Source organism: Dermochelys coriacea, chromosome 1, assembly GCF_009764565.3.
Source record: "Dermochelys coriacea isolate rDerCor1 chromosome 1, rDerCor1.pri.v4, whole genome shotgun sequence".
NCBI classification, from domain to species: domain Eukaryota; kingdom Metazoa; phylum Chordata; order Testudines; family Dermochelyidae; genus Dermochelys; species Dermochelys coriacea.
In genome coordinates this window covers 314,774,496-314,887,699 of record NC_050068.2, presented here as the reverse complement: position 1 = coordinate 314,887,699, position 113,204 = coordinate 314,774,496, and the positions used below count along the sequence as shown (strand labels likewise).

Sequence of the window (113,204 nt, the reverse complement as noted above, 5' to 3'; positions counted from 1 at the left end):
TGTTGATTTCAGTAAGAGTCACAGAACTGAGCGCTTACGGAATTTACTGTATTGTCTCATTCATTAGGATATCCAGAGGCAGGGTTATATATTTAGCTATGGAATTCTCATCTTTCATTGACTAGATTAGCAAGTTGAACTATATTCAAGTTCAGAGGTGGGAGAAGTTTTTCCTAAATGGATATAGGACCATATTCTGGCAGTCATCTATGTCAACATACACTTGCACCAAGCCAGAATATTGCTTGTAGTTTGCACAGGACTTTGGGAGTCTTTGAGATGAAAGATGATACACATTTAAGGCATTCAGATGATTATGTATTTTAATTACTAATAAATGAATATAATTTCATTAACATTTTATAAATACATGAAAATGTATAACTGCAAATACTACTCCCATCACCCTTTTTTTTTTAGCACAAGTTCAGTTGTCAGTTTTGTTAATTAAAAATAAATAGAATTGCTGACAGTGCAAGTTATTTTCTTACATAGTATTAAAACAAAGGGTGCCAGATATACCAGAGAATGGAGCAGACTAGTTGAGGCCGTATAGATCTGAGTTACAGCTAGCATACATATTGCTATTAGAAAAGTTATATCAAAAGAAGGTTGAAAATGTTTGAGTTTCAAACTCTAGAAAAAAAATTAATGGAAATTTTAAATTTTGATGAAAACAGATTTTTCCATCAGCTCTATTTATATCAATTTTTTAAAATCAATTTCTTATCACTTGATCCATTTCTCCTCAAATACTTCATTTTTTTACTCTGAAACAGACAGTAATTGGGCTGCTTTACAATATGTAAACTTATTTCAAGAACTTTTTAGATATTAATAAAATGTCAGGCCCTAATCACAATAAAGCTACTACAAAGTATTCTTTCTGATAAATAGATGTGTATATAATTAAAACAAATAGGCTCATAATAGCTTTTTGAAGGGCTCAGACATGGCAGTTATAGTGCTTGATTAGACTCTTCCAGAATGTTTTCAGACCTCTAGCCTCAACAAATTTGAGAAAGACAATACACTATGTATCAGGTATCTAGTTGTATGTAAATGTCTAGGGGTGAAATCCTAGATCCATTGAAATCAATGACAGAACTCCCGCGGGACTCAGGATTTCACCGTACATATTTATTTTATTGTTTGTATGCTAGCAGGAAAATTACAGGATCTGTTTAAATACCCTGAAAAAAGACAACATAAAAGTTCCCAGGGATTAATGGTGGTTGTTTGAAAAACAAATATTCCATTGATTTTTTTTTCTTTATTGTTTTGTTTCTTGCTCCTTGTTTCTGAGGACAAATATGATTTATTTATACTTGTCTCCATTTCCTCAAACTAGAGAAGATCAGTACAAAATAAGACTAATTAGGCTATGGGGAAACACCTCAAGCTTTTATTCATCAGCGTCAAGTTCATCAAGTGCTCCGTCTTCAACTCAAATTTAGGAGCCATGTTTAAACTCAGTAAAAATGTAGTTCCAAAGAAACTGGTTTAGTATCATTGATTTCAGTTAGGCCAGGCTTTTACCTGTTGGCTTTAGAGTTACTTTGCAATAACAGTGTGGCACAAAGCAGCCTTAACACAGGAGAATCTGGGCCTGAGTTTCAAACGGATGCATCCGATGAAGTGAGCTGTAGCTCACGAAAGCTTATGCTCAAATAAATTTGTTAGTCTCTAAGGTGCCACAAGTACTTCTTTTCTTTTTGCAAATACAGACTAACATGGCTGCTACTCTGAAACCAATTCAAAGAAACTTTTAAAACTGTCCTCTGACATGGTTTGGCTGCGCAGTGTGCACAGAGCTAAGTCATAGACCTGATCCTGCAAAACCTCTATGTACATAACTTCCAGTTAAGTCAATGGGGGAAGCCTTAATGGAGTCACCCAACATATATATAACCCATGGGAAGATAACACCATGTAGGTAAAATCCTCCTCCAAAAAGGCCCTTAAGGCACCACTCCCTCTCGTTGCCAAAGAAGGAGGCACACATGAATAAGAAGCAGAGTTGAGATCAAGGCTTCTCTGTGTCCTTGCAATTCCTGGCAGCTGTAACAATTGCTTCCGGTTCTTGACAGGTGATGTAACATATGCTGATGGGCTGGCCAATGCCCAACTGAAGCAGGACTAGGAGAGCATAAAGGTGGTTTACAGCCCCTTTTGTATCCCTCAGCCTTAGAGGCACTGCATATTTCGGAGCTGCAGAAGAATGTGTACAACGCCAATGAACCCCATGTGTCCAAAATACTCAAACAAACTCCAAGGAGTTCTGTATTCATCCATGCTGTGCACAAGCCTTTGCTGAGTAACCTCATAATCCTATTATTGTAACCCCTTTCCTTCAGCCCCTCAGAATTATATTGTTGTATTTTTCATTGCTCTATGTCTGAAATCAGGTTGGAAGCTGTCCAAGCATCGGACCCTGCCTTCTTATTTCATGTGAGCTTCCTACCACCTTTTGAGGGTTGTAAACATGTATTATTAAAAGGCTGGGGGCTATTAACTATTTGAACATAATTCCCACACTCTTTATATAATAATACTATTTGATTTCTTCCAAACTATTATATAATGGCAAAACATAGACCTACAACAAATTCTCAGCTTGTTGCAGGCAACATTAATTCTTTCACTCAAATGGCGAGATTGTGCCCATGCATTTCTCAGCCAAGCAAGGGAATAATGGGGTTTAAACACTCCAATTCTTGCTCAGCCTACGTGGGTTCCAGTCTGTAGAATGGAGAACAATTGCTGGTCTCTGGGTTGTGAGCAAGTGGATGGGGAGAGGGAGGAAGTAGGAGGGGCCCTGGCTCTGAGAAGCTGGCTGGGTGTGAGTGGGGAAGCAAGTGGAACCTTTTCCAGGGCTGTATTATATAGCAACGATCCTCTTCTCTCCCCTTCAAAGTAAGGAATTGGGAATCTCTGAGTCACAATTTCTTCCTGGGGCTGTTCCTGGGTTGGAGCAGTTATGAGCTGCCACTTACTCAGCATTGTATCTAAAGACTCACTCTAGTCCCAAATTTGCACTGCAGGAAGTTAAATCGGTTTTCATGTTTGCTTACTGTGCTCTGTCTTTAAAAGGATCTGCATTTTCTAATTGTAAAGAAAACTATTGTGTGTGAGTGAATGTGGTGCTTATTGAGGCAGATGGACTGAGCATCCTGGAGACACAAGGCCTCAGTTTATAGAACAGGTACAGCACAATAGAACGAGCACATCAAGCGTCTCCATGCTGGCCTCTCAATATGCCTCCACCAGGGATTGGAGGGACAGCTCCTCTTGTCTCAGAGAGATCAGTGCAGCCTGTCAGAAGAGACACATACTGTGTGCTCTCTCATGGAGGCTTCACTTCTGCCCTTTCTTGTTTTGCTGTGTACTCTTATCATTCTGACTAAAAATATCTGCTCCTTGAGTATGGAAAAAATGAATACATGTACTGTTAGCTATAAAATGTGATGGTTTCAAATACACTTTACTTTCAGCTTTTTAGTTCATGTGAATCAGTGATCACACAGCCCTAGTGTGACCACTAGCTTTCATAAACACATACCCCTTCTGCTTGATATTTGTCACTGTTTCTGGTTTGAGGCAGCAAGTGAAACCATTACCTAGTAGGCCATAGTTCTAGTTATTTTTGCTGGCTGCCTTCTGCCAGAAAACAAAGTCCTTAGGACTGGGCTCTTGATTCTGTTGCACCTTGGTAATCATCAAGTTCAGGGGTATATTAGCTGTGTCAAATTGCTCATCCTGTGTTATTCTCAGCAGCATCATTTCCCAGGTAAGCCTTCTCCATTCTGAGACTTCAGTTCCACACATTCACAGTTCAGTCTTAAGTACAAGGAAGTTCCTGGCTATATTTATTTGTAGGCCTCAGTAGTTTGACATCCTCCATGGAGGGAACTCCGATTGACATGCGGTCTGACAGCAGTTGGCTATACTTCATCATTTTTAACAAGACTCTGGCAAGCCAGTCACTAAACAGAGACATGGCTTGCAGAGCACTTCACATCAATTAGTATGTTGACTCCTTCACAGAAGTAGGAGTTGGAGTTGCCTTTTCTTTTTGTGGCTACTTAACTCATCAGCATGGTGTGGAAAAGTTGCCATGTGAATTTGCACATGGCTTCATAAGGGGATCCTTTTACCATGTGTTTCACCACCCCCATCCCACTTTGACACGTACTTTCACTTCATTCATCTGGTTGTGCTGCATCTCTTGCTGCTCTTCCAAATCCTTGTGGGACTTCAATGGAAGGGCTGCCTGGGTAAGGACTACAAAAAACAAAGAAGTAAGAATTGCTGAGGAAACTGAGTGAGGAAATTGCAGGGCCTACATGCCTTTTTTTTAATCATTATTATTAAACTAAGTTTTGTTAGCTTTGAAATATGTAATGCTGTCCAGTCAAAAAGTAACTGCCATGTTTTACAGGTATGTTGTTCCTGAACATGTGATTCAAGCTTGATTCTTTTCAGGACTTTTGAAGAAAGTCTTAGCCACAGGCCATATTTACTGTTCTTGACTATGAGAGACAGTCACCTGTTGATGGACCCTGATAACTTGAATAGTCACTGGAGACTACCCTCCTCCTGTACCCTGTTCCCTTCATTTCCTTTGACTGTTCCCAGGGATTAATGAGGAGCCGCTGATCAGACTCTATAAGAAATGGGACTGGAATTCTCTTCAAAGAAGGCAGGAGTTTGTTTGCGCAATCTGAACAGATTAGAAAACTAAGTATTAAAAAAAAAAAAAGTTAATCTAAAGATTTGGTGTAGTATTTAGCCAGAATCATTTTAGATATCAAACAAATAAAATAATTGTAGAAATGCAAGATGGTTTGAAAAGGATCCAACCCTTGAATTTTGTGCCTTCACTCTCCACTCACAGTCCTAATGAGAGATTTCCAAGAAGCCCTGCTCTGTCAGTAGTACAATAAATGTTTTGTACTTTAACATTCCAGTTGCCATTGTACTTTGCCACACTAACATGCTTTCTTCCATGAGAGCAATTATTTCAGAATTTCTTCTTTTGTTTTTGATTTTGGTGGATTACAAAAAATGATGGTAAATAGATACTGGAACCAATATAACTGTGAGGAATAGTTGTGTTTGGTACTGAAAGGGTTTTCTTTAATTTGTTAATAAGAATGGTTTTAAGATATGCTTTAATTTTTTTAAAATCAGAAATATTATTTTTATTTAAAAAGAGCTGTAGGTGTACACACAGTGCAATAAATAGTTAAAGAGAACAGGGCTACTGCCCTGGGATGGTACAAATGAGGATCTTTATCTTTATTACTATTAATTATTTATTGGAGAATAAGGATTGTCCAATGGCTAGGGTGCTTGTCTTGGACTTTTGAGACCCAGGTTCAATTCCCTGCTCTGTCATAGATTTCCTGTGTGACACTAGGCAATGTACTTAATATCCCTGTGCCCCAGTTCTCCATCTGAAAAATGGGGATAATAGCACTTTTCTATTCTCACATGGGTGTGGTGATGCTAAACACATTAATCATTGTGAACATGGGCAGCTGGTGAACCAGCCATTGGGGAAGGCTAGCCCCTGGATCCTCCCCTTCTGCTCAAGGGCCTGCCTCTCCTCCTCCCCTTCTGTCTGCCCTTCCCTGCAGGAGCCCAGAGCACCCCTACCGCAGTCCCCAGTCCTGGGCCACCTGAGGGCCCCAAGTGCCAGGTGGCGCAGTTCCAGTGCCACAAGCGCCGGGCAGGTGGCGCAGCCCCAGTACCGGCCGCCCTGAGTCCTGGTGGCAGGCCAGCCAGCCTGGGCCTGGGCCAGGGAAGAGTGGGAACTGCAGAAGGGGACCTGGAGACAGAGCATGGGCAGGGTTATGCCAGGCTGTTTGGGGAGATACAGCCTCCCCCAGCCAATGATACCCACTGCCCATGACTGTGAGGCAGTCATATTCCATGGCACTTATTACCATTGTAATACTGGCAGGAGCTAGTACAGTAGTGCCAGGGGCCAAGGGTACTTAGCACTGTACAAAGAGTGAGAAAGTAACAGCTTCTAAATAGACCTGCTAGACAAAGGTTGGGCTAGGAAACAGGGTACACAGTGAGTTGAATTGTTAGTGGCAAAGGCAGGACTAGAAGAACTCATATCTCCTTTTATCCCCATCCAATGCACTACTCCTGGGGCCACTCTGCTTTCAGTCCAGCCTCACCTAAGTAATCATTAGTCATGGAAGTCAGTTGGACTATTTGCATGAGAAGCTATTAGGCTCAGAACCTCAATTCAGTACAGCCCTACAAAGAGGTAAAACATCCTTAGAAGTATATGTAGGCTGCGTTCAGTGGATGGCAATACAAAGGTGATAGTAAAGTTAGAGGCAGCTGTGGGGTAAATGCTGTGTGTAACACAGGGGTTGTTTCTGAGAGGACAGTGGAAGGAGAAAAGGAGGACAAGAGCTGAAGATTCTTATAATGAATGTTAAATTCCTGCTCTTCAAACATACATAAGCTCTGTGTGGCAGGGACCATCGTTTCATTAGGTGTCTGTGCAATGCTTAGAGCTTGGGGAGTCCAGCTCCTGACTGGGACCTGTAGGTGCTAGAAATATACTATCTATATTGGGATTCTATTCTGTGGCCCATCACTGTTCTATGTGAGCACCTTGCACATAAGATCACTAGCAATAGCCACGTCTCTAGTGGATTCATGGAGTCCCCTTGTTAGGGATTAAAAACTGACCTATGCATAAGGGGATAGTGGTTGTGTTGATGGTTTGATATGCTTGTTTGTATTTATTGTTAGTTTTTAATTTTTAGTTTCGTGTTTTTTAATTTACTTGGTTTTAATTTAATTTAATTTTTTTGCACAAAAGTGGAGTCCTGTTTAGGTAGGTGGAATGTCAATGTTGGGACTGTCATTCTTGTTACAGAGGAAAGATTCTTTTGAAGAGGCAGATTTTTCAGCATTTTGTAAAGATGGTCGGACTCTGGATTTGCCGAATCTCCCGCAAAGTTCATTTTATAGCTATATCGCTCCACTGAGAATGCTTTGTTTCCGGTAAGTAAATAATAATAGGAATGAATATACAGGTTTTAAGAATAATTTACAGGATGATTTAAAGAAAACAGCACTGTACAGAAGAGTGTATTGAATGATTTGCCAGCTCCTTTTGAAGTAAAAGTTAAGTAATAATAGTTCCAAAGATGCTGTATATGTATGCTTTAACATAAGCCAAAGATAAATTCATTTGGATGAAAGTAAACAGCAAATACATACCAATTGTTTGTAGTCCATTGAGAAAGTAAACAGGGTCATCTTGTCTGTTCCCAGCACTTTCTTTGTCTGTGGCCTGTAGTCAGCTCCTGATTAGCATGATAAGACAAAAACACATCAAGACCTGAAAATTATGTCTGGCCTTTTGCTGTTACTGGAGATAGCTCAAATCAGTTAAGAAAGTAAAACTTTCAGGTGAGTACTCATTTGACTCCATTAAACTGGGCGCTGCCCCTTTCAGCTGGACTTGCCAGCTTCCTGAATCCAACTTCATATTATTAACACAGACTGCTACTCTGAAACCTGTTATATTATTCTAGGTTCCTGGAGGAAAAAAACCTGTGGCTTGTCATTTATAATAATAAACATTGGGTCAAATTCGCTGCTTATGTAACCCAATTGAAGTCAATGAGACTAAATCATGTGATTAAAAGTGAAACGTATAGTTAAATGGTCTACAGAATAGGGATAGTCTTAAATATGTGTTTAAGGTTTTGCATAGGTTTAAGTACATAGGCTGAATTGGGCCTTATTGTCAAATCTTGAGATCTTTTTCATCAGTGAGAGCTTTGCTTGAATAATGACGGCAAGATCTGGCCCACTTATTTAGTTTGGAAAATATATTGTAACATAAATGAGTGAAATAAAAATTCTATTTTCAAATGGCTTTGCTGAACAGGGATTTAAAAATAATAATTTGTCAGCAATAATCAAAGCAACAGCCTGCAGATGAATCATAGAATCATAGAATATCAGGGTTGGAAGGGACCCCAGAAGGTCATCTAGTCCAACCCCCTGCTCAAAGCAGGACCAAGTCCCAGTTAAATCATCCTAGCCAGGGCTTTGTCAAGCCTGACCTTAAAAACCTCTAAGGAAGGAGATTCTACCACCTCCCTAGGTAACGCATTCCAGTGTTTCCACCCTCTTAGTGAAAAGTTTTTCCTAATATCCAATCTAAGCCTCCCCCATTGCAACTTGAGACCATTACTCCTCGTTCTGTCATCTGCTACCATTGAGAACAGTCTAGAGCCATCCTCTTTGAAACCCCCTTTCAGGTAGTTGAAAGCAGCTATCAAATCCCCCCTCATTCTTCTCTTCTGCAGACTAAACAATCCCAGCTCCCTCAGCCTCTCCTCGTAAGTCATGTGCTCTAGACCCCTAATCATTTTTGTTGCCCTTCGCTGTACTCTTTCCAATTTATCCACATCCTTCTTGTAGTGTGGGGCCCAAAACTGGACACAGTACTCCAGATGAGGCCTCACCAGTGTCGAATAGAGGGGAACGATCACGTCCCTCGATCTGCTCGCTATGCCCCTACTTATACATCCCAAAATGCCATTGGCCTTCTTGGCAACAAGGGCACACTGCTGACTCATATCCAGCTTCTCGTCCACTGTCACCCCTAGGTCCTTTTCCGCAGAACTGCTGCCGAGCCATTCGGTCCCTAGTCTGTAGCGGTGCATTGGATTCTTCCATCCTAAGTGCAGGACCCTGCACTTATCCTTATTGAACCTCATTAGATTTCTTTTGGCCCAATCTTCCAATTTGTCTAGGTCCTTCTGTATCCTATCCCTCCCCTCCAGCGTATCTACCACTCCTCCCAGTTTAGTATCATCCGCAAATTTGCTGAGAGTGCAATCCACACCATCCTCCAGATCATTTATGAAGATATTGAACAAAACGGGCCCCAGGACCGACCCCTGGGGCACTCCACTTGACACCGGCTGCCAACTAGACATGGAGCCATTGATCACTACCCGTTGAGCCCGACAATCTAGCCAGCTTTCTACCCACCTTATAGTGCATTCATCTAGGGTGTAATTCAAAGTACTCTTGTTCTTTTTTCTTGGTAGGTTCTTTTTGATGGATCCTGCTATAAATCTACCAAGATAATAACATTCTTTTTAAGTAAGTGGATTTACTTTTAAAAATTCTACAAATTAAAAACTGTTAGATGAAATACTAGTCTTTACTTTTGAACTTTCTACTTGAATAGTATTCTTGGATTCCGATTTTTTTTTCTAGATTTTCCAAACTTTTGCATTCAGATAAACACAAACAGGTAAATGTACATGACCCTTTTGGCTAGCTCCCTTATAAGAAATGGCTGTGTCTTAAACCATCAACTGATAGAACATTATAACCAAGCTTATTTTTAGGAAACTTCATTCTGAGCTCATGAAAAAGAAAATATGTTTGCATTAGGTGTAAAACTGTTAGGACAGGGACTGTCTTGTATACAGCATCATGTACATCCTAGTGGTATATAAATGTCTGACAATTATTTGTTCCTGATCACTATAAAAACAATTCCCATTGGAATAGTTCTATTCTATTCCCACTGCCCCCTACCAGAGGGGCAATGGGACTCCTCCAAATACCTGTAAAAGGCCTGAATATTCCCTAGTTTTCATTTTCCTCCTCCCCATTTGAGACCCTCTACTACAGACACTCCCTTTCTGGATAAGGATGACTGCATGGGACTCCCACTAGTGCCATCTGTTACTCTGCCAAAAGCTGTATTTTATACTACTACTTCCCTTTGATCACAAAGAGGTTCAGTGAGAGGTTAGAAGTCACATCATTTAGTGGCAGGCTGGGAATAGAACCTGGGAGTCCTGGTACCAAGTCTTTTGCTTTAACTGCTACATCACCTCCCACTATATATCTCTTTCTAGATATAGATCTATATCTCGAATCAGGGATTCTGAGTGTTTATAACATGACTTCACAGTCAGACACCCTCATCTAATCCTCCAAAGCTGAACTACCCCCCAAATACATTGTTCTAGAATTCCTACTAATTTACAGAGATTATGTTAGATATATTACCTGCTCTTACGAACAGTAGTACAGTTCCTGATTTAAATGTCAAGAGTGGCAATAGGTTTGCAGAATAAGTTGCCATGTTTTAAAAGTATGAACAATTTTGATTTTTATCTCTGCATTGTGTAGGAACTGGGCAGTATCCCTTTAAAAAGTCTTAGAGTCCTCTAGTGGCACTCTCTGCGGTCTGTGTTTAGAAACCTACCCAACCAGTAGTGTGTACATGTAGGTAGGCCTTGTATGTTGTATATACTTAGCCCTGGTCTGCACTACTAACTTATGTCAGTATAACTGTGTCGCTCAGGGGTGTGGAAAATGTGGAAAAAGTAGTACAGTTCCTGATTTAAATGTCAAGAGTGGCAATAGGTTTGCAGAATAAGTTGCCATGTTTTAAAAGTATGAACAATTTTGATTTTTATCTCTGCATTGTGTAGGAACTGGGCAGTATCCCTTTAAAAAGTCTTAGAGTCCTCTAGTGGCACTCTCTGCGGTCTGTGTTTAGAAACCTACCCAACCAGTAGTGTGTACATGTAGGTAGGCCTTGTATGTTGTATATACTTAGCCCTGGTCTGCACTACTAACTTATGTCAGTATAACTGTGTCGCTCAGGGGTGTGGAAAATCCACACCCCAAGTGACATAGTTATTCTGACCTAACCCTCGGCGTTGCTACTGCCTCTCAGGCAGGTAGAGTACCTGTGCTGATGGGAGACTGTCTCCTGTTGATGTAGGTAGCATCTTCACTAAGCCCTACAGTGGCGCAGCTGCACTGGTGCAGCTGCAGTGCTGTATGTGTAGAAAAGCTCTTGTAAACATGGTCTCTTGGACCACAATGTGCTGCTGCGGTGCCTTCATATTACTATTTACATTTGTTGTGTAAAGAACCAAAGAGGCAACAATTGCTCCCTGACCTTGTGAGAAGGTGTCTCGATTAATATAGTAATTTCTGGGGCACATTCTAGGATACAATCAGCCTCAGTCAACAGTGGTGGTTGTATTGATTCATTTTGCATACCACCCGCTAACCACTTCTTTAATGCAGCATATAAATGCTCTCCAAACTGACAACACTCTGTGAACTTCCTTAATTTAGCCCCACATTTTGAAATTGTTTCATTTTCTTTTTGTTGTGTAAAGAGCAAAAGACACAACAATCACCAGAGAAAGATGTGCAGGGAAATAACATTTTTTTCTTCAGCCTCCATGATACCAGCGACACTATCTCAATTCAATAGGAGATTTATACAACTGCAAAGGCAGGTTCCTTTTACATGGTGGTTTGTGAAACACACATTGCCTATATTGAGATCAAAGACGATTGCTTTCTATTATCATATCTTGCTGAGAGGTGCACTGATAAAGATGTCTCCACCCTAATGCTTAAACCCTATTCAGACTAAAATAAATGTATGGAACCAGCTCAGCCTCCAGGCTAGGATTAGAAGGACATGACTCCAGTACCCATTTGCTAGTCTGGATACAGAACATATTTTGCCTTTGTGTGAAATGTAACATAGCTTGGCTTGCACAGTCATTTATTGTGTCTGGGTCACTTTTCTTCCAACTGTGCTAACAGGGATCTAAATTAAGATGAATCCAGCCTAAATAGCTGAATGACAACAGGGGTTGAACAAATAAATGGGGAAAAAATTACCAGGCAATAATTTATAAACAGTTTAAATTTAAATGGTGCCTAAAATTGTTTTTAAGAATGCGGTTTGCTTTGACTGGTCTTCTAAGGAGCAGGGAAGAAAAGCTGAGCCTGGAATGCATGTAATTGACTGAATATTTTATCTGGAGAGGGTGATTTTAGCGAACAGCAGGGGTTTCATTCTCTAAATAACATTACCGGTTTCACACTGCGTTTGGTGGCCTAAGATAGATGACTGTAATGTTTGAGTCACTTGATGCTCTGAAGAGGCAATTTTCATTATTAAAATAATAGAGGAGTAAATAGATTAGAGGTGGGATTGTTTTAGCTGACAACATTTGAAGGCTAGATTCAGGAACATTAGGGGACAAAAGTAAGGACATCATTTTAAACACCGCAAAAAGAAAAGGTGTACTTGTGGCACCCTTAGAGACTAACAAATTTATTTGAGCATAAGCTTTTGTGAGCTACAGCTCACTTCATCGGATGCTCACGAAAGCTTATAATCAAATAAATTTGTTAGTCTCTAAGATGCCACAAGTACTCTTTTTCTTTTTGTGGATATAGACTAACACGGCTGCTACTCTGAAACCTTTTAAACACCATTAATATATCGGTGCAGGAGAGTTTTCCTGAGGCACAGAAAGAAAAAGTGATACTTTCCTAAAATAAAGAAAACTAAGGGAGCGTGCTTCCTAAATGGGGATGTTTGGCAGGTCTGGGTCATTGAAAAGCATTGAAAGCATTCCACCTCTGAACACAGGAGATAGTTACATTTGTATTGCCATTTGGGGCCAGACTCTGCTACCTTTACTCATGTTAAGTAGTACTTGTCTCGGTGAGGAGTCTCACTGAAAGTGGAATGAAGCTACTCTCTGGCAGCCTGATCCTGCCCATTGAAGTCAATGGCAAAACTTCCAGTGACTTAAATGATGCAGAATCAAGCCCTGAAAGCCAGGTTCTGCCACCCTTATTCAGGCTAAGTATCATCATATATCATGAACAGTCCTACTGATTTCAGTGTACCGCTCACGGCGTACGGCACTATTCAACACAGGAACAGGTGACCGCACCTGGCTGTATGTAAATGGATCACCCATATTACTCCTGTTTTTCAGCTGACTTTTAGGTAGTTATGTAAGAATGCTTATTTATAAAACAGGACGTTTAAAAGGATTTAAGATGGGAAAGATGCCTCAATCCAGTATTCTGCACTGGCACATGGGAGAATGGCTAAAATAATCCCCTAAATCCTGGTCTCTCAGAATCCCTGTGCCAGCAAAGACTAGGAATGCTGCAGATGCACATACCTAACTTGAAGGGGAAAGAATGCCTTCTGCCACTTAAAGTCCGCACGCATATCCTTGGACTGAGTAGATTATTTACACAGAGCTTCTGCCCCACCCAGGGATAAAGATACCGGAAGTGCAGAATTGAATTTGGCCCTCCACCTGCGTTTGCATTACGCCACCAGCCTGACCATGATTGCTTCTGCTGGCTGCATAGATAGTAATGTTGGTTTTGATTTGGTAAATGGATTTGGTAGATAACACTAAAGGATGAAGCATGGGAGAGGGAGATACTTTCTCTGCCTTTTTGACTCCTTCCCACCCCCCAATTTTCCTAGTGTTACTTTTTCTCACTTTAACATTATATTGACTCCCCACTTTCTCACACATTTTTTGGCCCCCCCACCCCCAACTTTCTCCAGTAAAACCAGATCTATGTAGGGCCGTTTGTTAGAATCATCCTCTGGCTCTCATTCCATTTTCTGTCAGCTTAGACTGTGACCTCCTCTTAGGAAGTGTGTGCACTTTTGTGCCTTATTTAGCACTGAGCACCCTATCCTGCTGGCAGGATAATCTACTTAAATTATAAATTTAATCTATTTAAATTATAAATAGATCATATTTCATTTTAATCTTGTACGAGAAATTGTACTTGCTGGGGAAAAAGATGTCTTTTCTTTTCACTTTTTAGGTCCCACAGGCAATTGCTTCTAAAAACTTTTCAGATAAGGAGTCTAAACTGACAGGTTTCAGAGTAGCAGCCGTGTTAGTCTGTATCCACAAAAAGAAAAGGAGGACTTGTGGCACCTTAGAGACTAACACGTTTATTTGAGCATAAGCTTTCGTGAGCTACAGCTCACTTCATCGGATGCACAGTGTGTATGGTAACACCCACCGTTTCATGTTCTCTGTGTATATAAAATCCCCCTACTGTATTTTCCACTGCATGCATCCAACGAAGTGAGCTGTAGCTCACTAAAGCTTATGCTCAGATAAATTTGTTAGTCTCTAAGGTGCCACAAGTACTCCTTTACTTTTTTTGGAGTCTAAACTGTGGCTGGCAAGTGTAAATTCAATGTAATACTGCTAGCATCACCAGTCTTTTCCTTTCTAATATGAACATATAAAAGCTAGTAATACACTCACACAACCCCTCTGAAATATGTTTGCACTTTGACATTTTTGTGAACTTTAAAGGAACAAAACAGAAGAGGGATAAGGAACTGTGTCTTCTTACATGATGTTGACTTCAGTGAGTCCTAATGTGCTTAACTACTGTACTTAAGCATATGTTTAACTGCTTTACTGAACTGGGGCCTAAATGCCATATTATCAGTCTTGTGTGGCAGAGAATATATTTCCAGGAAGGATGAAACTTTTGGGGTAAGAGTATTTATAGCCAATCTTGTGGATATCCCCAAATTTTTAAAGCCTAACTTTTTGGGCTCGATGAGCCATAGGAAATTTAACCTGATTTAAAGTTAGGTAGCTGACCATAAGGGATACATTATGCCAAGTTCTGATCTCACACCACTGTACCCCATTAGCCTCAGTAGGGGTGTATAGGCATACTCTAGAATGAATTTAGCACATTGGGTATAGCTGATCTTGGGTAATTTATTCCTCTCCTTGTTCAGCTTTATCCTTTGGACTTCCGTCAAAAAGTGCTGAGGAATGATCATTCATATGCCATTTCTCAGAGTGGTGATACAGTTTTGGGAAAATCTTCCATTTTCATAAATAATATACATCTCAAAACGCTTCCAATAATGAAGACACATACCGTTTATGGAGAGCAATTCAAATGCAGTAAGACATGCAGCAAGCTCATTATACTGATCAAATCAGATCAGTGACATCACAGCATTAATCCAATCGTAATCCATAGAAGGCTGTAGAATCCCCAGTAATTCCATATACCCTAATATTACAGCATAGGAAGATAGAGTTAAAGTTCCATTTTTAAGACTTACGATGGTATTCCTAATCTATCCATTAATTATAATTTTAGAGAATTAATATTAACTGAGAAAGTCACACTGAGACACTGAGAATTTCTAAACTCTTGCCTCTTTAAATTTGATAAGTAGGACATTCTTTCACAGCTGTTCTGTAATTTAGCAACCTTAACAGGGAGTTTTATTTTGGAATCCATAAGAGGAGTTATATTGGAAGCCTGTAGTGTGTAACCTGGGATTTGAAGTTTGTTTATATAGTTGGTGCCTCTGTCCTCTCACCCTGCTGGTTGAAGAACTCTGTCTCTGTTTGCAATTTTTTCACTTCAGTGGTTTGACTTATCTCATGAGTGTGAAGGTTTCATTTCAGATGTAGAGAACTTCTTCACTTGTTTGCATTAGGTTTCCTTTCTGTCTCAAGCCTAATCTTTGGGGTGGGGGTGGGAGCTTGCTGCACATGTAAACAAGCTAGTCACTGCTAGGGCAAATTACATATTCTAGTATTTTAAATGTTGCGCTTACTATGGGTCTGATCTAAAGCCTGTTGAAATCAACTGAAAGATTCACATTCACTTCACTAGGTTTTGGAACACGCCCTATGACAGGAAAACTTCTAATATGTTTCCTTTTATTTTTAAGAATTATGAATAAATGTTTTCAGCCATAATTCGATCATGCTGTTATATAGAATGCCTGGTCTAAGAACCAACTTTGAAATACTAGATGTTTTCAAACCAGCAGGCTCAAATTTCAGGGGAGTTATGTCAAGCCTTCATCCTCCCAAGATGGATCACGAAGTACTGTTACTAAGTTTGTGGGTGTTTCACTTAAAAACAGAGGTTCTCCGATTCCAGATCTGATGGCACTTTTCATAAAATAATAAAGGACAAGAGCTAGCTAGTGTCTTTGGCCAAGAGTTTCCTTTGACACACTGGTATGTGCTGGATGGTTTTTACACTTTACCCAGGTAGCAGCTTTTCAGTGATGCTGTATTGATGTGAAATGCATCCGATGAAGTGAGCTGTAGCTCACGAAAGCTTATGCTCTAATAAATTTGTTAGTCTCTAAGGTGCCACAAGTACTCTTTTTTTTTTGTATTGATGTGTGTAAAGTACTTTGAGATCCAATATGCAGGTTTAATATTAACTGAATATTGAACATAAGCAATAAGACATGGTAGTTATACACACACACATACAAAATTACATTAAAAGAACATTAGTAAGGTTGTATGCAGTGTGTTGTGACTGTGTCAATCCCAGGATGGCACAGCCACGTCATTGAGATGCATGTGTGGCTGCTTTATCGCTCAGTGACGTGCTGCTTATCGCCGTCTTCAGTGACAAAAAGCCGTCCACACAGGCGCTTTCGCCGCTAACATTTTGTCATTCAGGGAGGTGTTTTTTCACACCTCTGAGTGACAACAGTGCCAGTGTAGATATAGCCTAATAGAGACAAGGTGGGTGCGGCAATATCTTTTATTGGACCAACTTCTAGGCATATACAAAGCTCAGCTTCAAGTCTGGGAAACTTACGAAGGCTATGGCTACACTACAGCTTAAGTTGACACAAGTTACGTTGTTCAGGGGTGTGAATTAGCCACCCCCTGAGTGATATAACTTATGCTGATTTAAGCGCCGGTGTGGAGAGCTTCTCCCATCGACATAGCAGCCACCACTCACTGGGGATGGATTAATTAAGTCGACGGGAGAGATCTCTCCTGTCATCTTAGATGAGGCAGCTGCGCTGCTGTAAGCTGTCTAGTGTAGCCATAGCCTAAGGTTTGGTCTACACTAACAACATATATTGGTATAAATACGTTGCTCAGGGGTGTGGGAAATACACACCCCAAACGATGCAGTTATACCGACCTAACTCCCAGTGTAGACAGTGCTATGTTGATGAGAGGGCTTCTCCTGTCAACATCGCTACCGCCTCTCTGAGAGGTGGAGTATCTACGCCAACAGGAGAAGCCAGAAAGATTCAGGAAAGATTTCTTTCAGGGCTGGGTCCTGAACCCCGTCTTCTGACCTTCAGACAACCCCACAACCTCTTCAACCTCATCATCAGAGGCAAGCTCCGCACAGACGAGGACACACCAACTCAAAGAGCACCGAACCCTTGCAGAACAACAGATGCAAAACCTGCAGACATATCTCCACTGCTACAGTGATCAACACTACCCCCACCCCAAACTCACCTTTGAAGATCCTTGGGTCCTACACATGCCTATCTCAACATGTGGTGTGTACCTCCTCCAGTGCACTAACTACCCCAATAGCAACTATGTGCATGAAACCAGCCAGACAATCACTATGCTCTCGAATGAACTCACACAGGAAAAAAAAGACAAAAACCCCACATCACAAAGTGATCACTCTATATCGGACATATCAGTCATCATCCTCAAAGGAAACCTACACAACACTGTCAAAACATGAGCCTGGGAACTTAAATTCATACCTTTGCTAGATACTAAAAATTATGACCTAAATAGAGACACTAGATTTAGGCCTTGTTACTATAATCCTTATGACTGGAGGGGTGTTAACGGGCCACTTCACCTTGAATGGTTCCTTGATATATGTGTTAACTACTTTTGCTAAACAATCTGTTCCACCTTGTATTTAGCTGTAACACTCTGAGTATTTTCCCAGCCCTGAGCAGCTCTGTGTAAGCTTGAAAGCTCTCACCAACAGAAATTGGTCCAATAAAAGATATTACCTCACCCACCTTGGCTCTCTGTTATTAAGGATGCAAAGTCAAGCACTCGAAATGTAGGAAATACCAGTATTCAGGTCGCCTATGCAACCTTAATTTGGTCCCTTTGTGCATATGCATTATGATACAATCTTTAGCTATATGATTACATACTATTTTTTCCACAGGACCCTTGCCTCATTCAGTCCACAGGATAGATGAAGCTATTCAATATTTTGTTTTCTCATTGTTCAATGTATGGCCACAGGCCTTATTTACTGCACACTATTCAAACTGTGCTCTGAATACAGTATTATTAATTTCCTCATGGACTTTGCTGTGCCATTTATCACAATAGTATTTGAGTGCTTCACAAGCACTAATTAATTGATTTTCACAGTACCCCTGTGAAGTGAGGGGATGGTATTATCCCCATTTTATAGTTGGGGAACTGAGGCATAGAAGCTAAGGCTATGTCTACACTACAGACGCTGCAGCTGCACTGCTATAAGGTCTTCCATGTAGATACTCTACGCCAGTGGGAGAGAGCTCTCCCGCCGGCATAATTAAACCACCCCTAATGAGTGGCGGTAGTTATGTCGGTGGGAGATCATCTCTCACCGACATAGCACTGTCCATACTGGCACTTTTGTTGGTGAAACTTTTTTCAGTCGGGGTGTATTTTTATCATGTAATTTGACTAACAATGTTGTAACCCATAACCATGTGTTAAAAGAAAAGGAATACTTGTGGCACCTTAGAGACTAACAAATTTATTTGAGCATAAGCTTTCGTGAGCTACAGCTTACTTCATTGGATGCATTCTGTGTGGCAAGAACACAAAAAGCTGGACCCAACCAAGTAAAAGAGTTGTGCTGGCGGGCAGAGGAAAGCATTTGCAGCCACAGGGCAGTCTCCTTTGGCTGAAGATACACACCCACAGTTGGTCAATTCAGTCTATAGTGTAGGAGTGCTCCTGGATTCCTCACTGATGCTAAGCTCTCACATAATAGCATCCATCTTTAGTTATCTCAGAAACTCCATCTCATCCTGCAAACCATGACCTGGTTTCAGTCATCCACACCTTCCTCATTTTTCGGCTGCACTTAGGAAACTCCATCTAGTACAGAACACTGCAGTGCATCTTCTCAGCAACACAGGCTATCACAAGTACATCACTGCTGTCCTCCACTCTCTACACTGGCTTCCCATAGAACATTACATCAAGTTTAAACTCTTGGTTCGTAGCTTGGGTCCAAGATATCTAAAAGAGTGACTTAAGGTCTGGGCTGAAGACCCTGGGTGCAACTTTTCTCCTTTGGCCCACTCTCTACAGCAAAGATAAAGCTGGTCTGTGCAGGAGACAGACCTTTCTTGGGGGCCAGTTCAAAACTGTGCAATGAATTCACATGGGAAGAAAGGACCACCACAAACCTCATAAGTGCAAGGTACATTTCTTTGACCTTACCTTCTTTGCATCCTCTTCTCCCAGCTCCCAGTACCAGTATCCCTACCCAACCAGTCACAATTTCACTCGCCCACCCATTATGGCTTTCTTTGTGACTTGGTTCATCTCTTGTCCCATCTGCATTCTGATCAAGCAGCTTCCTCCTCTGTTGTGCCTGGGTGCCAGCAGGGAAGTAACTGAGAGCACAAGAGAGACAGTCTCCCTATTCTCAGTTCCGGTGCCTGCCCACACCTTAGCCTGGGGCAGCTGGGAACTGCAGTTAGAGGGAAAATCTGGCTTTTCCCCTGTAGTGTCCTGGGCTAGAGGGAGAATGCGCAGTCTGGTCAGCATTAGGAGCTGTGAAAGGCTTGAGCATGCTCAGTGAGGACAAAATCTTTAGAGATTTTAGCTGCTAAAATCTGTCTCTACTGAGCATGTGCAAACTCAGACTTTTCATAGGCTTATAAATTTGAAGGGATTTTTACAGGGATGGCAAAAAAGACTTCCCTGACTTAAAGGCCACCCATCCTCCTGGCTAAATTTCATACCCCTGTTTCAAAGTATGGGGTGCTAGAGTTTTTGAAAGAAAAAGTTACCAGAATTTTTTAACATCGCCAAAACAATGTATTTTCCCCTAGCCTCATTATTAAAAACAGCTGGACTGTTTTGTCTGCGGGAGAGGGGAAGTGGTAGAAAGAATTGCAGTCTTGATGATTAAAGTTTGTCAAAGGTATAAGCAACTGAAAAGAGGGTATTGTAATAATGGGATGAATCAGACTACGTTAATAATAGGTGATTCTGCCAGCACCAACGCTAATGGTATTGTACTACATTGCACTGAAGGCTGAAGGTCACTACTATCCTAGAAACTATGCATAAAATAAGCTAGAAAGACATAAAACAGATGAAAGGTAGGGAAACAGGATCCAACATACAAACAGAGTGATCAGAGCAAAGAACAGGTTTCAGAGTAGCAGCCGTGTTAGTCTGTATTCGCAAAAAGAAAAGGAGTACTTGTGGCACCTTAGAGACTGGATGAAGTGAGCTGTAGCTCACGAAAGCTTATGCTCTAATAAATTTGTTAGTCTCTAAGGTGCCACAAGTACTCCTTTTCTTTTTTCAGAGCAAAGAAGTCACCTTTCTTTAAAAGAAAAGAAAAGAAAATGTATTACTCAAGGCAAATTCTCCTTTTAGTTATGGAACTCCATACCTAGCCGTTGCTTTACATAACAGTGTTATATAAAGTGTTTATTGCTTTGTCAGGCCGGAAGCCAAAATTAAATATAAAACAAAAGCTGTGTTCCTCTGAACAAATCCAACACCAAAAGGCCCAGATTTTGTCTATAGATGGGGAACATAGTGCAGTGGAGGGGAGAAGTAGGTACAAAGGCAGCCGGTTGCACTGCCCCTGATCCTGGGCTGGTCCTCCCAGCATGATTTGGAGGAGCCTTAGGGAGCTGCCTATCGCCTTGAGGGCCATACAGCAGCCATCAAGATATAATGAGGTGTGGGTATAACACAGGAGTCATTACACCAGTTCGTGCCACAGGAGGATCCTCTATATTGGGGTTAGCCTACCAGGAAGGTACAAAAGCTTTAGGGCTGGAACCCACTAACAATGCAGTGCAAAGAAGCCACATCCACATCTTAGGAGTCGGATCAAAAGCTGTCAATCCAGCAGTTACCTTATAAGAGAGCAAACGAGACACAACATTCATTTGTAGTTAGCCTACAGTAAGAGAAGTGCCCCAAACAATTTGGTCTGAATGATGAATAATTCTTGGCATCTGCCCAGCCACTTGACAGTCTAAACTCCAGTTGACTTCACTGGGGCCTTACGCTGTCTGCTTTAACTGAAGGTTTTGCAGTGGCATGTTAATTGCTGCACTAGAAAGAATGTCTCAGAGTTCATTCACGTTGGGAGTTCAATGTTGTGTGGTTATTTTAGAGACAAGATAGGTGAAGGTGAACCTTTTATTGGACTAACTTCTGTTGGTGACAGGTTTCAGAGTAGCGCCGTGTTGTGCTGTATTCACAAAAAGAAAAGGAGTACTTGTGGCACCTTAGAGACTAACAAATTTAGTTTATTAAATGTACTAATACATTTGTTAGTCTCTAAGGTGCCACAGTACTCCCTTTCTTTCTGTGGTGAGAGAGACAAGCCTTCAAGCTACACAGAGCTCTTCTTCAGGTTATTCTAATTGGATATGCCTAAGTGAGTCCACTGTTGTTCAGGAGTCTTTTTATTTGAATGGTAGTTTCAGTGCCGTTAATACTAACATTGTTTCATGTTGCAATATATTCCAGATCTTAAGAATGCTTTTTAGAAAGGAAACTGCTTGGGTTTGGTTTCAAAGAGTTTCTGGGCATAGTTCTCCAATTCTTTTTTTCCCTTAATGATCCACTGCATTTAAAAATATCAGCTAAATAATTTAAATGAAAAACAAAAAAGTAAGGTGTTTCCTGAAAACTGCAAGTGGTTGGACACTCACTAAATGATGTGCACAAAGACAACAAAACTAACTGCACTGTCGTGCACAGAAAGTGAGCCTTTGGAAAAGGGAACAGAAACTTAGTTGCTGCAGCCCCCTGGTGGCCACAATTGTGGTCTCAAAGTATTACAATTTGTATTGTAATTTTCATTGTCTATTGATATCAATGGACGTTTTTCATTGACTTCACTGGGCACTGAATTAGGGCCCCAGTCACTGCCTTGATTACTTATATTACAGTAGTGCTCAGAAGTGCCAATTAGGATCAGAGCCCTGCCATGCTAGGCATTGTCCAAACACAATAAGACATTCCCTGCCCTGTTTACAGTACTTTCCACAGCAAAAATGAGAAGATTCTAAAACAGGATCTGAACAGTAAACTTGTTCATTTGATTTCATGCATAGCATCAATGTACATTTGCATTATTTCACTTACACTTCACTTGTGATAAAAGCGTTTCAAATACATCAATACAAGCAATGTAGAGTTTATATTGCGAGGGGATTAGTGCACTCATCAAATCAAATTGGGAGAAGCCCCACATCCTTAAGTAAAACACAAGTGATTGATGTAGGAGATCATGGAGTGCTCAAGGAAACTGCCACAAGTACTCCTGTTCTTTCTACTACAGAAGGAAGTTCAGCAAGACTAAAGCGGGGGGTGGGGGGTCGTCTTGTATTGCAGTATTATGTAACACTCCCTTCTGAAACCAATTTCTTTGGTCCTTAGGTTGCCTTCTTCCGGAGGGAGGCTGCCTAACAAGCAACATACTTCCCATGTCTGAGAGATGCAAGCGGTTGCTAGGTGGCATGTAGTTTTAAATACTTATTAACTTATTTAACAATCACACAGAGTGCAAATAGTCTTCTGAGCACTGAGAATCACCTAGCAACTGCAATAGGGCAGTTGTAAAGGTGTGTGTGTGGAGGGGAGAGGGGGACACATAAAAGAGATCCTCCTTTCCTAAACGGCCAGCAATTTAAGGCTTTGGTTCTCAGAACCATTTAGAAGTCTGCCTGGGGCGCTGGTGACCCATGCACCGAACTGGATAGAACCACTGGCCATAGTAAGTCAAGTGCTACTTCATATGTAGGAGTGGATGTGGAATTAGGAGATGGAAGGTGGATTGGCAGGGAGAGCATATTTAGGAAGGTTTTCAGACATGTTACTAACCCCTCCATCGCTACAGATAAAGCACCCACCCAGCTCCCCACTTGACCTTCCCCTAAAAACTAGTCTAACATTACCATCTTCATTCTTAAAAAGAACAGGAGTACTTGTAGCACCTTAGAGATTAACAAATTTATTAGAGCATAAGTTTTCATGGGCTACAGCCCAATTCATCGGATGCATAGAATGGAACTTATAGTAAGAAGATATATATACACACACACACACATACATACACATATACATACAGATAAGTTGGAAGTTACTATACAAACCGTGAGAGGCTAATTCGTTAAGATGAGCTATTATCAGCAGGAGGAAAAAAACTTTTGTAGTAATAATCAAGACGGCCCATTTAGACACTTGACAAGGTGTGAGGATACTTAACTTTAGGGAAATAGATTTCAATATGTGTATGACCCAGCCACTCCCAACCTCTATTCAAACCCAAGTTAATGATATCTAGTTTGCATATTAATTCAAACTCAGCAGTTTCTCCTTGGAGTCTGTTTCTGAAGCATTTCTGTTGCAAAATTCAGAGTAGCAGCCCTGTTAGTCTGTATTCGCAAAAAGAAAAGGAGTACTTATGGCACCTTAGAGACTAACAAATTTATTTGAGCATAAGCTTTCGTGAGCTACAGCTCACTTCATCGGATGCATTAGACTAGTTTTAGGGGAAGGTCAGTGGGGAGCTGGGTAGGTGCTTTATCTGTAGCTATGGAGGGGTTAGTGACATGTCTGAAAACCTTCCTGAATATGCTCTCCCTGCCAATCCACCTTCCATCTCCTAATTCCACATCCACTCCTACACATGAAGTAGCACTTGACTTACTATGGTTCTATCCAGTTCGGTGCATGGGCCACCAGCGCCTCAGGCAGACTTCTAAATGATTTGAGAACAAAGCCTTAAGTTGGCTGGCAGTTTAGGAAAGGGAGGATCTCTTTTATGTGTCCCCTCTTCCTCCACACACAGCACACATTTACAACTGCCCTATGCAGTTGCTAGGTGATGCATCCGATTAAGTGAGGCTGTAGCTCACGAAAGCTGATGCTCAAATAAATTTGTTTAGTCTCTAAGGTGCCACAGTACTCCTTTTCTTTTGGGGAAATAGTTGTACTTTGTGTAATGACTCATCCATTCCCAGTCTCTATTCAAGCCTAAGTTAATTGTATCCAGTGTTGCAAATTAAGTCCAATTCAGCATCTCCTCTCGTTGGAGTCTGTTTTTGAAGTTTTTTTGTTGAAGGATAGCCACCCTCAGGCCTGTAATCGAATGACCGGAGAGATTGAACTGTTCTCTGACTGGTTTTGATTATTATAATTCTTGACGTCTGATTTGTATCCATTTATTCTTTTAACGTAGAGACTGTCCAGTTTTGACCAATGTACATGGCAGAGGGGCAGGTGGGTATTTTTATTCAGCAGGTGGGTATTTAACATTTTATGGCTGACTTAGAACAACACTTCCTCAGCTCTCGTCCCCTAATACCCTACTCTACTTGCGCTACATTGATGACATCTTCATCATCTGGACCCATGGAAAAGAAGCCCTTGAGGATTCCACCAGGATTTCAACAATTTCCATTCCAGCATCAACCTCAGCTGGACCAGTCCACACAAGAGATCCACTTCCTGGACACTATGGTGCTAATAAGCGATGGTCACATAAACACCACCCTATACCAGAAACCTACTGACCGCTATTCCTACCTACATGCCTCTAGCTTTCATCCAGATCATACCACACGATCCGTTGTCTACAGCCAAGCTCTACGATATAACCGCATTTGCTCCAACTCCTCAGACAGAGACAAACACCTACAAGATCTCTATCATGCATTCCTACAACTACAATACCCACCTGCTGAAGTGAAGAAACAGATTGACAGAGCCAGAAGAGTACCCAGAAGTCACCTACTACAGGACAGGTCCAACAAAGAAAATAACAGAACGCCACTAGCCATCACCTTCAGCCCCCAACTAAAACCTCTCCAACGCATCATCAAGGATCTACAACCTATCCTGAAGGACGACCCATCACTCTCACAGATCTTGGGAGACAGGACAGTCCTTGTTTACAGTCAGTCCCCCAACCTGAAGCAAATACTCACCAGCAACCACACAACAGAACCACTAACCCATCCTTGCAATGAAGCCCGTTGCCAACTCTGTCCACATATCTATTCAGGGGACACCATCATAGGCCTAATCACATCAGCCACACTATCAGAGGTTCGTTCACCTGCGCATCTACCAATATGATATATGCCATCATGTGCCAGCAATGCCCCTCTTGCCATGTACATTGGTCAAACTGGACAGTCTCTACGTAAAAGAATGAAAGGGACCCAATCAGACGTCAAGAATTATAACATTCAAAAACCAGTCAGAGAACACTTCAATCTCTCCGGTCACTCGATTACAGACCTGAGGGTGGCTAACCTTCAACAAAAAACTTCAAAAACACGACTCCAACGAGAGACTGCTGATTGGAATTAATTTGCAAACTGGATACAATTAACTTAGGCTTGAATAGAGACTGGGAATGGATGAGTCATTACACAAAGTAAAACTATTTCCCCATGTTATTTCCTCCCCCCCACCTCACCCCCACTGTTTCTTCAGATGTCCTTGTTAACTGCTGGAAATAGCCTACCTTGCTTGTCACCATGAAAGGTTTTCCTCCTTTCCCCCCCACCCCCGCTGCTGGTGATGGCTCATCTTAAGTGATCACTCTCCTTACAGTGTGTATGATAAAACCCATTGTTTCATGTTCTCTGTGTGTGTATATAAATCTCCCCACTGTATTTTCCACCAAATGCATCCAATGAAGTGAGCTGTAGCTCACAAAAGCTTATGCTCAAATAAATTTGTTAGTCTCTAAGGTGCCACAAGTACTCCTTTTCTTTTTGCGAATACAGACTAACACGGCTGCTACTCTGAAACCTCTAAACCTATAGCATATCTAGGTTCTAGACTTTCCTGCTCAGTGTTCAAATGGTTAGCATGGAAACTTAATTTTTAATAGCCTGCTTTCTGGGCTGACCATGTGCATGTGCCAAGTATGAGCCCTAAGGGATTATTTTACTCCAAGTTATAATAAAGAAATAATTTCTGATATAAAATCTGACACAACCTTAGCTGGAGCAGGTGGAAAAGGCACTTGATATTTGAATTTTGCAGACGGTAAGACAGCAGGAAGTTCAAAAGAACAGCTCATGAGCTTTTTTATTCTATGCAATTGCTTTTTAGGGCAGTGGATAGTGAACATTAATTGAATAACTGGTATTGTAAAATGGTCAGTACGCATTTAGGTTGTTAGACTTAGGTCCCAGCTCCACTTCTAGAAAGCTGCTATACTTCTACACATACGAGGTGTTGACATCATAACAGGTTTACTAATTGTCAGTGTGGACAAGAAGACCGTGGTTCTTTAATCAGTTTAGGGAACGGTTTTAAACTAAGAATGCCTATGAAAAACCAGGTGGCAAAAACTACACTCGGTCATGTGTGGCTGATGTGCAGTGCTGGACACTGGACTGGGAGAGGTTACAATCTATGGGTTTATTTCATTCCAAAATAAACAAAGCCACCATCTCTTATTAAAATGGGATACATCTATAATATTGGGTTTCATACAATTTCTTGACAGTAAAAATATTTTACCCAGACATCTTTCATCAACAATACAGCGGTGTGTGTGATGTGGGGAGGGGGGTGGAGGAGAGGGGTGGAGGAGTAGGAAAATGAAACCACTATTATTAAAAAAAACAGTTTATTTTTCACAATACATGTTGAGTACATGCAGATCATATTTACATTTCTCTTTAAGGCAAACAGAAATTGGGTTCTTATTGTCCTGAGTTGCCTAGCACTAGTAGAAATAGCAAATAAAACCTACGAAACTTGCCTCCCCCTTTGAATCAGCAGTTATATCACACAAAGTAAACTTTCCTCTACTTTCACATTTCTTTTAATAAGCTATTCATACTAATTACCCCTATTGCTCTCCCCAGCAATTTTTTTTCTTAAGCTCTTTGAGGATATATGATGCAGAGATATTACTTCCTGCTTTTGTTAACTCTGTGGTCCCCGGTCATTTGACACAAGCTCACATAATATTGCATCATCTACTGTATCTTCTCTGATTTCAGAGTAGCAGCCGTGTTAGTTTGTATCCCCCCAAAAATAAGTAATAATAATAATTTGTTAGTCTCTAAGGTGCCACAAGTACTCTTTTTTTTTTTTTGCATCTTCTCTGGTACATTCAGAATTCTGTATATTTCATTAAGATCTTCTCTTCCCAACATTTTGTTTTCTTCCAAGAAAGGGTTAAAAAAATAAGACAGTCCTATATTCACTGATATTTTAGAAAAAATTAAAATTATTTGCTTATGCCTCATTGTGCTTGTCCATCTCTACATTAGAAATCATGGTAAGTTGAGAGGCAAAAATCCATCTTCAAGCCAATGCAGGAGATATTGCATGACCCTAAGTGCTGAGCACTAGAACTGGTCAACATTTTCCAAATCTCAATTAAATTAAAAAAAAAAACAGACAGGAAAAATAGAATTGAAATTTTTCACAAAACATTCATCCTGAGATTTGACCAACTGGAGTGCAGGAAGGAATTTTTAAAATTTCCAAAAGTTTGGTGAATTTAGAATTTTGAAATGTATTTAAAAAATGAAGCAACACAAACTATGAAAAAAATGCAATGAAGTATTTGTCCCTTTTTCCTGATTAGCTCTATTGAACTCCCTTCACTGCCATTACCTTCCATGAGAGTTGAAGGTATTTTGCTCTCTGCACCTTGCTGGATCAGGCCCAGAGTTTCCATATACAGAAGAAAAGGAGTACTTGTGGCACCTTAGAGACTAACAAATTTATTTGAGCATAAGCTTTCGTGAGCTACAGCTCACTTCATCGGATGCATTCAATCAAATGCATCCGATGAAGTGAGCTGTAGCTCACGAAAGCTTATGCTCAAATAAATTTGTTAGTCTTTAAGGTGCCACAAGTACTCCTTTTCTTTTTTGCGAATACAGACTAACATGGCTGCTACTCTGAAACCATATACAGAAGGTCTCAGATATTAAAGTACCTGATCCTGTGCCCATTGAAGTAAATGGCAAAGCATTTATTTGCTTTAATAACAGAACCAAGCTCAAGGTGAGAGCAAATGGTAGTGGCAAAATGGAACATGACTCCCAACACGTGCATTCCTTGATGTCCTATATGGTAAAAGGTTTTCCTTTGGGTTGCATTTGTTGCCTCTTTTTATGCATGTTTGTTTTTTTAAAGGCTTATTTATGCATGCATAAAATTGCAGGGTTTTAGCTACCATTTCCTCTCTCCATGTACCTTTTCTGCCTGCTCAGTGTTCATCACAAATAGCTTCCTGCTAGGTACTGGTATTTATAGAGCTTAATATTAAACAATCATTAAAAACTCAGTTGATGAAGCCTTCCAGTTTAAAATGTTTATTGAGTAAAAAAAATAAGTCAACTGAGCCATCTCTGGGTTCCTTTCCAGTTACAGGTGCTAAGATCAAATGTCTCTTTCCACAGATTTTCCACTTGGCACCGACGCAAAGCAGCACATTGTAGTGGGAGTAACCCTTATGCAAATATTCAATTTTTAAAGAGTTGAACTTTAACCATAAAAACATGTACAAAGGTTTGTCACTTTTCATTTCCTGCTCCTGTGAGATTATTATAAACTAAGCAGCTAGGAAAGTGCAAGAGACGAACACAGCTGAAGAACCCATCGTAGCTTGTAACCAATATCCCAGAGTAACTCATCAGGTAGATATCTCCTGTGGATATTGTACCTTTTGTCAAGGGATTATTTTTCACAAGAGAATGAGATAAGGAGATTTAAAAATAATTAGTTCTGTACACCTAACACTGCCTATGTATAATACGAACAAAACATCTAGCTGCAGGTCAGAAGAAGAATAAAATTATTATTATCCCCATCCCTATTGTCATGAAGTGACACTTTGCATGTAGCTTTATTTCTAACTCATATCGGCACACTGATCCCCCCTCCTCCCCCGATTACTATGTACATTTTCAATCACCACATCAAAACCATGAAGAAATTACAGAGCTTATAGAATGTTATAAATTCTCACAGTTTTTCCCCTGGAAATCAGGAACCTCTACTCCACTATATAAAGTGAGAGCAAGTTATTCAGAAGAGGAAGAAAATACTGTATTATTTAAAATCAGGACCACTAGCGGCTCCTTTCAGGCCCCTGCTAAACCTCTTGTGGCCAGGGGGTCCCTGACTGCCACTGCTGCTGCTTGTACACACCCCTCACAGTAGGTTTGTTGAGCCTATCCAGCAACATTTTCATTCCCTTACAATCTGCAGATCATCTACAAATTGGCTTCTGCAGGAAGGAAAGAACCTAGAGGGAAGCTAGCACACTCCCTTTGATGCTTCTGGGCTCATACTCCCCTCCATTCATGTACGAAGAGGGAAACACTTGTCCTTTTAGCCTCAGATTGCTTAAGGTGTTCACTATTACTCTATTACCCTGTGACTCGAACTAGCAATACCTGGTCTAAAAGCCTATTCATGAAAACCCTGGTATGTTGAGGAGTAATTTGATTAAATGAAACCACAAATTTTCACAAAAAGATGAGAAAATTTGGGTAGAGGTAAGTTTCCAGACAGTCTTGAAATGCTACTTCCAAAGGTGCTAGCGTCCTGGTTAGAATAAAAAACGCCATTACAGTATTCCTTACCATACAGATATAACAGATTACATTCAGTTTATTTATAAAAAGGTTTGTACAACTGAGTTATCACAAGCATTTACACCCTTCCTGCTTCTTTTGATTTTTGAAGAGACGGTTCATACGGTTACACTGCCGTTTCCTTTGACTCAGGCAGGGGAGATGGCTTGAAGTTTATTACTTCTTTATAGGTAATGCCTGAAAAACAACAGTAAGAGAGCATTGCTAGTATATTCATAAAAGGAGCCTCAGACAGTAGTGAGGAGCCAATCCCAAAATGGCTGGAACGTTGTCTATTTGGGGATGAGACATGGATGAGGGAAAGAAAACATACAAAGAGCTAGGGTTCAAGTTTTCAAAAGTGGATGCCTAAAATTAGGCCCCTAAATAAGTGACCTAAGCGTCAGTGTTGCACCTACAGCTGGCATTATCTTCAACAGCTGCTGCCATGCACAGCAATCTGAAAATCGGGCCCTCTCGCTTAGGCACCTAAATATGGGCACCGAAAGTTAAGTGCCAAAGTTTGACAATTAGGATCAAAACTGAGGCCCCAAATCTCATCAGAAAGAGATGGTCTCTGAGCCTCTGGTAGCAATAGGCAGAGAGACCTTAGGACTACAGCTAGTTGTCAGTCTCACACTCAAAGCGCCAGCTCCCAGGACAACATGCTGTGAAAGGCTCCTAATAAAAGGGTAAACCAAAGAAGAGTTCAGTCATGAACAGGCAGGCAGGAAGCTGTTAGAGAAAAAGGAACTGAATCCCCACTTTTCTGACTACCAGACATCTGGGTGAAGGCAGCCTTAGATTTTCAGAACCGGAGCCTGGTATGTATGGGAGCGACTGATGTCTCTGTCTTGTTTTGTTATGAGACATTCACATACTAAGTATCCAATCCCCCTGTGGAGGGACATCAGTTGCTTCCTTTGCTTGAAGTTTATTTTTAATTCATCATAGTCTATAAATCTAGGTACCACAACTTCTTAGTTCCGGTGAGCACAGAAATACTGCAAGAACATCATTTCAGATGGCATTTTAGTATTTCTCATACTGGCCAACACTAGCAAGTAAGGATGTGAGGAAATGAAAGAAAAGCATGAATCTCAGAAACAGCCTGGTTTGCATGATGGGGTGAGGACTAGAAATTTCCTTTTTAGTTTGTTTTTTAATGGAAAGTTAAATTAACTCAACATTTATATTTATTTAAAAGTCAGCAGACTCAAGTTTTGTAGATTCTAGAGGGAGCCTTGGGCATTTTAGGAACTTTAAGGGAATTTGGTTTTAATTTGAGTGACACCAAACAAAGCAGTTAGAAATGGGGGATTAGAAAGAGGATAGCCAGCGGACCCAGCAGCAGCAGGGAAAGAGTAGGTGGAAAAATCAGCAACATTAAAAAAAATTATTAATGTTAAAAATTTTTTTAAAAAGTATATAAGTAACCAATAATCAGCACAATCTCTTCCGTGTATAGAGGCATATCACTCAAATGCATTAACTATGCAACTGCATAACTTGCTTTATATGAAGATGTAGCCACTTGGACACCCAAGCACAATCAGTAGCTCACTAGGTTTAGGAGAAATATTCTCCAGCTCCATTGGCAGTAATCAATAATACACAGCATAAGAATTCAGAAATGCCTGCTTTCTGTACAGTTCAAGGTATCTTTCAGCAGAAAACCAGGAGATCAGAGTACAACTTGCTACTTCCTCTTCCCCTCCATTTTCAACATTTGTTATGCTAAGGTAATAACTATGACCTGCACTCAGTCATTGGAGCCAACAGCACACTGAATACTATTCTTATGTTCCCTTGCACAGGCTAATAACTGTCATTTGTTGCCAACCTTTGGAAGGCACATGCAGATAGGAGGGTGTAGATAGCTTTGCTGAAGTTTGTTTTAGGAAAGGCAGACTTGTAACAATCCATCATCGCTGCTCCTATCCCTGTGATGAATGAATTAGGGAAATGAAAAAAAGAAAACCCAAAAACAAAAAGTGAACCCAAATCCTTAATAACTGATTCCAACTACTCTTTCCCTCAGAAAAGAGGAAATTATCATTTAAGTTTATTCTATATGTAACTCCTTTGGGGTTTAAAGAGCATGGCCCCTTTAAATCTTTTATCTAAGGGGAGAGGGGGCGCAGTGGAGGGAAACTCCAGAGTGTGTGGCTCTGGAGCTCCAGAGAAAAGAAGGGCTGCAGCAAGCAGGTCCTCGCAAAGTGAAGCAGCAGAGAACCTGCCTGAAGCCTGGGAAGGACTGGGCGGCCGATCGGGGACACCCCAGGACAGGAGCCAGGAGGAGCACTGTGCCAGGGAGGAATTGCCCGAGAAGGACAGGCCGGAGCTGGACCCAGTATCTCTGCTGCCCAGAGCTGCATGGGGCTGTGAGTACTGGGGCTTGTGACTCTGCACTGGGATTAAGGAGGGAGGCTGCTAGCTAGTTAAGTGTGGAGGTTGTTGCTCTGTGTAGCTTTGCAGAGAGCGGCAGAACGGGGCACCAGAGGGTTTTGTTGGGAAAAGTTCACTGGCGTCGAAGACGACCAGAAGCATCCAAGACTCACCAACGGACTGGAACTTTGCTCAGGACTCCTGAACTCTGTATGAAGACACATTGCTGTCAGACTGTGCTATCCCTGGGCCTGTGAGGCCTTGGTTTGGGTGCAAACATGTTTTACGGCTCCCCCTACATTTCCCCTTGTTGTTTTTCCTCCTCTCATCCCTCTGTAAATCAATATTTCCTTTTCTTATATCCATTGTACTTTTCCTGTGGGTGTGGGTGTACACTCTGGGGGTTTGGAACAGGTACCCCTGGGGTGAAAGGGATTTTTCCTGTTGCATTCCTGCACATGCCTTCTCTTGGCCAGAGCTGCCTGCAGAGCAGACTCCATCTTGGCCATGAGGGCGCTAAAGTTACATATACATAGCAGTAAAACCTTGTAATAGTGTTCTACAAACAGTATACATCTAATTATTTTCCACTTTCAAGACACCACTGGACAGTGAGAATGTTTGATAAAAACCCAGAATGTTCCATAAAGATCAGAAGTCACTTCAGATCTACCAGCTAGCTTTGCTTAACCTCACTGCTACGTAATTTTTTATTTCCATTCATTGTATAAATAGCTGCACTGTAAAGAAAATCTCTGGTCATCTAAAGACATTTCCCATATGGGTCAGGGAAGGCTTGTTAGAACCTTAGCTAACCTTGGTGGGACCAAGAAGGGTGAATTGAAAGAGCTCAGGAAGAGAAAATTTGGTGGGGAATGGAGAACGGGAGGGAGGGAGAAAAACAGATAAAGCATGGGGGGTTTGGGAGGAGCAGAGGAGACGGAGCGGAGGGGGCTCCCTCGAGAGATATGGAACTAGCACAGGGCAACCTTAGGTGGAGGTACAAGGTGAGATGGGGCACTGACTCATTTTATGTTTCTAGACCCCACTGATGCCTATGTTCTGCCAAGACCAAGAAAAGTCATTCGTAAGGAGTGTAAGCAGTGTTTTACTTCTCAGCTAGCCCTTCTGCTTAGTCCCTTTTAGCGCCACCATAATGGACTTACGCTTCCACTCATCCAGTGGCAAATCCATATTGTCAAATGTGTCATCATATTTCTCTGCTTCAGTTTCCTCTTCAGGATCATGAATTGGTTCAAAATAAGGATGCGCTAAAGCTTCTCCTGCCGTTATTCTCTTCTCCGCATCTAATACCAGCATCTTCTCCAAAAGGTTTACAGCTGTTCAACACAAGCCAAACAGGACATTCAAATACTGCCACTGAATCCAACTTGGATTTTAAAGCTGTTGTGCCTTTGTTGTTTTTTAGAATTACAGATGGTTACAAAGATGAGTTATTTCATTTCATAGATATCTGCTGTTTTAAGAAGAAAATAAAGATACAAAGTGTTTTGCTGCTGTCAAGTCATATCATTATGATATTCAATACAAAAACCACTTCATTATGAACCAATCCATATGTTCAGTACACTTTCAATCCACTAGTGCAGTCAGACTGCCACGTGTATACCTATAGTACCGATTTTGTCAGCTATGCAAACACAGTGAAATCCATGGTAATCTTTATGTGCATTTCAGTGGGATTTGGATCAGGCCCTGTGTGAGCTAACTGAAAAATTCAAAATGTACTGTGCTTACTCAGTATGTTATCTTCAGAATGACCAAATCAAAACCAATTTACTCTGGAACCCTGAGATACTTCTCTCACTGAGGACTATTTTCATGACAAATTTCAGTTTTCAACCCCTATCAGTTATTCAGAATAGGGCTTTAAGAATCATTTTTTTAAAACAGGAAAATTATATTATCTATATTTGATTTCTTGGTACTCACAAAGACCCTGATCCAGCAAAACATTTAAGCATTGGCTGGATCAGGGCCAACAGCATAAACTACTTTTGCTTAACTTTTTAAGTTCTGCGTATCCAAGGACTAGTCTTGGAAAATTTCAGTCCTTAAGATGAAAGTTATGAGCAATGGAAAACAAGGGGTTAGAATCCAACCTTAATTACCATAATGCAACCTTAATTATAGCAGCAGCTTCTGCGCCTGCTGTAGCACACCACAAATTGTAGAAACCCAAACATATTTTCTTACCCAAAGGATTTGCATACTTCAAGATGGCTGCAAAGTCTTTTTTCTGCACTTTTGGGAGGCTTTTGATATAATTTTTTGCCTTAAAATAAACATGAACATTGGTTAGAACAGTTCTTCCTTTTTATATGATAAGATTTAGCAATATGCTTTCTAGGTGAATTTTCATGAGTTTTGTGAGAGCGTGCTATGCATATGGACATCATTAATGGGGTTCTATTTTAAGATCATTCTGGGGCATTGTTGTCTTTATGTACTATTGAAGGACACCTTGTTTGCAAGTATTAAGAAAAAGAAGAGAAACCATACCTAAGATTGATCTTTAGTACTGTTTATTATAGCCTGTATATTATTTAGTTTGGGAAATATATGCATCATTCAACAGAGTTATAATTATTTTTCCCCACTGTGGGTTGATACAAGTTTCTAGAAAAGTAGATCTTTCTTTTTAAGATATATTCAATGAGTATTTAAAATTTACAGGTATTTTAAGGAACATTATTTAACAGGGTTAAACTCTCTAGAGAAGTGTGCACATGGGACCAGGGAAGGCAAAGTTAAAAACACAAAAACAAATGTCAGTCTTCTCAATACATTATATGTATCGTCAGTGCGCTCTCAATAAAGGTAGTAGCCAATCATCTAGAGCTGTTGATGTGCCACGTATGTAAGAAACTTTAAGCATGTAGTCATATGTATTTCCAAGTGACCATTAATTTTTAACACTTCAATTTTGGGTGATCACCTTCAGATAGAACTCAATTTTCATACATGTTGAGCACCTGCAGCCCTCAGTGACCTCAGCTGAAATTGTAGATGCTCAAGTCTTCTCAAAAAAAAAAAAAAATCAGGCTCTGGGATCTCAGGTTGAGTAGCTGTAATTAATGAACACTTTTGAAAATGTAGGCCATTACCTTATTGCAATGTACTTGATTTAAACCTATTTGATAATTGTGTTTGACTATATAAATTAAACCAATAAGGTTTCAAAAAAATTCTTGAATATTTTTATGATGAGATTCAGAGAACAGCTTTCCATTAAGTTTTCTTGCATTTGAAACTAGAACGAGCAGAATATTAGCAGAATACCAAGCAGTATACTCACATCTTGACTCTGTAGTTTCTGAACAAAATCTTGAGTTGGTGTGCCTGTTATCTTCATTATTTCTGTGAGCTGGTCCAGATCTGAATACCAGACATCAGGAATCAAATCTTTGTACAGTGACAAAATTAAAAGCCCTACAAAAATTATGCAATTTCCTTGCCAATGGAGATCATAGCGGAACACACAACATAAAGGTAAAATGAGAAACTTTACATTTGTGCAGCTCAAGATTCTGTTTTTCTTTTGCAAAAGTTGAAGACACTGCAACATGTAAAGTCAAGTATATTCCAACTTTATGGGCCAGATAACGTCCTCCCCCTTCAGTAGTTTATACTTGTGAAATTTGCAATGGATCGTGTGATGGGAGCTGGGGTTTAGCCACCTATGGGGTGTAGTAGTTTCCTTCTCCAACAGCAGTTGCCCAGTTACTCAGGCTAACAAGCCTAATCATCCTAGGCAGAGCCTCATTAGCCAGGGTGTTTTGGAGTAAAACCCTGTAGGCCTTCATGGCCACCATAGCAGCCTCGAAAGCAAAGCTTGCCACCATACTTCGCCCTACAGGACAATCCCCTACTTGCCCTGTTTCCACCCTCCATCATGCCATGCGAAGGAGAGGATGGTCTTCCGGGAGGTGTGTACTCCAAAAATAAACCTGCAGCTAGCAAGTCCCTCAGTTGTCTGGGTTTACCTTGCTACTGGAAATGGTCTTGTTGGCTAAAAGTGTGTGCAAGTTAGCATGCAACTACTCGTTCACTTTAAACAAATTCTCATGCAGCCTTCAACAGTCTATCAAGTCCAGCGGTTATGGGAGAATAGGGAAAGTGACAGGTGATGGACATTCCTGGGACTCATAGTCGTGAACCTGCATGCTGGCAGGTCAAGACTTTGGTCACTCTGTGTTGACCTGAGGTGATGCTGTAGTCCAGCAGCATTTTGATTGACTTGTCTGCTCTATTCAGTGACAGCACAGGGGACCTCAATACAAGGAGGGGGGCTCAAAAAAGGTACCCTAATAATTGCTCATCTTGAACAGCCCTGACCAGCTTATCACAGCTGGAGGGTGACCCATCATGTGTCGAAATTCAAATAAACCTTGAAAAGTTCATTTTCGTCTCAGTGTTGTGACATGGGATGTCCGTACACTCCTTGACTGTCCAAACCAAACTGATCATCCTGTCAGGCAGACTGCTCTGGTTGCTCAACAGCCTGGAAGATACGTATTGACATTGCAGCACTGAGCAAGATGCAACTTCCTGATGAGGGTTGGTTGATTGAGGAGAGTGCTGGGTATACTTTCTTCTGGAAGGGATGCCAACAAAATAAGCCATACAATGCAGGAATAAGCTTTGCAATCAAAAAGAATCTTGTCTCTCATTTGGAGAGACTACCCACTGGCATAAATGATAGATTGATGAAGCTTTGACTGTCTAAAAAGGCATATGTTATGCTTCACTGATTAGTGCTTATGCACTAACAATGACTAACTCTGATGAGGGTAAGGAGGAATTTTATTTCAAACTGAATTACCTGATCCGATTGGCTTCCTGTGAAGAAAAGCTGATTGTTTTAGGCAACTTTAATGCTTGTGTTGGCCTTGATGACTCTATGTGGCATGGTGTACTTGGCAAACACGGCATCAACAAGATGAACAGCAATGGCCTACTTCTGCTAAGGACAGATGCTGAGCACCATCAAAATATTAAAAACACTATCTTCTGACTCCCCAACAAATATAAAACAACCTGGATGCACCTTTGCTCAAGTCATTGGCATTTGATTGACTAGGTGTTGCTCTGACAATGGGACCTACAAGATGTGCTCATAATTTGGGTATTACACAGAGCTAATTGTTGTACTGACCACTAGCTTGTTCCATCAAAGCTTTCCCTCACTATTTGGCCAAAAATGTGTAAAAAACCCATCAGTCAAGCTTGTAAATATTGCTTAGCTGAATGATCTGTCAATTGCTGAACAATTTTCAACACAGCTAACTACTCTTTTAGAAACTCTTCCAATGATCAGTGATGATGTAACTGCCGAATGGGTATCCTTGTGCGACACAATCAATAACACTGTCATGAATTGTGTTGGGCATACAAAATGCCATCATGCAGACTGCTTTGATGTAAATGATCATAAAATATTGAATCTCCTTGATGTTAGGTGACAAGTCCATGCTGTGCTCTTAGCTGACCCACTCTATGGGTTGAAATAGGCCAGATATAGGGCAACCTGCAGTACACTCCAATCCAAACTCTGCCAAATGCAAAATACCTGGTTTGACCGTAAAGCAGAGGAATCACACACCCTTGCTAATAAACATGACTCCAAAGGTTTCTATGAGGAAGTCAAAGCTGTGTATGGCTGCCTTATCTGTCTTGACACCACTACCAAGTGCTGATGGTGAATCTCTCATCACAGATCGCATTGCCATCCACCAATGGTGGCGTGAACATTTCAGTGGACTACTTATTTGTTCATCTACTGTTTCTGATGATTCACTAAATGTTATTCCAGCTGAGGTTTTCAAAAACAGAGGAAATCTTCTCATTGACAAGCTCTTTGAATTTTTCTTACATGTCTGGCTTCAAGAAATTATACCATAACAACTGAAAGATGCCAACATTGTCACTATTTATAAGTGTAAAGGTTCAAACAGTGACTGTGATAACTACTGAGGTATCTCTTTGCTCTCTGTGGCCAGCAAAATTCTTGCACGGACCCTCTTGAACCACTCCTGACCCAAATCATTGACAACATGCTAGCTGAGTCACAGTGCAGCTTTCGTGCTCAGTGGAGCACTGCTGACATGATCTTCATCATGTGACTATTACAGGAAAAACGCCACAAACAGCACCAATCTTTATACATCTTACTGCTTTGCTGCAACAGCTTGTAACTTTGGCCTCACCATCAGCTGAACGAAAACCGAGATTATATACTAACCAGCTCCTCAACAACTTTACCAAGACCCATCAATAAGGTTGGAAAGTTTTATGCTGCAAGCTGTCAAACAGTTTACATATCTTGGCAGCATATTGAACAACGGAGCTATAGTCAATCATAAAGTGGATGTGCAAATTAAGAAAGCCAGCACTACATATGATCGCCTCTATCACCAAATCTGAAAGCAACATGGAATCTGTCTACAGACAAAAATCAAAGTCTATAATGTTGTTGTCCTCATGACATTGCTCTATGGGTGCGAAACATGGACCTGTTATCGACGACATATTAAAAACCTTGCCAATTGCCATTTGCATCACCTATGACGATTGCTGCATATGAAATGGCAGGACTGGGTTTCCAACATGGAAGTCCTGGTGCAAGCTGGTTCGGTTGGCATCGAGGCTCATGTGATCCACACCCAATTGAGATGGGCATTTGAATTACATGGCCAGCCTGAGATCCATCTATCAAAACAAATCTTATATTCTGAATTATGTTTTGGCAATTGTAAGCATGGAGGGCAGATGAAACTCTTCAAAGACACTGAAACAAAAACTGTGCAAAATGAACATTTCTTACTCGTCTTTTGAGCAACTGGTGATTGATCATATTGTCTGGTGCCACATCGTAAGAGTGGGTGGCCACGACTTTGAGAAGAATCCTGGGAGCCGCTGGAAACACAGTGCCAGGCATAGAAACAATGTGCAGCTCAATCAACACAATTAGGCAAATGGTTCTGTGGCCAGTGTGGTAAATGTTGTTCTTCCTGAATTGGTCTATAGAGTCACACAAAGAACCAAACTATAGTACAAACTATGATTGTTGACATCATCCTCGAAACTAAGGTAACCAGCTGATAATCATCATAGGTAGCTTCCTGACTACAGGTGGTTGAAATTTTTTGAAAATTTGAAATTTTGACAAAAATATTCCATGAAATGTTTTTGTAGCTTTTTGAAAGTCTTTCTCCCCCTTACTCCATTCCAAACCCCTGAGATATCCTGAAACAACCTGGGTGGGATAAGGCGAGTAGTCCCTGATCTTATGTCTCCTAAGGAAGTATAGCTTAGTCAGCACCAGCATTCTTTTTTCCAGGGATTCCAGCAGATTTCCAGGGGCTGATGCCATAGAAAGCAGCTCTTGTGAGGCGTTGCACCTCTTTGCCTATTGATATTGCAGAGCTTCAAATACATGAAGATCACACATTCAAATGCCTGTAGAGTCAGAGGGAGATGATGGATGAAGCTAAAAAGCTTTTACAAATGATGTTAAAAAAATTATTTGGTATCAAATTTGCAACAGAATTTATTTATGGAACTAAAACAAAAGAACTAAAAATTATATTTCTTGCTTTGCGTAACAGCAAAAGGACTGGAACGAGATTGTGTTCTCCTTGCAACAGCTAACATAGGTTCACAAATTTTAAGGTCAGAAGGGACCATTATGATCAACTAGTCTGACTTCCTGCACAACATAGGCTGTAGAACTTCACCCAATACCTTCTCCAATATTCATCTCCAAGATTATTAAAATACTGGTTTTCCCACTCCTGAATTTCTGGTGCAGCTTGAAACTGTGACTCACTTGTTTCCTTGTGCATGCATAAACATTACGTAAGTATCCTCAAGGCCAGCACAGCTTCAGAAATAATACTGGTTAGTTAACTGCTGCCCTTAGGCCAACAGGAAAAGATATTTTTGTATTTTGTTGTTAACAAAGGACACATACTTGAATCTAATTAATTTAAAAAATTGTGGTAAAAATAGTTTCAGGTACTGCAGCAGCCCTAGTCCCGTTGTCTCATTTTTGTGGTTTTGCAATCCCCATTCTTCTATTTTGAAGTGTTTTTCTCACATAATAAGGGAAGAATAAGACACAAACAAGCAAAATAGAAACATACTAAAACCCCAAAATCTTATGCTTAACTTTAAGCATGTGTGGTAACTGCTGGCAGAACCAGGGCCTTAATGAATACATATCCAAGGGAAAGAGTGAAACTGGTTATACACAAGCCCTCTCAAATAAACAAAGCAAACAGAAAAAAATTAGACAATTTCCCCCTCTAATTACTGGTCAGCAATATTAATTTTCAGTGTTACTTGTAACAGTAATACATCAAAAATGTCTGGACTGAAGTGGGATTTTTAATTTTTTTAAGTTGATTTAAGTTTTAAGTTCTCAGCAATGAATGATACAACTCTATTTTAAATATGGAGAACCTTCCTAACCAGATCCTAACAATTCTGGATAAAATCTTGAAAAGTGTGTGCACCCAACCCGAGGTACATATCTAAACGGTGCTCTGCATATACCTGTAAGGTTGCGTGTTCACACAGCACCAGGTTTGTGTGTGTACACACCTGAACTGGGGTGCCTGCTATTGAAGATTTTGCCCTTTTTTTGCGCATAGAACCTTCCACCTGAAGATCTGAGAGTGCTTTGTAACATTAATGATTCAGTGCTCATATTTCTCTAGTGAAGTAGCTCAGTAATATTAGTTCTAATTTACAGATGAGTAAACTAAGGCACAAACATCCAGTAATTTGCCCAAGGTTTAAAGGCAGGTGAAATTTGGTGAGGGAGAGAATTAACTGACCATTGTTTTAAATCTATATCCATTATGAAACCAACTTATTGTGACACAGAAATACCGACACACTTTTCATATCTTACTGCCAGGAATTCATCATGAAAGGATACGATCATTTCCTTTGAACAGTGGCCTCCCTGTTATCATTTCTGCCATAATACAGCCCACTGACCAGATGTCAACTGAAATAAAAAAAAAAATCACTAACATTAAATTGCTGAATTATATTTTTAAATCCCCTCACAAATGTATGGTTAAAATACAGTTTCAGTTTATTATACTTTTTTAAAGAAGCATATTAACATAGTTGATCCTTTATACAGAAAATAAATGTCTACCAAAAGCAAGTTGCAATAAGGTAACTGGTGTTCGTGACCAGGATACAGGGAGAGGGTAACTTGTCAATATTAAGCTGATGCATATAGGAAGTAATTCTTCCAGTCATTTAGGAAGGGACTACAGCTACCTTCATGCTTCTTTAGTACCCCTTCTTTGCTGAATGGTTTGCCCTTCCCGTTGGAGTTAGGGTACAGTCTGCAACATCCTGCAGAAGGATTACAGCATGTAGAAAGGGTAGAGCTCACTACCACCTATGTCCAAACCCAGATTGACTTTTTCTCTGTCTACACTGGAGTTTAATTTCTGAAAACTGACAACAACAAAGGATTACCAAAATTTTTTAACTACAGGGAACTTGCTCTTAATTACATTATTGTTTTACATTTTCACTAGGGCTGTCAAGAGATTAAAAAAAATTAATCGCGATTAATCATGCTGTTAAACAATAATAGAATACCATTTATTTAAATATTTGTGGATGTTTTCTACATTTTCAAATATATTGATTTCAATTACAACACAGAATACAAAGTGTACAGTGCTCACTTTATATTTATTTTTGATTACAAATATTTGCACTGTGAAAAACAAAAGAAATAGTATTTTTCAATTCACCTAATACAAGTACTGTAGTGCAATCTCTTTATCATGAAAGTTGAACTTACAAATGTAGAATTATGTACAAAAAATCCTGCATTCAAAAATAAAACAATGTAAAACTTTAGAGCCTACAAGTCCAATCAGTCCTACTTCTTGTTCAGCCAATCACTCAGACAAACAAGTTTGTTTATATTTGCAGAAGATAATGCTTCCTGCTTCTTGTTTCCAATGTCACCTGAAAGTGAGAACAGGCATTTGCATAGCACTGTTGTACCGATGTCGCAAGATATTTACATGCCAGATGCGCTAAAGATTCATATGTCCCTTGATGCTTCAACCACCATTCCAGAGGACATGCGTCCATGCTGGTGAGGAGTTCTGCTCGATAACGAGCCAAAGCAGTGCGGACCGACGCATGTTCATTTTCATCATCTGAGTCAGATGCCACCAGAAGAAGAATGATTTTCTTTTTGGTGGTTCAGGTGCTATATTTCTGCATCAGAATATTGCTCTTTTAAGACTTCTGAAAGCTTGCTCCATACCTCATCCCGGTCAGATTTTGGAAGGCACTTCAGGTTCTTAAATCTTGGGTCGAATGCTGTAGCTATTTTTATAAATTTCACATTGGTATCTTGATTACATTTTGTCAAAGTTGCAGTGAAAGTGTTCTTAAAATTAACAACATGTGCTGGGTCATCATCCAAGCCTGCTATAACATGAAATATATGGCAGAATGTGGGTAAAACAGAGCAGGAGACCTACAGTTCTCTCCTAAGGAGTTCAGTCACAAATTTAATTAATGCATTACTTTTTTAACAAGCATCATCAGCATGGAAGCTGGAACGATGGCCGAAGGATGAAGAGGCACATGAATCTTTAGCACATCTGGCATATAAGTATCTTGTGATGCTGGCTACAACAGTATCATGCAAACGCTGTTCTCACTTTCAGATGACGTTGTAATTAAGAAGTGGGCAGCATTATCTTCCGTAAATGTAAACAAACTTGTTTCTCTTCACGATTGGCTGAACAGGAAGTAGGACTGAGTGGACTTGTAGGCTCTAAAGTTTTACATTGTTTTGTTTTTGACTGCAGTTATGTAACAAAACCCCCTACATTTGTAAGTGCACTTTCATGATAAAGGGATTGCACTATAGTACTTGTATGAGGTGAACTGAAAAATACTATTTCTTTTGTTTATCATTTTTACAGTGCAAATATTTGTAATAAAAATAATATCAAGTGAGCACTGTACACTTTGTATTCTGTGTTGTAATTGAAATTGATATATTTGAAAATGTAGAAAAACATCCAAAAATATTTAATAAATGTCAATTGATATTCGTTTAACAGTGCGATTAATCGTGATTAATTTTTTTAATTGTGATTAATTTTTGAGTTAATCATGCAAGTTAACTGTGATTAATCGACACCCCTAATTTTCACGTATTCTCACCACCATTTTTCATTCCCCCCCGAGGAACAAAGATATGGTTATATATTACTTAATTTAGTGCATATGTGGGAGCTGCTAAGACTGTTCAGAGAGAGGATGTTGATCCTAGCACCCACACATACACATTACCTGTTTGAGTATAATGCATCCAATTAAGTATGACCTCTGGGGCTCTGTACCATCTAGTAACCACATAGCCTGTCATTTCACTGTCTGTATGCCTTGCCAGCCCAAAATCCAGAATCTATATTAGAAGAATAAAATGAATGCAGAGACATTCCAACTGGAGACAATAGAAAAAGTGAACATTTCACATAGATATTTTATTGCTGTATTTTAAAATTTAGACAGAAATAGTATACAAGTTATGTTTCAGAATGCTTCTCTCCCATTTATGACACTTTTAACAAAAATGGAGATGCTGAACTTTGTAACTATACTGAAGAAAACAGTAAATTCTTTAATTAATTTTATTAAAATATTGGTCAAATATTTCATTCTACTAACAAAACTTCCTGTCCAAGGAATCGTTATCAAACCTTTCCAGGGTTATAAGGAAGCTATCCATCTTAGGTACTTATATGGCCCCCATTCTTGTCGCAGCTGAGTGCCGCAAAATCTTTAATGTATTCATCCTAATAGCACCCCTATGAGGTAGGGAAATACTATTATCTCCATTTTACAGATGGAGAACAGAGGCAGAGAGAAACTTGTCCAAGGTCACAGATGAAGTCTGAGGCAAGCCAGGGCAGGGAATTGAACCTAAGTTTCCCGAGTCTCAGGCTACTGTTTTAACCAACCTTCCTCTCTCTTCCTCTTCTGAAGGGCTTTTTAAGGAGTTCAAGGCCCACAGGTGATCCATTCAGAATTATTAAGTTATATATGATTAAACTTACTTATTCATTAAACTATTATTGCAGTCTCTTGGATATTTATCTACACAGCTAGCCATTTCCAGTGGCAGCCACTTGAAAATACAAGTACAAGCCTGGATCAGCTTCTACAAAATGGTCCAAATTAGAGGATTAGCAGTAGAGACCAGCTAAAGCAGGAGGCCAACGGTGAAAATCAATTCTTGAAATAACAGGCTCATACTCAGCAGTAAGAAATTCCTAACCAGAAAAGTGAGCCTCTTGGAAAAGGTGAATTAACAGATTTATGACAAAAAATATACCCACCTACTGGCTTGTTGAAAAATAGAACTGATTGGACCATCTATGGCAGGGAAGATTAAAAATAATAATAATACATGCTTGAATATGTAGATCTACTAATTAAATAACTGCAAAAATTTCCATACTTGTCAGACTGCATGGATACCTTATGGGCAGAGATTTATAGTACAAACACTCACTGACACTGCCAAAGGACAAGTATTTGTAACATGCTGACTATAATTCAACCATTTAAAATACTTCACTATTCAATTAAAATAGTATCATCACTCTCCTGACACTAATGAAAAAGGAAAGTTATATGATGTTGTTATTCATGGATGCAGGATATAAAATGTAAATATTATGGCTTTATTCTCACTGCATCACTTTAACATAATTTCCATCTCATATCGGGAGGTCATCTAGTGCAACTCCCTGCTCAAAGCAGGACTGATCCCCAATTTTTACCCCAGATCACAAAATGGCCCCCTCAAGGATTGAACTCGCAACCCTGGGTTTAGAAGGCCAATGCTCAAACCACTGAGCTATCCTTCCCCCTTATAAGCTGAGGTGTCAACTGCATTTAAAACAGAAATGGGATGCAAAGTGGAACAAGAGATCTGCTATGTTTACCAATAATTTCCACCTTACTCAATGGCACTTAGTTCCTATTTTGTATTACATCACCGATAAACTTTCTCATTTAAATACTGGACACAAGGCAAATAAATACTTCAGAAACAGGATAGCAAGATAAACTTTTAAATGAAGCATCCAGACATCCTATATGTGTTCTCCACTCGGTCTTCAGAAGACACCAAAGAAAATAAATGCAACACTTTGATGCTTTTCTATGGTCTGTATCATTTACATAAAATTTATTATTACTTTATAGTTTTTTTGATTTGCCAGACTAAGATCTGTGGTTTCACTGAGAGCTAGAAACAGTTGCAATATATTGCAAATCCTGGTTTATTTATTTAGTAAAGATAGCTAACAATTACAATAATAGTTAGTACATATGTTATGCATAGGGTTGGGCAAAATTTTTCACTTTTTTTTTTTTTTGAGGGGTAGGCAAAAAATGCAGATACAGCAATACAGAAATATTTCACAAATTTGTGTCAGTTTTGCCAAATTGTTCTGGTAAGGAAAAAAAGCTTACCCATCCCCAAAAAACATTTTGTTTTGATATTTTTAAGTGGAATGTTTCATTTTTTCATTTTGAAACAACCTTTTGTTTCAGAATTTTTGATAATTTTATTAAAATGTTTAAAAAAAATTAAAATGGTCAAAATCTAAAAAAAAGCATTTTGCTTAACCTGCAATACCCCCCTCCTACTTTTAAATTCACTGAAAAATTTAAAAAATTGGTTTTGGTTCAACCCAAAATGGAATTTAAAAAAAATGTTTTGGAATTGTCAGCAAAACAAAAACCCGTTATTTACCCAGCTGTAGTCATGCAGCCATTTTAGAATTTTCATTTTGTTTTTACAAATTCAATGTTTATTCATTGTTATGAACAGATTTCTAATTATAATGGTTAAGATCATCACAGTTAAGGCTGCACTACAATTTCCATATCAAGTCACTGTTTTCATACATTCTTGACCTAAACATTTAACCTTTTGGGCTGGAATTTACCATGCTGGAAAGTGATTTTTTGAACAAATTTGGGCAAAATCCCTTTAGCCACTTTAAAATTAAGAATAGGGTGGTGGAAAACACATTTCTACCCACTGCAAAAATAAAATAAATAAAAACTCCAGCTTCCCACCTTAATAACAAAACACAACTGAACTTTGACACTTCAAAGATAGCCTATAAACAGGGTTTAATGTCCAGTATGCATTTTGTTAAAAGTGTAGGTGAAAAAATATTAGTTTGATGACTGAAAATGCATGACCGAGCATGTGCTTTAGAAAGTTATGCTAAGGTCTTAGCTGTGGATTTAAAGATCGATGTGGTGCACAGTTGAGAGAACAGCTATACTCTATAGACCCATTAGCTGTGGAAAAAGAGGCTTTCAAAGTGTGCTCATAAAAGCAGTGGAGTTTATTAGTTCTGTATGGTAGTGAACAGTGAATTTGCGCACCTTGCCAGCTCTGCAAAATGTTTCACTCCCAGGGAAGGTGACAGAGATTGTTAGTTTTTCAACCTGCAGGTATTGTGGTGATGAGATTACAGCCTGACTGGAACCACATTTCCCCAATTCTGTACAGAGGCGTTATAACTCCACTGAAGTCAATGGAGTTACACTGGTATAAATGAGACAAGAATCAGGCCCTTCGCCTGCATTTCTTACACAGACTAGTCTACCTTTTATAGATTGCTGCCTGTTGTTTACTGATAATAGGTGTCTTTTCACAACTGATGCCTGTTAATTACCAGCCTTGCATATTTCTTTTCCTGTTTTTATAAAATAAACTTCAGAAATTACTGCAACATTAGGATCTGCAAAGTTAAGTACTTGAAAGTCAGGAAATGTCTTTCTGTGAGCTCAATTTATCTTAATACTTGTGTTTCTAAGGTTACAGTATCCCTTTAACAAGGGGAATCTAAGTGACTGGATCCACCAGGTTAAATCTGCTTTATTAGCAGACTTAAGGCTCCAGAGAACTGGAGTGAGTCTATATTATAATGAGAGCCGGGTAGGAAATGGTTTTCCCATCCTGCACACATTTTCAGTATTTAAAAATCTTTTCCATTTCACATTTGGAGAAAACTGTGACCTTTTGAATGTTTTGTTTTGTAACAAAATGACAACCACCTACCCACAAATAGCCAGTATCCCTGTGGTTAGGGCATTCACCTGGGATGTGGGACACCTAGGTTCAAGCTCCTACTCTAAATCTCTCCTTGAGTTTCTTTGCCCTAATCACTGGGCTATTTGCTATTTTAGGATGGGTCTCTCTGTCTCTCTCTTGCTTTGAGCAGAAATTCTGTCCTGGACCTAAAAAACCTGCCCGATACAAGTTTTGTCTAAACTGACCCTTTCACATGAAAAGTTTTGATTTTGCTGAATTGGCATTTTCCAACAAAAAATATTTTGTCGACAGATCCCCAAACAACTCTAATTACATTGCCTTGGTGCAGGTACTGAGCGTTGAAGTTGTGCACTAAAACTTAACTTTTCAGTGTTGCCAACTCTTGCAATTTTATCATGAATCTCGTGCTGCTGGATGTTTTTCTTAAGTCCCAGTCCTGGAGTCATGCAACTAGGGGAGAATTTTAACTTTTTATTTATTTATTAATTTATTTTAGAAGGACAGGGAGAAAAGATAGAACACATGACCCATGTGCAACCAACAGGCTCAAAAACCGAGAGAGAGAAAGAGAGAAAACAAAACTCCAAACCCCCAAATTCATTATTGTTTAAAATTAAAATTTTAAGCCAATTTCATAGTTTTTTGAAGCCTGACTTATGATTTTTGAATGCTTGGTGTTGACAATACTGCTTTTGTATTTCCTGATATTTGAATGATTGACTCTACACATTTTTTGAGTTTAAATTGTTGAATCACCTACTAGCCTTTTATGAGGGTGATGTTTATAACTTTCAGGGGGTAGCCGTGTTAGTCTGTATCCACAAAAACAATAAGGAGTTTGGTGGCACCTTAAAGAGTAACAGATTTATTTGAGCATAAGCTTGGCAATCCTTCCAGTAAGATAGCTCACACATAAGAAAGTTCCACAAAATAAATAAGATTTTCCAAATCTTGGGGAGAGAATACCTTTTAATTCATTAGAAAGACAAGATAGGTGAGGTAATATCTTTTATTTGACCAACTTTCACTGGTGAGAGAGACAAGCTTTTGAGTTCTACAGAGCTCTTCTTCAGGTCTGGAAAAGGTACTAAGAGTGTCACAGCTAAATACTAAATAAAAACAGATAGTTTAGCATAAGTAGTTAGCACATATTCTAAGGGACCTTTACAGGTGAAGTGGCAGCTGGGAGCAGTCTGAATCTACTGACCTCATATAAGGGATATAACCAGAAGTCTTATAATAAGCTGATGGAGACATGTATAAATCACATTTAATAAAGATTTCTTATCTGCTTTCCATAACAAACTCTTCACTACAATTAAACATATACATATTGTGGGTTCTGGGCTAGTTGGCATAATTATTTCTGGAGAATAAATATTATGCTCTAACACACTGATGGATTGGAAGATTCCCAAGACAGAGAAGAAGCAGAGTGATAAAATCAGATTCAATATTTCAGCTTAATGATCTAGAGGGAAGCTTGCGGATGGCAACGCCTACTTGCACAACAGTTCAGCAGGAATCTGCTTAGGGCAGACTCATATGCAGGGACAATGGAACAGAAGAAACAGCTCATACCTCTTTCCATGTAAAAATGTCTTAGAAGCAGAAGCGCTGACTTCCTAATTTCCCTGGGGGTGCCTGACTCCTGCTCTGCCCCAGCCCCTCCCCACTCCATCCCTTCCCCCAGACCCCACCCCCAACCCTTCTTGCCCCCACTCCACCCCTGCCCTTCTTTTTCTGCCCCCTTCTGCCCCCTCCCCTGATCACGCCTTCCCTTCAGCACCTCCTGCATGCCGCTGAACAGCTGATCCACATGGGTAGGAGGCACTGGGAGGGAGGGGGAAGAGCTGATCAGCAGGGCCCACTGGCAGGCGGGAGGTGCTGGGGGTGGGGGTAGGGAAGGAGCTGATGAGCGGGACCGCCAATGGATGCAGAGCACCCACTATTTTTTCCCCATGGGAGCTCCATCCCTGTAGCACCCACAGAGTTGGCACCTATGATTAGAAGATCTTAAATACCTGTCCCTAATTAACAAAAAAAAATTACCAACTGTCCAATTAAAGGCCACAAGCTATTCTGGACACCAACTAGAGCCAATATTGCTGTTAGGAAACTTTACAGCATGCATTTAACATTAGCACTGGTTCTCCTAGTTTCAGTGTCTTTTCAAAAGAAACAAGAGCCTCATTTCTGACGTGTAAATTTAGGGCCAGATTCTGATATCCTCACTCATGTTGAGTAGCACTCTACTCCACAAATACTCCCATTGAACTGGATGGGACTAGCTGTAGTATAAAATGCTATTTGACATGAGAAAGGGTATCACAGCAATGCACTTGAACACTAGCTGCCTCTTTGGCAACATGGACATTAACTCTTTTGGGAAAAGCTGAGTGACTACATGACAAAATAAGTAGATATTCATCACAGTTTATGTATTACACATACCTAGACCTAAAGGAGAGCTCTGTGTAACCTCGAAAAGCTTGTCTTTCTCACCAACAGAAGTTGGTCCAATAAAAGATATTACCACACTCACCTTGTCTAATATGGCTACAACAACACTGCACACATACTTACTCTGATTAATTATCATTATTATTATTATTACACCTTGATTATCACTACAAAAGGTTTTCTTCCCTCCCCTGCTGGTAATAGCTCATCTTAAGTGATCACTCCCCTTACAGTGTGTATGGTAACACACATAGTTTCAACAGACAGCTGCAGCGGCACAAGAGCCAACAAACCGAGCTGTAAACGGGAGTTTGAGGGGAAATTTGCAAGGGGAGTTTGTATTGTGGTGCTTGTTTGGGGTTTGTTTTTGCTGTGGGGGGTGGTCTTTTAGTGTGGTTTGTGTTTCCCAAATTAACAGGATTTAGGTGGTAGGGCTATGACAGATACGGAGGCAGCAGTGGGAGTGACCCATGTAGTGGAAGACACAATGAGGATGACTGGATGTGGAAGCTGTGGTATGTACCTGATCCTGGAGGGGGGACCTGGTAAGAGTTTTTTCTGCATGAAATGCCATCTGATAGAGTTGATGGAGGAAAAGATCCGAGGTTTGGAGATGCAGGTGGAAAGTCTGGTTGAGGTTAGGAAGGGGTTTGAGCAGATTATGGGGCAAAGACATGAGGTATCTGAAGGGAAAAGCTCAGACTTGCAGATGGAAGCAGGGCTGGGGAATTCTGAGGGGAGACTCGGTGAGGAAAGTGGTCAGTGGAAGCATGTGACTAAAAGAAACAGGCAGAGGAAAAGACGGTCTAGTGAAGGAGAAATAGAGCTCAGGAACAGGTTTGCAGAGTTGGAAAATGAAGAAGGGGCTCAGCAGGTAGCTGCTGAAGGTGGAAGGGCAAGGAAGAAGAGAAGAGCAGCTAGTCCTATAGGAAAAGGGGAAGAGTCAATGGAGACTACATCAAATATGAGCCCCAGGAGGATACAGGATGGGTTGAAGAGGATTATAAGAGAGAATAGGAATGGAAAGAACTTGCAGCCAGAGAGAACAGAGGATAGACTGGAGAATAGCACTGTCACCAGGAAAAGGCAGGTCTATGTGATCAGGGACTCTTCATTGAGAAGAATAGACAGGCCTGTAACCAGAGCTGATCCAGAGAATAGAAAGGTGTGCTGTCTTCCAGGTGCTAAGATACGGGATGTAGACCTGAGGTTGAAAAGGATCCTAAAGGGAGCAGGAAAGAATCCCCTAATTATCCTTCATGTGGGAACAAATCATATGGCTAGATTCTCGCTAGAAAATATTAAGGGAGACTATGCTAGACTGGGGAAGATGCTTAAGGAAATCAAGGCTCAGGTGATCTTGAGTGGGATTCTGCCTGTTCCTAGAGAAGGGCAACAAAGGTGTGACAAGATTATGACTATCAACAGATGGCTTAGGCAGTGGTGCTATAAGGAGGGCTTTGGGATGTATGGCCACTGGGAGGCATTCATGCACAGAGGACAGTTCTCTCGGGATGGATTTCATCTGAGTAGGGAAGGAAATAGACTTCTAGGATGGAGGCTGGCACAACTGATTAAGAGAGCTTTAAACTAGGAATTTGGGGGAGATGTCCAGGTAATCTCCACGCTGGATTTTAGTATTGAGAGGGAAGAAAACGAAGTAAGAAAGGATACAGCCGTGGGTAGGAGAATGTATATAAGGAGGAAGGGCAGTGTGGATACCAGTCTAACAGGTTATACTGGCTGTAGAATGACCGTGCCTAATAGGGTACAAAATGTGAGAGAGGCCAAACAGAAAAAATTAAGATGTTTTCACACCAATGCAAGAAGCCTAGGTAACAAAATGGAGGCTCTAGAACTACTAGTGCAGGAAGTGAAACCAGATATTATAGGGATAACAGAAACATGGTGGAATAGTAGTCATGACTGGACTACAGGTTTTGAAGGGTATGTGCTGCTCAGGAAAGAAAGAAATAAAAGTAAAGGTGGTGGAGTAGCATTATATATCAATGATGAGGTAGAATGTAAAGAAATAAGTGATGCAATGGACAAAGAGAGAGTCCGTCTGGGCAAAAATTATATTGAGGAAGAAAACGAGTAGAGCCTCCCCTAGGATAGTGCTTGGGGTGTGCTATAGGCCACCGGGATCTAATTTGGATATGGATAGAGCCCTTTTTAATGTTTTTAATAAAGTAAATACTAATGGAAACTGTGTGATCATGGGAGACTATAACTTCCCAGATATAGACTGGAGGATGAGTGCTAGTAATAATAATAGAGCTCAGATTTTTCTAGATCATAGAATCATAGAATCATAGAATATCAGGGTTGGAAGGGACCCCAGAAGGTCATCTAGTCCAACCCCCTGCTCAAAGCAGGACCAAGTCCCAGTTAAATCATCCTAGCCAGGGCTTTGTCAAGCCTGACCTTAAAAACCTCTAAGGAAGGAGATTCTACCACCTCCCTAGGTAACGCATTCCAGTGTTTCACCACCCTCTTAGTGAAAAAGTTTTTCCTAATATCCAATCTAAACCTCCCCCATTGCAACTTGAGACCATTACTCCTCGTTCTGTCATCTGCTACCATTGAGAACAGTCTAGAGCCATCCTCTTTGAAACCCCCTTTCAGGTAGTTGAAAGCAGCTATCAAATCCCCCCTCATTCTTCTCTTCTGCAGACTAAACAATCCCAGCTCCCTCAGCCTCTCCTCATAAGTCATGTGCTCTAGACCCCTAATCATTTTTGTTGCCCTTCGCTGTACTCTTTCCAATTTATCCACATCCTTCTTGTAGTGTGGGGCCCAAAACTGGACACAGTACTCCAGATGAGGCCTCACCAGTGTCGAATAGAGGGGAACGATCACGTCCCTCGATCTGCTCGCTATGCCCCTACTTATACATCCCAAAATGCCATTGGCCTTCTTGGCAACAAGGGCACACTGCTGACTGCGATAGCTGATGGATTCCTTCATCAAGTAGTTGTTGAACTGACTAGAGGGAATGCCATTTTAGATTTGGTTTTAGTGAGTAGTGAGGACCTCATAGAAAAAATTGTTGTAGGGGACAATCTTGGCTCAAGTGATCATGAGCTAATTCAGTTCAAACTGAACGGAAGGATTAACAAAAATAAATCTGCAACTAAGGTTTTTGATTTCAAAAGGGCTGACTTTCAAAAATTAAGGAAATTAGTTAGGTAAGTGGATTGGACTGAAGAATTTATGGATCTAAAAGGTAGAGGAGGCCTGGGATTACTTTAAATCAAAGATGCAGAAGCTATCGGAAGCCTGCATCCCAAGAAAGGGGAAAAAATTCATAGGCAGGAGTTGTAGACCAAGCTGGATGAGCAAGCATCTTAGAGAGGTGATTAAGAAGAAGCAGAAAGCATACAGGGAGTGGAAGATGGGAGGAATCAGCAAGGAAAGCTACCTTATTGAGGTCAGAACATGTAGGGATAAAGTGAGACAGGCTAAAAGTCAAGTAGAGTTGGACCTTGCAAAGGGAATTAAAACCAATAGTAAAAGGTTCTATAGCCATAGAAATAAGAAGAAAACAAAGAAGGAAGAAGTGAGACCGCTAAACACTGAGGATGGAGTGGAGGTTAAAGATAATCTAGGCATGGCCCAATATCTAAACAAATACTTTGCCTCAGTCTTTAATAAGGCTAAAGAGGATCTTAGGGATAATGGTAGCAAGACAATGAGGATATGGAGGTAGATATTACCATATCTGAGGTAGAAGCGAAACTCAAACAGCTTAATGGGACTAAATCGGGCGGCCCAGATAATCTTCATCCAAGAATATTAAAGGAATTGGCACCTGAAATTGCAAGCTCATTAGCATGAATTTTTAATCTATAAACTCAGGAGTTGTACCATATAATTGGAGAATTACTAATATAGTTCCCATTTTTAAGAAAGGGGAAAAAAGTGATCCGGATAACTACAGGCCTACAAATAGCTACAAATCTGTAGTATGCAAGGTCTTGGAAAAAATTTTGAAGGAAAAAGTAGTTAAGGACATTGAAGTCAATGGTAAATGGGACAAAATACAACATGGTTTTACAAAAGGTAGATCGTGCCAAACCAACCTGATCTCCTTCTTTGAGAAAGTAACAGATTTTTTTAGACAAAGGAAATGCAGTGGATTTAATTTACCTAGATTTCAGTAAGGAGTTTGATACTGTGCCACATGGGGAATTATTAGTTAAATTGGAAAAGATGGGGATCAATATGAACATCAAAAGGTGGATAAGGAATTGGTTAAAGGGGAGACTACAACGGGTCCTACTGAAAGGCGAACTGTCAGGCTGGAGGGAGGTTACCAGTGAAGTTCCTCAGGGATCAGTTTTGGGACCAATCTTTTTATTACTGACCTCGGCACAAAAAGTGGGAGTGTGCTAATAAAGTTTGCAGATGATACAAAGCTGGGAGGTATTGCCAATTTAGAGAAGGACCGGGATATCATACAGGAGGATCTGGATGACCTTGTAAACTGGAGTAATAGTAATAGGATGAAATTTAATAGTGAGAAGTGTAAGGTTATGCATTTAGGGATTAATAAGAATTTTAGTTATAAGCTGGGGACGCATCAATTAGAAGTAACGGAGGAGGAGAAGGACCTTGGAGTATTGGTTGATCATAGGATGACTATGAGCCGCCAATGTGATATGTCCATGAAAAAAGCTAATGCGGTATTGGGATGCATCAGGAGAGGTATTTCCAGTAGGGATAAGGAGGTTTTAGTACCATTATACAAGGCACTGGTGAGACCTCACCTTGAATACTGTGTGCAGTTCTGGTCTCCCATGTTTAAGAAGGATGAATTCAAACTGGAACAGGTACAGAGAAGGGCTACTAGGATGATCCGAGGAATGGAAAACTTGTCTTATGTAAGGAGACTCAAGGAGCTTGGCATGTTTAGCCTAACTAAAAAAGGTTGAGGGGAGATATGATTGCTCTCTATAACTATATCAGAGGGATAAATACCGGAGAGGGAGAGGAATTATTTAAGCTCAGAACTAATGTGGACACAAGAACAAATGGATATAAACTGGTCACCAGGAAGTTTAGACTTGAAATTAGATGAAGGTTTCTAACCATCAGAGGAGTGAAATTTTGGAATAGCCTTCCAAAGGAAACAGTGGGGGCAAAAGATCTATCTGGCTTTAAGATTAAACTCGATAAGTTTATGGAGGAGATGGTATGATGGGATAACATGATTTTGGTAATTAATTGATCTTTAAATATTCATGGTAAATAGGCCTAATGGCCTGTGATGGGATATTAGATGGGTGGGATCTGAGTTACCCAGGAAAGAATTTTCTGTAGTATCTGGCTGGTGAATCTTGCCCATATGCTCAGGGTTTAGCTGATCGCCATATTTGGGGTCGGGAAGGAATTTTCCTCCAGGACAGATTGGAAGAGGCTCTGGAGGTTTTTTGCCTTCCTCTGTAGCATGGGGCACAGGTCACTTGCTGGAGGATTCTCTGCACCTTCAAGTCTTTAAACCATGATTTGAGGACTTCAATAACTCAGAGTTAGGTGAGATTTTTTGCAGAAGTGGGTGAGTGAGATTCTGTGGCCTGCGTTGTGCAGGAGGTCAGACTAGATGATCAAAATGGTCCCTTCTGACCTTAGTATCTATGTGTCTATGTTCTCTGTGTATATAAATCTCCCCACTGTATTTTCCACTGAATGCATCCGATGAAGTGAACTGTATCTCACAAAAGCTTATGCTTAAATAAATTTGTTAGTCTCTAAGGTGCCACAAGTACTCCTTTTCTTTATACTTACTCTGATTATTATAGTTTATAAAATTATGGGGGAACATATGCCTTTACAGCAATCCACTCTGCAAAACCACAGGCCTGTGTATAAACAGCCTTCTTATATATACCCACTCTAAAGCAGCCAATTTCAATTTTTACAGTAGGCTTTGCCACCAGCTCCTCCTACCCTGTAGGGAATTCCTGGCAGTGTTGATCTTAGCAATAACTTGTAGTTGAACTGTCATTATTATAACCCATGGCTTGCTCATGTAACAGTTATCCTCTGCACATCCAACTGTTATGTGAACTCATTACCAATACTTAATATCATAGTTGTATTTCTTTATGTTCTTAAGCTTCTTGAAGGAAGATGTTAAATAAGACTGCACCTAACATTGATCCCCAGTTTGATACCTTGCTATTTTGTTGTTAATTTTTTTAAAAAACAATCCTTCAGCCAATTTCAGACCACCTGACATTGCTCATATTCAAGCCAATGTGATCTAATTTAAAAAGCAGGATTTCATATGACACTACTGAATGATTCACTAAAATCCATATAGATAACATCCACTGAATTCTATTTTTTTTAAAAAAGCAGCAATTTAGTGTATTTGGCAAAGTTTTTTCTCTAGAAATAGTGCTATTTGCTTGGTTCCATAATCCTCTTGGAGGTCAATCATCCAATTGGCTGCTTGCAATCACTTAGAGTCGTGTAGATACACCCAATGAGATGATTAGGCTTTTGATGTTCAGTTTTCCCCCTCAATAATATAGGTTCCATTACTTTAGTATAGATTGAAGTCAGACATATGGGACAACAGTATTCGGAACCACTCTTCTTTTGGAAGACTGGTACCACATTTGGTTCTTCCTCCTGCTAATGTCCTGGGACCACATTTGGTCCTCCCTCACCTCAATTTCCTGGTATTTCCCCATTTCTCCATGACTCTTCAAAAGTCATAGGGTAAAATCCTACCCCAGCTGAAGTCAGTAGGAGTTCTGTCATTGACTTGGTTTCACTCATGTTCTCCTATGCAGTGTGTTTGTAACAAATTCAACTGCATACTTCAGGAAGTGTTTCCTACCTTCAATTCACAGTCTTCATTTACTGCTAAATTTCCAGGCTTTAGATCCTGTAAATATATCAAGTTTGAAATGGACTTTTACAACAAACAGAAACATACACTTTTTAAATAAAAACACTTGTGTTACATGAAGGAAATTGTGAAAGATAGAGCAATTTCTTGCAATAGCCTCAAAAACATTATTGAATGTTATGACCTTACTTCTACTGGGTTATGACCTTACTTCTGAGCTGCCTTTTCATGCAAATTTTTATATAGTCTAAAACCCAATTTTCCCTCAAAAAAAAAAAAAAAAAAAAAGAAGTTTTGATGGAAAATTTTCTACCAGTTCCAGTTAGTCATTGGCTGTTCTGAAACCCCTCTCTGTGCAGACCATATCAATTAAAAAACATCCAACCAAAATGAATCAAGTCAAGAATGATATGAGAACTATATCTATGGACATACATGCGCACAAACATGATCTACAGAATCTGAATAAAAAAACCAAGTATTTTTAATACTGTTTTCACTTACCCTGTGAATTATGCCTGATGAATGGATATACTGTGAAAACAAAAAGATCTGTGAATTGACACTTGCTGGACTCTCAATAAATTATTATTTCAGTTCTGCTGAAAAAGAGGCCTTATGGGGTGCTAAAGTGATCTTAAATTAATAATACACCTTTTAGAAAACAATGAGTCAAATCAAAGGTGTTGTCATATAAAAAAATTGAAATATCATTAGATACCAAGTAGAAAAGTGAAGAGAGATCACGTTAGAGGCAGGTAATAATCAGGTTTACGTACCTTTACATCAAATATTCTAAAGAAAAAAGTAAAAGTGTTCTCATTTTATGATACAATTGCAACCCATTCATGCTATGGATTTCTTGCCAGAGAGATTAGAGAATGATTTTAGAGCTTTCTAAAGAAAGTCTCAAGTATAAAGCTTCTGCTTTTTTCAGCCTATAATCATTATTCCTGTAGCGCTATTTGAACATTGATATTGAATCAAGTCACCATTTTTCCTCACTTTTAATTTCCTCACAAATCATTTTTGTGTCCAGAAACTTTCTGGCATTGTTAGAAAAATAAAATTATCCTGAAATTGAGTTGTGAAATATATGGATTAAAATAAAACCTACTGTTTACTTACTGTAAATTCCTGAGCTAGCTAGCTACAGCAGAAATCTAAACTGCACAATCACAGATTATGCTTCTGATAAAGCCCAAATGGAGGAAAGCATGTGCTGTATGACTGCAGTCATTGGATTTAAGCACAGATTTAACTTTAGGAAAGCAGATGCTCAGCTTTAAGCATGTGCTTTAGCACCCATCCTGAATAGATATCCTTTCCTGAATAAAGGCCTGAATGCAAACAAACCTGAAAGGAATCTTAAAACACATTTTACTTTGTTGGAATATTTTCATCATCTTTCCAGGGCTCTGTGTGAGGATGCTCAAGTTTTCAAAACACACATAACTCAACCTAATGGATGTCCAAGAACTAGAGTTTTGAAGAAACTGATGTTTATACCATAGTGAGCAGCACTGGCTATGTTCTGATAGGGCCACGCCAATGTGTACATTCCAGTTACTAGGACCTTCTGCAGTTCCGTAGACAGTTTGGTAAATAAGGGAGATAATATTGTTGTTACATTACTATTATGTCTAATAACTTTGGTTCCTCAAAGGGGCAACAAGAAAGGTACAAAAGCCAGACTGAGATGTATGTAATGTTTGCTTTTTTGGTATTAGTAGCAATTTGAATTAGACCAGTTTTGACAGTCCACTTGGAATAGTATGCTATATGCTATTGTGCCGCATCTTTGAAATATGTCATACCATGATGATAGACTCTCTAAGCTCACTATATTACCATTTGAGAGTTAAATGAAAATCTCTGTGTGTTTGGATTTGTAGTCTCAGTTTAAATGCTCAGGAGCATAGCGGTTTTACTCAAAAAGGGACTTTTCTTGATTTGAAAACCACTTCAACTTCTAAACAAAACAACCAGAAGGCAAATAACCACCTTCATCCTCACACTTTATAAGAAGAATGGTTCTGCCTGGTTCCATCTCTGACTCTCCCAGCTGGGTTAATGGTTCCAACAGTCCACAAAATCTCCATAAAGAGCAGAGTAGTTATTGATGAATATTCTGCTGGTATGAATTGTAAACAGAAAATTCCATTTTGTGCAGAAATTCTCCAACAGACTTATAATGGGTGGCTCTGATGGGTTGGATCACAGAAACCCCCTGGGAGCTGCCACCTGATGTGCCAAGACTACTACTGCTCCTGTTTTCCTGCCCTGCCAGCTTAGGACTCTAGCACCCTGTCTGGTTTGAGCCAGACCTGCTAGCCTGTTGCAAACCCAGACTTAGGTGGGTTATAATGGATGGGTTAGTAGCAGTTATGTCCATATGCAAAGTGCTTTTCGAACACTAAACAACCAATCGGGATGGATCAGGATTGGAACCTAAGTGGCAGGAAGGGACAGTAAGGCCCACCAATAGGTTGGTGTACTAGGAGTGCAGAGAAGCTCCGAACTTGGTATAGAGCTCAGGCAAATGAGCTCCTTGCCTTCTGGGCAGCCGTCCACAAATCCTGCCTCTATCCACCCCAAAAAGGAACCATGAAGTTAAGCCATAAACCCTACAGTTGCAAGAAGAAAGGGGAGTCACAGATGGGTGTTAGGGTTGCCAACGCTCCAGGGTTGTCCCGGAGTCCCCAGGAATTAAATATTAATCTTTAATTAACGATTATGTCATGTGATGAAACCTCCAGGAATAGGTTCAATCAAAATTGGCAACCCTAACTTGTGTCCTAGCCATCTTCCTCAGCAAACATATTGTGTATTTTAGTTTTAGATCTCTTTTTACAGGAAACAGACCAGCACAGGAACTAATATTTCAAGGTGTACACTGCTTAAAAACTGGAATAATATGACAAGGATGAAATGCCTGCCATGAATATATTAGTTTTGTGATCTTCTTTCCCTTTGTTGTATCAATGGATACATCAGATCATTTAAGGATTTAGTGATTAAGATTATATAGTTAGCTACTATTATTACATTTAGTGCAAGGGGAAACAAACCTTCACAGACAAAAATTTAGAGTTTTTTTTTCTTTTCCATGTATCAAATCTAAGCGTCAGTACTGGAATCTAGTGACCTGTACCCATACTTGAAAATCAGGCCCAGTGTAGTAAAGCAAGAACACAAGCTTCCCATGCAGCTAGACATACAATTTTAGAGCAATGCTGTTCAGAATCCATTTTATCTCTGTCATTGCAAAGACTAAACTCCTCATCCCACCACATTACACAGAGGTTCCCTCTCTCTCACCTGACATAATTTGTTTTGAAAGCCAGCCTGTTCTTGAACTGCTTAGAGTAGTGAGTTTACAAGCCCCATCTTTGCCTTCCTAGTGTTGCTTTCATATTTGGACATATCAGTCTGCCCTTGGCTTTATGTTCTCCTAGACCACCCCTTAGCTGATGCGATTATAAAGTTGTTTCTTGTTTTTGACATAATATGAGCAGAGGGTGCAAGAGGAGTCATAACAAGAAGTGCCACAATAAATGAGTAGGCTTGGGAGAAGGACCACATATACCACATATACGACATTTTCAGCTGGAGGATCAGTTCCATTTGTGAATTGCCTGAAGACCAGACAGTTCTAGCACCTCACTAGGGAATGAAAAACAACCTCCCATACTCCCTTCCAAAGAATTGACTACTGTAGAGAGAAGTGGGGAAAGATGTTGGTGCCACGTAACATAGCGTGGAGTACTACTTCTGCCACTGACTGGAGGAGACTAGCAACTATGAAGTGCTATTTATTTCGTGGATGGAAGGGTGAAGTATATCAGGATGAGAGAAGACTGCTTAAGCAAGAGGAAGTGCTGTCACTTGGGTACAGAGTCCTAAGAGTTTTCCTATGGAAGGTGTTTGTTAGAAGTCAGACTCCCAGCAAAGACTGGTAACAAACAAACAAGGAAAGGGTAGACATCTCCTGCCTGGGGACTTCTGCACAAGAACGCAGGATCTAGAAACAGGAATTTTAAAAGAATTTCAGCCTCAGGAGTTTTAGTAAAAATGGGCCTCAGCCGCCTTCAGGGAAGAGAATAGTTTCCCTTAAACATCCTACTTTTGCTCATGATCTCTCCCTCACCATACCTGGGAATGAGTGTTAGAAATGCAAAGGAGGAAAAAAACAACTCATGTAAACACACTGGATATAATTTACATGTTTACTAAACACTCTTCTTAATAGAGAGATGGTGAGACCAAATTATTTAGCACTTCATTTCTGATGCCAGGTTTCTTTCATAAACGTTTGTTTCTTTGTAAATCAGGATATTTGAATCTATACTGCAGTGTATCCCAGTACTGAGGAAACTACTCCAGCTTAGTTCAGAATATTTTCACTTTGATGGAGTCTCTCTCTAAAATGGGATTTTGCACTCTCCTATTATGGATTTTTACCCTCATCTAAAATTCTCTCCTAAAATTATCTATTAGCAGAGATATTTAGACCATAGCAGTCACTTCCCTCACAACATTGTCACCATTTCATCTTAACAACTGGTCTTGTTTCTCTGATTAGAGTGAACAAATTGATTTGTAGTACAGGAACCTTGGGAATAGCTATAAGGCAAATTTTGGTACCCTACGCAAATTCAGTTCAGTAAGTTACTGCACCCTGTTGATAAAACTCTTGATCACCAGACACCTGATAATAAGTGTTCTTGGCTGCACATAAAATATGAGGGCAGAATAAGGAGCCTCATCCAAATGTGAATCTTCTCACTGACTGCAACAGTTTTTGGATCAACTCCTTTGAGAATTTTAGAGTATAATCAGTACAGGAAGATATGGCAAGGGAGTTTGCAAAGTGAAATCTAGTGAATATTATTTAAGGGGAAAAAAGGGAATGACTGAATTTAGTGCTCATGAAAACAAGAGTCTAATAGCACTAAGTTGAGTCTAAAGTAACAAGAACTGGTGCTGTGGGAGCGTCTCTCAGCACTGCAATGTTGCTGCTTTTAGATCAGTTCCTTAGAGACTTTCCCAGCTAGACAAGTGTCAGAGTGGTAGCCATGTTAGTCTGTATCCACAAAAACAATGAGTAATCCGGTGACACCTTAAAGACTAACCAATTTATTTGGGCATAAGCTTTCATGGGTAAAACCCCCAATTCTTCAGATGCTTATGCCCAAATAAATTGGTTAGTCTTTAAGGTGCACCGGACTCCTTGTTGTTTTTTTAAGATAGACACAGTGCTTGCTCAGAGTGAATTATCACAAGGAGAAAGATCCAAAGTATAATGACATGGATCACAAGTGAATTATTGTTGAATGTCTGACTCATAATATGAAAGGACTAAAACATCAAAAAATAATGGATGAATAAAGCTGTACGTTACTGCTGATAATGCTGTGGTGATTAGAGATGCACTCTTCTATATGACTAGATGGAAAGCAGTTTTGCAAATAGTCAAGAGAATCATTTCTACTGAAAGATACAGTAAGATTAGGGTATCAAGCTATACTGGCTTACTAGGATTATCTCAGCATCCCTGCAAGATTAGCTGGAACTGGAATGCCCCAGTTTCTCCAAATTCTGGGATGCCAGGTCACCTAAGGAGTTTCCTCCCATTTCCTCTTTACCCAATGTGCTGCTTTGAGTGCTTCATACATCAGCTCTTCACACCTGCTTTCCCAGCTTCCTATGAATGTAGCACATCTGATTAGCAGAGAGAGACATCCTTTGGGGCTCACAAAGCCTACTCCTGTGGGTGCTATATGATTGTAGGGGCCTAAATACGTGAGGACTAATCTATGTATTTTTTTTTCCACAGTAGGTTTCTAGCCCTTTTCCTTAGGAAGATATTCTAAAAAGATAAATTTCAGGTTTCAGAGTAGCAGCCGTGTTAGTCTGTATTCGCAAAAAGAAAAGGAGTACTTGTGGCCGCTTAGAGACTAACAAATTTATTAGAGCATAAGCTTTCGTGAGCTACAGCTAAGTGAGCTGTAGCTCACGAAAGCTTATGCTCTAATAAATTTGTTAGTCTCTAAGGTGCCACAAGTACTCCTTTTCTTTTTTTAAAAAGATAAACCAAGCCCTATAGTTGGAAATTCAGAATTGTTTTTTCCTCCCTGAAGATCCCATCTACCCCACTACTGTCAACTCAGGCTGGTCTTTTAAGGTTCATGAAACCCTTGAGCACAAACTCTTCTACTTGGAGCCAGGGATAAATGAATGAATAGGGGAGCAGAATTTATGAGGGACAAGATAAAAATATATACACTAAATCTGGAGATAGGAGAAAACAATACAGACACAAAGGGGTAAATGTACAAAGTAGTGGAGTGAGGTCAGAGGAGAGGGGAAAACAGCACCCCTAGGCACCCATCACCATAGTATCCAGGCACAGTGTGTCCTGTTCTTTTGGTTTCAAATGTTTGAAAGGTCCAATGTAAATCAAGAAGAAAAGCTGGTTAGAATCTGATCAGGCATGATACGCCTGTCTCATTTAGGGCTTGATTCTGCAGTTTACAAAACACAGGGGGTCCACTCCACCCATCTTAACTTCAGTGAAACTCTGCATCAGTGCAAGGCTCTTCTTGTGTGTCATAAATTGCAGGCCTTAAAGACCAAACATTCACAGAGAAAGGCAAAAATATATATCTAATTCAAAATTCTGCTATTCCATGGCCTTGTCGGAGTTTGTCTCTCAAGGTGAAGGGAATTCAATTCTACAGAAATTGCTAGTGGTACCTTAGAGACTAACAAATTTATTAGAGCATAAGCTTTCGTGAGCTACAGCTCACTTCATCGGATGCATTTCCGATGAAGTGAGCTGTAGCTCACGAAAGCTTATGCTCTAATAAATTTGTTAGTCTCTAAGGTGCCACAAGTACTCCTTTTCTTTTTGCGAATACAGACTAACACGGCTGCTACTCTGAAACAGAAATTGCATGTTGATATGACAGAAAATATCATATTGCCTCTATATAAATCCATGGTATTCCCACATCTTGAATAGTGTATGCAGATGTGGTCGCCCCATCTCAAAAAAGATATACTGGGATTGGAAAAGGTTCAGAGAAGGGCAACAAAAATTATTAGGGGTATGGAACGACTGCCAACATTTCAGCTTGGAAAAGAGTCAACTAAGGGGAGGATATGATAGAGGTCTATAAAATCATGACTGGTGTGAAGAAAGTAAATAAGGAAGTGTTATTTACTCCTTCTCATAACACAAGAACTCGGTAATTAAATTAAATTAATTGGTAGCAGGTTTAAAACAAACAAAAGGAAGTATTTTTTCACACAACACACAGTGAACCTGTGGAACTCTTTGCCAGAGGATGTTGTGAAGGCCAAGACTATAACAGGGTTCAAAAAAGAACTAGATATCTTCATGGAGGATAGGTCCGTCAATGACTATTAGCCAGGATGGGTGAGGATGGTATCCCTAGCCTCTGTTTGCCATAAGCTGGGAATGGGTGACGGGGATGGATCACTTGTTCATTCCCTTTGGGGCACCTGGCATTGGTCACTGTTGGAACACAGGATACTGGGCTAGATGGACCTTTGGTCTTACCCAGTATGGCTGTTCTTATGAAAGCCAAGTGAAACAAAACAGAGAACAATGAAGATGGAAATCTGTTTATTTAACTGAAATGAGGGAAACACAAACATACACATTGTATAGCAGTTTAGTATACGAGATTGGATACTTCAGAGGTGATCCACAATCATTTATAAACAGTATCATTATTAAAAGAGAGTACATATGAGAAGAATATTTCTGATAGCAGAAGGCTCTATAATCTATCAGACAAAGGTATAACAAGATCCAATGACTGGAAGCTGAAGTTAGATAAATTCAGGCTAGAAACAAGATGGAATTTTTTAAACAGTGAGAATAATTAACCATTGGAACAACTTACCTAGTGATGTGGAGATTTCTTCAACACTTGAGGTCTTTAAATCAAAATTAGATGTCTTTTAAAAAAATATGCTTTAGCTCAAAGATAAGATATGGGCTTAATGTAGGAAACAGTGAAATTCTATAGCCTGTATTATGCAGGTCAGACTAGATGATCACAATGGTCCTTTCTTGCCTTAAAATTTATGAATATGTCCATTATCAAATAAAAATATCAAACCCTGAGATAGTATCAAACTATGCTCCCAAAAATCATTGAAAAGTGATGCTGTTTCAATGGATAGTTTTCCAACATCTTTCATCCCCCATCATTTACAATTTTTTTAGTACAGACGGTTGACTTCTTTTGGGCAGTGGAGGGATGAGAGAGGTTTTGAAGAAGTTCTAGCTTCTCTCAGCCATATTACACATTAGTTTGTCACTAAAAATCCAGAGTGTGTGTTAGCATGTTTTTTCTCTACACCAAGCCACCCCACCGTCTCATGCTAGTAGACTTCAGAGATCCTTCAGATCTATTGGGAAAGGCTACATAAAATGTTACGAGATGGAAGTATATTTTAGAATTTCACAGGTAATGTTAGAACCCTGATTAGTCAAGGTAATTAAGCCTGTGAGCAATCCCATTGACTTTAGTAGGATGAGTCATGTGCTTAAAGCAAGGCATGTACTTTAGTGCCTTGCTGAACTGGGGCCCAATTCTGTAAGAGACTGAGGGCTCTCAACTCCCATTAACTCTAGTCGGAGTCAAGGAAGCTCAGCACCTCACAAGGGCAGGTCTTTACTCTGGGGTGCCCATGCCTGAAGGTCTCTGTTCATCTTATCTAAAAGGGATTAAAACAAATTTACAATAAACATAGGTAATATGTGCATGAAAGGAGATCCATAGAGATAATTAATTAAAATAAACAGAACTAATGAGAAAGCAAAAACTGGAAAGATATCACATCTGATGTCACATCTCCAGTAGATATAGCAGGGGAAAGCACTGTTCTCTTAACCACAGCACTTTAAACTGACTTTGAAAAATCTGCAGATTAACAAATAGGAGACTTTTAAAACTAACCATGTAACCTGGTGCTCTGCATCGCCATATGTGAAATCCAAGTTTGATTCTTGGTTTGGAATCAAATCCTGGCCCCATTGAAATCAGAGCTGTTGTCTTCCACAGGGTGAGGATTTCACCTCTGGTTTCTAATTACCTTAGCTAGCAGGGGCGAGGTGTGCCAAAGAAGCAGCCCAATCAATTGCTGGAGGAGGATGGACTAAAATCACAGTAGTGACTTTTCTGGCTTGTTAAAAAAAAGTGTTGATGGCCTACAAGAGAGTCTTCGTGGATCAAACATATTTGCAACTACAAAAATCAGACCATCGGGGCAAAGGACTCACACTCCAACCTCCGCACATGATTTTTGAAAAAATATAAGCAAATATTCATCATCAAGAAACACATCCATTGTGGGGAATTCCAGAGCTCACAATATCTATGGGGAGATTAAATTTTGCTCAGTTTTCAAATATTGCAAAATGTATGCAGCTCTCTAAATCAATTTCCAAAGAAAAATGTAACTTGTGAAAGTAAGAAAGTAATAAAAATGGCAAACCTTTAGGCCCTTTAACATTTGATAGACCAGGAACTGGATTCGATCTTCAGTTAGTTTCTCATGCTTCATTATCTTACTCAAGTCTGTTCCCATAAACGGCATGACTAGATAGCTAAAGAAAATGGAATACAAAATAACTTCATCAAGTTTGTCAAAGTGAAACATACCAGTATATTACATCTCAATGATCATTAGAAATTACAGTTCTTACCATTTAATTAAGCTACTAGTTAATTTGATCTCCCATTGAATTAAATACCTCTAGAACCAAATCATTTCTACTAACAACAATATGACTTCCATGCTTTATTTTTATTAATTATGATTGCCAGAAGCAGGTACTGAATAACTCAATCACTGGTGATAAGAAGTTGTCAATTAATAGGAAATAACAAATTCTGAACAAGATAAAAGAGCCCAAGGAAGATCTGTGTGCACTTAAAAGATAACTCGATAAAAAGCTCTGTAATTTACACATTGTTTACCTTAGAAGAACTATCATGAGTTATGCAAACCAGTGGGTACTATCCATAACAAGGTCAACAACATACCCGAGTCAAAGTCACAGGAACAGATCTGATCAAAGTCAGAAGAGGGTATGATTTCTCAACGTGGAGGTCATGAAAAAAGTATCAGTGGGTCATGACCACCCTGCACTTCCCATATTTCTAAATGGGAAGGGAGTCCAGGTATGGAAAAAGTTGAGAATTAATGCTGCATGTCAAGTTGATATTTCAGGCCTACCCTGAAGAATGGGACAGTTTGGGACCTCATGTTTTTGAGGGCCTTCAGTAAGCTCACAATTCAGAATCTAGCCTGATGTCCAACTCTGGCAGGAGGACCAGCCTATAGCAACTAATATAGACAAATACACTTCCAGCAGTTTAAGGCTCAAACCTTAAGGTTGCACCTGTATAGAATAAAAACTAGACCCAGTTATGAAGTGTAGAAATACATTTTTTCATTGTCTGATCTATAAAGATTTCACCAATTTGTCTTAAAGGGTTTTTCTTGATTTAAAATCTATGAACTTTCAATATTTTATGTTCAGTCTTACAATAACTGAGGTTTACCACACAGCATCAGCATCATTAAGAGAGAAATAGAAAATTTTATTCTCAAACTAAAGAAAGAGCAACAGACATTGAATGTTAAACCACAGAGAAAGGGGACAATAAGGTAGTTTCAAAGAACCACGGCTGGGATTTTCAAAAGAGCCTAAGAGAATGAGGCTCCCAAATCCCTTTCAATTTAGGCACCTAACTCCCTCAGACTTCCTTTGGTGCAAAGTTTAAGCAATTCAAGTAAAATGTGGAGAAACAGAAGTTAAGTGGAGGAGTAGAGAATGAAACCTCTCTGCTCTCTATCAGTGTATTTATGGCACATGAAAAAACATTTCTCACTGATAAAGTAGATTACCTAGACAATAGATTTTAACCTCCAATATGTTGGTGTTCCTGAACAATGAAAGCATAGATGGACATATTATTTTTTCCACAATCTTATCAAAGTCAATTATCGAGAGGCCATGAATATTTGAAGTGAGCTAGAAAGAACTTACTGAACGTTCTAGCAAAAACACAGGTTTTAAGGAAAAAATCTAGAGGATTTACTAACAACATTTTTATGATTAATTATTAATTATTATTAGAGATATTCAAACATGCTGAAGGGATTCAGAAGCACTAATCCAGGGATTCTCAAACTGGGGATCGTGACCCCTCAGGATTCACAATATTATTATGTGAGGGGTCGCAAGCGTCAGCCTCCATCCCCAAGCCCTGCTTCATCTCCAACATTTATAATAGTATTAAATATAAAAAAAAGTTTTTAATTTATAAGGGTGGTCACACTCATAAGTTTTCTATGTGAAAGGGGTAGGGTTGCCAATTTTCTAATAGCACAAAACGGAACACTCCGGCCCCGCCCCATGTCCCGCCCCTCCCAGAGGCCACGCCTATGCCCTATCCCTTCTCCGAGGCCCCGTGCCCTGCTTGCTCCATTCCCCCTCCCTCCATCGCGCGCTCTCCTCCACCCTCACTCATTTTCACCAGGCTGGAGCAGGGGGTTGGGTGCGGAGGAGGTGTGAGGGCTCCAGCTGGAGGTGTGGACTCTGTGGTGGGGCCAGGGTCTTGAGGTACAGGAGGGAGCTTATGGCTGGGGCAGGGAGGGTACAGGGTGCAGGCTCCAGAGGGCGTTTGGATGCGGGAGGGGACTCTGGGCTGGGGTGGGGGTTGGGGTACAGGAGGGGGTGCGGGTCCCGGCGGCGCTTATTGCAACTTCCAGGAAGTAGCCGCCAAGTCCCTGTGACCCCTATACGCATGGGTGGCCAGGGAGGCACCGTGGCACCGAGAGCTGCCCTCGTGCCCACAGGCACTGCCCCTGAAGCTCCCATTGGTCACTTTTCCTGGCCAATGGGAGCTGCAGACCCGGCATTTGGGTGAGGGCAGCGCATGGAGCCTCCCTGTGCCTAGGGGCTGGAAGGATCTAGCAGCCACTTCCAGGAGCCACACGGAGCCAAGGCAGGTAGGAAGCCTGTCTTAGCCCCGGGCCCCCACTGTGCCACCAACTGGACTTTTAAAGGCCCGGTTGGCAGTACCAACCAGAGCTGCCAGGGTCTGTTTTCAACTGGGCGTTCCGGTCAAAAACAGGATGCCAGGCAACCCTGGAAAGGGGTCACCAGTACAAAAGTTTGAGAAGTATTGCATTAATCCAACATTCAATGGAACTTGTGCTCCTAAATTCTTTAAGTGCTTTTGCAAACTCATTATTATATTTTGGTGACACAAAAACACTGGTCGGGACAGGGGCCCATTGTACTAGGTATTGGACAAACATATGTGAAGATACAGTCCCTGCCCCACACCTTGTACAATCTAAGGGCCTGAGCTTGCAATCTGATACATATGGGTGGACACCTCCAGGCATGCAGACCACCACCAATTCCTTTAATTTAGAACAAAATGCAACCAGTGAATGTGATAAACAACAGATTTCAGAGTAGCAGCCGTGTTAGTCTGTATTCGCAAAAAGAAAAGGAGTACTTGTGGCACCTTAGAGACTAACAAATTTATTTGAGCATAAGCTTTCGTGAGCTACAGCTCACTTCAAACAACAGGATGGGAAGGAGGTAATTTGATTACACTAACTAGCTATATGTACATGTAACCCTCAAGGAGATTACATGGATTCCTGGTACTCTGTGTGCTGGCAGCTCAGTGAGAGGCACACTGTCCCTCATAGGGAGTGGGAGCCAAAGGCAGACTCAGAGTCTGCTCAGCAACCAACAGGGGGAGAGAGACCCTTCCCAGGGAGCTCAGGAGAAAGGAGAAGCCATTTTGGAGCCGTCTGGACTCTGGAGTCAGCAGGGCCATCCTTAGGCATATGCAGCATACACAGCTGCGTAGGGCACCCGAAAATTTGGGGCACCCTGGGTCTTAGTGTCCACCCACCCCGCCTCTTCCTATCACTGTTCTGACCCTTCCTGCAGGGTCCCACAGCTGGCTGCTGCAGCCTGGTGAGTCTTCCTCCAGAGGGGATCTAGTAACTTAAAAGTGAAAAAGTCCTCCAGCTTGCCAGACCTATTCGCACAACATTGAAACCGTTAAGGAGCCATTCAAGTGGTAACAAAGCCATTTAACAGGCATTTGCCAACCTCAGGTATATAGGGTCAGTTTCTGAATTTACTGACAAAAACAGTTGTGCGTTACTGTAATATTTACTCAGAACATGTTAGTCTACAGGACCTTAGTTTAAAATTTGCTTTAAAAATATTTCATTAGAAGATTGCTGAAGATTACAAAATCACATCTCTAAAAAATCCTTGCATAGATTTTTAGATGCACAATCTGAGTATTCATCTTTAGCCTTAAATGTTTGGATCTTCAGACATCTAGTTTTTTAAATAAATCCTTCAAAAGACCACCCTTACCTAAAATACACTTTAATTTTAAATTACTATAGTACAAAAAATTTGCTTCCAAAGTCTTCCTGTCCTTTCTGTCCATCCTTTTTTCCCTTCACTCCCCTGTTGAAGAGAGCCCTTAAACGCACAACATCCCTTTCCTTCCAGATAGTTGGACAAACGAGTTTCCCTTTCTTTCCTTCTGACTATTTGATGAACTAGTTTTAAGAGAACCCTCCAGAAAAATCAATACCTTAGTAAGATATAAAAGCCTTTGTTATGCCTAAAATTTTTGGAAACATATTTTTTAAAGTTGGTGAAATTTCATAAACATGTCTATTGTTATGGAGATTACACAAAGTAAATTAGTGTTCCCTTTTTCTAAAAGCAATAAACATTTTTATGAACACACTAACCTTCTGTGACTGCTTAATTTAAAATAATGTCTTTGTTTCAGTGAATTAAATATGTAGTAATCTTGAATGATTACTTTATGAAGGCTTAAGAGTACATTTAAAATATAAAATCAGTTTAGAAATACTGATTAAGAAAATGTGAAACAGAGAAGAGCTGCATCATGTATTCTATAATATTTAATATTGTATTCAGCAGGACAGTTGATTTGCCCTCAAAATTTTTGCAAATAAATCTCTGACAAACTTGAGGGTATATCAAAAAACCTGTGAGTGCCATTTTTTATTCCCAAGTTTAGTGCTTTTAATTAGGTACCTTCTCCATGTCCAGTCTTCACCTTCACCTTCTGGCACGCAGTGGAAAATATGCTCCATTTTTTTTAGAAATAAATTGCAGAAGAGTGTTTTTTCAAATGTCCTTTGCTTCATTTGGGTTCAGGGATTTGGCTGGAAGGGGATGAGCAGGGAGGGGGAGGGAATAGGAGGAGGAAGACCATGGGGAGAGGGCGGGACCTGGGCAGAGTGGGGGTGGGCCTGGGGCAGAGAAGGGCAGGCCACAGGCAGAAGAGGCGGAGCTAGCCTCCCCAAGCGGCAGCTTCCCCCACCACCCATGACAGCAGATATGAACCGGTTGGCTCCTGCACATCCAGGGAGCGCTGCAGTCTCCTTAGCAGAGGCTGTATTCACAGAGCCAAATGCACCAGCGCCGCGCATTCTGCATGAGGGAGAGAGTACAGGGGTCTCTGCAGGGAACTATGACTCTCCATCACCATGAGGCAGGCCAGGTGGCTGGCTATCCTTTGCTGCCTCCCCCTCCAACCCCCAGGCATAGGGGCACCAGTTTAATAATACTGTGTAGGGCCCCATAAATCCTAAGGATGGCCCTGGGAGTCAGCCAGGGAAAGGGCAGGACTGGCCTCTGGGGACCTGAAAGCAAGGTCCCTCAGCTTGGGCCTTTCCCTCTCCAAAGGTGACTTCCAGTTTGTAGAGTTTTGAACTCTATGTGAGATCAGTCACCACGTGGCCAGCTCTGCTCTGGCTGCTAGTCCGGGGCTGCTCCCTGCTGTGTGTCTGAGCACTGGGGTGGGAGACTAAAATCCAGATTTTACTATACTTTTGTAATCTCCACCTTGACCCCTACACACCCCTTCGTGGTGAGGGGAAATCCTGGCACCAGAAGCAGCCTGACTCCTATATGAAGAGGACACCTGCCAGCAGTGGTTGTCAGCCCTCTGCAATGACGGAGGAGTCCAGAGCCATCTCTGAACCTGAGGATCTGTGGTGGAGTTGTGAGTCACCATCTTTTAGTTAGCTAGTCAGGGAAATAGTTTGGGAGACCACTTACCAGGAGCATCATTTCGGGGATGCAAGGGGGGCTCAAGGCTCCCCCCCATTTTCATATTGGAGGTTTGCTAACAGCACATGCTCTAGTCCCAGATGGAGCTCTTAACTGCAACACAACTTGAGTGTGATATGTAATGAGTTCTGTGCTGCTCCAAGCTTCTGCCTTTGTGGCAGGGAATTTGTTTATAAACAAAAAGAAAAGGAGTACTTGTGGCACCTTAGAGACTAACAAATTTATTTGAGCATAAGCTTTCGTGAGCTACAGCTCACTTCATCGGAAATGCATCCGATGAAGTGAGCTGTAGCTCACGAAAGCTTATGCTCAAATAAATTTGTTAGTCTCTAAGGTGCCACAAGTACTCCTTTTCTTTTTGCGAATACAGACTAACATGGCTGCTACTCTGAAACCTGTTTATAAACAGAGGCAGGGTAATTAACATAACAAAAGGCTTGTCATTAAATTAAATTAAGGATCGTTAGATGATCCTGAAAGCGTTGCCAGGCACTCCAGTTAAAAAATAGGAAACAAAGAGTAGGAATAAATGGTGAGAATAAAAAGAGGTAGTGGTGCCCCCCAGGAGTCTGTACTGGGACCTGTGCTGTTCAACATATTCTTAAATGATCTGGAAAAAGGGGTAAACAGTGAGGTGGCAAAATTTGCAGATGATACAAAATTAGTGAAGACAGTTAAGTTCAAAGCTGACTGCAAAGAGTTAAAACGGATCTCATAAAACTAGGTGACTTGGCAACACAATGGCAGATGAAATTCAATGTTGATAAATGCAAAGTAATGCATATGGCAAAATATAATCCCAACTATACAGACAAAATGATGGGGTCTAAATTAGCTGTTACTTGTCAAGAAAGAGACTTTGTGGATAGTTCTCTGAAAACATCTGCTCAATGTGCAATGGCAATCAAATAAGCTAACAGAATACTGGAAATCATTAGGAAAGGGTTAGATACTAAGACAGAAAATATCATATTGCCTCTATATAAATCCATGGTACACTCACATATTGCATATTGCGTGCAGATTTGGTCATCCCATCTCAAAAAAAAATATACTGGATTTAGAAAAGATACAGAGAAGGGAAACAGAAATGCTTATATATAGATCTTATACACCTTCCATATGAAGAGAGATTAAAAAGACTGGGACTTTTCATCTTGGAAAAGAGATGCCTAAGGGGGGATATGATAGAGGCCTATAAAATAACGAATGGTATGGGAAAACTGAATAAGGAAATGTTATTTATTCCTTCACATAACACAAGACTAGGGGTCACCCAATGAAATTAACAGGGAGCAGATTTAAAACAAACAAAATGAAGTATTTCTTCATGGTCAACCCGTGGAACTCATTGCCAGGGCATGTTGTAAGGCCAAAACTATAACAGGGTTCCAATAAGAACTAGATAAGTTCATGGAGGATAGGTCCGTCAATGGCTATTAGCTGGGGTGGGGGGGGGGCGTGATCCAACACCATATTCTGCGTGTCCCTAACCTCTGTTTGCCAGAAGCTGGGAATGGGCTATGGGATGAATCATTTTGATGATTGCCATATTCTGTTCATTCCCTCCAAAGCATCTGATATTGGTCACTGTTGGAAGACAGGATATTGGGCTAGATGGACCAGTGGTCTTCCCCCGTATGGCCATTCTGATGTTCTTATATAGATCCCAGATGTATGTGCCTCCCACTGTAACCCACTAGACTACACTCCCCTCCCAGAGCTGAGACAGAACCCAGGAATCCTGACAAGGGCTCTCTCTCCACAGAGTTAGTAACAAAGTAAGAATATACATTCAAATTTTAAACCTAACCGATGACCCTTAAGTGACTTGCCACAAGATGTCAGAATATGTTAGTATTAGCACTGAGTGGGTCTAATATTTATTTAATTTTCTTTCTTTTATGTAGAAATTAAATACAGTGCTCCTGTCAGCTAATTGTTAAGTTATCTGCCAAAAAACTTCAGTTTTCAAGTGCCTAAGTAAGCCCCTGGAATCACAGTTAAAAGTTGCGCCACCCTACCAAGATCTGAAATGGTGCCCCTGCCATTCCTCAACTGTGTCCTCAAACCAGGGGGTAAGGGATTGGCGATTTTGTTACCTGCTGCCTATTAAATCTGCAGAGGGACTTACCACATTATCCCACTTGTGAGTCTCTTGGGCTGTACTGAACTCAGTCAACCACATTGCTAACTGCTGCACAGATGATATTGTGGTCACAGATCATCAAGAGCCCCTACAAAGTACGCATACCAACAGAACACTAATTTTACGTTTTCCATATCAGATCACATGACTGGGGAAATTCACGGATATTGCAGGGGCCCTGGTGACCCTGAGAATAGTATTTTACCTTGATATATTTATCTTCTGTTTAATATAATTACTGTCTTAAATATATTGTACATGTTTGTGTTATTTCATGGAAGTCTCCAACTATCTGGTAAGTAAGTGGTGGTTACCCAATGATTAGAATTTTCCCCTCAAGCTGCCCTGGTGACCCTGCCGGGAAGGAGCAAGGGAGTGGAGGCACCACCAAATAAATTCATATGGGAAGAAAAAGAAGTTACACCCTGCTGAATGTATGGTGGGATCCAGAAGAACCCAGGCCTGTCCATCAAAACCCATAAGGAGATTGGCGCTAAAGGAGGTAACCAGGTGGATAGGGGGCACTACATACAATTTGATATTTCTGAATTTTTAAGAATCAGGATAAAGAACAATCTTTTGGGAGAAACACACAGGTGTGATACAATAAAACAGAAAATTTGAATATCCAGTATTTCTGGATATTATTGGAGCAGGAAACAAGGTCCAGAGACAAAGGAATTAGCTGCAGTGTAGGATTCCAGAACAAAACCTCAATTTAACATTTTTAAACATGCCTCTAGGATATGAAGATCACTAAAATCTACATAAATAAATAGGCTTCATTCTTCCAAGGCCCTGTATAAGCAGCATGTCTCAGGATTGAGTCAGTCAAGACAAGACTGACTCAGGGTTATCTGGACATAACTAAACTGAGACACTCGGTCCAGCCCATCTTTGGCAGAATTCCAACCCAACTAAGACTGTGTGGTCTATCTTTATGTTATCCTAGAGATTCCTGTATGTTCTCAAAATTGACCACCTGGTTATAAATCCAAGGTCCCAGGAGCTTGTTGGAATAACAACATTAATCAAAAAAGAAAGGGAAATTAATCGAGGAAAATATTTTCCTTCAGATGCATAGTTATCTGCTAAATGTTTTTAATTCCAAAAGTGTAGTTGAATATTATGAGGCAAGTCCTGATCTAGACATACCAGTTCAAATTCACTGACTAGCAAGGAACTTTGTTTTATTGACAGTATTTTATAAACACAGCTATTATTTGAGTACTAATACGTACAAAGAAAAACAGTACTTGTGGCACCTTAGAGACTAACAAATTTATTTGAGCATAAGCTTTCGTGAGCTACAGCTCACTTCATCGGATGCATTCAGTGGAAAATACAGTGGGGAGATGATTTATATACACAGAGAACATGAAACAATTTGGCAGCATGTGACCTCCAGAAGAAGAAAGGGGAGCGTCCATGTAACAGCAACGCAGATACAGACTAACATGGCTACTACTCTGAAACCTGTCATTATGCAAGGCACTGAATTTAGCCGTATGGAGTGGAAATCTATCAGCTTCAAGAAAAAGCTCGTACAGATACAGACAGACATCATCTTCCTTTCCAAATGCAAACAGATGGACATCATACCAAAAAGACTGAAGGTAAAAAATCCATTACAATCTACATACCACACAGACTATGCTGACAGCTTGTGCCACACACTCTCAAAGAAACTACGGAACCACCTAATCAACTTCCTCCACAGCAAACAGGGAAAGATTAAGAATGAGCTCTCAAAACTGGATACTCTCATAAAAAAACAACCTTCCACACAAACTTCCTCGTGGCTGGACTTTACAAAAACTAGACAAGCCATTTACAACACACACTTTGCTTCTCTACAAAAGAAAAAGGACACTAAACTATCGAAACTACTACATGCCACAAGGGACCACAACAGTGGTTCCCTTAACCCACCCAGCAATATTGTTAATCTATCCAACTATACTCTTAGGACAGATTTTTCTGCTGGGCTATCTCGGGGCCTCTCCTTCTGCCCCTCCACCCCCACGAACATGATACAGTTCTGTGGTGACTTAGAATCCTATTTTCGACGTCTCCGATTCAAGGAATATTTCCAACACACCTTTGAACAACATACTAACCCACAGAGACCTTCCTATCAACACTAAAAAAAGAAGGATTCTGGGTGGACTCCTCCTGAAGGTCGAAACAACAGACTGGGCTTCTACATAGAGTGCTTCCGCCGACGTGCACGGGCTGAAATTGTGGAAAAGCAGCATCACTTACCCCATAACCTCAGCCGTGCAGAACACAATGCCATCCACAGCCTCAGAAACAACTCTGACATCATAATCAAAAAGGCTCAAAGGACGTGCTGTCGTCACATCTTGTACCAGCAGCTTACCCACTTCTACTTTCCCCTACTCTCTGTCCCAGGGTTACCAAAAGAAACTACATACACCATTGCTCAAGAACCTCCCTGAAAAGCACAAGAAACAAATCCGCACAGACACATCCCTGGAACCCCAACCTGGGGTATTCTATCTGCTACCCAAGATACATAAACCTGGAAATCCTGGACGCCCCATCATCTCAGGCATTGGCACCCTAACAACACGATTGTCTGGCTATGTAGACTCCCTCCTCAGGCCCTACGCTACCAGCACTCCCAGCTATCTTCGAGACACCACTGACTTCCTGAGGAAACTACAATCCATCGGTGATCTTCCTGAAAACACCATCCTGGCCACTATGGATGTAGAAGCCCTCTACACCAACATTCCACACAAAGATGGACTACAAGCCATCAGGAACAGTATCCCTGATAATGTCACGGCTAACCTGGTGGCTGAACTTTGTGATTTTGTCCTCACCCATAACTATTTCACATTTGGGGACAATGTATACCTTCAAATCAGCGGCACTGCGATGGGTACCCGCATGACCCCACAGTATGCCAACATTTTCATGGCTGACTTAGAACAACGATTCCTCAGCTCTCGTCCCCCAATGCCCCTACTCTACTTGCGTTACATTGATGACATCTTCAACATCTGGACCCATGGAAAAGAAGCCCTTGAGGAATTCCACCATGACTTCAACAATTTCCATCCCACCATCAACCTCAGCCTGGACCAGTCCACACAAGAGATCCACTTCCTGGACACTACAGTGCTAGTAAGCGATGATCACATAACCACCACCCTGTACCGGAAATCTACTGACCGCTATTCCTACCTACATGCCTCCAGCTTTCATCCAGACCAAACCACACCACACAATCCATTGTCTACAGCCAAGCTCTATGATACAACCGCATTTGCTCCAACTCCTCAGACAGAGACAAACACCTACAAGATCTCTATCAAGCATTCTTAAAACTACAATACCCATCTGCTGAAGTGAAGAAACAGATTGACAGAGCCAGAAGAGTACCCAGAAGTCACCTACTACAGGACAGGCCCAACAAAGAAAATAACAGAACGCCACTAGCCATCACCTTCAGCCCCCAACTAAAACCTCTCCAACGCATCATCAAGGATCTACAACCTATCCTGAAGGACGACCCATCATTCTCACAGATCTTGGGAGACAGGCCAGTTCTTGCTTACAGGCAGCCCCACAACCTGAAGCAAATACTCACCACCAACCACACACCACACAACAGAACCACTAACCCAGGAACCTATCCTTGCAACAAAGCCCATTGCCAGCTCTGTCCACATATCTATTCAGGGGACACCATCATAGGGCCTAATCACATCAGCCACACTATCAGAGGCTCGTTCACCTGCACATCTACCAATGTGATATATGCCATCATGTGCCAGCAATGCTCCTCTGCCATGTACATTGGTCAAACCGGACAGTCTCTACATAAAAGAATAAATGGACACAAATCAGATGTCAAGAATTATAACATTCAAAAACTAGTCGGAGTTCAATCTCTCTGGTCACTCGATTACAGACCTAAAAGTTGCAATTCTTCAACAAAAAAACTTCAAAAAACAGACTCCAATGAGAGACTGCTGAATTGGAATTAATTTGCAAACTGGATACAATTAACTTAGGCTTGAATAGAGACTGGGACTGGATGGGTCATTACACAAAATAAAACTACTTCCCCATGTTATTTCCTCCACTGTTCCTCAGACATTCTTGTCAACTGCTGGAAATTGCCCACTGTGATTATCACTACAAAAAGTTTTCTTCTCTTCTCTCCCCTCTTTCCCCCCCTTGCTGGTAATAGCTCATCTTAAGTGATCACTCTCCTTACAGTAAGAAAAGGAGTACTTGTGGAACTTTAGAGACTAACAAATTTATTTGAGCATAAGCTTTCGTGAGCTACAGCTCACTTCATCGGATGCATTTCTATGAAGTGAGCTGTAGCTCACGAAAGCTTGTGCTCAAATAAATTTGTTAGTCTCTAAGGTGCCACAAGTACTCCTTTTCTTTTTGCGAATACAGACTAACACAGCTACTACTCTGAAATACGTACAAAGGTCGATTTTAACATTAATTCACCATTGATACAATTCAGACTGTTTTCTCATTTTATTTTCTATTTCTTTAAAAACATGCTGGGCTTATTTGGACTGTATATAAAGCTCATAGTTAATTCCCAAACTGGAGTTCTTAAAGGAGCCTCATGGCATTAGGTGCGAAACCCCCAATTAATTTCAAGGGGGGTTGGGCACCTAACTTCCTTAAGTTCCTTTAAGAATTCCAGCCTAATCCCTACAAATAGAGGGCTATAAAGAAGCACTTGACAGCCACAGCACCAAAAATAGAGCCACCACAGACCATATTATACTTCCCACTGTGCAGATACAAGAGCTATTCCTAAGGGAATTCCACACCAGTGCACCTGTGTGGAATTCACATCTGTCACACATTTCTTTGCTTGCCCGCAGAAAAATGACTTTCTGACAGGGAAGCAAAGGGAAGCAGCAAGAGTGGTCATGTGCCCCTTCCAAGCAGCGCAGGCATGTCGTTTCAGGTGCCAAGAGCAGTCGTTGGAGAGAGAAATCACTGGGGGAGTATGGTGTCTGGGGACACCCCAGCTGGTGCTGGATCAGACCCACCAGGAGCCAGGGCCAGGTCAGACCCATCCCCCATCCACCCAACCCCTGTGCATCTGGACCCCCTATAGTCAACCCCCGCTCAGTGAGCCTCACTTCCTGCACCCAGAACCCCACCACCAAGCCCCCGGACCCCCCTGCTGAACCCCACCCAGTGCATCCAGACCCCCACCCCTGCACCCAAACCACCCTCTGCCAAGCCCCACCCCCCAGTACCCAGAACCCCCCACACCACTACGGAGCCCCTGTGCATCCAGATTTCCCCCTGCACCCAGACCCTCACTGAGCCACCCACTTGCAGACTGCCCGACACAGAATCCTCTCACTCCACACCTGGATCCCCCCCACACTAAGCCCCTCCGCACTTAGATCTTCCCAGGCTGAGCCTGCATGCCCACATCTGGTGCACCTGGTGTGGAGGGACAGGGGCTCAGGGTGTTTCTGGGGCAGGCCTGGCCCCTGCGCTGCATGAAGGTCAGGTGCAGCCTCACTGCTGAGTCTATGTCCTGGGGAGCTGGGGGGAAAGCAGGGTAATCTCTGTGCAGTCAGTCAGTGGCCTGTGCTCTCCACTGCCATGCTGGAGCCTCCACATTTATTTACTGACAAATAAAATGTGGAGAATATTACAATATTGTGCACAGAACTTTTATTTTTTTGGTGCAGAATTTTTAATTTTTAGGTGCAGAATTAAAGGAGGCAAGTAAAGGGGTAAAGAGCAGGCAAGAGACAGTGCAAAGTCTCTGCACCCCGCCTTCCATACTTGATTAGAAAGCAACTACAAACCTAGGCTCTGATCCTGCAGAGACTTATGGAAGAAGAGGTGGATGAGGCTTTTTAAAAATAACTAACAAAATCATCCAAATCACAGGATTTGGTGGTGATAGGGGACTTCAACTACCCAGACATCTGTTTGGAAAATAGCTCAGCAGGGCACAGATTATCCAACAAGTTCTTGGAATGTATTGGAGACAATATTTTAGTTCAGAAGGTGGAGACAGCTACTAGGGGAGAGGCTGTTTGACAAATAGGGAGGAACTGGTTGAAAATTTGAAAATGGAAGATAGCTTAGGTAAAAGTGGACATGAAATGGTAGAGTTCATGATTGTAAGGAATGGTAGGACGGAAACCACCACAATAAAGATAAAATTCAGGTTTCAGAGCAGCAGGCGCGTTAGTCTGTATTTGCAAAAAGAAAAGGAGTACTTGTGGCACCTTAGAGACTAATAAATTTATTGGAGCATAAGCTTTCGTGAGCTACAGCTCACTTCATCACATGCATATGCTTATGCTCCAATAAATTTGTTAGTCTCTAAGGTGCCACAAGTACTCCTTTTCTTTTTGTGAATAAAGATAATAGATTTCAAGAAGGCAGACTTTAACAAACTCAGGAAGTTGGTAGGTAAAATCCCATGGGAAGCAAGTCTAAGAGGAAGAAGAGTTCAAAAGAGTTGGCAGTTTTTCAGAGACATTATTAAGGGCAGAAGAGCAAACTATCCCACTGTAAAGGAAAGTCAGGAAGTATGGCTAGAGACCACCCTAGCTTAATCAAGAATTCTTCAATGATATGAAACTCAAAAAAGTCCTACAAAACGTGGAAACTAGGTCAAATTACAAAGGACGAATATAAACAAACAACACAGATATGTAGGGACAAAATTAGAAAGATCAAGGCATGAAATGAGATTAAACTAGTTGAAGACATAGAGGGTAACAAGAAAACATTCTATAAATACCTTAGAAGCAAGAGGAAGGCTAAGGACAGGGTAGGCCCATGACTCTACGAGGGGGGGGAAAAAAAACAACAACAGTAAATGTGGAAATGGCAGAAGCGTGAAATTACTTTTTTGTGTCAGTTTTCACCAAAAAGATTAGTAGTGATTGGGTGTCTAAAATAGTGAATGCCAGTGAAAATGAGGTAGGATCAGAGGCTAAAATAGGGAAAGAACAAGTTAAAAGTTGCTTAGACAAGTTAGATGTCTTCAAGTCACCGGGGCCTGATGAAATACATCCTAGAATACTCAAGGAGCTGACTGAGGTATCGGAGCCATTAGCAATTATCTTCAAAAAGTCATGGAAGATGGGAGAGATTCCAGAGAACTAGAAAAGGGCAAATATAGTGCCCATCTACAAAAAGGGAAATAAGGGGAATTACAGACCAGTCAACTTAACTTCAGTACCTGGAAAGATAATGGAGCAAATAATTCAGCAATCAATTTGCAGACACCTAGAAGATAATGAAGTCTTAAGAAACAATCAGCATGGATTTGTCAAGAACAAATCATGTCAAACCAGCCTAATAGATTTCTCTGACAGGGTAACAAGCCTTATGGATGGGGGGAAGCAGTTGATGTGGTAGATCTTGACTTTAGTATGGCTTTTGATATTCTCTCACATGACTTTCTCATAAACAAACTAGGGAAATACAACCAAGATGGAGCTACTATAAGGTGGGTGCATAACTGGTTGGAAAACCATTCCCAGAGAGTAGTTATCAGTGGTTCACAATCAAGCTGGAAGGGCATAATGAATGGGGTCCCATGGGAATCAGTTCTGGGTCCGGTTCTGTTCAATATCTTCATCAATTATTTAGATAATGGCATAGAGTTTACACTTATAAAGTTTGAGGACAATACCAAGTTGGGAGGGGTTGAAAGTCCTTTGGAGGACAAAATTAAAATTCAAAATGATATGGACAAACTGCAGAAATGATCTGAAGAAAACAGCATGAATTTCAATAAGGACAAATGCAAAGTATTCCATTTAGGAAGGAACAATCAGTTGCACACATATAAAATGGGAAATGACTGCCTAGGAAGAAATACTGCAGAAAGGGATCTGTGGGTCATAGTGGGCCACAAGCTAAATATGAGTCGAGTCAACAGTGTAACACTGTTGCAAAAAACAAACAAACATCATTCTGGGATGTATTAGCAGGAGTGTTGTAAGCAAGACACGAGAAGTAATTCTTCCGCTCTACTCTATGCTGATTAAGCCTCAACTGGAATATTGTGTCCAGTTCTGGGTGCTACATTTCATGAAAGATGTGGACAAATTGGAGAAAGTCCAGAGAAAAGCAACAAAAATGATTAAAGGTTTAGAAAACATGACCTCTGAGGGAAGACTGAAAAAATTGGGTTTGTTTAGTTTGGAGAAGAGAAGACAGAGAGGGGGCATGATAACTGTTTTCAAGTACATCAAAGGTTGTTACAAGGAGCAGGGAAATTATACTCCTTAACCTCTGAAGAAAGGACAAGAAACAATGAGCTTACATTGCAGCAACAGCGGTTTAGGTTGAACATTAGAAAAACATCCTAACTGTCTGGGTAGTTAAACACTGGAATAAATTGCCCAGGGAGGTTCTGGAATCTCTGTCATTGGAGATTTTTAAGAGCAGGTCAGACAAACATCTGTCAGGGATGGTTTAGATAATACTTAGTCCTGCCATGAGCTCAGGGGACTGGACTAAATGACCTCCCGACGTGCCTTCCAGTCCTACAATTCTACGATTCTATGATAAAGTTAACTGTATGTTCCATGGGTAGTCCTAACAAAGCAACACAACTACTCACAGTGCAGAAAGCTCAAAATAAGCATGAATTTTTGCAGGATCAGGGTCCTATCTTCGCACTTCTTGAGCTAAAGGGCTGGGGAGGTGTGGGTATGTGGGGGGAAATGGTCAGATGCCACCGGGGACAGCACCTGGGGTCTCAGAAGGGGTGGGCTTTGGCTCCACTACCTCTTCCACATTGTCTGGCAGAATGATGCTGATGGTAGACCTAAGTGTATGCTTCCCTCTAAAAAGAAGGGGTAGGAGCCACATTAAAGTATGCTTCTTCCAATTCCTAAAGGATTCAGACAGGAATAATGCCCCAGGGCACTGGTAATGGTGAAACTGCCTGTCCCAGCACTGCTGTTTCGAGCCACGAGGCAGCAGCATTATAGTAAGATCAAATTCATATCACAGACCAAACAAGCTCCCACATGACTAGTTAGCAAAAAGTAAACAATCAGATCTCCCCTTGAATGACTCATCTGACCTTTAATGCACAAAAGCTTCCCCTCATTTCTGTTTTAACTGTAAACACATTTGTACTTGCTTACACTGGACAGCTTGCTGAGAGTGTATACAACACATTTGCAGCAGACTGCTACACTTCTAGTCATGAAAAGAAGCCTCTATCCACCTCTTGCACCATCAGAACTCCTGGGTGATGTTTTACCCAGCCTTCCAGGCACTTTAGACTGCAAGATCTCTGCCTCAAAGGCCTGCATGGGCAGAGGGGGCATTCAGTCCACATGTTTGGGCTTAACCCAATTTTTGTGTTTCCTTTTCTACTTTTTATTTTTAACTTTGTATTTTAAATAACATGGGATAGATCTGTATTACCAGAGGAAAAAGAAAAGGAGTACTTGTGGCACCTTAGAGACTGACAAATTTATTTGAGCATAAGCTTTCGTGAGCTACAGCTCACTTCATCGGATGCATGCAGTAGAAAATGATAAGTGATTTCAAAACATTTTGGACCCAACTCTGATCCCAGTTATAATAGAGGAAACATACTACAGTCTACTGAAAGTAATAGGTTTACTCTACATGTACAACAATTTAAAGGAGATCAGAATTTGGCCCTTTGTTTCTCTGATATGAAATCAATACGTTAAGCCTAGGATTTTCAAAGGTGCCTAAGGGAGGGATGCACCAATTCCCATGGAATTTCAATGGCAGGTAGGCATCTAACTCTCTTACAATCCTTTGAAATTTTATAGGCATGCACATAATACTTACATTAAACTGTAATTCGAAATAAACCATAAGATAATGCCTACGATTTCTCATAGAATCAAAAACTTACAAATCATTAAATTTCTCCAGTATTACATCTGGTGTGAACACATCCAATATTCCAATAACCTAAAACAGAGAGAGAAAAAACAGAAATATATGGATTAAGATTTCATCAACACAAAATCCCCAAACCACATAATAAATGAAGAAATATAGTGTAGAACATTACCAAAATGAGACATTAGTTACAAACAAAAAGATGAGAAGTAGCTTGCCTATAGCAAAGCACACAATTTCTAGTGTAAAGGAGGTTTGTCACCCATTATCCATCAATTTTAACCTCCATCACTAGGTCTGCTTGACCTAAGGATAAACAAGCTTTAAACGTACAATTTTTTTTTATATATATAAGCAAGGTTGAGTGATAATTATATAAAACAGCTGATAAAACCAAACAAACTAAAACTTTACCAAACTGTACACACAGGAATAGTCCATCATTGTTATTCAGTCACTTCTGGGGAAAAGTGAGCCAACTGTGGGTCAATGTATACTAACACTAAATAATTTAGGATAGCAAATAAAATGAATTTTCCAAATTCATCTGCAGGGAAATTTTGGTAGGCAGAATATAATGACCAAATTCCATTCTGGGAAGGACCCTGGGACTAAACTTGTTTATTCCTGTGAAAAGGGATAATTGGCCTTAAGTGACCATAAATCATCAAGAATACAATTGGGAATTTAACTCTATATCTTGGACTGCTGCACATGGCTCCCCGGGCCGAAGGGAGGGAGGGGGCGGCGGGGAGCTGCCACGGGGGTGGGGGTGCTCCCCGGGCTGAGGGAAGGGAGAGAGGGAGGGAGGGGGTGGCAGGGAGCTGCCGCGGGGGGGGGCTCTCCCTGGGCCGAGGGGAGGGGGCAGCGCAAGGTGGAAGTTTCACCTAGGGCGCGAAACCTCCTTGCACCGGCCCTGGAAGCACCAGAGAAGGGGGTCGGCTTATGAACTGATATAGAGACGGAGAGGTGGGACACAGCCCCTCCCTCCAAATAGAGGGAGCAAGGAGAAGCAGCAGAGCCAGAAGGGAAGAGGAGGGGCCAGAGTCTCTCCACTTCTGGCCATGCTGCTGTCCCCCCAGCCTCCAAAGCAGCTGCAGCTCTGGCCGCACCCCCAGAGCAGGTTGTGGTGCGCTGCCTGGCAAACCAGAGCACCCTGCAGCCATGCCACCCGGCCCAGCCCGCTGGAACATACTGTGACCGCGCCACCTAGTCTGGCCCGCCAGAGCAGCTCCAGCCAGGCCAGAGACATCCTTCCCTGGCCCTCCCCAAATACGGTGGGAAGGGATGGGATAGGAAGAGTGTGGGGGTCCCGGGCTAGGGGTGGGGTCATGTGGGGGGTGGTCACGGGGGTTACTCCCCTGACCTCCAGCTTCTCCCCACCCCAAAATTTCCCCACTAGTTGTTGTCCCGGCCCGTCAGGGTAAGCAGCTGGCATGCTGGGACACTTTGTTTACTTAGGTTTACCTCCATGCCTGTGGACGCTCGAGGTAAACAAATCATCTCTGCCAGCCAGCAGTTTATCCTGATGGCCTGGGAGCCAAAGTTGGCTGACCCCTGAATTATAGGGTCAGCTTATGAATGGGTCATAAAAATTTTCCATTTTTTATTTATCCCTCTTGCGGGGGTCATCTTATAAACGGACCAGCTTATGATCGAGTATATACAGTAGTCTTTTTGAAGCCATGAAAGAACAATAAAAAAAATGAAAGAACCAACCCACAAAACATTAGTAAGACCCATTACTAGACAATCAAAAATAAAGTAAAAGAGGATGTATGTATTCAAAACCATGTTTTAAGGTACTGAGGTTATAGCAAGTATTTTATTTTTCAGATTTCTACAGCAGAGTTTTATAAATATCCACCACAGAACTTTTCACTCATGATGCAGAAAGTGGCACCGAAGCTGAATCATGGAATTTTAAGGGCTTTGTTTCTAGTTAAAACTGTGCATGTACACTTTTCTAAAGCTGCAACTTGCCGAATCTACATTTCAAAAATTCTTAATATATATGTAGCTAGCATCTAAAGAGTGTGTCATTATAATGGAAAGTTAGTATTTGAACTTCAACCTGGTCCATCAAGTGCCTTCTCTTCCCATTAAAACCCACTACTTCCTGGGAGGAAGTGTTCCTTGTCCTCTAACCAATACGCTTTCTGTGTCCTCATTACCTGAACTGTTGCCCTATGTCTTGTCTATTTAGATTGTAAGCTACATGATGGTGACAGCAGGCTTCAGCAGGAAAAGTAATTGATACCACAGAAGATGAGGCAATGTATGGATGCTGCACCACATGGATTTGCAAAAAGTATCCTCAAGGCAAACAAAGCATGGGAACCTGTATTATGCTCCTTTTCTTGTTGTGAAACGTGGGAAGCTGGAAAAGGTATTTCAACAGAAAATACCAGCCAAAAATCAGAGAGATTAGTAAAGCTCATTAAAATTCCTCTTCATCTCCCATTAAAGTCAGTGGGAGTATATTAGTTACTTGGACTATCCTGTTAGTTAACAACAGATTTGTCCTGAGAGGCAAAGAACTGAGCTCATACTTTTCAGGTAAACTGGGCAACTAATTGAGACAAGCTCGTCATCTGTCTTTGTCGTTGCAAATCCTCTGAATTGAAAAGACCGGGGAAAGAGCTGCAACTCCATTCTAAATATTTGAAGGAAACGTCAAAAGACCAATGTAGAGAGCAAAATGGGAACTGAACACAGAATATTTTTATAAACATGCAATGGATGGTAGTCCCTCTTTTATTGTCATACCAATTTGATTTCATAAATTAATTTCTTCTTTTTCATAATGGATTTTCTAAAGCAACATCATTGAAACTGACATGGACAAGTCAGACTAAAAATAATTAATCATTTATAAATATCAAAGAGAGAACTCTGTTTCCTTCTCATCAGTGACCTTCATTTAATAGCTATGTTTCAGAGAGTTTTTCCCAAACTAGAATATAGTTATTATATTTCCATTTATGTCACAGCCTGCTGCAGATACATTACAAACAAGAAATACAAAATAAAATAATACTCTAAGGAAGATGTAATTTCGGGGACTAATGTAAATATAAGAAAAATTACTGGTTAGTATGTTGGAAATATTCTTCTCCACAACACTCTGCAAAAACATTTGCTACCATGGAATGCCATTCCTCTATTAAATATAAGCTACTTAAACATAATGACTGACAAAGACCAGTTTGGATAGTAAAGCACAAATGACACACGGTGCTTATTTCTTTTATAACTTGGTATGTATAAAATAAAATACAAAATACCTTGAAGTTATCATAATGATAAAGAGGACAGGTCACTGATACAGAGGGATCTGGAAGACTCAGTAAGCTGGGCACAAGCAAATAACATGCGTTTTAATACAGCTACATGTAATGTATACATAGATTCATAGATACTAAGGTCAGAAGGGACCATTCTGATCATCTAGTCCGACCTCCTGCACAACGCAGGCCACAGAATCTCACCCACCCACTCCTACGAAAAACCTCACCTATGTCTGAGCTATTGAAGTCCTCAAATCATGGTTTAAAGACTTCAAGGAGCAGAGAAGCCTCCCTCAAGTGACCCGTGCCCCATGCTACAGAGGAAGGTGAAAAACCTCCAGGGCCTATCCAATCTGCCCTGGAGGAAAATTCCTTCCCGACCCCAAATATGGCGATCAGCTAAACCCTGAGCATATGGGCAAGATTCACCAACCAGATACTACAGAAAATTCTTTCCTGGGTAACTCAAATCCCATCCATCTAATATCCCATCTCAGGGGATTAGGCCTATTTACCCTGAATATTTAAAGATCAATTAATTACCAAAATCACATTATCCCATCATACCATCTCCTCCATAAACTTATCGAGTAGAATCTTAAAGCCAGATAGATCTTTTGCCCCCACTGCTTCCCTTGGAAGGCTATTCCAAAACTTCACTCCTCTGATGGTTAAAAACCTTCGTCTAATTTCAAGCCTTAACTTCCTGATGGCCAGTTTATACCCATTTGTTCTTGTGTCCACATTGGTGCTGAGCTTAAATAATTCCTCTCCCTCTCCTGTATTTATCCCTCTGATATATTTATAGAGGGCAATCATATCTCCCCTCAACCTTCTTTTAATTAGGCTAAACAAGCCAAGCTCCCCAAGTCTCCTTTCATAAGACAAGTTTTCCATTCCTCGGATCATCCTAGTAGCCCTTATCTGGACCTGCTCCAGTTTGAATTCATCCTTTTTAAACATGGGAGACCAGAACTGCACACAATATTCCAGGTGAGGTCTCACCAATGCCTTGGATAATGGTACTAAAACCTCCTTATCCCTACTGGAAATACCTCTCCTGATGCATCCTAATACTGCATTAGCTTTTTTCATGGACATATCACATTGGCGGCTCATAGTCATCCTATGATCAACCAATACTCCAAGGTCCTTCTCCTCCTCCGTTACTTCTAATTGATGCGTCCCCAGCTTATAACTAAAATTCTTGTTATTAATCCCTAAATGCATAACCTTACACTTCTCACTATTAAATTTCATCCTATTACTATTACTCCAATTTACAAGGTCATCCAGATCCTCCTGTATGATATCCCGGTCCTTCTCTACATTGGCAATACCTCCCAGCTTTGTATCATCTGCAAACTTTATTAGCACACTCCCACTTTTTGTGCCGAGGTCAGTAATAAAAAGATTGGTCCCAAAACTGATCCCTGAGGAACTTCACTGGTAACCTCCCTCCAGCCTGACAGTTCGCCTTTCAGTAGGACCGTATGCAGTCTCCCCTTTAACCAATTCCTTATCCACCTTTTGATGTTCATATTGATCCCCATCTTTTCCAATTTATTCCAATAATTCCCCTTGTGGCACAGTATCAAATGCCTTACTGAAATCTAGGTAAATTAGATCCACTGTGTTTCCTTTATCTAAAAGATCTGTTACTTTTTCAAAGAAGGAGATCAGGTTGGTTTGGCACGATCTACCTTTTGTAAAACCATGTTGTATTTTGTCCCATTTACCATTGACTTCAATGTCCTTAACTAATTTCTCCTTCAAAATTTTTTCCAGGACCTTGCATACCACAGATGTCAAACTAACTGGCCTGTAGTTACCTGGATCACTTTTTTTTTCCTTTTTGAAAAATAGGAACTATATTAGCAATTCTCCAATCATTCGGTACAACTCCTGAGTTTACAGATTCATGAAAATTCTTGCTAATGGGCTTGCAATTTCAGGTGCCAATTCCTTTAATATTCTTGGATGAAGATTATCTGGGCCCCCCGATTTAGTCCCATTAAGCTGTTTGAGTTTCACTTCTACCTCAGATATGGTAATATCTACCTCCATAACCTCATTCCCATTTGTCATGCTACCATTATCTTCAAGATCCTCTTTAGCCATATTAAAAACTGAGGCAAAGTATTTGTTTAGATATTGGGCCATGCCTAGATTATCTTTAACCTCCACTCCATCCTCAGTGTTTAGCGGCCCCACTTCTTCTTTCTTAGTTTTCTTCTTATTTATATGGCTATAGAACCTTTTACTATTGGTTTTAATTCCTTTTGCAAGATCCAACTCTACTTGACTTTTAGCCTGTCTCACTTTATCCCTCCATGTTCTGACCTCAATAAGGTAGTTTTCCTTGCTGATCCCTCCCATCTTCCACTCCCTATATGCTTTCTGCTTCTTCTTAATCATCTCTAAGATGCTTGCTCATCCAGCTTGGTCTACAACTCCTGCCTATGAATTTTTTCCCCTTTCTTGGGATACAGGCTTCCGATAGCTTCTGCATCTTTGATTTAAAGTAATCCCAGGCCTCCTCTACCTTTAGATCCATAAATTCTTCAGTCCAATCCACTTCCCTAACTAATTTCCTTAATTTTTGAAAGTCAGCCCTTTTGAAATCAAAAACTCTAGTTGCAGATTTATTTTTGTTAATCCTTCCGTTCAGTTTGAACTGAATTAACTCATGATCACTTGAGCCAAGATTATCCCCTACAACCATTTCTTCTATGAGGTCCTCGCTACTCACCAAAATTAAATCTAAAATGGCATCCCCTCTAGTTGGTTCAGCAACTACTTGATGAAGGAACATCTAGGAAAATCTGAGCCCTATTATTATTACTAGCACTGGTCCTCCAGTCTATATCTGGGAAGTTAAAGTCTCCCATGATCACGCAGTTTCCGTTAGTATTTACTTTATTAAAAACATTAAAAAGGGCTCTATCCATATCCAAATTAGATTCAAGAGCTCTATAGCACACCCCAAGCAATATCATAGGAGAGCCGCTACTAGTTTTCTTCCCCAATTTAATTTTGCCCGACAGACTCTGTCATATCCATTGCATTGCTTCTTATTTCTTTACATTCTACCTCATCATTGATATACAATGCTACTCCACCACCTTTACCTTTATTTCTGTCTTTCCTAAGCAGCACATACCCTTCAATACCTGTAGTCCAGTCGTGACTACTATTCCACCATGTTTCTGTTATCCCTATAATATCTGGTCTCACTTCCTGCACCAGTAGCTCTAGTTCCTCCATTTTGTTACCTAGGCCCTCGCATTGGTGTACAAACATCTTAATTTTTGCTATTTGGCCTTGCTCGCATTTTGTACCCTATTAGGCACAGTCATTCTACAGCCAGTATAACCTATTAGACTAGTATCCACACTGCCCTTGCTCCTTATATACATTCTCATACCCACGGCTGTATCCTTTCTTACTTCATCTTCTTCCCTCTCAATGCTAAAATCTGGCGTGGAGATTACCTGGACATCTCCAACCATCTCCCCCAAATTCCTAGTTTAAAGCTCTCTTTATCAGTTGTGCCAGCCTCCATCCTAGAAGTCTATTTCCTTCCCTACTCAGATGAAATCCATCCCGAGAGAACTGTCCTCTGTCCATGAATGCCTCCCAGTGGCCATACATCCCAAAGCCCTCCTTATAGCACCACTGCCTAAACCATCTGTTGACATTCATAATCTTATCACACCTTTGTTGCCCTTCTCTAGGAACAGGAAGGATCCCGCTAAAGATCACCTGAGCCTCAATTTCCTTAAGCATCTTCCCCAGCCTAGCATAGTCTCCCTTAATACTTTCTAGCGAGAATCTAGCCATATGATTTGTTCCCACATGAAGGATAATTAGGGGATTCTTTCCCGCTCCCTTTAGGATCCTTTTCAACCTCAGGTCTACATCCCGTATCTTAGCAGATACATGTAGGAGAGAAGAATGTAGGCCACACTTAGAAGATGGAGGACTCTATCCTGGGAAGCAATGGTGCTGGAACCGGGAAAGGGAGCAGTGGGCAATCCTCCCCCCACATTTTTAAAAGTGGGAGGGCCATGCCCCATACTTTTTAACAAAAGAAACATATGAGTTTGCCCCCCAAGAGGTGACCCAGGCCTGCCCATAGTGGGCACAGTGAGGGGAGTGGTTTCAACAGATGTTATTGAGCATGTTCAGTCAATCTGAGCATGCTTAGTACAAGCTAAGCAGCAAATCTGTGTGGGCATGCTGCCCTGCATCCCACCCCCCACTTCTACAAAGGTTCCGGTGCCCTTACTGGGAAGTGGTGACTGAAAAAGATTTGGGGTCATGGTGGATAATCAGCTGAACATGAGCTCCCAGTGGAAAGCTGTGGCCAAAAGGGCTAATGCTATCTTTGGATGCATAAACAGGGGAATCTGAAGTAGGAGCACAGAGGTTATTTTACCTCTTTCTTTGGCACTGGTGCAACCCTACTGAAATACTGTGTCCAGTTCTGGTGTCCACAATTCAAGAAGGATGTTAATAAATTGAAGAGAGCTCAGAGAAGAGCCAAGAGAATGATTACATGATTAGAACATATGCCTTATAACGATAGACTCAGGGAGCTCAATCTATTTAGCTTAAGAAAGGGATGGTTAAAGGGTGATTTGATCACAGTCTTTAAGTACCTACATGAGGAACAAATATTTCCTAATGGGCTCTTCAATCTAGCAGACAAAGGTATAACAAAATCCAAGAGCTTGAAGTGGAAGCTACACAAATTTAGACTGGAAATAAGGAGCAAATGTTTTATAGTGAGAATAATTAACCACTGGAACAGTTTACCAAGTTTTATGGTGGAGTCTCCATCACTGACACTTTTAAAAAATCGAGATTTTTAAAAATATATTCTCATTCAAAAGGAATTATTTTGGAGACGTTCTATAGCCTGTATTATACAGGTCAGACTAGATGATCACAATGGTCCTTTCTGGCCTTAGAATCTATGAAAAACATTCTTCAATTATATTTTGATTGCTTCACCAGAGCACTTGCTGTTATTAGAGATGCAAGTTCTGTGGACAAGGAATGCTACTATAAGATACCACTGGAAAAGGTCTATGTCTATGACAGACATTAGCAGTGATGCTCTCCACCAGGATCTCACTTTTACCAATCAGTTTTTAAGATGAGATTTCTGGCATGCAGTAGCACAATGAGGTGAGTACGCCATCAACCCATGGCCATCTGAGTAACTGTTTATTTTATCCTGTGTTCATTGGTTCCTTGTAAACTCAGTGAAAGTCCCTCCACCATCCCTTTAAAGACAGGTCCAAAGTGGAGTGAACGGTATGGGAGAAAAAAATCAAACTCAGATTTTTTTGTTCAATATTAGTGTCTTGTGTAGCTCCCGCTTTCTCCTTCCCTGATAGAGTAGGAGGAGCTACTCTGAGGATAAAGTAGTATCACTGATCTTGAAAATCTGGAGTGCAAGGTAACAAAAATAATGACAATAAAATTCAATTGCTGTCAGGAATCGTTAGTAGCAGCCTGCAACACCATGTTTAAGAATATTTCCAGAAGAACAGATTCTGAAAGAAAGTCTAGGGATAGAGAAGACAAGACAGTCAACACTAAATTGTTAAAAGAATTGATTCCTGGCAAACAAAAAGATGGATTTCTTTACATACCACTGTGACACAGAGACCCCTTGGCAAAGGGTTCCCTGTTCTTTGCAAACAACTCTCACCCCAGACCTGACAAACTCACAACACCAAACACATCTTATAGGATGTATATCCTTGAAGAGTAACATGCAAGGTATGTACAGAAAGCTCATAACTGGTCAAGACTCATCATCATTGTATGTATGGATAATATTTAAGGATTTATATTGAAAGTATGCTCTATGGACTTGGAGTAAAAGTTAGGCCTTGTTTACACTGCAGAGTTTTGGTGATGAAACAGTGGAGGTGTACACATTGCAAAGCCCTTTTCGGCAACAAAACTCCTCAGTTTCAGCAACAAAATAAAACCACCTCAAGGAGAGTCATAGAGCTTTATAGGCAAAAGTTTAGTTGCCAAAGTGCCAGTGTAGACACTACACTTGATTTTAGCACTTTAATTGAGGGTGTCCCACAATGCTCATCCTGACTGCTCTGGTCAGCAGTTCCAACTCTGCTGCCCTGCAGCCAGGTAAGCAACCATCTGCCCCATCTCCTTTAAAGCCCCAGGAATTTTTGAAATTCCTCTTCCTGTTTACTCAACATGGAGAGCTCACATCTCACATTGCGTCTTCCCAGCTGACCATGGTGTCTTCACACAGCAAATGCTCTTCTGCTTGAACCAATGCAGAGCACTGGATCTGCTCAGTATTTGGGGAGAGGAGGCTGTGCAGTCCCAGCTGCGCTCCAGCCATTGGAATTTCTATACCTACGGGCAGATTTCTTGAGGCTTGTGCGAAAAGAGCTATGATCAGGACGCGCTGCAGTGCAGAGCAAAGATCAAGGAGCTGAAGTATGCATACTAGAAGGCAAGGCAGGAAAACCATTGCTCTGGTGCTGCACCTCAGACCTGCTGTTTTTACCAGGAATTGGATGCTATCCTCGGCAGTGACCCTACCACCACTGCCAAGAGCCCTTTGGATACTTCATTGGGGATGGAACTGGCAGAAAATGGACCTAACCCAGAGAATGAAGTCATTGACGAAGAGGTGTAGGCAGACAACGATGTGGAGCCAGGGCTGGATTAACCCATAGGCTAATAAGGCTATAACCTTAGGCCCTCCTATTTTTAGGCCCCAGTTTAAGCCCTCCATTCCATACTGAAGTAACAGCTGAGCGACGCGAGCAGGGCCATTAGAATTGTTTTGTCTCATTAGATATTGCTTTATACAAATTAATCCATCAAGATTGTGAACTCAATTTATGGTGGTTGTGATTTTGTCTTTGTGGGCTAAGGAAGTGATTGTGGCCCAAGCAATATTGAACTTTGTACACAGTAGGCCTACACTGGACAATAGAAACCATGGCAAAGAAAGGAGGATAGCAGAAATTGAAAGAGGTCAAAGAAAGATGGTAAAGACAAGATGTAGTGCTGAAAGGTGTTCCTTCTCTCCTAACTATTTTTTCTCCTACTAATTCTGGTGGTGAAGGAGGCCAGGCGAATACCAGCCCAAGTGAATCTGCTGCGCCTGCACCTGATGAAAAGGTGCAACCTCCTGTGACTTCTCTAGCTGCAGTCTCGCCCCACTCCTCTGAAGACTTTCCCAGCGATAGTAACGCAAAAATATCCTTCTCCAATGATTCAGCCAAGTGAAGACTTCTCAAGATCTCATGGCACACTGGACTGAGAAGGGGCAACAGAAATGCCAGAATCTAGATGCTGACTTTTCATTGACAAAGCAAGAGTACAACCAATCATAACAATTATCTGACCAAATCAACGTTTGAATATGTGAAGCCTAACAAACAGATTGGCAAGCGAGAATGGCTAATCTATTCACCTTCTAAGAAGAAAGTGTACTGTTTTTATTGCCACCTGTTTTCTGATACCAAAAAGTGGGGAATGTTCTGTGGAGGCAGGAAGAATACTGCATACATTACCAATCATGCAATGAGTGAGCAGCATACATTGTCAGTTAGCAGCTACCACGCCTGAAAGAAAGTTAGTGGCAGAATTGATACCCAAATGGAAAACCAGTTTTTGGAAGCTCGTGCTTATTGGAAGAATGTTCTCAGACGCATAGTTGAAACCATAGTTTTTCTTGCTGAGCGTGGTCTGCCATTCCGTGGCTCAGATGAGAGCTAATCGCTAAGTTTGACCGTTTCTTAGCTCAGCACATCAATGAACACGCAAATCGTGGAAAAGGCCATGCATTTATCAAAGACTGATATTATTTATTTATTTTTAAAGCTAAAGCTAAGATTAAGATAAATTACATGAAGATTAAAAAATTGAATAGATTCTCTCTCCTGAATTTTACCATTTGTGGCTTCATAGTTTCAAAATGTTCCTTAGCTTAAGTAACTCTTACAAAGAACGTTGGAACCTACCTTTAATTGTTATTGTTTATCTATCAGTATCCATCAACATTTATGTATGGAACATTTGTATATAGCATTATAGATGTGCATGGTGCTTTATGGAGTAAAAATATGGGGGTAAAATTCTGGCTCCCCGAAGCAAAAATCCCACTTACTTCAATGAACCCAGATTTCCACCCATGGTCCCTGCCCTAGCTTACAATTTAGGGGGCTGATTCTGCAAAAGCTTACTACTGAGCTGCATAATACCATGAATAGTCTCAGAGGGTGCTCTAGAGAGTGCTTTCAAGTTCAGATCATAGACTAGACAAAACATTACATGACACAGGAAGATTCCAGGAGAGTGAGGGGAGAAACATGCATCCGATGAAGTGAGCTGTAGCTCACGAAAGCTTATGCTCAAATAAATTTGTTAGTCTCTAAGGTGCCACAAGTACTCCTTTTCTTTTTGCGGATACAGACTAACACGGCTGCTACTCTGAAACCTGCAAAATAAAGGTTACTTATTTTCACAAGACACATTCTGTTAATTCTTTTTAAAAACTGTTATAGTATTCATTTAGAAGACACGAGAGAGAGAAATCACTGCCTATTTAAAGGATGTAGAAAGTTGAAATGTTGGGAGGTTAGGTTTCAGAATCTGAGTCACAACTTCAAGGTGTTGTCTATATCAAGCCCCACTTGCCCAAGTCTGTAAGCCCTGGCTGGGAGGTTTGCTCCAAAATACTGTTGTAGATATACCTGGTGAGGAAACCATTTGAGGAAAACATCCCTAATTGAGGAAAGCACTTAGCACATGTTTAACTGTAAGTATGTGCTTAGGTCCCATTGCTAACATGCTTAAGTGCCTACCTGTATCAGGGCACATAAGGAAGCAAGGGATACCTATGGCCAAAGACAGACTAACATCTAAGTGTGGTCCAACTGATGAAAAACAGCCTCAAATCTGCAGATATGTTTCTATGGCAATTGTGGGATAGATCAGTTGAATTCTTCAGTGCTCTCATAATCCATTACCGCCTGTGGTGAAGGTGAGGGAGCCAGGACTCCTCTCTGAAACTGCAAATTCCTTTTTCCTGAAGAGATTTGTGCTTCAGCATGCCTCTCTTGTTTTATAGGTAGGAATCCTTCTGAGCATACCTAGGTTGTGATGTAATTACAATATGAGTGTATATTCCATTTATCATAAATATTTGCAAACTTCACTGAGGGTACAGACATCTTTGGGCCCAATTCCTTATAAATCTTAAAAACTGACCACACATTAGGGAAAACTTAAGTTTGTGCAGTTTCTAGCAGTATTCTCCATTACATCTCTCACAAATGGCTACAATTTGTCTGAGAACATTTCTAAAATATCTGTACCATATACGCATATTTCTGATCAAATACCACTTTCAAACAGTTGATGAAATACAGTATGCCACAAAAACTCTCATGCATTTTTTTTCTTTTTGCATGCAAAAGTGGCAATATGAATAACACAAGATTGAAGGGATTGGGAACTTCCCCTGAGCGATGTAGTTATACTGAGGTAAATGTAAAGTGTAGACTTGGCCTAAGTCTGCTCTGGATAAAAGTATCTAATGGTATATCAAGTGTTAGCTGTTAACACTGACATCTTGGCTCCAATGACAGGTTTCAGAGTAGCAGCTGTGTTAGTCTATATTCGCAAAAAAAGAAAAGGAGTACTTGTGGCACCTTAGAGACTAACAAATTTATTTGAGCATAAGCTTTCGTGAGCTACAGCTCACTTCATCGGATGCATTCAGTGGATTTCCAATGTGTGTTAGTCTCTAAGGTGCCACAAGTACTCCTTTTCTTCTTGGTTCCAATGTTCAACTTCACTGGCATGTCAGAACCAATCTAAGAGCTACAAACCCTTAGCTTTCTTGGAGTGCTGTTGCCCTATGACTTCACAAAGCAGGCTGGGGAGCAGCTCAATCTTGGCTGCTTCTCCAAACTCTCCTCCTTTCTTGCATTCTCCTACTGGGCAGCTAAAAAAAATAATTCAATATAAAGCTGACAGTGTGTTACAATTGAAGACCATTCACAACTGTTTTATTCCTTTCAGCTGCAGAAGGTAGAACTGAGTGGGAGTGGCCACAAAGGTATTTTTAACTCTGGCTAGTAGCCTTCCTCAGGTCAGTGTGCGCTGGGGACGTTTTCCCAAGTGTTGGCTAGAATGAAAGCCTTTTGGTCAGCTATTAAGAAACAAAATACTGAATTTGTGGAAATCAAATTTAAAAGCAAACTCAGACTATTGGAAATGAGTGTCAACTATTTAAAATGAGTGAATAGGGTATATAGAGTAAGGGAGCAGCACAATAAATTCCATGAGACATGGCTCCTCTACATGGAACACTTGAATTTAGAAGACTAGAATTGTATGACAATAGGAACAGAGATAAAGGAACAGATATTTTACAAAACAGCTGTTGCTCTATTGATCCTATCAACACTTTCTGAAGCATGCCTTTATTCATAACTGAACATATCCTCGCTACTAGGAATGGTGGGTTATGAATGAAGCAGGATATCTGTCTCATAGCCAAGGATGTGTCCCAATATGGATACCACCCTTTATTGGTATAAAAGATTCCTGTTATTCAAAATGTTTGAGTGACTGATATATTGACTCTGCCTTGCATTATGGCTTGATGAACAATGAATACTGTTTATAATTTTATTAGTTCATATTAAATAAAATATAACAATCAAATGAAAAAAAGTTATACCACCATCATTTCAGCACTGTAGAATTACTATAGGATTTCTGATGTAGGTTTTGTCATAGCCTCTTTTATTTTTATCTGATAGGGAGTTTTTATTTCCAAGATTGACCATACTTCTGTTTCTAGCAAACTTTGTATTTTACATATTGTTAAGGTTCCTTCCCCACTTTGAACGCTAGGGTACAGATGTGGGGACCTGCATGGAAACCTCCTAAGCTTACTTTTACCAGCTAGGTTAAACTTCCCCAAGGTACAAACTATTTTACCTTTGCCCTTGGACCTTATTGCTGCCACCACCAAATGTCTAACCGGGTTTTTTATGAGGAAAGAGCTGTTTGGAAATGTCTTTCCCCCCAAAAATCCTCACCAAAACCTTGCACCCCCCTTCCTGGGGAAGGTTTGGTAAAAATCCTCACCAATTTGCATAGGTGACCACAGACCCAACCCCTGGATCTTAAGAACAATGAAAAAGCATTCAGTTTCTTAAAAGAAGAATTTTAATAGAAGAAAAAGTAAAAAGATCACCTCTGTAAAATCAGGACAGTAAATACCTGACAGGGTAATTAGATTCAAAACATGGAGAATCCCTCTAGGCAAAACCTTAAGTTACAAAAAGACACAAAAACAGGAATATCCATTTCATTCAGCACAGCTTATTTTCTCAGCCATTTTAAAGAATCATAATCTAACGCATATCTAGCTAGATTACTACTAAGTTCTAAGACTCCATTCCTTTCTGTCCCCCGGCAAAAGCATCACCCAGACAGACCCAGACCCTTGTTCCTCCCCCTCTAGCTTTGAAAGTATCTTATCTCCTCATTGGTCATTGTGGTCAGGTGGCCAGCGAGGTTATCCCTAGCTTCTTAACCTTTACAGGTGAAAGGGTTTTTTCCTCTGGCCAGGAGGGATTTTAAAGAGGTTACCCTTCCCTTTATATTATGACACATATATATTTGAAGATGGTCTGGATAAATTTCAAGCCAGATTTGTTCATCAACCTTCATTGTTTACCAACCATGTGATAAGAATGGCCAGATGTTGCAGTATGATCTGTGTGGGTGGACCCTTGCACCCCTGCAGAGCCCCAGTGACTCTAACAGGACTTCACAAACACAAGAATCCACCCAGATCAGACTGCAGGACTCAAGGATGTAAATTAATTTTTTTAAATTATCTGAATAGATAAAACAATGTAATTGGATAAAGACTTCAGAAGCTTCTTTGAGCAGATATGTAATCCCTTTTTTGAATGTCAAATTATGCTTTTCTGCAATATGCTGATTGTTTTCTGTATACTAGATTTTAATTATAAGAGCAACCCCACTTTTCTTTATTCCCCACTATTTATTCTTTATTAAAGTGGCAGCGCTTTAACGTTGGCTGTGTAGACATACCCTTAGACTAATACATATTTTATTACAAGTACTGACAATTCAGGCTGGTGCTCTTTATTTATGATCAAGTCCCCACCACCAGTTTCCAACTATATACAGGCTTTTTACAACAGCTTGGCCTACCACAGGCCTGGCCAGCAACAGACTAGGAGACTCCGCACCTCTCTCTGAGCACCTTCCCCTCTTGCTCTCACTTCCTCCCAGCCTTATAGCTCCTGCTAATGAGGCTGGCAGGTGTGGTCAGTTACCAAGCAAGCACTAAGCTATCTACCCAGCCCCAATCCAATCCCCCGATTGGGGCTGGAGTGGCAGGAGCTGATTAAGGCCTCTCTAGCAGCACCCTGAGACAATAACCAAGAAGTAGTAGTGGTGGAACAATCAGGAGAAAAACTACCCTACCCAGTCATAGATTCACTACTTTCCTGAGAGCTGAAGGAGATGATGGTCTTTGTAAAATAAAAGCACATCAGGACTCACGTGAATACTGCATGCTGACTTGTGTGGTGACAAAGTAACACTCCAGCAACATGACCAAGGGGTGATGTCAATATGCCTACAGACTCTCAAGTCAGGCTTGAGTAGCTCCATTCTTTCTCTGAGAGGTCTCAAAAGTAATATTTGTTTTCTCATCTGCCCTGAGGGCTCTTTTCTGTGATGTACTGCAGGGTTCTATTCTGTCACTCATCCTGTTCAGTGTGTATATAGGGCCAGTAGGGCAGATAGAAGATGTGGGGTTGCAGTGACATTAGTATGCTGATGACCCTCAACTCTACATCTCTGTTCGACTGGATCAAGTTTGTGGCAATTGTTTTGCTTCCCTAATGTCTAGCCAAGCTTAGGGTTGGATGACAGCTAGTTGGCTGAAGTTTGGTCCAGAAAGGTAAATTGGTAGGTTGTCACTTCCTTTGTTGGTGTTTGACAGAAGTGATATGTCACTGCACTGAAGATTTTCCAGACTTTTGTTACGGAAGTTCATGACTTGGGAATTCTGTTAGATCCTTGGCTGTTCTGAATACACAGATAGCAAATCAGATAGTAAATGCATCCGATGAAGTGAGCTGTAGCTCACGAAAGCTTATGCTCTAATAAATTTGTTAGTCTCTAAGGTGCCACAAGTACTCCTTTTCTTTTACAGATAGCAAAGGTGCCAAGAATGCTTTTTTCCATCTGTTCTTGGCAAAAAAAGTTATGAATGTGTCTTTTGAATGTGATCTCTCACTCTCCCATGCTTTTGTCACCTCCAGCCTACATTTCTGCATTGCACTTCACTGGAATCTAAACCTGATGTAGGTGAAATTTTAGCTGGTGCCGAAAGTGGCTGTCCAATTACATAGCAGTATTCCTTGCAGGTAGTCTATGCTCCAAAAACTACACACTTTCATTACACTTCCTGTGGCAATCCAAGATGCATGTTTTGATCTATAACTTCCTTCCTGCTTTGGGTTTTATGTATCTTAGAAACTGCTACTCTTCCAATGTTTTAACTGGCAGTTGAGATCAGCCAAGATATTTGGGCTGACAGTCCCAAGATTTGTTCAGCTGGGGACAGAGAGTTTCTCAGCAAAGGGCACTTTACTCTGGAACAAATTCCTGCCTTGGTCTGACATAACCTGAAATTATTTGCATTCAGGACATGTTGGAAAGCCTATCTATTACTCAGGCATTTTGTAGGTAGATGAACGGCTGGACAGGGGAACATCAGTTTAGGTGGGATGGGGGCTATTTTAGCTTTGACACTGCCTCAGGATGAATTATTTTGTAAAATGCATTTTAAATTGTTCATGGATTTAGAGTTTCCTGATAAGTGCACTGTATAAGTCTAAACAATTAGCCCTACAGTATGAGAATTTTGAAAAACACAGAATTCAGTTTATTTAATATTATCTGTCTAAAAACTGGAGGGCTGTAGCTTACTAAGAAAAATATATGGAGATTGTAAGCTGATTTTGTATCTAATACACACCTGAATTCTCTCCAAAAGTCAGGAAAAAGTAAAATATTTCTATATTATAAAACATACATTGCTTTTTGGACATGGGAATAAACTAGAGAATGATCAGTAATCAGACAATCAATAGGAGAACAGTATAGAGTTTCTTCTAAATAAATACTGAATATGAATCTCTAAATGCAGTGTATAAGGAAGAAAAACATCTGTAGCACATGAACCAATTCAAAACTTTTAAATATTATAGGTCACTTATCAAGGGGTTTAGACCCAAAATATGTTCTGAATTTATAATTGGAAGGGTTGGATCAGGGATGTCATCTAGATTTAATCAATAGGATATTTTAAAACATTTCACTCCATTGCAGAGAATTAAAATCAATTATTTTAACAATAGACACTGTTTTTGAGCATCATAAATCCACCCCCCCAATATTCTGTACTCCCACTGGTGGCTTTGCAAGAGCCATTAAATATCCCCAGGAGGACACCAAGATGGATTTAATATAGGTTGCTATACAAATTGTTGTTGAATGAAAACAGGCATGTTAATTCCAGCTCCATTCGGTGTGCAGAACAAAAACCAAATCATTTGTCAAATGGAAGTAACAAAGGCCCATATCCTGCAAGCATTTGCAAGTATTTAATTTTATGCTCCATTGATCTCAGTGGGATGATTCATGGGAGGAGAGGTAAGCAAATACATGTGTTTGCAGGATCCGGTCCGAAGTTGGTACATTAAAATATTTGTATCCTTCTGGGTATTACAAACAACTTTTTCTTTTCCGTTCAGATTTAAACCTATAACGTAGTGAGTTTTAAAGGTCACAATTATAGATTTAAAGTCAAGTTCAAAAGAAAAAAAAAACTGCTAAAAATCCTCCCATTGGTAAACAGCCTGTTTTTCTGTATGGGCTGGTGCCCTTGACCTCCACAATATCCTCCATCAGCTTATACCCAGAACTTTTCAAATTAAAGGTAAATTCAAAGATTAAAAAAAGATGGACATTACTGCTACTAACTTAAGTGGTTCATTTTGAAATTTGGATACAATGGAACAGAATCTCCCAAGTTCTCTCTTCTCTGCTCCACAAACACAACAACCCTCACACACAAAACCCTCTGTGGTCTCACATCACTTCTCCATATGGATTCAGCAGCAGAGGGCTGACGTGAAGTCTCACATTACCAAGCCTTTGTTGCCTTCATAAAATCTTCTATAGCAGTGGTTCTCAAACTTTTTTTTTTTGCAGACCACTTGAAAATTGCTGAGGGTCTCGGCAGACCACTTAACAATCTTTCCAAATGTTGTTTGTACGGTTAGCTAACTACTGTAAAGCGCTTTGGATAAAAGCGCTATATAAAAAAACTCTTAATAATAACTACTTGTTTTGTTCTACAATAAAAGCACACAACTCATATTTTAATATCAGTAGTCTTACCTTTCTAATGGGATGAACGTGCCCTCTCTCCCCCACCGTGGCAGCCCCCCTAGCTGGGGCTGGGAAGGAGGGCCATCTCTCCCTGGCAGCCGCAGCCCTGGAGCTGGGGAAAGTCGCCTCTTTCACTGGCCGCTGCAGCTCTGCATATCCCAAATTCCCCGCCACCCCCTCTTCTCACCCCACTGCCCCCTCCTACCTACCCCATCTTCCCTCAAGGCCACCACCGCACCTTACATGTGCATCTCCTTCAGGGTCCAGACACCTAATTTGTGGAGCCAGGCCTGCACGGCTCCCCTCATTAGCTGGATGGCCCTTCATTCCCTCGTGTGCGGCCGCCCAGGCATGCACCCTAGAGTGAACTATCCGTGGACCACCTGAATGGAGCTCACAGACCACAGTTTGAGAACTTCTGTTTTACAGTACATTTAATAGTGTATTGTTGTTTCAAAGCCACCAACATGTACAAAGATCTAGAGTACATATATCTAGAGTACGTATCCCAGCATCCAGAGATTTATGATCTGGGGCTGTGTCTTGCAAATGCTTAAATATCTACTGACATGAGTAGCTCCAACTGTGATGACATTTCAGTTAAATTCAGTAGGACAACTCACATATTTGCAGGATTGTTTCCTAGATGACTGATCCTACAACCCTTACTCATGTGAGCAGTCCCACGGAAGTCAATAGGAATGCTCCAATAAGGATTACTCATGAGTAAGTAAGGCATTGTAAAATATTGATAGTAGTTGCTTCCAAATGTGCTGATGCACTGTTGTGGCACAGTAGTGGACAGAGTTAAACATACCATGATGAAAGTTCAAAGAATTATTGCAAGAATTTTTGACAAAATACATCATACCAAGACATATTTTTCTATCGTTCCGAATATGCCATCAAGTGAAATGATTACAGCTGAATACAGCCATATATATTCAACATAATGTAACATTTTATTAGCTATATGACATATTCCATCACAATGGCTTCACAAATGAAAAAAATCATTGCAATAGTTCTATAGCATTTTGTCAATAATAGACAAATACTTTTCATAAGAATTCTATATTAAATGCTTAACTACAGCATAAGACACTTTCTAAGAGAAACATTATACATAATAGAAAATTGGATATAATTTTAACTATGATGACATTCCAGAATCTATAAATCATTTACATCTTGAGGGGGGGAAAAAAGGCAAATTGAAGACTGCGTACTAGCAGATTAATCCAATATTGCAGCACTGTCCCAAGCATAAAATGCAGCAGCAGCACTGTTAATGTAATTTAGCCGTATGGAGTGGAAATCTATCAACTTCATGAAAAAACTCATAAGATACAGACAGACATCATCTTCCTTTCCAAATGCTAACAGATGGACATCATACCAAAAGGCCTGAAGGTAAAAAATCCATTACAATCTACATACCACACAGACTATGCTGACAGCTTGTGCCACACACTCTCAAAGAAACTGCAGAACCACCTGATCAACATCCTCTACAGCAAACAGGGAAAGATTAAGAATGAGCTCTCAAAACTGGATACACTCATAAAAAACTAACCTTCCACACAAACTTCCTCGTGACTGGACTTTACAAAAACTAGACAAGCCATTTACAACACACACTTTGCTTCTCTACAAAAGAAAGAGGACACTAAACAATCTAAACTACTACATACCACAAGGGACCACAACAGTGGTTCCCTTAACCCACCCAGCAATATTGTTAATCTATCCAACTATACTCTTAGCCCAGCAGAAAAATCTGTCCTATCTCGGGGCCTCTCCTTCTGCCCCTCCACCCCCACGAACATGATACAGTTCTGTGGTGACCTAGAATCCTATTTTCGACGTCTCCGACTAAAGGAATATATCCAACAAACCTATGAACAACATATTAACCAACAGAGACCTTCCTACCAACACTACAAAAAGAAGGATTCCGCATGGACTCCTGCTGAAGGTCAAAACAACAGACTGGACTTCTACATAGACTTCTTCTGCCGACGTGCACAGGCTGAAATTGTGGAAAAGCAGCATCGCTTGCCCCATAACCTCAGCCGTGCAGAACACAATGCCATCCACAGCCTCAGAAACAACTCTGACATCATAATCAAAAAGGCTGACAAAGGAGGTGCTGTCATCATCATGAATAGGTCGAAATATGAACAAGAGGCTGCTAGGCAGTTCTTCAACACCACTTTCTACAAGCCATTACCCTCTGATCCCACTGAGGGTTACCAAAAGAAACTACACCATTTGCTCAAGAAACTCCCTGAAAAAGCACAAGAACAAATCCGCACAGACACACCCCTGGAACCCCGACCTGGAGTATTCTATCTGCTACCCAAGATTCATAAACCTGGAAATCCTGGACACCCCATCATCTCAGGCTTTGGCACCCTGACAGAAGGATTGTCTGGCTATGTAGACTCCCTCCTCAGGCCCTACGCTACCAGCACTCCCAGCTATCTTCGAGACACCACTGACTTCCTGAGGAAACTATAATCCATCGGTGATCTTCCTGAAAACACCATCCTGGCCACTATGGATGTAGAAGCCCTCTACACCAACATTCCACACAAAGATGGACTACAAGCCGTCAGGAACGGTATCCCCGACAATGTCACAGCAAATCTGGTGGCTGAACTTTGTGACTTTGTCCTCACCCATAACTATTTCACATTTGGGGATAATGTATACCTTCAAATCAGCAGCACTGCTATGGGTACCCGCATGACCCCACAGTATGCTAACATTTTTATGGCTGACTTAGAACAACGCTTCCTCATCTCACGTCCCCCAATGCCCCTATTCTACTTACGCTACATCGATGACATCTTCATCATCTGGACCCATGGAAAAGAAGCCCTTGAGAAATTCCACCATGATTTCAACAATTTCCATCCCACCATCAACCTCAGCCTGGACCAGTCCACACAAGAGATCCACTTCCTGGACACTACAGTGCTAATAAGCGATGGTCACATAAACACCACCCTGTACCGGAAATCTACTGACCGCTATTCCTACCTACATGCCTCCAGCTTTCATCCAGACCAAACCACACCACACAATCCATTGTCTACAGCCAAGCTCTACAATACAACCGCATTTGCTCCCACCCCTCAGACAGAGACAAACACCTACAAGATCTCTATCAAGCATTCTTACAACTACAATACCCACCTGCTGAAGTAAAGAAACAGATTGACAGAGCCAAAAGAGTACCCAGAAGTCACCTACTACAGGACAGGCCCAACAAAGAAAATAACACAATGCCACTAGCCATCACCTTCAGCCCCCAACTAAAACCTCTCCAACACATCATCAAGGATCTACAACCTATCCTGAAGGACGACCCATCACTCTCACAGATCTTGAGAGACAGGCCAGTTCTTGCTTACAGGCAGCCCCACAACCTGAAGCAAATACTCACCACCAACCACACACCACACAACAGAACCACTAACCCAGGAACCTATCCTTGCAACAAAGCCCGTTGCCAACTCTGTCCACATATCTATTCAGGGGACACCATCATAGGGCCTAATCACATCAGCCACGCTATCAGAGGCTCGTTCACCTGCGCATCTACCAATGTGATATATGCCATCATGTGCCAGCAATGCCCCTCTGCCATGTACATTGGTCAAACTGGACAGTCTCTACATAAAAGAATAAATGGACCCAAATCAGATGTCAAGAATTATAACATTCAAAAACCAATCGGAGAATACTTCAATCTCTTTGGTCACTCGATTACAGACATAAAAGTTGCAATTCTTCAACCAAAAAACTTCAAAAACAGACTCCAACGAGAGACTGCTGAATTGTAATTAATTTGCAAACAGGATACAGTTAACTTAGGCTTGAATAGAGACGGGGAGCGGATGGGTCATTACACAAAGAAAAACTATTTCCCCCTGTTTATTCCCCCCACCCACCCTCCACTGTTCTTCAGAGGTTCTTGTCAACTGCTGGAAATGGTCCACCTTGATTATCACTACAAAAGGTGATAATCCCTCCTCCCCCTCCCACCGCTATCCTGCTGGTAATAGCTCACCTTAAGCAATCACTCTCATTATAGGCAACACCCATTGTTTCATGTTCTCTATGTATATAATTCTCCCCACTGTATTTTCCACTGAATGCATCCAATGAAGTGAGGTGTAGCTCACGAAAGTTTATGCTCAAATAAATATGTTAGTCTCTAAGGTGCCACAAGTACTCCTTTTCTTTTTACTGTTAATGTTGACATGCAGTGCTGATAGATTGCCTATTATATACTGCCTACTCTAGAGGTCATTGGCTAGGTGCTATTAAAACCTAAGATAGACAAGATATATATTAGTAATATTCACCTCTGTCCTGTTCCAACATCATCTTATTTTGGAAACCAGCACTGAAACTCTATTCATGTTTTATAACTATTGTATTTATAGTAGAACCAGGTAAGGACTACCCACTATATCTTTCCCATTAATGTCTTTTGGAACTTGTTCTTAAATAACTGCAGCTATGGTACTTTGAGCCCCCTTACTTCATAGCCTATTCCACTGACTAACTGCTGTTACCAGGAGAAGTTGATTCAAATGCAGGAAGGCCCCTCAGGATACTCATTGTCACTTAAGTTCTGTGGCAGGGTTGTCCAAAGAAGAGGGAGTTGTTGGGGCACAGTGGTGGTGGGTCCAGTGCATGTTTCTGCAGAGGAACCATTGAGGTGGCTTGGAGAAGGGGGCCTCTGGATCTATACACATCTATATTCAGAGGCTGGGAAACCTCAGAGAGGCTGTGTTGCAGGTCCAGCTACCCCTGTCTGGGCAGAGTGATTGATTTCCATCACCCTCAATCCCCACTAATTCCCAGCACAGATACCACTTACTCAGGCTCTGTTCTGGGAGGACTCGTGATGAATTCTTCTTTAATATCTAGCCTAAACTTTTCCTCCCATAGCTCCAAGTCATTGCTCCTTGATTTCCCTTCTGAGACCTTAAATTACTCCTTTCCTTCATATATAGTTATTTTTAAGCCTTTTATGGATTGAGATCACATCCCCAGAGTCTGCTCTCTTCTAGAGCCTTTAATTATCAAGCTAGCACATGGAAGAGTTCAAGATTACTGTCCCAAAGGGCATATACAGCACACAGACAGCAGCTGAAAAACACTAGCCAAGTGAAGGACAGATTATGTTGAGAAATTGGGGAAAAAAATCACCCAGCTATGATGGACACTTGGTAATTGCATGAGTCCATCGTCTCCTAAGTGTTCAGTCAAAGTGCTTTGTGAATGTTCCAAATGTACTGATGTACAAACATTAACTGAACAGCACTTTGAACATAGAAAATGCTAGCTGCTAATAGCAAAACACGATTACTTTAGGGGTGCAGTGAGTGAAATGAATTGACCATGAATTATAAAAGAAGGCTTAAAGCTAAAATGCCTGAGGGACAGACACTAGTGGGTTTCAGAGTAGCAGCCGTGTTAGTCTATATTCGCAAAAAGAAAAGGAGTACTTGTGGCACCTTAGAGGCTAACAAATTTATTAGAGCATAAGCTTTCGTGAGCTACAGCTCACTTCATCGGATGCATCCGATGAAGTGAGCTGTAGCTCACGAAAGCTTATGCTCTAATAAATTTGTTAGTCTCTAAGGTGCCACAAGTACTCCTTTTCTTTTTACTAGTGGGTTTGTAAGTCTAAAGTAGTCTGCTTCATCTAGACAGGGAACCAAGGTATTTCACAGATTAGTTTTAAAACTGAACTCAGACAGTGTTGATGCTGTATCCTAAGTGTCAATGCCATCATTTTAAATGACAAGGATTGGCTATTCCAAGCCATTAACCTCCCTTGCTCCCACTCTCCCTCCTGCATAAGCTCTTGCTCTTTTCAAGCAATCTACTCCTCCCAAATTAAAAGCATGGTATAATGACCCACAACCTCAAACGTTTTGCCAGTTACCCCACCCTCACTCTCTTTCTAACATGTCTCCATCTCCTCCCTTCCTTCCCCTCTAAACCCATGGAACATGCCATTTCTAGCCATTATGTTGATCCTCCATCTTGGGCCCCTTCCAGTCTGGTTTCAACCCCTTCACTCTATCAACCTTCTGCTCACCCAATTCTCTAAAATTTCTTCCTGGCTACATTTAAGGTCCTGACCTCCACCTGTTGTCCTTGACCTTTCTGCCACTTTAGGTACAGTTGATCATGCTCTCCTTGAAACCTTTGCCACTGTCCTTTCCTGGTTCTCCTATTACCTCCCTAATCACTCTTTCAACATCTCCAATTCAAGCTTTTCCTTTTAGGTAAAATTTTCAAGAAGCACCTAAATGACATTTTCAGAAGTGACTTAGGGCTTGTTTACACTTGAAACACTACAGTGGTGCCAGTGCGCATTGCAGCTGCGCCACTCTGGTGCTTCAGTGTAGACACACACTATAGCAAAGGGAAGGGTTCTCCCATTAGTGTAGATAATCCACCTCCCCAAAAGGCAGTAGCTGGGTCGACGTAATGCTGTCTATACCGGGGGGTAGGTCATCTTAACTACATCTATCAGTAGTGTAGATTTTTCACACTCCTGAGCGATGCAGGTAGGTCAACTTAACTTTTGAGCGTAGACCTGACCGTAGGCCAGTGGTTCCCATACTTGTTCTGCTGCTTATGCAGGGAAACCCCGTGGCGGGCCGGGCCGGTTTGTTTACCTGCCGCGTCCACAGGTTCAGCTGATCGCGGCTCCCAGTGGCCGTGGTTTGCTGCTCAAGGCCAATGGGAGCTGCTGGAAGCGGCGGCCAGTATGTCCCTCGGCCCGCATCACTTCCAGCAGCTCCCATTGGCCTGGAGCAGCGAACTGCCGCCACTGGGAGCCGTGATAAGCCGAACCTGCGGACGCGTCAGGTAAACAAACCAGCTCAGCCCGGTAGGGGCTTTCCCTGCACAAGCGGCGGAACAAGTTTGGGAACCACTGCCATCGGCATTTAGGAGCCTAAATCTCATTGAAAATCAGTAGGACTAAGGCTCTTCAATTTCTTAGGCATTTTTGAAAATGTTACTCTAAAGGCTCGTTTACACTTACATTTTATAGTGCTCTAACTTGCTGGCTCAGGGGTGTGAAAAGTTACCCCTCTGAGCGCAGCAACTTTGAGCATTTTAAAGTGCTAGTGTGGACAGGCCCCGAGTGCTGGGAGAGCTATTCTCCTCGTGAAGGTGGATTACCAGGATTACCATCGTGCATGATAACACACACATGTCAAAGTGCTGCTGCGGGAGCACTCACGCGGCAGCGCTTTGAAGTTTCTAGTGTAGACATATCATTAATCTTCATGGCTCTTCACAATTCTACCTCTCCCTATTCACTCATCTCTTATCACTTCCCCCATCCCATATGTCCACCAATAATGCCAGCCTTGACTGCTGCTCCTCTCAAAACCATTTTACTCTCTTCCAAATCAACCCTCAATTGATCCTCAAAGCTACTCATCTATCCCTCCACTCCAACAAGCCTTCCATTGCTGGAGAGAGGCATATTCACAGTATAGGTTACAATGTATATATGTGTATATTTATTGATTTGTTTGTATTACAGGTAGTGCCCCAAATGTGCTAGGCTTTGCATAGACACACAGAAAAATCTTATCCCTCGTAGTTTACAATCTTCAGGATAGCCACAGACAGTGGCGTAGCCACAAAGGAGGGAAAGACAAGTGTTACAAATGTGTGATCATGCAGACAGTATAAGTTGTAGTCACTTTTTGATGGCTCCTCTCTGATGGCACATATACACACACACCATCATCAGATTTTGTATGCTGACCCACTGATGGCTTTGCTCTTTATCAGGACTTTTAGTAATACATGGCTAAAAATCTCTGTTACAGCTAAATTACTGATGATATTGTGCAAGGGCATATCTTCCTTGGCAGATTATGGGCATAGTGGAGGAAGGGGGGCAGTGGATCAGGCAGCGTGCATGGTGGCGTGTACGCATTTTCTTGTGCAAGCTGCAGACTTGAGGGGATATGCCAATGACTAAACTCACATTTTCATGCTTCATGTGTTTCAGGAGGCGCAGTTCCCGGTAGGCTCGTTTGGCAAAGAGTTCAGACTGAAATGGGCGGTACAGTTTCTTGATAGCCACTTTGGTGTCATTTCTTCCATCGATAGCTGAGCTTTAAGAGAACAAGAATAGAGTTTGCAAGTGACGGTTGGAGTGATGCTGCAAGTCCTGCCACCAAAGATGCACTGAACAATAGGTTAGAGGACTGCTGTTGTGTGGCTGTTCTCTGCCACGTGACAGAGGCAAAGTCACATAACCGCTCTGTGCCTTTGTTTATCCTACTGTAAAGTGGGGATAATAACTCCCTAAGTACCTCACAAGGATACTGAGAATCTAGCATGCTCCCAGACCCTTTGATGAAAAGAAGCTAGTATTAGAAAACTGTAAATGGGAACATTTAGGCAGGAAAAAGAAAGATGTCTTAATTCCACTATATTTTATTGGACTAGAAAGGATTTTTGGTAAAGGTAGAAAGAGGGGAAATTAAGAATTGGCTACAAAATAAACCATTTCCCTTAGCCAAGTCAGATGAGCCACAGCAGAAGTCTATAAAGTAATGGATGGCACAGAGGTCAAGAAGCTCTCATATTGTAATAAACAGGGGAACATTCTTATGAAGTAGAAATGCAAAAGGATCATAGGGAAATGCAGTTTTACATGCTGTAACCGTGGGACTCACTGCCACAGGACACCACAGAGGGCAAGACTTTAGGGTGGTTGGGAAAGCGCTTGAGCAGTTCTACGGATGGGAACATGCAAAGTTACCGTGTGCAGGACAGGAAAAACAGAAGGGACAGAAACCCTCATGCTTCAGGGCATAAGCTCCCTGCCTCTGGCACTTGAGGAAGAGATTTCCCCCAGGGGCAGGTTATTGCAGAACTGTCTGCTCTGGGCTTTCCTTGCAACTTCGCAGCAGAAAGCCCCGCGGCTAGGGTGACCAGACAGCAAGTGTGAAAAATCGGGACAGGGGATGGGGGGGGGGAGTAAGGGGAACCTATATTAGAAAAAGACCCCAAAATCGGGACTGTCCCTATAAAATCAGGACATCTGGTCACCCTACCCCGGGCTAGCTGGGCAAACGGGCGTGGAGTCCCGGGCGGAGCAGGAAACGGGGCGGGACGCACCGGGGCTGGGCAGAGCCAGCGCCTTCCCCCCGCACAGGAGCGGGCCGGGCCGGTGCGGTATCACAAACTGCCGCCCGTCAGAATTGGCTGCAATGACGCCGCCGCCGAGGGGGGCCGGGCCGGGCCGGGGCAGCCCAAACAAAAAGTTGGAAGGAATTAAAGCGAAAGTGGCCGCGGAACGGGCGCGCTGTCCCCGCGAGCCAGGGAACCGAGGCGCCTCCCCCGGGACCTGCCTGCCGCGCTAGGGCGGGCAAAGTCCCTGGCTGTGAGGGGGGCCGCTAGCCCGGCTCCCGCGGCCGGGGTGCGCAGGCAGTGGGCCCCCCCCCCCCAGCCCGGGCGCGCGGCCACCCCCCAGCCCTCTCCCTGCCCGGGCGCGCGGCCACCCCCCAGCCCTCTCCCTGCCCGGGCGCGCGGCCACCCCCCAGCGCTCTCCCAGCCCGGGCGCGCGGCCACCCCCCAGCCCTCTCCCAGCCCGGGCGCGCGGCCACCCCCCAGCCCTCTCCTAACCGGGGCGTGCTGCGGCGAGCGGGGCGCCCCGCCCGGCCAGGGGGTGTCTTGGGGAGAGGAGACCCACTCACCAGACAGCGCCGTAGGCTCCGGAGCCCACCGGCTGCAGGTCCCGGTAGCGCTCCCGCACCTCCCATAAGGTTTTCGCGATTTCCTGCCGGTAAAAGCCTTTCTTGGCGGAGGACATGGTGACTCAGCCCCCTGTCGGCGCCTTCCAACAAAGAGCCCCGAGGAGCAGAGAGAAGGGAGCTGCGGCGGCTGGGCTGCCGCGAGGGGCTGGGCTTGGAAGCGCTCCCGGGGCGGTGGGGCGGGTGCGGGTCCCTCTCTTAGCGGAGATTGAATGTGGCTCCTGCGTTCTCTTTCCCCTCCCCCGCCCCCCAGCATGGCCTCTCCGAGGAGGAGGAGGAGGAGGTCCTGCTGGAGTCGCCGTGAATGAACCCCCCTCCCCGCATCTGGGGGCTGCCTGCTTTGTGACAGATAAATAACTCTCCTGTGTGTGGTTGCTGCCTAGTGGCAAGGCTGGGCCCAGGGGCTAGGGAGGAGCTGCTCGGCTTTCTCAAACCAACTAAAAACTGGCCTTTTTGTTTGAGATCACGTGGTGAGATATCCCTACACCCACCCCTCCCCTTCCAAAAAGCCACTTCTAGCCTGCTTCAGTGAAAGAGGCTGCATTTGAAGGCAACCTTCCAGCTATGAGATTCCCTCCCTGAAAAGTTCTTATAAAAATACCAGTGTGTGTGAGTGTCTGTGTCAGTGGGGGGGGGGGATATCTGAATCGCACACTTTTATTTAAATGGAGTGTGCTGGAAGATGCAAGCACCAAGACAAGGAAGAAAGCAAGGTTTGCACTCTGCATTACAGAGAAGGTTCCTACCAAGAGCCGTTTATAAGGCACCAGTCAATCCTGCAAACTGGTACCTACCTGGAATCCATTTAGTTGCCTGTATGGGTTTGTCCCAGGGCGCAGTTTGATCCTAGGTAAACATTGCACAGA

At 41.2% G+C, this 113,204-nt stretch overlaps 1 protein-coding gene across 2 annotated transcripts; it reads right to left on the bottom strand.

Annotated features, from left to right (window-relative positions):
- Positions 1–28,030: 28,030 nt before the first annotated feature.
- On the bottom strand, positions 28,031–112,784 carry MAPK12 (mitogen-activated protein kinase 12). Of its 2 annotated transcripts, XM_038394286.2 has the most exons (12): positions 112,282–112,784; positions 110,562–110,691; positions 83,701–83,759; positions 65,965–66,076; positions 56,932–56,961; positions 56,416–56,463; positions 43,304–43,418; positions 40,890–40,961; positions 35,241–35,320; positions 34,139–34,217; positions 33,088–33,261; positions 28,031–29,731 (listed from the first exon to the last, which is right to left on the bottom strand). In XM_038394286.2, exons 1-12 carry the CDS (start codon positions 112,395–112,397, stop codon positions 29,661–29,663), a joined length of 1,086 nt encoding a protein of 361 aa, XP_038250214.1. In that variant the 5' UTR covers positions 112,398–112,784; the 3' UTR covers positions 28,031–29,660. The 2 variants fall into 2 exon arrangements, with proteins under 2 accessions (XP_038250214.1, XP_043351859.1); XM_043495924.1 differs by lacking the exons at positions 110,562–110,691; positions 112,282–112,784 and adding an exon at positions 84,105–84,321.
- Positions 112,785–113,204: the final 420 nt, after the last annotated feature.

Excerpts from the sequence above, each read along its gene's own strand:
- MAPK12 (XM_038394286.2), bottom strand. The coding sequence starts at position 112,397 with ATGTCCTCCGCCAAGAAAGGCTTTTACCGGCAGGAAATCGCGAAAACC. Across the intron at positions 83,760-110,561 it reads AACACATGAAGCATGAAAAT|GTTATTGGAATATTGGATGT; the intron begins GTGAGTTTAGTC and ends TCTCTGTTTTAG. Across the intron at positions 34,218-35,240 it reads AGAAACTACAGAGTCAAGAT|GCAAAAAATTATATCAAAAG; the intron begins GTGAGTATACTG and ends GTTTATTTTAAG.